The 144,179-nt window shown below is 37.7% G+C and overlaps 1 protein-coding gene across 4 annotated transcripts; it reads left to right on the top strand.

The window, feature by feature from the left end:
• Positions 1–35,919: 35,919 nt before the first annotated feature.
• Positions 35,920–134,590, top strand: VPS13C (vacuolar protein sorting 13 homolog C). 4 transcript variants are annotated; one of them, XM_086620304.1, is made up of 85 exons: positions 35,920–36,023; positions 37,785–37,828; positions 40,861–40,903; positions 41,675–41,770; positions 42,525–42,626; positions 45,044–45,106; positions 47,189–47,254; positions 49,402–49,511; positions 50,372–50,431; positions 51,047–51,106; positions 51,848–51,928; positions 56,144–56,201; positions 56,531–56,658; positions 57,553–57,659; positions 58,332–58,503; positions 58,933–58,995; positions 59,791–59,926; positions 60,513–60,607; positions 62,566–62,708; positions 64,153–64,345; positions 64,503–64,617; positions 64,903–65,039; positions 65,737–65,863; positions 66,503–66,620; positions 66,984–67,113; positions 67,484–67,562; positions 68,539–68,678; positions 69,272–69,425; positions 69,860–69,936; positions 70,088–70,147; positions 71,807–71,960; positions 73,196–73,312; positions 74,659–74,762; positions 75,088–75,255; positions 76,042–76,346; positions 76,673–76,820; positions 77,662–77,770; positions 78,203–78,336; positions 80,362–80,518; positions 81,240–81,319; positions 82,334–82,393; positions 82,642–82,807; positions 83,829–83,945; positions 84,459–84,562; positions 85,014–85,181; positions 85,602–85,906; positions 86,294–86,438; positions 87,600–87,756; positions 88,633–88,763; positions 89,825–89,994; positions 90,562–90,800; positions 92,692–92,921; positions 93,707–93,799; positions 94,804–95,169; positions 96,311–96,400; positions 97,394–97,549; positions 98,582–98,846; positions 99,658–99,815; positions 100,331–100,452; positions 100,681–100,975; positions 101,624–102,013; positions 102,978–103,082; positions 103,807–103,971; positions 104,322–104,450; positions 106,025–106,158; positions 106,548–106,674; positions 108,125–108,360; positions 108,700–108,850; positions 109,902–110,042; positions 111,015–111,096; positions 111,196–111,265; positions 112,089–112,200; positions 113,210–113,323; positions 114,895–115,031; positions 115,291–115,372; positions 115,827–115,940; positions 116,193–116,268; positions 116,918–117,081; positions 118,350–118,395; positions 118,974–119,097; positions 119,790–119,904; positions 126,980–127,071; positions 128,371–128,494; positions 128,754–128,837; positions 133,434–134,590. In XM_086620304.1, the coding sequence occupies exons 1-85, from the start codon at positions 35,924–35,926 to the stop codon at positions 133,533–133,535; spliced, it is 11,286 nt and encodes a 3,761-aa protein (XP_086476430.1). In that variant the 5' UTR covers positions 35,920–35,923; the 3' UTR covers positions 133,536–134,590. The 4 variants fall into 4 exon arrangements, with proteins under 4 accessions (XP_086476430.1, XP_086476431.1, XP_086476432.1 ...); XM_086620305.1 differs by having other exon boundaries at positions 71,807–71,969; positions 73,205–73,312; positions 88,660–88,763; XM_086620306.1 differs by lacking the exons at positions 45,044–45,106; positions 47,189–47,254.
• Positions 134,591–144,179: the final 9,589 nt, after the last annotated feature.

The following is a 144,179-nucleotide window of genomic DNA, read 5'->3' as shown; positions in this document are numbered from 1 at the left end:
GCATTTCAATACAGACTTAATGCTGATGACTGTCACTGACACGTACTCGCTAGTATCACTATTAATAGTGTCTCAGAAGAAAAGTCTAAAATTATGCTCAGCAGAGGTAAAATGAAGTTTAATGCTGCAGGATGTCTGTGAACTCACCTACTTTGCATCAAGGTGATTGACATAAACCACAGGTTTCAGGAGGGGACAGAGCTGCTGACACCCAACACCCGAGCTCAGCCTGGTCTGTGCACCGCGTCATAGTGCCTGCGGAGTGGGGAAAAGGGGTCGTGTTCCTCTTTGTGTATCGGCCCCTTGTGCCTCCATTAGGATTGCTAAGCAAGTTGTGTCTTCTGCTGATGATTCTTTGCATTTGGAGGATCCTTATGAGAGGAAAAGTGCTTCCAGTAGTTTTTTTGCTCCTGTCAGGAATAGAAATGGGTACAGCCCAGGTCACTGATGGTATATGGCAATTGGGGTGAGGTATTGGGAATTGAGCACAATCCCAGCGAGGAGAGGAAGTGAAAAGAATTAAAGCCTCTTTTGTCTAGATAGCACCACAGCTGACCAGACCAAATCTGTCTTCTGATTTTGTTATTCCTTCTGCTATTACTTGTCTATTTTTGGCTAGAAATGTTCTAACGCTGCAAAATTAGCTATCCTGAGCGGTACAATGAGAGCCTGACCTTGTCAAGAATTGCATGTACTAGACAGGAAAGCACCGAGCAAGATTTTCCAGCTAGCTTCCTTTCTGTTAAATCTTAAATGATTTTTCTACCTGCGTTTCTCAGCCTCTTCAGCACAAAATCAGGAAGCATTCAAAGGACCACAAGGTGATAGAGCAAGTTGGCTGAAAAACCTTAGAGTTGCTTCTTTTCAGTGAGAGGGCCAACCAAAGGTCTGGGTCTTCATTACATTGCTGTGTTGAAGAAGCACATACATGGAAGAAAGTCACAGCCCATCTATTTAAACTATTGCTGTGAAGCATAGGAGGTCATGCAAGTTTAGTTTTCCAATGCTTGCATCCCTACATTCTGTGGATTTCATACAGCTATGTCTCACCATGTTCCTCAGTTGCCTGTAAGGAAGAGCTCTTCCGTGTCCTGACAAAATAGGTGAGAAAGACATTGAGAAAAGCACTCGGGCAAGAGGCTAATATTAAAAGTGCTCACTCTTCGACATGCAGAGGCAAAGGATGAGGTGAGGTAGCTTAGAACGGCACTGCATGAATTCTTATGATTGTTTCTATCATCCCTTTATGGAAGCACACAGTTCCAGAAGCTGAAACCACTTAACTTCAATCTTTCCTCTGTTTTGGTGGTAGGTTTTTGGTTGGTTTGTTTGTTTGTGGCTTGTTTTGGTTTTGCTTTTTATTTTGTGTGTGTCAAACTTTCCTGTGCTATCAGTTGTTTCCAGTGAGCAATAACCCTGAACCATACCAGTAAATATAATAGCAGTAACAGACACTGTCTTGAAATACCAGGGCCAACTTACATTTGTCTGAGGTTTCTCTGATTTCACCAGATGATTTAATGTATGTAATTGTGGTTCTAGAAGATACTCTGTTTATAATCATGTGTCACTTGGCTCCTTCTGGCAGCCCAGTGCCCATAGCAGAGCTGAACCTTCCAGAATTGCTTTCTGCTGATACCCAGCCATTAAATTTTGCAGGAGGCACTGGGCACAGCTGGCTTTTGCAGTGCTTGATGCCAGAGCTACAGCTGAGCTGGAGGCCCCAGCACTGCTCCTGCATGTACTCAAACAGCATGACAAAGCTTTGGTGTTAAAGTCAGGCTCAGCATGACCTGCTGCCTGGCCTGCAGGGACTGCTGTGCTGAAGCTGATACTAAATCCTGCAGTTGAAGCCGGGGTGAGGTGGGGTGGGAATCGCCCAGTAAAGCTTGTTAAAGGCAAATAGCTCATGCTGAGTGCTGGCAAAAGGGATGTCACCAACGATGAAAAAGTGACTGTGGTAAATGCTGACTTTCACACCCCTAATTAGCTTGCTGTCAAAGCTGATTCGAGCCAGTAATTCAGCTGTACAGTCTTGGATCAGTTGGTCTGCGGGCGAAGGAGAGGAGTCAAGCCTCCACAGATGATTTTGAACGGATAAGAAAAGTTGTCTCGAATCATCGCTGAGGCTTTTCAGAGATGCAATTTAAGCTTGGTCAGCCCAGGTCCGTACTCGATATTTACTGCCTCAGATCCCGAAACAGCTAAACAGGCTTTGAGCTCATCCTTTGCGAAGAGTGGGGCAGTGAGAGGTCTGAACAGGCAGAAAGCACAAAACAGCAATGTGCATGGCAATGCACCCTGCCCTTCAGTGGGCTACAGCCCCAAATCCACGGTAATAATACTTGCTTGGTGTTAAATGGCCTCATGGCTTATTACCGTGTGTAAGGAGAGCTGCTTTTGCATGAGTAGCTCAGCAGTGCAAGGCTGCCTCATTTGATGCTGCAAGTGAGTGGTCCTTGGGACTCGCACCTCTTGCCTGCTCTCGGGGCACAGGGCTGGTAGAAGTGGATGCCACCTCCAGGAGGGAGTGGCCCTTTCTGAGGGGCTCAGAAGGTGTCACCTGCAAGACTTGTGTCCTGAATTTTCCTAAACACAAGACCTGACTAATCTTGTTCTCAAAACCTGGCTGCAAGGTGTGTTTACAAGGCTCTGATATGCTGCAGGTTTGCCCAGTGGCTGTGTTTGTCTTGCTTGTGTCTGTCAAATGATAGGATTTCCAGAACTAGTGTGAATTGTGTAACTGACTTTTTGAAATTAATTTTCTTTAATGTGACAGGTCGAAGTCTGGCTAAGGTTAGAAACATGACCAGGAAACAACATTATAAGAAGCTGCATACACCAGAACTTAAATTGTGCTTCCTAATTACCAAGTTTTCAGGTAAACACCTCTTTCCTCTCCCCTTGCCCAGAGGTAACCAGTCGTCTTGTACCTATGAAAGAGCTGTGGAGCAATAGCTAGTCTTGCTGTCAACTAAGATGACAAAGTACTTGGCACAGCTGTGGCAAGTGTTGTTTGTCTGCCATGTGTGCTCCATCAGTGATGGAGAACAGCTGGGTTGGGAGTGGAGGTGCTGTAAAGGAGAATAGCCAAGTAGATGCAGCTGGCTCCAGAAACATCTCCTTGGACAGGGTGACTACCCCTGTGCCCTGACAGAGGATACAATGCAGCTCAGAAATCATTTTGCATTTTTATTTTAAAGGTAAAACTTCTAATTTCTGTTCAGAAAAGTTCCTAAACTATTTTACAGCTTTGTTGCTTATTAACCCAGCTGCCTTTGTAGCAGGATGCTTTGCTGGGATATGTACTTCATTCAGAGGAATCTGAAACAAAACCATTAGTATGAAAAAGCTGGTTAAACTAAGAGCTATTGCTAACCCACTGGGAGTGTTGGACATTATTCAAGTCTGCATAAAACTTAGGCACAAATCTAATTCATTAGTGAGTTTCCTAAGACTTGTCCTAAATATTTCTATTGGAAAAGTATGGGCACATCTAGCAAATGTAGACAAAGAGGTATGTGAAGCATCTGGAATATTTCTGTGTTCTTCTAAAAATGCATGTGGCTTCCTTTAGCTATCTACTTTAAAGATACTTTGCTAGGAATGAATGAGTTAAGGTTGCCTCAGGAATAGGACTGGATGGAAGTTACAGGACAACAGACATGTCCAGCTGGCAGGAATGATTTGTCACTCTTGGAAGTTACTACATGGGCACCGGAGAAGACAAGGCTTTAGTGTTGAAGGGCCCACGGGAGCAGAACACTGGAGAATCACAGAAATGTGAAAGGAAACAAAGGGATATTCAATCTATGGGACCTTTTTAAAGGTCAAAATGCAGCATAATCTCAGGGAAGTTACTGGAAGGAAAACTGGTAAAGTAGAAAACCAAAACACGAGACTAGGAGTATCAGTATGGAGCTAATCTGCTTTACTTATTTATATTTCCACTCAGCGTTTGTGTTGTAAATAAATGCTATTTGAAGACTGGGTACCACTCATAGTTCTTTTTTTTTTTTTTATAAGAACTTTTGTTTTTCTAAAGAAAAACAGTCCTTGTTATGGCATTGACCCATGACTTCTTGTCAACTTCAGAATCATGGAATATTTGAGGCTGGCAGGGACCCAGATGTCACCTAGTCCAACCCTTTGCTCAAAGCAGGGTCAGCTACAGCACATTGCTCAGGACCATGTTCAGTCATATTTTGAGTATTTCCAAAGGATGGAGACTCTACAACCTCTCTGGGCAACCTGTCCTAGTCCTTGACCACCCTCAGAGTAAAATAGTTGTGTGGTTTTTTTCATCTTCCTCCTCTTGTGTTGCCATATGTTCAAATGGAATTTCCTGTTTGAGTCTGTGCCCATTTCCTCTTGTCCGTTCTGATAATGCTGAGGAGTCTGGCTCCATCTTCTTTGCTTCCTCAAATCACACTTCCCTTGTGCTTTTTATTCAGTTTAATTTTCCAAATTCAGGAGGTGACTTTACCAGGTGTGTTTTGCTTTTATGTTTTCTAATATCAGAAATGGAATATAAGTTGTCTCGCCCATCTTGGCTTTCTTACAGCAGTACAAATATCTGTGCTCTGATCCTGCTTAGCCTACATGCAAAAGGTATCTCAGAAGCATGTTGTAAGTGCCAAGCTAACAACTTTTAATACCCATGCCAGATGTAAAGTCATTAGTATAAAATGCAAGTGTTGGAAAATTGAGACTTATAACCTGAAAAGCTGAAAGCCTTAGGCATTTACTTATGAGAAATATTGCAATATTAAAGCCTCCCCTTCCAATATTCGCCTGCAAGGCAGAGCTTAATGTTACAACTGAAATCCAAAATAAGTCAAGTGTGGCCCATCAGAGGAGTGCAAGGCAACTAAAGATCTAATTTCTTATTGAAAACAGGCATCTTGCGACAATGGGCAACTGGAAAGTATATAGAAAAAATGCACACAAATGGAGTAGAGCAGAGAGATGAATCAGACTGGTGTACTAAACACTACTAAAAACAAGTGTTGATGTTTGTTTGCATTCTATACAGATAAGTCAGCAAAGATCTTGAGCTATTTATACTGTGGATTGCAGGGAGTTAAAATACTCAATGCTGCGAGGGGAGATGTTTCCAGTGATCAGCTGAAACGCATAATAAATATAAATGTCACTGAGAAGCTCCAAGACTCAGTGTGTCTATTGTGCTGGTATGGGGTGGAGTGGGATGTAAGTTGCTCTAAGATGTGAACTTCTGATAGGTGTAAATATTTAGTGTGTGTGATGTCAAACACTGGAAGACTTAATATCAGTTTCCTATGGAAATAAAGATCCGTGTGCCCAGAGAATAACGGTGGGATGTGGAATTCGAATCAAATTTTGTTAGGAACTAATTTGCTTGCAGCTACTGGGGACAAAATACCTTAATGATTTCATAGATTTCATAGATTTCATAGATTTCTAGGTTGGAAAAGACCTTAGAGATCATCGAGTCCAACCATCCCTAATCCCCATTAAACCATATCTTCAAGTAGCTCATCCACCCTATTCTTAAACACATCCAGGGATGGGGACTCAACCACCTCCCTGGGCAGCCTATTCCAGTGGCTGACAACCCTTTCAGAGAAGAAATACTTTCTAACATCCAACCTGAATCTCCCCTGACTAAGCTTATGCCCATTTCCTCTTGTTCTATCACCCATCACTAATGTAAAGAGCCCTTCCCCTACCTCCCCACCATCTTTTCTCAAGTATTTATAGGCCGTAATCAGGTCTCCCCTCAGCCTCCTCTTCTCCAGGCTAAACAGCCCCAACTCCCTCAGCCGCTCCTCATAAGTTTTATTTTCCAGCCCCTTGACCAGTTTAGTTGCCCTTCTTTGGACTCGCTCCAGGAGCTCAATATCTCTCTTAAAGCGAGGGGCCCAAAACTGGACACAATATTCCAGGTGCGGCCTCACCAGTGCCGAGTACAGGGGCAGGATCACTTCCCTGCTCCTGCTGGTCACACTATTCTTGATACATGCCAGTATCCCATTGGCCTTTTTGGCCACCTGGGCACACTGCTGGCTCATATCAAGCCGGTAGTCAACCAACACCCCCAGGTCCTTCTCACTCCCTTAGTGAGATATAAATATATAAAAAAATATATAAATTATGGCACAGGCAGAACAATTCTGGCTAACACAACAATATCCTTTCTAAAATACACCTCAGAGTACAACATGTTTAGAGTGTGTCCTGCTTATGGTTTAATTACACCATTTTGTCCTATCAATTCTGTGATTTGATAGTTCTAGGGAGAAAGGTGCCCTTTCAATGAACACCCTATACGCTGGGGTGGGGACACTGCATGCTGACATCAGGAGAAGCCCTCTCCAGGCAGCCACCCCAGTGCTCTCCTGGGGACACTGAGTGGCTCCAAATTCTGGTTGTTGCTGCCCTTCAGGAGGTAATGAGAGCTGCTATTGAAGGATTAGCAGGCAGGCTTACAAGCAATGGTTACTAAACTAAATTATTTATAATAAACAGAAAACATGTGGACAAATGTAGTTATTTCAAGGGTAAATTCCATAATAACATAGCTGTGTTGCTGTGCAGAGTCTTACCTAATGTATTATTAGCTGATACCTTGCTTTTTTTATCAGCTGTCACTGTCTCAAAGGTCAGTCCCTCTAAGTCTTCATCTCAGACTTTTAGCACATCACTTCCCTATTTTTCTTGAGTTTTCTCTCCTGGAAATTATTATCTTTTTCCATCTCCCTCCTTTGCACACAGTAAACTCTTCTTTTTTCCCTGGTATGTCATCCGTCAAAAATTCTTTTTTGGTAAGGACAAAGCTGATCACCTGTTTTCCTTTACCTTTCTCTACATCTCCATCTCCCTGCACTCTCCCAAGGTTTTCTACTTCTTTGCAAGGGCTTTATTTGTCTTTGGCAATGTCGTCTTTGCTCCAGAACTACCAAGTTCTAGATAATGTGTCTTTCCACTTGGAAATGACTCAGTTTTAGTAGTCCAACTTTGATATGAAACAGATGTCATGCCTTGTAAGTGATACAGCTTAGCACTGGCATCACTTATCTCGTGATTCCAGGAGGCAATTCAATCCAAGGAATGGACTGGTAATATCTGAGTACCTGGAGTAAAACTGCAAGTGTGAGCTTCAACGCAGATCATTGTTGCTTTACTTAAATTTAAAGCTACAGGACAAGAGAAATATTGGTATGTAGTAATATAGCCTTCTTAATACAGCTCTTTTATTGGAAACGTCACATTTTTACATTGGAGATAGCCTCAAAAGTCAAAACTTTATTCCTTTTACTAATGGTTGCACCGATGGGCACACAAACTAAAAAAAAATAATACTTCATCATGCAGACTGCTTCAAGCTATTATTTTGCATAATAACTCTGGCCTTGTAAGTTGTTACACATGGATCCTGAATAAAATAAAAGTGCTGCCTAATGTAGAAGAAGCAATTGCCATTGGTGCTGATGTTACCCTCTCTGGGCTCTCCAGCCCTCCCTGGGAAGGCTACAGCACACAAGGGCTGGCTGTTTGTTCTTTCTCCTCCTGAGCCACTTTTGCCAGAGCAGGCAGCCTGCTACTGTCACAGGCACACGTCTACTTTGCATGTGCCTTCAGCTAGCTTTCACTCTATTAACTATTTCCAGATCCAGTACTTGAGCATTCATCTTGGATGTTACAGCTTACTTTGTGTTTTAGTTGTAAAGATAAAAGACACGGACTCTTTCCTGATACGTCTGGCATCTCCCCTGCTTAAAGTATATTAAAAAAACTATTTGCCAAGGCTGAAGGCTTGCCTCTTTGATAAATTTCCAGTGCACAGTATGGGATTCAGCCATGGTCCATTTCTCTGCTCATTACACTGAGATTAACAAGATTTGTGACTGTGTAGGATGCAGGACTAAGGGCTCAAGGGATGAAAAGACTTGCAGTATGTGATAAAAACATACCTCAGTTAAAGTGGAATATGTAAAAAAAAAAAATAACCCATCTCTTATCTGCACTTAGAAGCCATTGCTGTCTAAGTAGAATATAATCAGTTTGAAAGCAAGAAAGGATATAAAAATGCTGATGTATATAAAGAATGCAGTGAGAAGTTGGACTTTTTTTATATAAAGTGACCAAAACTGACTCTCCTTTGAAAGGCTGAGGGCGATAAACAGAATTTGTAAAATCTCTCTTCCTTAGTTTTTTTTATTCCATCATAGCAGAGAAGAAACAGTTTTCCTTGTAATGCTGCTGTTTACGATCCTGATTATTGAATTTAATTAGCAATAAGGCCTTAAAAGTAACTTAGATAAAAAGCCTTCTCTTGATTTTGAGCTCCTCTGTAGCTAGAACCTGTTCAATAGGTCAGATACGTTTTGTGTTTTGTTTGAGGGTTCTGTAACTAGGTTCTTGCCTGTCAGATTCATGAACAGAAGTCATTGCCATTTTTCAGCTTTTTGCTTTATTTTCTTCAGTTTCGTTCTTCAAGGTAATTCCATATGCATAACCCAGAGTGACAGCAGTTTAAAAGTGAAGACAGTTATTGTTTAATGCTTTTCTGAAGAGTGACTCTGAATGCTCATTGCAAAGCAATTTGCTAGATAAATATACATTATTATATTGTACATGTGATACAGGGAAGTCTGAAGAGAAGCTTTTGACCGCGATAAGTCAGAAGAGAAAATTATTTTTATAATGCTCTTAAATATACCAGGTCTATAGCTACCAAATAAGTAACTTTTTTTTTCTTGAAAAAAAAAAAAAGGCAGAACTGAGTTAATGGTAGTGGCAGTAAGAACTATATTCCTACGTGTGACGGGAGAGGAAGTTTACCCCCTTCTCTCTGCTTTCCATTAGTTCTCCTTCCTCTGATACTGTACAGCCTTCTCTGTCTGCCTCTGTATGCCCTCCTCTCAAGCCCTATTGCATTATGTGAGGGTTGTCTGAGAGGGCTGGACACTTGAGATGTGGGCTATATGCAGAAAACCAGAATAATCTAAAGATTATATCTGTGTATGTAAACTTAAGTGGATAAATCCAGGTGAGGAACCTGAAAATTATGCTCTTTTGATCTATCATGTTGCATACATCATGAGACATGAGAAAAAGGGGAAAATAGGGTGTATGTGCCGTACATCTCCCAAGAGAATGCAGGTATAATAGCAGCAACAATGGAAATCTAGGTCTTCTGAAGGGAGGCTTAGGTCTTGGAACAAAACATGAAAAATCTCCAAGTAAAATACTCAGGAACAATTTTATAAAACAGCTAATGAGAAAAAGATTGTTTTCTAGTGGATATATCATTAGGAAAGGTGGGGATTAACCTTAGTTTAATTCACTTATGAGCATTTTGGGCTCTGCAGAGCTACTAAATTGTCATATAAATGCCTTATGTTGCCCTGGTGACCGATTTTGAAAATGTGGGTAACAATTGTCTGCTTTGGAAAGGGCTGGCAACACATTGCAACTCGGCTTGTTAGTGGTGCTCTTGTACGCTGAGTAGCCGTAGGTGCTAGGAGACTTGTTAGCTACATAAACGTGATTAAACTAACCCAGGCCTGTGCTACCAGAATTTCTGTAAACTACAAAAGAAGGCAAGATAATAAGATGTAAATGGAGAGAGATCCAGCACATCATCCAAAACTCTAGTCCTACAAGCTTCTTCTACACCATGTCTACTTCAAAGTCACAGAAATAGAAACATAAACAAAATCCACTGACTGTGTAGGACTCACTCAAGTGTATGAGGCAGAAAACATTTAATGAGGAAACTGGTGATATCAAAATACCTCCTAAAACACAGTTATTGACCTCTTAATTTAATGAAGCAGTGCACCTAATTGGAACAAGGTGTTTGTGCAATAGAAGAGTGTGAAATAAAATGAGGCCTCCTTATACCTCCCATGAATTTAAAATGCTTCTAGGAGAAGACAAAAAAAAGCAAGGGCATGCTGATGTCAAGATAAATTTCCAGGTGGAGGAAGGTGGTGGAGTTGCGGAATCATGATGCGCCTTCACCACATGTTTTTTTTTTTTTTTTCCCCTCCTCCTCCCCCACCCCAGTTTCTGAGCCTCTCTATACGGGCACCATAAATGTTTGGTGTATTAATGGCTGATAAACGTAACAGAATTCTACTCCGTACATGTGAATAGGAAGAACACAGCCAGGCTCTGCATCCCTGCTCAGTGCGTATGGAAGCAGATTCATAATTTATGCTGGTGCTGAATAAGTCCAGGCACCAGTGCATTGTCATGATTAATTTACCAAAGCTTACTTAGAATCAACACCACAAATGGTAGCTAATGGCATGTTGTTTCACTCTTCTAAGTGCATACTAGATATTACCTTTAAGGAAGAACAAAGGAATGAAAGCCTGTTTCTAGGAGTCAGTCTGACAGATAAAATGGGAGGTTGCATATTCTTGGCTTTTCCCACATTGCTACATAATTGCTCAGGTGTTGTGTCAGCTGCTTGAAGCAGCTTTGGCCCGCAAAGGAGAGGGTAACGGCTTCCCCCCATGCGATCAGGGATCAAAGACCAGTATATCGTACAATCAGGATGAATGCTTATCTTGTTCATGAGCCCACAGTGGTCACAGACATCACCTAGCTAGACTGCCAGCACCACCAGGCTTACTTAGGATGTTTTGGAATTAACTGTTGCATCACACCTGGGACGCAGTATCCTGCCTCTATGTGCACCCTGGTCAAACGTAATGAAGAACACTTTGTAGCTGTACCTACCTGTCTGTCAGCAACTTAATTCCATGAACTGCTGATGTTTCTTGGTTCAGCTTTGACTTACCAAACAGGTTCTTGAGGGAAGGTTGGCAGAAGTTTGGTTCAGCAGCTCTGCAGTTAACTTATTTCTCCGACTGCATCAAAACTGTTGGACCATTGAACCTGTCATGTAAACAAATGAACTTGATATAAAACTGCTTTTAACCTGTAATTACTGTTTTTGTGGAGGAAATTGCCAAATCCTCATTTCACATAAACAGATATGTGAGTCATTACAGTTGAGCATATTTATTGTACATGGCAGTTCTTTTCAAAACACACATGTTTAAACAGATGGCTTATGTTGACTATTAACGCAGTTCCTGCAATTAAGTTCAGTCGGAATGAAGCAGACAGAGACTGACATTCTATTGACATCAAAGCTGGAGTATTGCATCGTCTCCTTATGAATGTTCAAATTCAGATCTGCTACTACAGCCTTACTGAAATGTCAACTGTGATAAGTCACGATGTAACCGAAGAGGAGAGATACCTGGCGTCTTGCTAATTTACTTTTTGACTGAGATTTACTAGCTGCATATTCATGCTGTTATGCTTTAATGGTGAAAGTCCATGTTTGAGCAAATTACAATAAATAAACATAGCAGCAGGGTGAAATCTGGCGCTCTGTCTCTAGAGATGTGTTGGGCTCAAAGCATAGGCAAGCTAACTTCCTCCATACAGGGAACCCAAATTCATGGTGGTGCTGTATTCTGCTCACCATACTGCCCACTGAAGCAGCTGCATGGCCACCAAATGCTGCTGTCAGGTTACGGTCCTGCAGGCAAGGCAGCTGTGCCAGAAAATAGGAATGGCCATATACCTGGTGAAACCTAAAGCTCCTCTAGTGCAGTTGTGTTGATGCAGGATATGGCAGTAATGACTGGCAAAGAAGGAGTGTCAGAGCAGCTCAGGTGATGCAGCCCAGACTACAGAGCTGAGGCTATTTTGGGCTTCCTGACCTGCAGCTTGTTTTGCCGTGTTTATTTGTGCCTGACAGGTTTCTCCTCTAAGGATTCATTGTGGAACTTTTGGAATTGATGTAAACACTTGTTCCTGTAGCAAAGCGTTTCATACCTTAGTGATGTGTTATGTGAAAAAGTGTCTCCTCTTCTTTTGAACTTGCTACTAGCTTCATTTGATGATCTGCAGGTCTTCCATTGGAAGAAACACTGAACAATTGCTCCCTACTAATTGCCTTTGTCATCTGTGATTTTATAAGTCTATTCTATCATCTGATATGTTTTGCATTCTAAGGAGTTCTACGCTATTTCTGATATGGAACGAGTTTTTGTATCTATCACTTTTTCCTCTGTTACCTTATCAGTATTTTACTTACCTGTCTTAGTCATTTCCAAACAAACTTCTGCTGCAGGTAACGTGTTGGCCCTGAAGCTGGAGTCTGATGGGCATTTCAGCAAAGACAGTCTCCAGCCCTTTGTGACTCAGTTAGGAGATGTTGATTGTAGCTTCTGGAGTGACATACAAGAACAGGTATGGTTAGGTTTAGTGACGTAGAGTAACTTAACAAGTATGTCATGTCTATTTGACACTGCTTACCTTTTCCTCCTTCCTTGTCACTCTCCTAAAGCAAATTTAATCTTCTACTACTTCTAGTATATTCTTCACTTAAATTTAGTGATGGAAAAACCACCACAACATGCATTTCATATATGTCTTTGGATAGAGATGTTTTCAAATGTCCTTTCATTATTCAGTAGTAACTTTCTAAACACACATGCATGGGAGTAGCTTTATTACAGCTCAAAGCTGTGTAGTAGTTACGCTACTTTGGTATCTGTTCGAGCAGGGCCTGTGACACACACGTTCTTGGAAGACCTCCAAGTGTTGTTGCATGATGCTGGACAAGGCTGAGGCCAAAGCAGAACAAAGTCCCTTTTATTTCCAAGTCTGGCACATGTTCAGTGTTACAAGTCTGGCACTGCACGGCAGTGAAACACTGCCTCCATGCTGAAATATCACCGTCTGTTGGAGAAGAGAGCTCATTTTCAGTCACACTAATGCAAATACTCAGACAGCCATATTCAACAATCTAATTAAGCCCCAATGAGAGGAGAAACTTGATACCTGAAACCTAAAAAACAACTAATCATCTCTCTTTGAGTGGTCATTGCTGGAATTACAAAACCCTCACAGCACTTCTGGGAAAACCTTAGGAAAGCTCTTTCAGGAACAGCATGCAGTGCTTAAATTTCTTCCAATTTGTTTTGACTAGCTTTAAGAGAATTTACACAACAAGAATAAAACGGATAACATCAAGTCTGTAAAGCTTTAATTTCAGTGAATATACTATAATACGTATGAACCTTACAGAGTTCTTCTTTCAGCACTCTAGAATAGTATTCTGTAAAAAAACACAATGAAACAACCAACCAAAAAAACCCCTATCCAAAACCCAAACCCCTAACTCAAACACAACACCCCACCTCCCTTCAAACCCCTAAAAAAAAACCAACCTCAATCTTTCAGAAAGCCAGTGAAATGGCCTGACTATAGTAGATTTACTCTCTAAAAAGCTATAGTTAGCACTTTAGGTGACATGGAGCTCCAGGAAGGAAGTCTTAGACCCAAAGGGATGAACAGCCTGGGTGCTTTTCCAGTAAGGGGTAACTACAGCAACCACCAGGCATGGCTATTAGCTCTCTACAGAAAGAGAGAAGTAAAATTAAGTCGTGCTGCAGCTTGATTAAATATTTGTGAAGCTGGTTTAATGTCCTTTCACCAAGTGGATGTATAATGCTCTAAACAGCTGTGTAAAAATAACCTTCAAAAACAGATGCTTTTTATAACTTTTCTTGAAAGATGGCTCCAGAGCAGTACAGGTAATGCAGTTGCCAGAAACATTAAGAAGCTGATTACAATTGTAGCTCATAATGCCGGTTATTCGGGTTGCTTGATGCTTCTTGTCATCGACGCTGGATTTCAGTTATTTGTAACTTTGGCAAATTTTAAGTGTTTGGCCTCATGTTTTCTAGCCTGAACGTTAACCTCAGGTTGCATTTTAGTGAGAAACGTTGATCAAAAGGCACAGCCTTCCCTAAGGAATGAGTTTAGGACTGACATCTTGGGTTTTAATTCCTATCTCCAAAGACCTGGAAAAATGATTGAAATAGAGCATTAGCATGGCTCTTGCAGCAGGGATAGACCTCTAGATGTTCTCGCACAAGCTAGAAAGCTTTGATGAATTTTAATTTGCACATGCTCTGTGCAGACTTAGATCTTGGATCTCGGTATGTTCTATCTGTTTTGTGCACGCTTGATAAAACTAATTTTTTCTTGTTGCTGATCAAGCTGTGTGTGTGTGAACTTTAGGAGTGATTAAGCCTGATTCAGCCCATGCATGCAGGGAGAGTCAGACTTTCCCCATCGAAGCAGCTCTGGCTCCAGCACAGAGCTCATCTTTTCCATGCTTATGTTGATCCTCCTGCTAGAACTGAACTGATGTATGAGAAGAAAGAGGAGTGAAGGGCAAAGGGAGGGAAGAGTCACCTCAGGGAGGTGGCAGGACACGGCAGACCTCTGCAGGAGTAGGTAATGAAACTGGTAAGACAATGGTGGCTGGGAGGGACCAGCCCAGCTGGCCAAGGAATTAGCAGAAAAACAGCACAAAGAACTGGGCCTCTGAGAAGACAAAAGGAGAGAAGAGGAGCAGGGAAGAGAGTCAAACTAGGAGAAGAGGCAAAGCAATGGAGATTTGGGAGGGACAGTAGCTGCATTGCTCAAGGTAAGGAAACAAAACATAGCAGCAGTTTCTCAAGCAGTAAAACCAGTTTATTGGTTTTGAGGATAAAAGATACCAGCTCAGTAGAATTTGTTTATTTTTTTAATGTGTGTTTTCTGCAAGTTGAGTTCTAAACCAAGCTATTTCAAAAGAACAATATTAACCATAGCACGATTGCTACCATACCAGGAAGCATCCAGATCTTTCCTGGAGCAAAAATTTCCCAAGTTATTTCTGAAGCTTAGTGGGAGAGGGAAATGGTCGGTCAAAGTTCTGGGGGTGGGTGGGGGGAGGCAGCCTGGGTAAAGTCACTTAGAATCAGAGATAATCTGACAAACACTGTTAGCAATGAATGCCTGCATGTAAAGCGCGTTCATTTAAGAATTTCTCAAATCCAAATTATGGAAGAAAGTGCTGGAAAAAATTTTACATTATGGCTGCGAGTATTTATTGAATTTTACCCCCAATTATGTCAAACAAATGATATCATTTTGCTGGTGCCTTATTTTCAGCTTCCTGTTTCTAAGTTTATTGGCATTTCCTCATGCCATGAAAAGGTAAAACTAATTTACTTAGAGATTAGAGAGAAGTTAGTTTACGTTGATTTAGGCAGTGATTCAGAGTCTGTCTGATATTAAACATCAATCCCTACTTCCTTTTGGCTTGTGGATAAATGCAATAAAACTTTTCACTGCCACACAGGTAAATTAAGGAGCCTACAGACAAAACAAGTAAAATGAGTGCTACTCTTTAAAAAGTTGTATCACGCTTCAAAACTGCAGCTATCAGTCTAACTTTGTGACTGCTGAGCATCGGTAGGATTCCTGGGCTGAGCTTCCATGTCTTGTGCTGCTAGCCATGAGGATGGGGTGTCTTCTTGGCAGTATCCCTAATAAATTTGTAGCCCATAAAGCTTGATACTCAGAAATAGATGTGAATGGTGATCAGATGTTTGTGTTTTGTTTTCGTTTTTTCCCCTTTCACCTCAACATTTGCTACAAGTGAAACAGATTTTGCTTTTTCCATCTAGTGGCAGTCTGTCTGCATGTAGCAAAGCACCAACATTTTTTTTCCCTTGCTTGTATACAGAAAATGAACTGTCATTCAGAGAAAGCTATCTCATCAGGCAGCCTCTCTATGCTGGCGTTTTTGGCATACTGGAGGTGGTCTCTTCTGTATCATTCAGCTTTGGCAGCTCTAAGTGCGTACAAAGAGACATTGCAGGCAGGATATACGCACCTTCAAGGAACAAAGCAATAATTTATTGCCTTATGCACACAGTTGATAGGCAAGACTAACAAGTTCCCAGGCTAAGGAGAGCTGGCAGGGACTTGGCAGCGAAGGAGGGGCAACTGTGGGCATCCCTTGTTCCCTGGGACAGGCTCACCCTCAGAGTTGCTGAGTTGCCATCCTTGAGTCCCTATTTTTTCCCTAGGGCTTCATGCCTTTCCAGGAAGTGACCTCTCTCATCTCAACAATCTTGCCTCTGCCTGTGACTTTTATCTTTCTTATTTTGTCTAGCTCTATCTGAAATCCTGTCTCACAACTCTTTCTCACAATTTAGCAGTTTTCTCAAAAGCCTGAGTGAGGGTATGCCGCCGCACTGTGCAAAACGGAGCCTGAGGTTATGGAGAGCTGAGCCAAGAGGAGGAGGTAGCAGTGGACGTGCTGCCATGTAGTCTACATTTCCGTGGTTGTGTGCTGAGCAGGTTGGTCTGGGAAATCTGGCACATACCCCCACTTTTGTACTGGCACAGGGCTAAGAGCCTGTAGCTTGGATTAGGTATGACTGCACAGAAACCATTTTGGAGCATCATTGGTGAGGCCAAAATTAATTTTCTCAATTGTCTAATACTGAGACAGCCCTATTTATCAGGGTCTAAAAAAAACTGGTACTGCAAAGTTTGTTTGCATTAGCAAAAGAATTACTTATAAGTATCTTCCAGGGAAGTGCACATCTAGCATTCATGATGGAGCAGAGAACAGAAAGTTTGCATGGCTGAGCACTGCAATTTAGGGACAAACCTGAGCTCACAGTGAAGGAAAGGCAGTCAGAGGATGTTACAAATCTGCTAGGTATTGATGAGTACATAAGAAGAGTCTATGTTGGATATTTCAAACTCTAGTTTTATGTTATAAAATCTGGTAAGTCTGGTGGGGTTGCTTTTTGGTTTTTTTTGTTGGTTTTTATTTGTGGCTTGGTTTTGTGTTGGGTTGTGGGGTTTGGTTTTTTTTTTAATGCTAAGTACGTCAGCACTGAAATCCTATGAATTGAAATGCTATACTTGAAGTGAGGGGAGTTGAAATAATATCATCTGTCATAAAATCTGAACGATGACCATGAAATGATAACAGATGTGAGACTGCGAAACTCAAACTGCCTGGACATATTGAGTAAATGCTATGCTGGGACACAGGGCAGAGTAACTGCTTTACTCTTCAAGTAGCCAGAGACCCATAGCATGAGAAGTCAGTCCTGACATACCTGACCAGTGTGTAAGACACACAATAATGAATGAATAGTTGTGATTTACAGCAGAGACCATCATGTGTTCAAATATCAACCTTGTAGAAGGAAAAAAATAGATTCACTACAGTAATACGTAACTGCAGACAAACGAGGAGGCTCGCTAAAAGGAAGCTTAATTGAAGCTGAGCAGAGAGCATTTAAAGAACTCTTATCAGAGATTTGGATGTATGCACCCCTGTCTAACATACTTTCAAAAGGATCAAATCATAAAGAAAGTCATACAGCTAAACAGGAAAGGGAGCCTTGTTAAAGTGAACAAACATCCTTCAAAAAAATCACATCCAAAGAGCATAAGCTCTGGTTTCAGAATTAACTTCCCCAAAATAGGAAGCCATAAGAACTAATTAAAAAAAAACCCAAAAGCATCTGAATGCATCCAAATGCAGGTAAAAAACCTGTCAGAGAGTCTACAGGGTTCATTAAAGAAATGGTATATACAAGATGGATCATGAAATAAAAGGTTATACCAAAAACTGCTACAAAGGGAAGACTGGAAAGCAGATTGCTTGGAATTACCATGTTCCATTTTCTGTCACGCCTCATGGATATTCTATGCCTGTGCTTTATGGCCCAAACCAATTAGACAGTACATCTGGCACTTATGGTCATCCTTCTATATTGAAAACGTGTAAAACTATCTTCCTTATCACGTCAGTCATGTCACTTAAAGATCTCACTCGCTGGTTAGTCTAAACACTGCCTCTTTCTAAAGGAACTCGTTCCATTCATAGTAGTTGCACATTTCTTACCATTGCCAGAGAAGTACAGTTCCTGCCGAGCTTCCGGATAAGAGGAACGTTCATAAATTGTACTTATGTTATGAATTAATCATGTTGCTATGCACTCGAACCATTCAGGAAATATTCTCTTTCTTTCATAGAAGCCTTTGATCTGCTTCCTAGGAAAAGAAACAGTTTTTAATCAATCTTGGTTGCAGAACAAGACTTTTTAAATTTTTAATTCAAGTTAATTAAAAAGCATGGCAATTTATCCAGGGAAATTTATGGCTGTAAAAATTGCAAATCAGATTACCAGGTGCACAACACAGACACAATCAATAGAGGAAAAATACATTACTAAAGAGAAACTGTTCATCAGAAACACTAGAAATGTGAAAGTTTGGAACTGGGTTGTTGGATGCTCCCATTTTTGCAGGCTTCTAGGTCTTGTCCTATTATAAAGCTTGTCCAGAGCCTCACTCTTTGGATGAGTATGCTCTTTATCTTCAACCAGGGTCAAGTTCTGCCAGCACTGGCCTCACTAGCTCTTCTCCTGTAACATTTGTGACAGCTATGAAGAAAAGCTGTATCCTGCTCATTCTTCAATTTGCTAGGCTAATCAAGTCAAACTCTTGTATTCTCCTGTAGAACACGCTCACCTGTTCTCTGATCATGCTAGTGGATACATTTTTATTTGTCTGTCTTGACAAGGGGTGACCTACTCTAATAAGGACCTTTGTTTTTAGAAGTCCTAACTTGTGTTATGAGACCTGCAAAGGGCTATTAAATATGACGGCATACCCTAGATCTGTGTGTTTTTTCTTATTTTATCATTGTAAATGAGAAAGGTAAATATTAACATCACAGAAGCATATCACATATGCTGAACTACTGTGAACTTAAAATGAACAATATTATTATCAAACCAAAACGACAGTTGAGATTAGATCATGTGTTACCAATTATATTGGCTTAGTTCACCAGTTTATGAAGTCATAAAGTTAGTACAATGTGTAATCAAAGCGTGTGCCCAACAAAGAGAAGAATTGCTATTTGTTAATTTTGCATCAGGTGTTTGAAAGGGGAGTTGTTTCCTTTTGGTAAAGGCCTATCAAAAATAGAGAACTTGAGCAACCTGGAAATTGCCAGTGCCAGGGGTCACTGAACAGAGGACATTGCCTGGAAGACAGGATAAAGCCTGTTTAGCTAGTCTTAAGGAACGACAGAGATCTAAGCAGGCCCTGTGCAGTTTTCTGCTTCAACACTTCCTCCTGAAAATTTCCTTGCAGTTGCAGAGCTATTGTTTACCCTCCTTAGTTATTACTTGCCTTTATCCGTATGAGCATAAAGCTTGCCAAGGGTTTTGCAACGAGGTTAATATCTGGACCAGCCTTAGGACTAAAAGTAGTAGGTCAACATGGCCTACTTTCAGATAGCTTTTTTTTTTGATCCCAATTGAAGAACCAGGACTATGAGCTGGGGTTTGCTTTTCAGCTAATTACAGAATTTCTCTACAAACTAGTACTATCTGATCTTCTGCACTGGCTGACAGTGAAGTTAGCTGTGCACTTTGGACACTATCTGTGTGATTCAGTCCTTTTCAAGTGGGAAATCTTAAGCTTAAGTTCTGTTCAGAGCTGATCTTCATCACTCTATGCTCAAGAAGAAAAACTCAGGATCCATCAGTCTTTTTTAGATTAGGTACTGAGAATCATACACCTAGAAACATTTTTTTTTTTTTTATATTTCATCTGAGAACATATAGTAACTTATGTGCCAAATATATTTTTCAAGATAATTCTTCTATGTTCGCTGAAGTTTTCCAATTTATGGGTAATCTGAACACTCATTTTCTGTCATAAAAAATTTAAAAACTCTAAAATGTTGGAAGTATATCTTTCTAAGTTGCCATCTCTTGTCTTTACAGTATATAAATGTGTTGTATTTTGGAGTTTGAGCTATTTTAGAACCCAGTCTAAGATTGTATGGTTATATATCCTTAGTGCTTCTTAAATATTCAGTAAAAAGAAGTGTTTTTCAAAATACTTCATAAGTCAAAAAATGTATTTTTATACAGCTTAATAGCATTAACTATGAAAGATAAAAATTGAAAAAAATTATTTTTCCAATCACAGCCTGAAAAACTCATTTATGATTGAGCTGACTGATGCTATTACTAATTATAATATGCTTTTATCCTTTCGTGACTACATCACTTCCCAGAAATATTGTAAGTGGTGCTTCTGCACACAGTTTAACTCCCCAGTAAACATACCCATCTGCTCAGTGTTTTCCTTCCTGCATAACTTTTACCTCAGTGGTAAAAGCACCTGACTGAGGACATTAGGTAAGAAATACATCTGTTCCTATAGATTGTTCTGTTATAATGAAATCAGAAATCAGGTGATGTTACTTTTATCAGACAGTACCTATATTGACAAATGCCAGCTAGAGTTCAAGGATTTAGGTAACAGGAAGCTTCAGTGTCTGCTACCTTAATTACCTAAGTGCCAAGGAACTTTTTTTGCCTACTTCTGAATAGCTCTGCCTTGGAGAGTGTTTCAATTTAAAACAGCTTTTCTCAAAATTGTATATTCGCAAAGCAGATAAAATTTGATGTGGTTATGGGCCAAATCATTGTGTCATGGAATGGTTATGACTACACGGATTTAAAATATTTTTCTTATTCTCAAGAGAGGTGGCACCATAGAATAGTTTAGGTTGTGAGTGACCTTAAAGATCATCTAGTTCCAACCCCCCTGCCACAGGCAGGGACACCTTCCTCATCCAACCTGGCCTTGAACACCTGGAGGGATAGGGCATCCACAACTCCTCTGGGCAACCTGTTCCAGTTTTTCACCACCCTCATTGTAAAAAGTTTCTTCCTTATATTTAATCAAAATCTCCCCTCTTTCAGTTTAAAGCCGTTGCCCCCTGTCTTATCACTACACGCCCTTGTAAAAAGTCTCTATCAGGCTTTCTTGTAGGCCCTCTTTATGTACTGGAAGGCTGCTATAAGATCACCCCAGAGCCTTCTCTTCTTCAGGCTGAACAGTCCCAACTCTCTCAGCCTGTCTTCATCGGAGAGGTGCTCCAGCCCTTGGATCATCTTCGTGGCCTCCTCTGGACTCGTTCCAGCAGCTCCAGGTCCTTCTTGTGTTGGGGACTCTAGAGCTGAATGCAGTATTCTAGGTGGGGTCTCACGAACGCAGAGTAGAGGGGCAGAATTGCCTCCCTCGACCTGCTGGCCACGCTTCTTTCAGATTTGACTATTTTAATGGCAGAGGCATACATAGTCTTCATACGAAGCGTAGGATAGTGGAAAGATCTTTCTGAACTCTTAGAGACTGGAGGTGGGTTCCCTTTCATGCTGGTGACAAGTTTCAGGGTAGGATGCTAGCAAATTCAGCTCATGAAAGCTATGTATACTCACTGGCTCTGTACTTGGTGCAAATTTAGTCCTGGGAATTTTCCAATAGCAACTATCAGTTTCGCAGGCACCACAGCCTCTACAGGGAAGAAATCTCATTGCAGATCAGACAATTTCAACACCACAGTCATGGTTTGCATGTTACTCTTGTGCTGTTATACGAAATTCTCAATACAGAACCTGGTCTGCTCTTTGCTGTAATAAGTATTTGTTGTGCTCACATCATAGCTCTTGTCATAAAAGTGAAAATGGACAACCTACAGAGAATGTGTGCTATGCAGGCAGTTGTACTCTACTTACATGTGCTCAGCTGCCTCGATCCTCATTGGTGAGCACTGTTTCATCAGGGAGTTTGCCAGCTCACATGTTGAATTTTGCTTGGAGGCTGTGCATCTCCATGCTGACTCCAGCTTCTCTATGAGAGAGCACAAAACATTTTTCTTCAGTTCAAAGGATGAGGAGATATCTTCCATATTTGTCAGTCCTTGGTTTTTAAAGTGGGGACTGGCTGTTCTATTCTTACTAATTGCTTCCTATTTAATGGGGTATATGCTTTTGAAACAAATAAATGTCTAATTTAAATTCAGTGTGATCTCATCCTGTGCATTTTAGAGGAGAGAAAATAAATAAAAAAATTAACATGACAAGGACCGCCTGCTTCTCAGAGTTGCAGAATAAATGTTTAATGTTTGGATAAAACACTTGGGTATCTAACCAGGACAGAATTTGGTATTATATAAAGGTGAATGAGTTGAATAAGGGCAGCATGGGCAGGTAGGCTACAAGATGTGCTGGAGATTACCATTTGGAGATTTCAGCTGGAGCAAAAACATTTAGTTTGGTATTTTAAATTACTTTTTAACTGAGATTGAAATAAAGAAATGTTTGAACAGTATTGCTTTTTGATCTAGTAGTGGAATTCAGATGGATCCCTGTGCCCATGCAGTTAATTCATTTATGTGATAGGATTTGGTATGACGTGTAAGGTAACAGGGTTCTTGATGTGTGTCCGTAGTTGAGTATTGCTACTTCGAATTCTTAAAACACATAAACCAAGAGATTTGTCATTCACATAGTCTGTTTTGCACAGACTCCTGCAGCACAGCATGTGAGTGCTTAATTCATGTACGTGTTTAATATTTAACAGAGTGAGTCTTTGTTCTAGTAACAACAGGAAAAACGTACATGTGGTTTGCTGAAGTCAAAAATAGAAACGTAGAAGCATGGTACACAGAGGCTCTTAATTTCTTTCTCATCTGCCAGGTACAACCTTTCACCTAAAAAACCCAATCACCTGTAAAAGGTAGTTGCTATGCTATTATTTTTATTAGGTATTATTAAATAGCTTTTACTCCCTTCTGATAAGGGACAGCTTACAATACGTACAACAACTTGAAACACAATTTATGTCCATAAACTTTGACCTTTCTGAGTCACATATGCTGACTGTTCAGAGGGTTGACATTTCATGAGAAGGCAAGCTGGTGAAATGAGGCTAAATCTACAAATAGCTTTATTATTGAATGCTGGTGTTTAGGGTTGTTGAATATGCTGAAAATGAAGGGTTTATGTGTCCCAATATTTTCTACAAATACAAATTGTGTAGTCTAGGCCAGGTTGCCTCTACTGCTTCCTAAGCAGGATGTAAGAGGCTGTGGGGGCAATTCCCTTCTTACCTAAGAGGTCAGGAAGACTAGAATACAGCTAGAACTGCCAAAAAATCAACTTGAATTGGACGTTGCCACAGAACTTGATTCTTTGGGGTTTCTTTCTCCTTCTTTTTATGAAAGCCTTTTATTCATATCATGATAAAGGACAAGGCAAAGAAAGTGGCACTAATTTGTAGGACAGCTGTAAGAAATAAGAAGCCCCTCTGCTGAGAAGGACGAAGGTATGGAACAGAGCAGTAGAGATGGTTTTCCTGGGTTTTCTCTGGCCAAGGTGATGCAGTTTGATGCTGAAGGCACATAATAAAGAGCGAACATGACAGCTGGCTTTGCTCCACACCAGGGAACTGCCTCCAGCAATTAATGGAGGGGAGGGAAGGCTGCTGTGTGCATGGTCTTTTTGGGACCACTGAGGCAGAGCTCAAGGAGATGCTGTCATTTGACATGCTCTTTCTCATAACAGTCACTGGGATCAGTGATGAGCACCCATTTTAGCGCCGGTGTATTTGATAATTAGCTTCTCTACAGATAGGACACCAATCTGCCTAGACTGCGTTGTTGTCTAATCCTTCCTGAATGATAAAGCAGCCATTACCGCTATTGGTCACGCCATCTGGCTTTGGCCTATCTGCGAATTTCATGAGTACGAAGGTTGTTCTGGAACTTCAGTTTTGCATATTATTAAACATTACGCATAGCGGACATCAATAGCAATCCATGAGGAGCACTGTTGTTATGATAAAACTATAATTTATGTGATAAATTCCATCTTCACAATTTCTCTTTGAACACAACCTGTTAAAATCTCTCCTTTATCCACTTTATACTCATTTATTCTTATCCTCTCTAATTTAATGAAATGATTTTAAAATAATTTAAATATTTTGAAAGTATAATCAAACTTTAAGTAATATTTTAAAAATAGCGATTTGCCACTGGGTATTGTATCAAACGCATTGCTTATATTAACCTAGATTAGGTCTACTAAATTCTTCTGTCTGTGAAGCTAGTTATCCAGTCAAACAAAGATAGCAACTGATATGATGTGATCTACTTTTGATAAATCTATGTTGCAAATTATTCCACTTTGAGGACTCAGGCTTAATTTCTTTGGATATCTACACCGCATCCTCAGCCTAGAGTCTCCTGCCTAGCTCCCATCCACTCATATCCTAAGTCAGGGCTATGTTCTAACCTGGGGTCTGCATGTCTTATAGTGCTGGAGGGGAACAAATTTATGTTCTATGGAAAAATGAAGGGTGGTGATAGCCATGACACTCTAGTCCCGCTTTCTGATTTGGCATAGTTATACTACAGCATTGAAGAACTTCAAATTTAGCATAATCTGACTGTTAAACTTGACATCTACAACAATTTTATGAACTGTCACTACTCAAGTTTCCAGTGGAAACGAAGTCTAGATTTCACTAAAGCAGTAGCAATATTTATATGGATCTGTTATTTGGGTGGTGGCAGTGCAGGACTTTCCCATTGCCTGTCGGGAAAAAAGCTGCCATTCTTGGCTACAACTTTAAGCATCTGAATGTCACAAGAAGCTAAAGAATACCAAGTTGTAGAGCAGAGGGGATAACAAAAGGTAAGAGTGAAAGTTGAGGTAGACTTTTGCTCTAAAATCAAGCTTGAACAGCTCAGTATCCCTTATCAGTTGAGAAGAACTAAAAAATAAAGAATTCAAGGGCACATATTATATGTCTGTGTTCAAATAGAGTATTTGAAGATGTTAATTCTTGAGACCTATCTTTTAAGTGCCTTACTTGTGAGATAACTGATAACTTGCCACTCACATTTGTGAACAGAGTTCTTATGTGAGAATCCTGGTACAATGAACACACAGATTATTCATTTAAAGCAATAAAGTTGCAATGGTAAAGGTATTTATCTTCAATGGAAATTTAAATATGATAAACTCTGAAATTAAATAAGCTTTGAAAACGCTACTCAAAGGTTTGCTCTAATATGAATAGTAACAGTGAAGTGGAAATATAAATAAAGGCCATGTTCTCCTGAATGAGAGATTACAGTAACCTTCAGGCTGTCTTTGCACTCTTGCTGAGATGTGTGGAAAGACATATCTCCAAAACTAACAACTTACCTGCTCACGAGTACACCCTTGCAGTGCAGTGATGAGCTGCCTTGAAGGATCTGGAGAACTCATGACCCACTGGGGAGAAGTCTGCATAAGTTCAGCTTTGAATAGTGGATTTCGCATCCCTTGAAGCACACAGCTTGTATGCAAAAGGAATCCTGCGTCAACTTCATTATTAAGGTAAAGCAGAAAAAGAACATTGCGTTAAGAAGCACGGATTTGCAATAATGGAAGACAACAAAAAATAAACCTGTAAATACACTATGGGTACTAATAGTATTATAATTTATTATAAGATTCCTCCTGTGTTGCACCTGTGCCTCAACTTGTTGAAATGGCTGATGTAACAAGTTGCTACAATCTGTATTGAAGTTGGCATTTTCTGCAGGCTTCTAACTGTATCTTTCTTGCTTTTACTGTCAAAGGTTCAACCACCAGGAACAACTGATATGGAAATCTTCTTTTTCCTTAAATGGAAATATCTTTTTTTCTTTCTTTCCCCTACCCCTTCCCTTCCCTTTTGCGTGCTTGTCCTTCCTTCCCTGTTGTTAGAACTAGAGCATCACACAGAAATATGGGAGGTCAGGTCATATCCTTCACCTTTTCATGTAGAATGACATAACTGAGAATTTATTGCATTGTGTAACTAGTGCTTGGGTTTGCTTGGTGTGTGTTTGTTTGGTTTTTTTTGAGGAGGTGGCTGCTTCTTACAAACTTTTGAAGACATTTTGGTGAAATTGTGTCACTTTCTGCGTCTGATATTTTGCATTGTATAGCCTTCTTGCTATGTCTATAAATCCCTTCTGTCTCTGAGATCAGACAAGCTTTCCAGTAAACAGCCTCTCTTTAGGGCTGTCATAATGGCTAGGCTCAGTATATTTTCATGAACAAGACATTGACTACATTTTCAAAAATTCTGGGGAATTTTCAACAAACAGGTATCTGAGCCCCAATTTCTACTTGATTAGTTAATATAATAAAGTAATAAGATTAAAAAAATTACCTGCATTGTTATAAATATGGATACAATCAATGTATCATATTAAAAATAGCTTTGCTGAATTAAATTGTGGAAGAAGCAAAATCCTCCAGCAATCTCTTTACTTTAACAATCTAGAAGTCTGACTATCAATCAATATTATCACATCTGACTTCTTGCTATTGCTTTAAATGCTTAATACCTGTTCTTTCCTTATAGTAACTGTAATGTTAACTACTTTCATATCATTGTTCTTTTCCAGCACTATTCCTGCAGGAAAAACCTCCTGTTAGCAAAATCTCCTGACCTGACACCTTGCTAAGACTGTACAGGTATCAGGTCAGCACACTCCTATGGCACAGGGAGAAAACTCTCCCCAGGGAAAGGCGGGACCTTGCAGCCTGGGACCAAGGGGAAATTACCTATTACCATACCTAATTACGAGTGGTGACTAATTGTGCAGAAGGAAGTGAAGTTCAGCACTGCCTAACTGAGACACATTTCCACATCTGATTTTTAGAGTTAGTGAATTTGAACAAGATAATGAATAAAATCTAAACCCAAACAACATCTAACTAGTGAAATTAATTATGGATGGAATGAAGTGAAGTTTCAGGTGGATACAAGGAGAACTTCCACAGTGAGAGTGGTCAAGCACCGGAACAGGTAGCTCAGAGGCACCGTGCAACCTCTCACCTTGGAGATTTTTGAAACTGAACTCAACTCAACAAGGCCTGAAGAAACCTTAGTTCACCCTGAAGCTAATCCCGCACTGAGCAGGAAGACTAGATGTTTCCAGAGATCCTTTAAAGCCTATAATCATTCTGTGAGTCTAAGTTTCCTTTGAATGGGTAAAGTGAAATGATGAGGGGCACTTCACAGGTTTTTCTTAGAATGTAGAGGAACATCTGTAAGCTTCCCTTGTGACACTAATTTGATTGTCACTATTAAAAAATTGTAGCAATCATTTAATTTCTGTTGATTGCCATGCTGATTTTTAAAAAGCATTTTAGAATAAAAAAATATAAAAATTCAATTAATTGCTGTTGCCAATTAACAGTTCTTTTTAGATAGTGCCTAATTTTAGTTCTTTCAGAGTCTAATTCTAGAAGGAGAGCCTTTTCCAACTTATATCATTCGGAAGGAACATGGAGGTAAGCATCCAGGTAGTCCTACTGTGAGAGTCTCATTTTGTGTTGTGATGATGGGCAACTCTCAAAGTCTGCTGCAGGCCTCCAGGAAAGAAGGAGGCAAGAATGTATTTTCCTGATAGTGCGGCCTCAATTGCTTCTCTGTAGAACGTGTTGCCTGCCACACAAATGTGCTGCAGGTCCCACTTTGGCCTTGTTTCCAACAATTTATCATGTCTGGCAGTCTTAAGCCAGGGCTTGCCACTTGCTGTGGGTTTTATTAAAGGTTGTGGGTTTTTTTTTTCTCAGGCTTTATAAAACAGTCTTGATATATCTATGCAAATGTCAGAGTAGAGTGAAACAATTAGGGCCTTGTGGTGGGACCGCTCATTCTTAGATTAAGTTAATAGCAAGCCCTTCGACATAGATGCCTGTTACTCATGCTAACTGAATACTGCATGTAGATTTTTGTGTGATAAATGTAATTCATACTGTGCAACAAAGTATGAAAAAGTCAAAATTTCCCAAATTTGACATTTTTATATATTATAGATGATGGAATATGCACAGAAAGTAATTGTTAAGAGATGAATATGGGGTTGTCATTGGAAGGAACAGAGTCCCACAAGGCAATAATTTCAGAGTGTGACACATTCTATGAAAAAATGAGATCCCTTGAACTGTGGTTTTTTTTAGGTATTTCCCAAGTGTGCTTGTGCTACCTCTGATAATACTTCTACCACAGCTGTTGATTACATGCCATCTGGATATGAAGAGTCCCTGCTTTATACAAAGGTGTTTCTCATTTCTTCAGACATTATATTATTGACACTTTTATGTGTCCTGCAAGCTTTTTCTGAAGGCTTGGAAATGCTGCAGAGCTCAGCTGCCACTGACAATTCAGGAAGGTACAAGAAAGGGTTTTGTTTTGCTTGCTTTGTTTTTTTGAATAAAAGTTACACACTGCATTTGTTTTTTCCTGACTCATTGATCCTAATTGAGTTATTTTTTTGTCTTACCCTTTTTTGCTAAACATGAAGAGGTCTGAGCCACAAATTGCAAGAATACTGTAACACACGAAATGCTGGGAATCATTCTTAACACTTTTACTTTGTGTATTGTACCAAAATTGATTCTAACAGTATTAATAGTTTTAAACTTACAGAAGAGACAAAAGAATCACATACGGTTTTTGTTTTGCTATGTAATATACATGCATTGCCATAAGAGATAAATGTTGCCAAGAAGAAACATCTGAAGACAATAGCTCTTTGGAATAATACCTACTGTGTAAGATTTATTTTGGAAGCAGTTGGCCCATCTTTATTCAGAGATCATTTTTTCCAGAGTTTTCCCTGTGACTTACATGATGGCTTTGCTAAGTGATCTGTCTGACCATGTAGTTGGCGTAATGCATTAGCAAATAAGGTAATCTACATTAATGTTTCCAGCCTCCACTAAGATTTTGAAATTTGTAAGGCATCTTCTAAAGAGATACTGTTAGAAGCAGGTGGCAGTAAACATTTTGTATTTCCTGTTCCTTAAGCTTATTTTTTTTTTCTAAAAGCAACACTGTGTAGTTTAGCAATGCCTGGAGTAAGGGTGACTTCTGTGAGAAGAAACTCTTACTTTTGATTTTGAGTTCATAGTAAGTGGGACATATGGAATTTTTTTCACTGTATTATTTAAAGACTGGCCTCCACACCTAGGAATTCACTAACTGTTAGTGCACAGTAACTGTGCAACATCCCAGTGTTCTTAACTATGTCTGAATCAGACTTTGGCTGACAGTAAGTAAGTGACTTACTTTTCAGCGTCCCATTTCTTCAATATCAGTGAGTATTTTTCCAGAAAAGCCACTCAGAAAATTTATCTTGAACAATTGTCATTTATGACTTAGTGGCTTTTGCTGGAGGACTGTTCCAAAGTCCAAGTGAATGTGCAAATGACTTGAAATTTTTAGCAAGTGAAATGGCTTGGCTTTGAATTAAGACATTTATATGTGCTTTCATAATAAGTAAGTTCAAGTTCTTGTCAAGTGAGTGAAATTACACTTAGAACTTAAAAGCAAATGTATTTGGTCCACAGTAGACTATTATTGCTTCCTTCCCCATTTGAAGGCAACACATTCATTAAAACTAGTGTGTTTCTATTTCAACCAATTTTCTTAAATAGCTAGTGGCTTTTTCATCTTCACAGCACATCAGTGAAGAAAAAAGCTATGATTCTCAGAAATACCATCAAATCAAGCTCTCATGAAAAATTAAGTTAGATTCTTCTTATGATAGAACTTAGCTGTTTTTTGAAGATTCCTTGGCTCAGGATAAAAGCTAGCAGTGAAATTTATACTTCAAATCTCAGCTGGTACAGTGTGCATGTGTTCAATACTGATCAGATAGACTAAGCCTCTTGGCTTAGAAATTTCATGCAGAAAAGCAGATTCTAATTAATAAATCTCTTAGATGCAGATAAGGTGTGGTAGATCAAGGAAATGATTCTTCAAATGCCTTGAAAATCATCTGTCATAGTCAGATGGTCTACGGAGCTATCCTCATTTGTGGATACAATGCTATTTCTTACCATGTAGCATCTACGCTATGCTGTCCTTGGTTTTTGTGATCACAGGAAAGCTACGAAAAGCCTTGGGTCTAGGCTTTTAACAAAGAACAGCTAGTGGGAATGCTATTTTTTATCTAGATTTCTCTGAAAACTTGTTCATGGTAGCCAGTGAGGATAATTTTATGCAAGGTTTGTCCTGGAGGATAATGGGAAAGGGTGCATGCTTATTTATTTAGAAACAGATGTGGCATTTTTTATAGGGGGAAAAATATAATCATTATATTAGAATTTAGACAATGTATCTGACTTCAAATTATCCTGAGAAACAAAACTGGGCTTTGTCCAGATGACTGAAGTTATTTTTATGAATAAAGATCAACTTTGTCTCTTTGTAAAATGGCTGTGCCTTGGTGTCAGTAACTGAAGTTAACGCTGGCTTCATATACTGACACGTTTGTGTATCACTCAGTTCTTACATATTAGTGCCTGGCAAGTCTTTTATATTTTATTATTCCATCACAGAGAGAGAGTGGACACACACTGAAACAGTATCATAGCTTTTTGCAGGTATGAGCTGTTCTTCAAGGCTCCCTGCTGAGAACTGAGAGTCTCCAGCTGTCACTGGGGAAAAGGGAAAGCAGACTGCTATGTGTTGGCATCTTCTTAGTGCTTCAGACATCTTAATAATCTGTTGATTTTACTTTTTGCTGATGTAATCAAGAGAAGTGTTGCAAAAATTTCTAAGAATAATCTTAATAATAATTACTTAGCAGTTTTCTAACTATTCTGCTAATCTAGTTCTTGTAATGTAATTTGGGTGTGTATTTCAGTATTTGACATACTTGTTGAGACATCTTTTGTTTTTCCTAATTTTCTGCTAATGCATTCAGCATTAATGAAATCTCCTGTGCACTACCTAGAAGTAAGCTTAAAAGCAGTGAAAAATAAAGCTACTATACAAATATTAAATCAAAAAATAAATAAAATTAAACCCAATATAAAATGTTATTATTTCCACAGAATATTGAACTTTTCTTTAGGAAAGGCAATATGGTAAAATAATCAATACTGATCTCCGTCATCTGTTAAGAAAAAAATATGTGCCTTAAATATATAGTTACTTCTGAGACTGTAACAATCCAAAATTGCAGCAAGGGAAATTCTCAATAGCTCAAAGGAATAAAACACCCCTCATAATCGGAGTGTATAAGGAACAGGTTGCTCAGAGAGGCCGTGGCATAACCAGTTTTGGAGATTTTCAAAAGTTGTCCAAATAAGGCTCTTCGCAACCCGAGCTAACGCATCACAAGGTCCTCTCTGTAGGCTTTGTGATGAGAGTTGATGCTACAATAACTGGCTGATTTCCCAACTGCTAATAGGCATACACTCTGTTTATTGAGGTACAGTGGATAAAATTTGCCATCTGTTCACTTGCCAACAGTCAGATGGTAGGAGCTGGAGATTTTGTAATATTAATGCAGCAAAATAGGAGAAGAAAGCATGGTTATCAAGCTATCAATCCATGTACCCACCTCAGATTAGCATTAGAATTGCTGTGACTATTATTTATTTATGCATGTAAGATTGTGTAACAGGCAACTCTAAACAAGTATTTGTTGTTGCAGTGTGTATTTTTATTCATAAAACTGAAGGTTTAACTGATACTTTCAATACAGTTTTCCTGGTTTTTTTAGGCTTCATTTTTTGTAAAGACTTCCTTAAGACATTTGAGCGAACATTGTCACATGAATAGCAAATTACGAAGCTAGGTGTTACAGTCTTGTATTTATGTTTTCTTTTTACTAAATTATCACGCAGTGATGGAATAATCAAATCCTCTTATTTAATGAAGTGCTACAATAATACACAGAGGAACCTCCATGCATCTACCAGAACATGCTGGTTTTGATGACTTTCAGCTGAGTGAAACTACTGATTCCATTCATATTTATCAAACCAGTCATGTCTATTCAATGTTGGTATTTAGAAAAAATGGGCAGAATGTGTGGCTTTTTCCCTGAGGCAAATGAACACTATCTGTGTATTCAGTGAATGGTAAGCAATTACCAAAATTTCTGTTTGTCCTGTGTCTGTTCTTCTTGATACAGAACTCATACGTCATGTAACTGTGTACGAGGGTGTTTTTTTATGTCGGGGAGGGGAGGGACTGGTTCCCCCCCATTTTGGACTGTTTTCCTTTTTCATACACACAAGGTACGGTACCTGCCAACAGACAGAGCTGCATGAATGTAATTTTTAAGTGGCATTTTATCTGCAAAGGAGGCTCAGGAAGACTAACAAAGGATTGTTTGGTAATAGAGGTGTGAAAATATGTACCTTTATTTTCAAGTAATATCTCAGTACTTAAAGCAACCACACATATGGTTGATAAAATATCTATTAAAACTGCTGCCTTCGCAGTTTTCCCATTGTTAATTCTATTCAATTTTCCCTTTATTCTTTAAAATCTATGTAGGTTTTACACAAACAGGATATATGACACAGACACGGTTTGCTGGTGTTCTTTTCCAGGTGAAATCACATTACTTCAGGAGTGCTTTTTTGAACCACTAGGTCATATATTTATGTCTGTTAGGAAAGCATGTGTGTTTGTAAAGAGCAGTAGAAATTTCATTTACTCAAATATATGCTATAACAAGATGATTTTAAAAATTCACACAGTCCTTCAAGTTTGTTAGGTACACACTTTAGTCAATTAGGAAATTATTTAACCACATACAATCTATTTTCTTAATTTTTTCAACACCATTTATAGTTGTGATTAACTTTGTTGATTTTTTTTTTTTTTTTTTTTGCTGTGCAGAAATTGTTATGACCGTTATGGAAAGCAAAGTAGAAAACAGATATATTATCCTGGCTAAATAGTATGATTGTTATAGAGAACATTTAATGACATGGATCTGCACAATTGTTCTTATATTTACACACACTAAGAGCATGAGCTGCCATTGATTAGCCAGCGTTTTTGCTCAAACCTTAGTTATGCAGCTGTGGTTTGTATATACAAAAGCATAAGAAGCTAAAGTCTTACAAAACTTCATTAAAAAAAATCACAAATGAAAGTTTGTTACCTAACAGAATGGCAGCGGGAGCTCTATTCACAATTTCCTGTCATGCTTTCTTGCATTGCCACTTCCCTATGATAGGAATGGCTTTGAGCAGCCAACACTGCACAAAAGAAATAAACAAATAAGTAAAATATAAATTGTAATTTGCTGTAGTTTCTATAGTTTACCTAATTAGCAATTTATCTTCCTATCTGAAGCTAAATAGAACATAAAATGAGAATACAGTAATTTTTGACAATAACTCTCTCCTCTACTTCCAACATTAGGATATGCAGAAAACAATTCAGTGGTAAAGAACTTTTAAGGTATTATGGCAGATAAATTGTATTAACATGTCATTTAAGGTTAAAAAAACAGTCAGGAATTAATTTGACTTTGGAAAACAAGTAAAGATGGTATGAAAGCACTTATTCCACAAAATTAATGCTATGTTGCTCAGGTGTTGCAAGAAACACTTCTGTAAGACAGTTGTTTCATCCTAGGATTCAGTGCAACCTCTTACAATGGAAAGAAATAAACCTTGCAATGTAAGTGTGTCTGTGACAAACATTATGCTAAATCACTAGCTACAATATACATAAGATACATGGATATGTAGACACCTTAGCTGCAGAGATACACATAACTGTAGGGGCCTCTGGAGGCTGACCATTCTTGCTGTGAGATGAGAAATAAAGAGTTTTGGGTCCATAATTTTGGTTTTCAGCTCTGACTTAAAACTGTTAAAACTTTTCATAATAGCTAGTCTCTTCTTATTACATTATTCCTATTTATTGGGGCAAAAGTGTGCTCAGTTGGCAACAAACGACTCCTGTGTTCCAGGAAACCACCTGGCATTACTCCTTGGTATGCTGAATTCTGCAGTCACACAGTAGTTGTGTGGGTTGGTACCTGGCATTCACCATTCTCTTCTACCCCTTCCCTGCCTAACTTGACTTACTAGAGAGGTTCTAGTCAATGCTGGTTTTTTGTATAGTTTTATTTAAAATCATTTAAAGCATGCCTCATTCTTCCATAGTTTTAGATTGTTTTAACACCATCCATGAACAAAAAACCTGTAGTGTAATCTCATCTGTTAATCATGTCAGAATCATAATGTGTTTAGTTTGAAGGTACTGAGACAGACTTATGTTCCTGAAATCACCTCTGCGTTGCCACAGCTATAGTTCCCATAAAGAACAAAAACGGCACCAACAACTCAACATAAAATCAAATTATTCGCATTCAGGCAAAGACCAGTTTTGCAAAAGGGCTAAAACACACCATGCTCAGATGATTTTGAGCAAAGCTGTGACACTTTATAAAGCATGTGACAGCGCTTGTGCAACAACTGCCACAGTACTTGGGAGAGAAAAGGCTTCCATCGTGTATTGATACATCGTAGCCATTACTAGTGGCTGGAGAGAATTTCCAGGATGAACCTTCCTAGCACTTCTGTGCTTCTCCAGCATTCAGTGACTTCCCTAGTGAAACCTGCAGCCAGACCATCATGTTTAACAGCCACTGCAGACCTGAATTTTGATCTCTGTGGCATAAGGGTCTGATTTATGCATTGAATCTTTGATGTTAAAAATGCTTGCAGGAAAGGTAGGCGTACACGTGCAGTAATGGGGTGTAGCTGTGGCATTTGTCTCTTACATCGTGAAAAGAGGTGCTAAATAATAAATCTTCTTGTGCTGCTTGCACGTTCCAGACTGGACTGCATGGTTTATCATGTACTGAACAGACTAAAAATGCATTTGACACATCATTATTTGAATGAGGGATGATCTCCTGTAGGTGCCCGCTACACAAATAATGCCAAAATAGATCCAAGCGGAGCTCTTTGGATTTACCTCAGCTACAGCAAGAGGGAGCTTGCCAGCCTGAAACACAGGCTGTAACAGAACCAGAGGAGTAAGAGTCACTGATGGATATTTCCTTTATCAGTTTCCTTAAATCTTTTCCTTAAACTATTTGTGGTTTTGTAACGTCTTCTTGCACTAAGCTCCACAATATTATTTGTGTGCTGTTTTAAGCAGCATTTGCCTCACCCTGTGAACAGTCTGATCACGTTCATGTGGTCTTGATGTGTTTTCATCTATTTTTGAGTTGAATCCTATTGCTAATATTAACTTCCTTTCTCTGAAACACATTTTTAGACTGAATGCGCCATTTTGAGCTTCAAAGTGCTGTTCTTCCATGAATAATGGAGCTCCTATTACTTCAGAACGACTTTACATAACCCGTTTGAGATTAGTCCCCCTGAGATTTAAAAACTTGTTCCAGTGTTGACATCGCTACCTGCAGGTTCACCACATGCTCTAATCTACCTCCTCTGCAGTGCTATTAACTCTAAAAAACCCGGGTTTTATACGATCGACATTTTAACTTGTGTTCCCTTTGTTTCCGGCTAGATTAGCAGCAAAGACAGTTTGTTTACGAACCGTAAGCACAAGCCCGGTTCCACCTCATCCCAGCTGAGGCGGCCGCCAACAGGTGCTCATCCTGGCGGCTGCGTGCGGCTCGCGCACACATCCCAAACAAAGAGCTGAAGAGGAAAGACGGCTCTACAGCACCGGAGCACAAGCCGACAGGCTGCACCTCAGGTGTAAACACGGCTGCCGGCGGGAATCGCCCGAGGGGGCCCCGAGAGCTGCCGGCCGCGCCCCGCCCCGCCAGCCTCCAGTCAAACCCGCGTGCCGTTCCCGCCGCCGAGGGTGCCGGTAACCGGCAGGAAGGTTGCCGCGGCTGCGCTTGAGCATACGGCAGTCGCTTCGCCCCGCGAGGAGCCGGGGTAACCCCGGCTGCGGCCGCACCCCGGCGGAGGCGCCGCCCGCCGCGGCGCCGGTCCCTCCTCCCACAGCCGCCCGTGTGCCACCGCGGCTCTGAGGCGCCGCGGGCTCCGCCAGCGCAGGGCCCCCCTACCCCGCTCCTCGGCTCGGGACGCGCGCCCGCGGGTCAGTCCGTGCCCAGGGGCCGCGGCGCAGCGGCTCCCAGCCCTCCCCCGCGGGGCGCGGCGCCGCGCCGGCCCCGTTCCCTCTGCGCGGGCCCGGGCGCAGCTTCGCGCGGCCCCGCCGGGCGCAGAGCCCCGCCCCCCCGCCGCGTCACCTGACTGCCGGGGACGCGCCCGGCGCTGATTTACGCCGCCCCACCGCCCCCTCCCCTCCTCCCCTCCCGTTCGGCCGCGACTGGCGTGCGGCGGGGCCCGCCTCCGCCATGGTGCTGGAGTCGGTGGTGGCGGATTTGCTGAACCGCTTCCTGGGCGACTATGTGGAGAACCTGAACAAGTCTCAGCTCAAGCTGGGCATATGGGGGGGTAAGGAGCTCCCGCCCTGCCTGCGCGGCACCGCAGGGCCGCCGCTGTCACCGGGGGCCGGCGCTTCCTCGCGCCGCGGCGGGGAGCGGGTCTCGTTGGTCGCGGTGTCCCCGTGAGGGGATGGCGGACTGTGGCGCCGCTGTCCCCGCGGAGGGGCGGTCGGTTTGCGGGTTTGCGGCCCTTCGTGAGGAGAGGGCGAGCTGCAGAGCCGCGGCCCTCCGTGAGGGACAGTCGGTCAGTCTGTGGCCGCCGACCCACACCGCTCCCCGGCGGTCGGCCTGTGTGCCGCCGTACCCCGCGAGGGGTGGTCAGTCCGTCTGGGGCCGCGGACCCGCCTCCTCCCCGGTGACGGACCGCCAGCCGCTCGGCGTCCGTCGGCCTGTCATTCCCTCTTCCTCCCTCCCTCTGTCCCCGTGAGCGGCGGGCTGCCGGTCGGGCCGGGCCGGGCTGCGGTGGGGCTGAGGCTCCGGCTCCCCGCCGTGGCGGCGCCCTCGCGCGGGCGGCGGCTCCGGCTGCCTCGCCGTGAGGTGAGGGGCTGCCCGTGAGGGGAGCCGGGACGAGGCCCCCGCGCAGTTGCAGCGGCAGGAGAAGGAGCAAAGCGCGGGTCTCCCCGCACACCAGGCGGGGCCGGGGCGCGGGGGCCCGAGCACCTCCCTGGGGCAGTTGCTCCGGGAGGCTGAGGCGAGGCGTGGGTGCGCGTCGCTGGCCTCAGAGCGCTCTCCGGCGGGAAACCATCCGCGAGAAAAGAAAATACCTTTCCCCCCCCGCCCCCGCTCTCGAAAGCACGCTGGGCAGAAGCACGAGTGCTCTGCTGGGTCTGCCAGCGGCGCGGCGCGCGGTGTGGTGGCCCGGGGGGCGGGAGGACGTGGCTGCAGTGCGGCTGGCGGGGTCCCTGGGGAGCCGTGCCTTTCACCTCGAAGTTATGGGTGTAAATAACGTGTATTAAACTGACATGGTGGTGCGATAAGGTGGAGTAGCTGTTCTCGGTGAAGGTAGCGAACATTTCGTTTGCTACCCTGTAGGCATGCAAAAAAACCCAAACAAACCGAACAGTGGAAGTGCTGTCTCGAGAAGGCTGGCTGTTTTAGAAGCCTTCCGTACATAAGGGACGGGACTTTGCTTGTCATCTTGATTTTGCTCTTGCAATGGTAGTAAATATTTTAACATTCATAAATTACTAATACCCATATTAAAAATGGAGCATAGCTCTAAGGAATCTGACATTAGAGCACTGAGCAGTACGTTATATGTGCTTGCCTCAGGTATAATCCTGTGTGCCAGCGTTCCCTTTGGAAATCCTTTTATGTTGCCTGTGTCAGGAAAAGTTAATGTGTTTGTGAAAGTAGGCATGTCTTTTTGTGGCTCTGTGATTCATGTTTTTTCTGTTGTGCAAAATCATCAAAGACAAGATACAATTTTCCTAGTCTGCCTTACCTTGTTTAGAGCTGTAATTCTCAATCACAACAAAGCGAGTAATAAGAAAGATTTCCTATTATTGCAGGTGTATTTAATAGAGTAGAAACATTCAGATGTCTAAGCTGGTGTTATTTCTGTAATTTCTTCCACTGTAAAATTTTGTCTGAATAATCAGTGTTTAATGACTCTTACAGAATAGCACAATAAATGTCTAATTTGTAACTGGAGTAAGTTTTTCAGATTTTTATCATCATGTACTTGGGAGGGTTGTAGTTGTGTTCCTTGTTCTAACTTACATAATAGTTCAGGTCACTTACTCTGTACTTCTCTTTTTCTTCTAAATAGGTAATGTGGCACTTGACAACTTACAGATAAAGGAGAATGCATTAGTAAGTATTCCAATAATTTTAAAATTACTTTTATGGATGTAAAGCCTAAGTCATAGGGTAAAATGTTACTTACTGTAGTCTCAAGCTACACAGTGTGCCTTCTGTATTGGGAGTAAGTCCTTGGTTAACTGCTTCTAATTTTGCTCATGTTACTGGAATAGAAGGAAAAGAAGCTATGGGTGAAAAGGTAAATGTGCTCCTTTGGAAGAGAAAAATAACTTATGAGAAGATAGCTGTAACCCGATCCCACCTTCTTGAAAAAGAAGGAATTAATGGAATCTGATATGGTTCAACTTCTTTTCTAGTTTACCTCTCTGCTGCTGCCTGGATTGTTTTTGTTTTCCTCTTAAGGTTTTCCACCAGAAAATAACTAGCTTTTAATTTCTGTATATAGACATGGTACTTTTCTAATCATGGAATCATAGAATCATGGCGTGGTTTGGGTTGGAAGGGACCTCAAAGATCATCTAGTTCCAACCCCCCTGCCGTGGGCAGGGAAACCCTCCACTACACCAGGTTGCTCAAAGCCTCATCCAACCTGGCCTTGAACACTGCCAGGAATGGGGCATCTACAACTTCTCTCGGCAACCTGTTCCAGTGCCTCACCAATGTAAGAAAAGAAAGTCCTTAGGAAAAGGGAGACAAGCAAATAGTTACTTCTAGTGTTATGATTGCTGAGCTGAATTTTTTTTTTTCCTTAGTTATAGTAAAAGAGCATTTCATTAAAATGAAAGTTTGTCAGACCTCAGTCAGAATTTAGGTTTCAGCTCATGCAAAGTGAATTTAATAGTGGCGTAAGATTTCTAAAATAAAACTGTACAAAATTATTTTGCAAATGAATTCTCAGGCACTTTGAAAATGTAATGATTTTTTTTTTCCCCTGGTACGTTAGAGATAGTTTGCTGACAGAAAGTGCTGAAATGTCATTCTGTGAAATAGGTACTTTTATCTTTTAAGGCTGTTGTTTTGTTTTGTGTGACTCCAGCTATTAAAGTACAGAAGTATAACGGGGCAGTTGCTATCAATGTTCCTTTTTTACTTTGTTAAAAATTTGTAGTAGTGATAGTAATGAATTCTTTCTGATGGATTTCTTCAGCTTTATCATTTTTCCATCATAATGAAAAATGACTGATGACAAACTATGATCTAAGCTCTTCAGCAACCTGTTACATGTTTCTTACCTTATATTATTAGAGTCATTACCATGAAAAAGCTTGAAGTCCGAGCTGCTTTACTTGAGAATTTGTATCCACTATCCAGTTGGTCACAGCTCTTAATCTTCAAAGCTGATGTTGCCTGTTCCTTCTCAGGCAACTCTCCTTGAAGTATTTTCAGGAAATCATCTTTTTTCATGTTAATATCGAACCCCAGTGTTCACATGTTTTTTTAGTTTATGTTAATCTGTTGTCTTTACTCAGCAGCCTTAAAAAGTCTTTAATTTCTAGCCTTTCCTTCATTTCCTCCCCCCTCACCTCTAGAATTTAGTATTCTGAAAACTAATTTTTCAAGGTCTCATCCTTTCCACTGGCCAAACTCAGCCGGTGCCCTTTAGAATTCAGCTGTGGGTCATAAATGCAGTATTAAATGTGATGGATTTGGTTCCTGGTATCTACTTCTACATGACTGCCCCTGGCTCTATGAAGCTCTCACGATTTATATGAACCTCTTACATATGTTTTTACTACTAAAAACAAAGTTAAACAAAGTTTGGAGATCAAACTATTTTAATTGAGTCTGTTTTCTCTTTCTCTCCTGATAGATTTCAATAAAAAGAAAAACTGATAATGCTTTCAGTTAAGCTTATTGACCAGGTTTTTAACATGCAGCAGTCCGCATGAAGAAATATTTGGAAGGTACTAGAGAACAGTTGTCAGCAGGAAGAATTTAAAGCATAGGGAAAAGTTTTAGGACTATGCAGTTACAACCAGAAAAGGGTTAAAACATTCCGTGGCTCTTGCTTTTCAGTTGTTTCTTCAAGACGCTGAAACAGAACAAGCTACACAAATATTGTCACTAGTTTAGTCACTTTAAAGTTCGTTGGTGTTAGGCTCCTAATTGCAGCTCACAGTGCTTTTAAAATCTGGAAATCTGGCAGAGATGTTAATTTGGATATTAAATTTCTTTTTTTTGGAGCAGCCTTGTTAAATGTTTCTAAGTTGTTGAAAAAGTGATGGTCGAGTTTGTTTTGTACTAGAGTACATGGGAAGAGGGAAGTGATTGATGTCAGTCTCATTTGGGAAAATGAGTTTGCTTTTTATAATTGTTGAGATGAAGACTTCTCTTCAGGTCGTTGAATTGTGGTTAACTTATTTGAAAAGATTACTGAAGTGGAAGACGGTTCTGGAATCTTGATGTTTTAGCTTGATTTTTTTAATATTTCCTATATTTCCTATATTTCCTTTTAGGTATTTTTTTTCCTACTTCCTCTTTACTTTGTCACTCTTATGTTCTTGATATTCCTGTGGTTATATTTTTGTTTTTGCTGTACGTTATATATGAGAGATATTGAATGAGGTTTTAACTGATGTTAATATTTGTTCACTTGTCACATGTTCCTCATCTTGATGAGCGTATCTTGTTCTTGATGTTTGGCAGGCATTTTGCAAAGAACTTTTCAGTATTGTTAGTGACTTTTTATATGGTTGTAAGTACTAATACTCTTATCAAAAACAAAAGACCTATGTGGCAAGTGAATGAAAATGTAAAATTAAATTCTTGTATATAGATAAAATTTTAGTTTTTAATAGCCTTTGGAGCGAGACATTGTCCTACTTGTAGAAGAGAATGACCAGAAATGTGTAAATTATTTAGTTCAAGGCCTTATGCGAGTCTAACCATATTTATTGATTCCTGAGTTCACGTGAGTATTGCTAAATAATTAAATCTTTGTCATGTGGAGAACTGTTTATGTTCTGGAGCTTCAGTTGTAGGAAAATAGCTTTAACAGAACTCAAGATAACAATTTTGCTGTATAAACCTGCTTATCTTTAAAATACATGGATCTGTTTAATACTTTTTTGTTTTGTTTACAGAGTGAACTGGATGTACCTTTTAGAATAAAAGTTGGTCAGATAGGTAAGTTTTTGTTTCAATGTAAGTATTGAAGTTTTAATACAGGCCTTAAGGTCCATCCTGGCTCTGAATATCTTTTATCAAGCTTTCTGAAGTGATCCCTGTAATTGTAGTCACTGTTGAAACTAGTGTAGAAGTCTAATGTGACTGCCCTGGGTAAATCACAACGTTACCTGACAAACCCTGTTTGTGTGACTTCACAGACTGGTATGAAAAACGTGTCTGAGAGGTTCTTTCCAGATACATGGATGATCAAGGGAGCTGTTTAGTATAAGGCAGAATATGTGTGGCTCTTTAAAGGACAGATTAGGAATATGAAGAATTTAAGATAGATTCCTGAAACTGGTAAACATGCCACAGTTTAGGAACTCTTAGATATGTTTGGGTTCTTTAAAATTCCTTTCCCTGGCCATCAGCATTGCTTTTTCACATGAAACATTTGATGGAGGTGAACATGTGTTGTAATTCTTCTCCTACTTCCTTGGGGAAATTGCATTCATCCCAGTGAATTGAACTCCAGTCGTGATCTCAGGTTTTGATCTGAAGTCTTCTGACTCAAACTGCATCTTCTTATTTCTATGGCTTAAATTTTCTCTGCATGTATTCTGTCATTTCAAGCGCTTTATAAAATGTTTAGGCCCATATGGTTTCTCCTTACCTCCTAAAGTGTTTGAGACATCTAGATATAGGGCTGATGCTCTTCGATGCCTGAGATGTTTGGACTAAGCACAAAGTAGATTTTTGTTTTGATGTTATTGTATCTGCTTTATTCAGATAAACTTACTCTGAAGATTCCTTGGAAGAATCTCTATGGCGAAGCAGTTGTTGCAACTCTAGAGGGCTTGTATCTTCTGATAGTTCCTGGAGCAAGTATGTAAACTCTTCAACAACAGAGTTAAATAATGGAACAGAAAAGTATCTGTGGGTACCGTGTAATTGAGTACATAGTAGCAAGTAGTTCATGTAAGCTGCCATTTTTACATTCTGTTCCCTCAGGGAAATTTCTAGACAAATGCTGGCAAGTTAGTGGAAGAAGGGTGGGAGAAAACAGCACCGGTTGCTTTTATGGAAATCCATTCCACGTTCAATTCAACAGCCCCATTTCCTCTGAAGTGTGCTTATCCTGAATCCATTTTTCTGGCATGGTTTAGATCTTTCGGCTCTTACATGATATAGTTCATCTGCTTCTAACTGACAACAATCGGAAGTAGTAATTCAATTAGAACTGTTTTAGGGAGAGGGAAGAGGATCAGAGAGCTTAATGAGTATTCTCTGAAATCAGAATCTCTGGTGTATTAAGGAAACTTGCAAGTTTCTAGAGCGGCAAATGTGTGTGTAGTAGTACTTACCAACCTGCATGGTATTGCACAGACCACACTTAAGGATCTGAATTTCCATGAAAAGGTTCTCCTATAAAGTAATGCTTAAACATCAGTATGATCCTTTATGCCTTACTGTTTAAAACCAACAATTTCAAATGCAGCTTTCAGCAATTAAACCTAGAATAGCCTTTATCTCAAGCAAGGTGTTCTGCAACATAATGTTGCATGTAGTGTGCATTGCTTGATTGTGCATTTATGTAACTTGAAATTTAGGATTAAAGCTGTCCCAACTTGGCTTACAGGCATTAAATATGATGCAGAGAAGGAAGAAAAATACTTGCAGGATAATAAACAAAAGGAACTGGCAAGAATTGAGGAGGCCTTGCAGAAAGCGGCAGAAAAAGGTACCAAGTTAATAATAAATACAACCTTCCACTGGAATTTGAGGACTTAGACTGTGCTATGAAAGAAAAGTCCAGTTTTGTGATTGACTTAATTTTGTTTGTTGTTTTTTTTTCCCAGTGTCTAGCAAATGTTAATACAGTGTTTTGAAAAGTGTTTTTCCTCTAAAGCTTGTGAGAAATGTTTATCATTGATTTTTCCAGTCAGCTTCCATTGAAAATGGGAATTGTGTGTTTTTTTTCTTTTTTCTTAGAGCTCTAGGGGAACACGACAAAAGATAGAAACTGCATTGCATGAGCCTAATGTTGTTATCTTTCTTTAGAACTTTAGTAATAGATGTTTACTAATGCGTTTTAGAGGTGTATGTGGCAGATTATTTTTTGCTTAAAGGAAACTTAAGGAGACTGGTAAGGTTTGTAAAGTTTTACTTCAACAATAATGCTTTCGTTTCAATTTCTGCTGTCCTTTTGTCATGTACTGCGTTTTTGACTGGTTTAGGAAATGAGACTCTCTTGAGCAGGAAATAATTCATGACACAAGAAAACAGTTGAACATAAACATAGGAAACTTAAATTTTGATCTAGGTCATTAAAAATTGTAAGGTTTAAGGTTTCAATTATAGGTTACAATAACTGATCATTTCAGACCGGTTAACCTGATTTGTGGTTGGTTTTGTTTGTTTGCTTGTTTTTGTCACAACAATTATCTCTAACAAGATTATGTTATAAATCAGGCTTGTTTGGACAGAAACCAAGCTCAGAACCAATGGCAGATAACTGCGTAGGGTAGAGGAAAAACTTATTACTGAAGCTTTTCTCTGAAGTGAGACCTGTTGGGTGGTATAATGGTTCTTAAGATGCGTCTCTAGGATTTCTGTAATGCTTCAATTCATTTGCTTTGGAAAAGTTACTGAAAAAGAAATGGTGCTTAGAGCTCTTGGAAAAGATAGTTTGACTGTATTCTCTTTGCTTATTTAATTTTTCAGTTGCAGGAGTCCCTACTGCCTCGTTCCTGTTTTGCTAGTTTGAGATGTACATTTGTGGTTTCCTTCAAACGGCAATCTGGCAATCTGTTCACAGTGAAGAAAGAAGCCTTGCTTTATTTCTTGTCTTTAATATGCCAGAAACTCTATGAGGGCTAGGACAACTTCAGTGAATGGATTTTGCAGCCAGTTCTTCATACTGGGACAAAAGAATGTTCATAGAGGTTTAACTTTGGTTAGGTAGGACTTAGATACTGTAAAGCAGCAGTGTTTCAACCATTATTCTTTCCACCAGTAGCAATGAGATGAAGGGATAATATAGCAAGAAGAATTTAACCTAATGAGCGCTGCTGAGGAATTCCAATTGTGGAACTTCATGTAATTAAGAGGGAGCCTGTGCACCTGTGACAGTTGTCTTTTTTGGAAGAGGCTTAGTACATCCAGCATTTGTAAGGCTTTAGAAAAAACCCCAAATCATATAAAGATACTTCAGTACCTCAACTCTTTATACAAAGACCTAGAGTTAGATTTAGTCATGTTTTGCAGTTTTAAACTTTGAGACTTGTGAAAGAAAAACTAGAAGAATATTCAGATTTTAAACTGCAGTTATTCACTCAGTCATACTGCATTGTGATCCTTATGGTTCACTTCCAACTTCAGATATTCTATGGTTCTGTGATCATATCTCAGTGGAAGCTGTGTTTCTGGTGTTGTACTAGAATATTCTACTCATGAGGACTTGTGTTGCTCTTGCAAGGAGATCCCTTGCTTTTGCTCGATGCCATAGTCGTAGGCCCCAAGTTGCTCTACTGCACTATAAACTTGTAAGAAATTCAGCTCTTTTTGTAGGTTTTAAGAGTGCGTAATAGCTGGTGAAAATCTAGGCAATAACTTTCTGTTCAGTATATCAGGTCAATGAATTCTCAGCTGTATTTGCTTTTCTGATTAGTGCTCAACTTAGGTTAATATGTTTAGAATCTGCATTTCATACTTGCATTTTTTAAGAGTCTCTTAGCATAAACAGTCCTGGGGACATTTTCTTTAGACGTGCTATTCAAACACTGAATGGTGATGTCACGGCGTGGTTAGTGTAGCGTGATGAGGAAGTGACAACAAGTTCTGCTGACACAAACTGACAAAAAATTATTTTCTGTTTTCTAAGCTATAAAAATCTGTCGGTATCAAAACTTGTGTATGGAGACCAAAGCTTGCAGCTCTTGTCTTCTGCTGGTTGTAGGTAAAATGCAAATTGTGTAATTTGCCTATGTAGATAATCTTTGAAACTGGATGTTCTGAAGTGACTCTGGCTTTCAGATACTGTAGTGGAAATACTAGCATGTCATGTGAGTTTCATAAACTTAACATTAAATGAGGAGCTAATTTCGTTCTTCTAAATAAAATGCATTTTTTTGGTTATTTGCTGCCATGTGGACCAAGGCACTCATTCACAAGATTCTTTGTATGGGTTGGAGAGTCTGATTTACAAGGACACCAAGCCTGGTGGGTATGCATGATTACATTTAGCGCATGCATGATGGATACACAGCTTACGTTTTTAAAAACAACCTCCCCCCTCCAAAGCAGCCAAATGTAGAAATAAGAAAACAATACTTGTTTGGTAAGCAACCACGTATTGGTGGTTCTAGAAATAACATTTCAATGACTGTGGATTCAAGTGGAAACTTGCAAATACTAGTCCTGTCTTAATTGAGTGGCTGTTCAACAAGACTAAGAAACCATTTAGAAAGATTTCCATCAGCCATGTCAAGCTCAGGAAGGTTATAAAATGCTGACAATGTTCTACTGTAGTTTTAAAACACTGCCTTTAAATGTTATGAGAAGAGAGGGTAATTACCTTAACTTAAAGCATCTGGCCTTGAGATACTGGAAGTTCAGGCTGTCCTGAAACCATGGACAGGCAAAAGAAGTCGTATCAGATTGAAGGCATTTAGCATGCTTTTCCCTGGTTCTGTTTATTTGAGTTGCTCTCAAGTTACGCAAGGAAACAGTTTTCACTGAAATTCAGAGGAGCTGTTACTATGTTGTACCTGCTGTATTTTTGTCTTCTTGAACCAGATTTTTTTAGCCAAAATTACTTAGTGGGCTTTTGTCTGAGTGCCATTGGTTTAGAATGAATTTAAAATCACACATTTAGGTTCTCCATAGTAACGAATGTGGGTAATCAAGAGAAAAATCATGTTGCCTTAGTTTTGTTATACATGGGAGTGAAAGCCTGAGAGCTACAAATGCAATAGTAAGTGAAGAAAGTGTTAAAATACCATTTATAGAGGATTACTTGTATTGTTAAAAGGAACTATCCAAAAGAAAACATTGTTTGTATTTGGCATAGTTTTTCCTTTTGTTATTTGTAGGGTGATCACCTCACCTGCAAGACAGGTTGAAATCTTGGCAGACACTTTCTCCTCCTTTGTTTGAACAAGCATGCAAATTACATGAAAATAAAGTTGTTCCCTGGAGTTAAAGACACTGTTCCACTTGCTTCCTTCTTGCTTTACTGCTTGCTGCCTTTCTCATGCTACAACCTCTGAGAGTTAAGTACAGGCAGCCCTAATGCTAAATTCTTTTCCCCTATATGACTAGACAGGGGAAAGGAATAATGCAGCTCACCAAACTGCTTTTCTTTAGAAATATGGGAAAATGTGAGCGTTAATTTAATTAATGAAATGGTTGTGATTGCATGGGTCATATTAGCATGTAAAAATAGAATTTAATTTCATATAAAGCTTTGAAAGAGTCATAATTTTTGCATGCCTTTTTGCAGTTGCTGGGACTGTTCTGCCAGATAGCTTTCATACCATACTGTTGGTTAGCGTAAAAACCATTGAAAAGTGCTCTTTGGGTTTCCATGTACATCTCGTATATCTTAATTTGTAAGTTATGCCCTTGTGTGGTAGAAGCCTCTTCTGGATTTAAACTTCCATGTTTTATGGTTCCCCCCCCCCCCCCCCCCCCCCCAAACACTTGGATTACAGAAAAACTCGTTCACCAGTGTTTCTAAGAAGCAGTCATCGCTCTGTTTTTAGCTCTCTTTTTTACATAAGTGATCTGGAATTATGTTATACAATGCACTCTTGAAGTCTGGGTATGTATTTGCTGAGAAGCCTGGTGATTATTTGTAATGACTTGAACTCTTGAGATGTTACATAAGGAATATATGAAAGTTGAGTTAAACCTTACAATTGGCGGGATGATTGATCCCGTAGAAATTTGGATACTTAATCTAAAGTTTTTACTGGCTGCTTAGTTTACTTGGGCTTTGAACTTAAATGACTTTTTTTTTTAAAAAAAAAGCCAAAAAAAGCGCCAGGCTTCAGTTGCTTCCCTGAAAGTGAATTTAGCTATATGTAAATCATGAAAATTAAGGCTCTGTGCTGTTAAAAGTAGCAGATTGCTTTCTTAACAGATCTGAAATTCTTTAAAAGCTTTTAATGAGACCTTACTAAGGCATTCTACTTTAAGACAAGCTAATCTTTCTTCCATCTTTTCTTATGCTTTCTTACATTTCTGTTTTACTAACTTGAATTTTATCCTTTTCCCAAAAAATTGCTTGCACTGAAAAAGGACGTAAGCGTAAAAAGTATAAAAAGCGTTTTAAGAGACCCTTTAAAGGTCATGATCACTCAAAAGGTGGGTAAAAGTTATGGCTTTTAATTAAAGACTTTTTTTTTCTTTCTGTTTGGGTTAGTTTTTCTTAGTTTTGGATATAGATCTACTGATATTTCTTTCTCCTGTTTGAGAGGATATAAATTGGAGAGCTCTTTCTCCTGTTGATCCATTTTCTGGTTCTTTCTCTGGATCCAGTAAGACTGAAGAGAGTCCTTGTTTCTCTCTACTTGGATAGCTGTGCCTGTTTCTTCATCTTGAGCTATCTGTAGGATTTCCAACAAAAATTTACACTTTTAGTAGGCTGATTAGTGGCACTTTCCAACTTCACTGTTGGAAAATCTGTGTGTGGAAGGGATACTTGTTCATCTAATTTTTTGTAATATTCCAGTAACAGCTATGTAAAGTAAATCTGATACTATACTGACAATATAGTAAACATTTTTTTTCAGCACCTTTTAGATTCTAAGTAGGTAGCATAGTGTTATGACTGATATTTTGACAGCAATGAAATGGGTGTTTGTCCCCAAGAGGGCAATCATTGTCCGTAAGTACCAAACCATGAGGATCTTCAGTATTGGCAGGTGACTAAGAATGGGTTGCCATATCCCCTATGGTAGTATTGTTATGTATGTGATCTTAGAAGAAGCTGCAGCATAGGCTTGTAATTGGAGTAAAAACTTAGTGGGGACCCTGGTTAAACTTTGAAAGGTATCAAAGTTGTATTGCTGCTGGTAGCTGTATCTGGCTGGAAAAATGTTAATGGGTTGCCTGCTAGCACTCGAACATCAGGAAGCTTTGATAAGCACTTCTGCCCCTTTTTTTCTATCGGTATTGTGTTGGTTTCTGTTAACAGGGAGTGTGAATTATGAAAAAGTGATAAATAGGAGGATATGCGTGTTGCATATAAAAGTGGTATGTTTTTGTTTTCTTCTTAGTTCTTGACTAGTTTCTTTTACTTGAAATCAGATGCTCTCTTGACTAAAACAGTGTTATATCACATCGAATAGCAAAGCATTTTCATTTTTAAAGGAATCTCCTGAACATCTCTTATAGATTAAAAAAAAATCCTAATTTTTATAGCAAGATGTATAAAGTTACAGATCTGGTGTTCAGTGTGCATTGCATGTTAAAAAAGTTACAAACAGTTAAAGTAAGCTGAGAAGTCAAACTTGGAGGCAGCCCTAAACTTAGTCAAAACCTGTAGTCCTTTTTTTCTCTCTACTTGGGTAGCCATCACTGTTTCTTCAACTTGAACCATCTGTAGCATTTCCAACAAAAAGGTACAAGCTTGATAGGCTAATTAGTGGCATTCACTGGCATAGCCATGTCGTAAGGTGGATACTGAACAGGCCAAGGTAGCCTGTAAAGGTAGCTAGAGAACAAGCAGGTTATCTAGCCATATTTTAGGTAAAACGTTAACACGCTTAGCCTGAAATAATAAAGTTATGTCATTAAATAATGAGGGATTGTAAATATGCCCCTCTGCCTCAGCATGCTTATGCGTGTCTTTTGTGGGTGTTCAACTTCTGCTACCCTATCTTGGTCAGCAGAAGTTCAAGTATCGCTACATGGCATGGCAAAGTCTGATACGGACCCAGCTTAAACGGTCACAGTGTAAGTCCAGTGTGGAAGAAATGGAACATTTCAGAGTAGCTGTTTGTTTTCACTTATGGTATGCCAGCTTTTTAACCTTCTCAGGCAGTGCTTTATGAAAGGCTCTAATGGACTGGTCTCTTGTTGTGCAAGTAACATCTTCACCTGCTTATTCATGGGTGTTTTGTGATAAATTACACTGTCTTACCTGTTTGCTTGTTGAAGCCCCAAGTGAATTGCTGAAAAAATCCTCTTAAGAGAGAACCTTTTACTGTAGAAGGAGTGGGGAGAAGTATATTAAACAAGAACTTGCTGTAAGCTAAACTGTTTTGACTGAAACTTAGACATAAATTTTTTTATGGCTGTGTTGTGCACACACAGCTAACAGCACATCTTCAGAATATGGATGTACAGAAAAGGAAAAAAAATGCAAATGTGTAATCTTCGTAAGTGAAAACTTCAAGTATTTATGTTAGAGTAAAAGTTAAATTTACATTGATATAGCTGTTGATGTGGTTTAACTCAAAATGCAACCACTACACTGAATGCTGACTTTTTTTAAATTACCTTTTTAGACAAACCAAAGGAGGAGAAGAAAGATACTTTCCTAGAAAAGCTTGCAACGCAAGTTATAAAAAATGTACAAGTCAAAATCACAGGCATTCATGTTAAATACGAAGATGATGTAAGTATCTGGAACATAGTCTCTTAATTATAAATTGAACTCCAATGCAGTCATGATTGTCTAGTTCATAGAGGGAAACTGTTACCTGCCATCTTGAAAAAGTTGCTGTGGTTTCTTCTGCACCTCTTCGAATAAAGTACTCCATGTAAGACTGAGAGGCGGAAATATTTTGGATGTGAGAAATAGGTATTCTGTCTTTCACCTTGTCCAGTGGTGGCATGCTCACTCAATGTGAATAGTGGCTGCCTATCATGTTAGTGTGTGCAGTTGATGGACAGAAATTTTTAGTGTCCTGGGTACAGTCCAGAATGGCAGAAACTGGTGGGGTTGCAGATGAGTCAGAAGGCAAATAGTTGAAAATACATAACTGATAAATGAGAATGTTTATATGAACCAAACTGGTATTATTCTAACCTGCTTCCAGCTTGCTTTAGGAAAAGGATAAAGCAATTTGTGGTGAGATAGTTGAAAGTAAATGAAAAGCATTGGATATAGAATATTTCTCAAACCTATTTTGGGACTGTTTTCAGAGACGCTAAATTTAAAAAGGTGGGAGGAATGGAAGTCATAAAATTATACAACTGACTGAGATGTGGTACTCTGTAGTTCTCAGTTCTTTCCTGTATGAAGAGTATAGAAACCAAAAGGAAATTTTCAGCTTGAATTGAAGTCCTAAGTCTTTAAGCTACAGCTGTATTAATTTTGGCCCAACTTAGGGGGTTCCAGGAATACTTCCGCTAGAATAATTAAGCAGAGGAAGATCTTCAAAACAGCTGAGGATTTCAGTCAACTTCAATGAAATGATACGTCTCTGTTTGCAGCAAAAGAAATAAATAGCTGTTATTTTTCTGTTTTTGTAGATCACTGATCCACAGTGTCCGATTTCCTTGGGAATGACATTGGGCGAGCTTAGTTTACTGGTAATGTGTATGCATGCTTGTTCTTATGTTTTCCATTTACTTGCCTTTGGAGTAGGAAAGGAGAGAAAGGAAAAATAATGTGTTAAGATGATGTAATGAAAGTATGCATGCAGCTGGAAGCGAAGGCAGTCTTTTATTCATGCAAATAGCACTCGAAATTTGTGCAAGCAGAAGAGAAGGTGATTGAGGAACATCATGCTGTGAGACTAGTGATTTGTTCTTATGACCCAAGTAGTCTTTAAAACTGAATATGTTTACTTTCATAGGGCAAGTTATTTCCAGGCCTAATACATAAATTAGGGCAAACATTATGTTATGATGATGAAGAATGTGGTATTTTGCCAGGCCTTTTGAGAAATGAGGGGAGAAATTTTCAGCCAACCCCTGTTCTTATTAGATGTTAAGGATTTTATGAGTAGGATAAGGAGTTGAAAATCAAAATAAACTGAGAAATTCTATATTGATTTTTGACTTGTGCATATGCAGTCTAGAAAAACTGTTTTGTGTAATCAGGTAGCACCAAAATGATGCATTCTGTGCTTGAAAGTGTAGGATGAAACTGCAAATGAGATAAATAAGATGCACAGAATGACTTTTATCACTTTGAACTTTTAGACCACAAATGAGAACTGGACACCTTCTATTCTGAATGAAGCTGCAAAAATAATATACAAGGTAATGGGTGGTTTTTTTTTTTCCCCCTACACAAGTGAAGACAGGAGCTGATGTTGGAGAGAAATAAGCTGGGGTTCTAAATAAAAATTGGAAAAAATAGCTTGCGAATTCTTCTATTTTTCTTAATTTTGCTGTATGTTGAAACAGAATTAGAGCACAAATAACTGGCTTTATGTAAGGCACAACTTTAAACCCCATGGTTCAAATAATTTCCCTTAAATGCAAACACTGATCCCTCATTAAATGCGTTATTCAGCAAGTCTGCATGGTAACTATGATTTCAGGTAGGTTGTCAAATTGCCATTTTGTACTCTAGTTTGTATGCCTGATGTAACTGGGATGCTTGTAGCTAAGCAGTCTCTCTGTTCTCCCTGCTTCCCAACCCCATGCTGAAATGAATATGCAAAGATCTAAGGAATTCTGGGAAGGATATGAGAAGGGTTTAATCGTCCTGGCTTCTTTATTAGGCCAAATGTTGGTTTTGTGCACCCTCGATCCTGCAATCCAGAGTCGTATTTAACAGATGTGTGTGAACTTGTGTGCTTTAAGAGCTTGCTTCTTAGCAATTCAATTTTCACTTCAAAGTAGTGTTATAAGATTAACTGCTTCTCAGTGCTAATGGTGGGTTTGCTGTCTGGTCTGCTTTCATTTGTTTTCTGTTTACATGAACAGAAAGCTAAGTTCATAGAATGGGTTGAATACTGAGTATGGAATTTGTTGACTGTTTTCTTTCCTGTGCAGCTTTTGTGCCTGGACAGCCTCAGTGCTTATTGGAACGTACACAGCAAAATGTATTATCATGGCTCCCGTGAACAAATACTGGTAATGTAGAAGAAAATGTGTTAAACAGTACTATATTCTATAGCTGTGGTAGTATTCAAAACTGTACCATACTAACTTCCACCCCACTCCTCACACTTAACGGTCAACTGTATTCTGATAGCAGGGTCACATGTCAATCCTTGGCACCGTTGATAGCTAATATTTTTTGTGAACTTCATGTGTTATCAACCCCTGTAGGTTTTAGAAATGGTCAGAAACTGCATCAGTAAAATAATATTTTATTGGAGTATTCATCTCTACTTCATGCTGTTTACCCTGCACTGTTTACTAAATATGTGGGCTATATGAGCTGCTACACAGCTACTGTAATGAAAAAGGCAAAGCTGAGGTAGTAAACGAGCATAGAATTCATACAACTTCAGAATATTTGATCTTTATCCAAACCGGAACTTATATCATGTGTTATTCAGGTGTACTAACCTGCATGGCTGAAATTAACCAATAGAGTGAAGCCAGACAGAGAACAAGATGTTAAAAGAAAAAGGTGGTTTTTGCTTTATAATAAACCAAAAACTTAGGTAGTTAGGTATCCGTTGTCAGACCTAAGCGAAGAAACAACAATTGCAGAGGGGCTAATGTAGTAGTTCTTTAAGATAGCAACCCTTGTTACGGGAAGTTGCTTTGCTCAAATTTTTAAGAGATTTAGTAGAATAAGTTATATGGATGGATGAATGAATATGCTGTGCTTGACAGACAGAAAAGGGTCACAGCTTTAAATGTGGCATGCACAACAGGACTGAATAATGAAGACTTCTGAAAATGAGATTGGGTTGAACATAATTGAAGTGCACTGCGAGGACAAGATGATGCTGGAAACACTTTTTTCCAACTTGATGAGACAACTCAGGTGGTGTGGAGACTAGAGAAATAGAGAATGGTGCTCCAGTGCAGAAGATGAGAGGCAGCATGAGGGCAGTGAGGGTGAATCGAGACACAACAAGAGGCAGAAATTTTAAAATGTAATTACAGAGAAAGAATAAATTCAAATTTGTGTGTAGGGGCTTCCTGGAGACTATATCTAGGGTTTTTTCCAATTCATTGTGTTTTGAGTTGCTGTTAGCTAGATGTCCAGTGGAATACTGCAATTTGTAATATTTCAAGTGTGTTAAGTGTTTGTTTTGCTTCTGTTTCGTTGCTGTGTTATCTTCTGAAGCCTTACTTTGCCAGAAGAGGAACTGGGGACTTCGACAGCATGAATAAGGCAGTTACATGGGCATAAAGTGTGACTGAGGGCACACATCCTCTTTCTGTACAACAGCTGGGGACTTCTGAGTTGTAAAAGCACCGTTACTCTTAAGAAGTTTATTTCAGATGGCCACTTGATTCATGGGGACTAAAAGAGCTCATTTGTAGGTAATGAGAAAAAGTTAGTTGTTCTAGTGAGCTTTAGGTAGTTCATTTCTGAGTATCTTAGGTTCTGAAAGTGAACCTTAGAACAGATCACGAAAACAAGTCACTTCTCTTGGGATAGCAGACATCTGATAACTGTTGTTAGATTGTCTGGATCTCATTACATTTTACTATGGAGAAGATCAGATGTGCAGTGTATCCTGTCTGTATATCTGCATTCTATTTCTGGTGTGAATAAGTGTTCTCTGTGCAAAAACGGTACGTTTTTGACCCATTATGTTTATAAATGTTACACAGGTCTTCTGTGTGTGCTTGTACAATACTACCAGTTCCCTTTTTCCTCTTCTGCTTGTTTTTTATAGGTATCTTTACTTTTGTTTTAGTCTCTCCTTAACAAAATGTGCACTTAACCTGATGAGCTTGGTAATAGTACGGAAGGTTGAATCAAAACTGTGAAGTGTTCAAAACCAGCCAGTCATTTAATGTTCTTTCAGTCTTGACCGTTACATGGAACTTGAAACCTAAGTCCTTTTGATTTTGTTCTATTTCCCCTTGTAGGGCACTGGTTATTGTCTCAAAATTGGGGTGTAAATTCACTGTATGTACAAGATATTATGAATATGTTCAATTTATCTTCCTGTCTACAGTCTCTTGCTTTGTTCTTTAAAGAACTAAATTTCCTCGGAGCACTTCCGCTTCTGCCTCTTCAGTTTAGCAGAAATGCTTACGTATTTTTAATAATAGCCAAGTTTAGCTATGGGAGTCTTCAGAATTACCTGTCTGTGGGTATTTTCTCTGTTGTATCTCAGTCTGAAGTGAAATGTAAACGCAAACCAATACACAGCTTGATTTGATAGCAACAAAAATCTTTAGTGCTTCAGATGTGTCATTCCAGCACTGTCGGAAAGATTTTTTTTTTTTTTTTTGGGTAAATCGGTCCTTATGTGCTTGTGGACAGGTGGCTTTGTGGGCTTACCTGGCTGTTTAGATCTCAGTCTTTTTCAAGCAGACTTCAACTTATTATTGACTAAGCCGCAAGTGAAGATGCTGATGTGTTTTTTGTTGAACTTCAATTTTATGTATCAGGAAGCATCACTTTATATTCCATCATCAAGCAAGTTTTTAACAGCTTCTTTCTGAAAGAATTGGGAATTTTGCCCTCCATGACAGTAAACTGGAATTGCCTGATTCCAAAGCCTGTGGCATGTCCTGCATGTAAACTTTTCTTTGAGCGCTGAGGCAGAGCAGTTGTAGACTAGCAAATAGTATATGGTATTCTGACCACCCGTTAACTTGAAGCATCTTGCCACTGGCAGTTTTTCCAGTTCTTGAAGTCCTTAGCAATTTTGACACTATATACTAGTATCACTTTGCATACTGGCATCATCCCCATTTGGATTTTTTGCATCGTTTGACTGTTTGATGACTTCTGTTAGTTGAAATCTGTCAATTGTGATTAGTTGTCTTAGTGCTCAGAACACATCTGTGAAGATTTGAAGAAGCCCAGGGAAAGAACGGTATTCATCATGTGCATAAGATTACTTGTGTAAATTCTCTCTCCTACTTGTTAAGTCTTCTCTACTTCAGAATTTTAAAGTCAATAAAGGAACTGAACAAATAGCAAATAACATGTCTTGTTTAGTAATGTTATCTCCATTAAATACATGAGTACATTTTACATGTAATTTTTAGTCTAGCTTGTTTCCTGGAAAGCTAGGTCTTCTATCCAGACAGGCTGTTTTGGTCTTAATTTTAAGCAGCATTACCAGGAAATCAGATTTATCATAGTAGCTAATTGGTCTATGTTGTAGTAAGAATAAGCTGTGTAATCTGTAGCAATCTGTTAATTTTGTAAAACAGTCTTTGTATTGAAGTGACATGAGTATATGGCTCGTGAGATTAGCTGTTTTATGCTTAATCTCGTTGAAATTTAGCTTTTCTTAATATAGATCATCAGACAGGAAATATATTGAAATATAGATATTTTTAATGAGAAAGTGTACCCTCTATAAAATACAAACCAGTTTTGAAACAAGGAACTGTTAAAAGGATTAGGTTGATGAAATTTGGAGTTACAAAATATTTTCCTTGTAAAAACAACTCTTAATATTGCTAGTATTTATAAAATATAGTGGGAAGAAGCACTCCATCTGCCTTCATGCAATAGCTAATATGTACATCTTCCTAAAAGCAGGCCTCCTACTTTAACTGCTTGTGCCATTGCAATTCTGAAACTCGATAAAATATTTGGACACGAATATAGCATTTTTGAATAAATTGCTGAAGAGTTACAGCATCAGGCAGACTTCATTTTGAATTAAGACTCAGTTCTGGCATGATATTTCTCAGACCTCTTGGGTTGTTCCGTTATTTTCCTGACTTCTTTCTGTCTTTAATTCCTCTCGTGCTTGCAGAATAATGGAAGGCTCAAGTGACTCCCTTACGTGCTAAAAGTGAGGAAGAGTAGAATGTGAATAGTTACTCCTGGTACCTTCAAAGAGTTGAGAAACAAATGATTGATCCATTATGCTACGTGTTTGGGTGTGCACATGAGCTATATGTTTCTGAATTAACATGCATTGGTTGTTATTGCAAGATTTAGACAGAAGTTGAATAAAAACTGTACTAACCTTCCAATTGATGTGAGAAACTTAGAATTCTTTTTCATCTGATGTATTTAAATCTTTCACTCTTCAGTGCTTGTGCTGTTTTAGCTTTCCCATTTAGGGGGAAGAGGCCCTTGCTAAATACATCTGAACTTAAGTTAGTCTACTCAAAGCTTAGAGAACTGTAAACAAGTAATGCTTGTCAGCAATTGCTAGACAGTATCATATTCCTTTGCAGGATCAGCTGAAAAGAGGAATTCCGTGTAGTGGTAACCAGCCTCAAGACTACCAGTATAGTAAGTAAGCTAGGAGTCAGTGAATATAAACTGTTCTGAGCATGTTAGTATACAACAGCCTGACCCGATCGTGCAGGCGTACCCATACTAACTTAATTTTACAAAAACCTAAACATAATAGAATGTATTAGAGTTGACATGCTTTTTGACTGCTGCTGGGCTGTCTTAATATTTGCTAAGAATTGCATGCTAATTCTGTGGGTCTTGAGCATACACATGCATTATCAGTACAAAATGATTGATATATCAGGCAGTGGAAATAAGTACTTTATGATTGCTTCCCATACTTGAATTGTAAACATAAAAGTAATCTCATTTTTTTATGTAAGTTTTTAGACCAGTATCAGCCTCTGCAAGACTGTATATCAACCCACATGCAGAAGTAGAACTAAAAACTCCCAAGCTTGATTGTAATGTAGAGGTACAGAGAATTGCCATTGAATTCACTAAGCCACAGGTAGGTTGGCTTGGTATCCATTGTCACCTATTTCAGAGTTTGTGATCAACTGTAGGATTTTTTTGTTGGAAAACATTTTTCTTTGGAATTTTTCTGCTTATATGCAAGTATACTATCTAAACTGTTTAGTAACCGTGAGAAAACTATAGAATCATTTTTCCCTTTGTGTAACAGTCAATTCCTGGTGCTAGATCCTGACACTCGGGCCCTGTTGCCTGTGGACCCTCTGAGGACCATCTGATCTGTATTCAGCCCTTCCAATAGCATTTCTTTCACATAGAGTACGGAATCGTTCTGAGGAGTAGCCCTTATCTTGCAAAATTATAAGCCAACATTATAACTGCAGAGATGCCAAGATAGAAGCAAGGGTAGTAATGAATGGAGCATACTGGCTTTGGCAACAAAACCTGCTGAAGTATCAAGGAACTCATTTAGATGGCTCCCCAGTAATGTTCATGTTTTCACTTACTCAGTGATAATTTACAGTTAGTTTGCTAGGTAGCTTTTTAGCTCTTATTGATGTCAGAGTGTAGTCTGAGTTCAGAACAGTACCAATAAGGTTAACTCATGCAAAGGCAGTTCTAAAATTGAGGGTACTGTGTATTGACAAATGAAGAGAATGCAGTTTGCTTGACAAGGCCTGAGAGTTTGTGCTGAGTGGGCTAACAGAAATACAAATTGGTGTTGATCTTCAGGGAAACCAGAAGTTCCTATGGTGGTGTCCTTTGAGAGCAATGGGTATAGCTGGTCCACTTTTGAATAGTAATGAAAATGCAGAGGCTTCAATTTCTGTATAGCTTGGAGAATACTGAAGATAAGGATATATGTGTACTTTAAGCTTTGTGTGCAACAGAAGGTGAACCTCTGCTAAGAAACTTGTTTTTTTGTGTTTAGTACCTCAGCATGATAGACCTTCTGGAGTCCATAGATTACATGGTTCGCAATGCACCGTACAGAAGATTTAGGCCAAATGTATCTCTCCATAAAAATGCCAGACAATGGTAAGCTGTGTACGTTCGTGCATTCTTTGGGAGATGCTGGAGTCCTCTCCAGTCATTTCGCTCTCCTTCGAGGTTAAATACAGTTGTAAAACTAGATTGCACGTGTCATTATAACTTTCCCAGAGCTTTGCTTAGCGAAGTAGGAAAGGCTTGCAGAAGAGAGCGTATGAAAGAACTAAGTGATGAAAATCTGACTTGCAAAGCTAACCCTGGTCCCCAAAAATCTCTGAACAAAATGCTGATGCTCTCTCTAGAGGTTAGAATATAATTGTAGAAAGACTAAAGAAAAAAATTATCAAATATATTGCAAGGGAAACATATATGTCAACTGTGATTTTTTCTTTTTTGAGCTGATATGTGTTTTTGTGGATTTTTCTAAGTACTAACTGATGCTAATGATCAAAGTGCTTAATTGTACCTAATGCTGTTACAGTCCAAATTTGCAAACATGCAGAAGTCAATGGAGAATGCAGATTTATAGTTCTTTGGGCATAAGCCTTAAGTCCCTTTTTCAAAAGTAATGTTTAAACCATTAAAATTTCTGTAAACAGAGATACTCAATTAACAAATGGTAAACCAAGTGTTTGCATATGAATAGACTACCTCTGCGACTTTTAAGTTGTAATGCACAAAGGAAACATGAAGTCACTCACAAGTGTGGAATTATTGTAGGTGGAAATATGCAGGTGACAGTGTTCTTGAAGTTCACATCAAGAGACATACTCGAATGTGGTCATGGAGTAACATAAAACAGCACAGGCAGCTTCTGAAGAGTTACAAGAATATGTACAAGAACAAGCTGACACAGAGTAAACTGTCAGAAGAAACACAGAGGCAAATTCAGGTGTGTTTTTTCTCTTGGGAGAAAGTATGTATTTGTCCCTTTATTAAATAATTCTTTAAATACACGTGACAGTAACAAAGGTCAGTGGTTGCACAAGAGCACGAGTTCTGTGGAAATACCATTTTAATCTGAAGTTCAGTGTAACCAGTTGTGAAAAGAAAGAAAATACTAGTCAAGTGCCATTTAAATAAACCTTTCTGATTGCAGATTAATCAACTTGGATGCATTTAATGAAGTACAAGGTTAATATATGTAAAAAAACAATTAGACTGCCTAACATCAGATTTCCTCCTCTAGTGAACTTCAAAGGGGGAAGTATACCCTTGAAAGAAAGGAGCAGGTCTAGAAAGAAATTGGAGTGTAATTACGAAGGAGCTGGTAGAGAATTTGTGTTTTAGAGGCGGATGATTTCATCATGCATTTTTACAGGACCTAGAAAGACAGCTGGATGTCTTCAATATAGTCTTAGCAAGACAACAAGCACAAGTTGAGGTAAGAACTAATTCTGGTTCGATAATATCATAATGCTTAAAGTAGGATGATTTTATCATCTTGAAAAAATTTGTGCTTAGTATTATAGGAGAGGGAGGTGGGACAGCAAGTTTCCTATCCTTCCAGTACACTGAGGGCGAGCTCAGAATAGTCATCTTGTGAGAAGCATGCTACTAGTAGCTATTTTCCTAACATTAAAATAAACCTCTGTAGTTGCATCATATAAACACTGTTCATGCCAATGTAGCCTCAGTGTTTGTCTACACATCCAGAATGTAAGTAAAATGAAGATTAAGAAATAATAATGTTTCTTATTTCTGAGATGTTTGTGGTAGGACCTTGATTTTTAAAATGCAAAGTGAAAGCCTGAGTACTTCATTTAAAATGAAGATTTAAATACATGTAGTGGTACAAGATCAGTCTTCAGGTTTGTTACTACTAGAGTTAAGGAATGTAATTGCTTCTTGTATCCTCTTAAATACTGTCTTTTCATGTAGTTTCTGCCTTTTTGTAGTCTAAATGCTAGTGAAACATGTAGGAAAAGGCTGTCCAAAGTAAAAGTAACACGTGCTTGTTTCCACACACACGTGCACCAGCACCCCCCACTGCCCCATGCCTCCCACCCCTGATCCTCTTTTGCTTCTGTTTGGTGAGTCAAAGTGCTCTTAATCTCTTGCAAGGTGGTGTTGCTGTCCATCATTAGATGTCTCTTCTATACATATACATGCATTATTTACAGAAAAACACAATATATAGTAATTCTATTAATTATGTATTTTAATGTTTGGTTTGTAGACGATAAGATCAGGACAAAAACTACTGAAGAAGAAAACCACTGAAGTAGAAAAAAAAAGTGGAGGCTGGTTGAGTGGTTTCTGGGGTAAAAGAGAATCTAGGAAAAAGGAAGATGAAGAATCACCTGTTCCTGAAAGTAGGTGTAGACTGTAATGCACTAACTTGTATAGAGACTTTAAGTTTTCATATTCATTAAGAAGAAAGCTGTAGTGTGTTTTGCTTCTCACTATGCAGAAGGAGAGAGTACGGCATGAACAATGCAATGCAGTATCGATCCATTTTATGGTATTACTGTAAGTTAATGAATATTGAGCAGGCAAATAAGGCACATTTCTGAAAAGGCCATAAGGGTTTCAGAACCTTGGTAAGGAGAAGAGTGTGGAGCTTATAGCTGTAGTATAATAGGCGATGATTGGAATATGATATTCTGGTGACTTGCTGTCTGGACCAGAGATTTGTTCTAATAGTACTCCTCAAGGCTGTTTTAATCATTGGGAATTACTAGATACTCCTTTAATATAAATTGTATTGATTTCTGTGCTACATGTGTAATGCTGTATACAAACACTGCTTCTGTGTAAATTATTTTATGATATGGAACTTGGTGTAATATGAAGAATCAAAGAAATGTGTCAGCAGAACTTAAGTAGAAAACTAATGGGAGGAAAAATGCTTATCGTTATGAATTAAAGTGCAATTTTTTGTGGGTTTCTGGTTTTTAGCTATTGATGAACTAATGACACCAGAAGAGAAAGCTAAGCTTTTTACTGCTATTGGATATAGTGACAGCTCCCATCACCTTTCCTTGCCAAAGCAGGTAAGCAACTTCTTATGGGGACAATATTTTTTTAAAAGAAAAAAACACAAAAGAAAAACCTCCCAACCAACCAAAAAAAAGGCAAAAAAAGCCAAACAAACAAGAAAACTAACAAAACAAACCAACCAACCCACAACAACAACAACAAAAACAACCAAAAAAACCTTGCTGATGCATGCTAGCCTTAAGATAAGTGGTAGAATGTGGGTTGGTGCAAGTCAAATCTATGTCGAATGTACAAAGAAGATTAAAAAAAAAAAAATTTTTCAGAAAACACAAAGAATGGCCCATATTTTTTTTTGTCTGTCTTGTGCACAACTGTAATCTGGAGTGGTTTAGAAGTAACAAACTGGATGACAGATGCCTATTTGCAACTTGGAAGAGAAAAAAGCAAGCTAACTATAAATGAAAGAAGATTCCATGTTAGCTTTTTCATTGCATTTATTTCTTGCTACCTGTTGTGGTGAAAACTAAATTAGTCTGAATGGTCTTTGGGGTTTTTTTTTGTTTGTTTTTTTAAATCCAAAGTCAGTTTCATTCTGATAATTGAATAATTGTTGTTTATATGCAGATGAAAATTAACATGTGATTATTTCCTGTTTGATCCAATGTTTATATCTTTCAGGGATGCTTATGTTAGAAGGATCATGTTATGTTTGTATTAAAACGTTTGTCCTAATAATTAATATTAGGAGATTTGAGTCGTAATACTTTTGTTTGTAATTCACAAAGGGAAGCATAAAATTAAAAAAAAACAGTTTTGTGACATATTTCTTGGCTTGTTAAGCAAAGGAATAAAAGAGAAAATTTTACAGGTATAGTATTCTTGAAAGGAATTATAGGAAGAAAGCTAGAAAGTAGACAGCTAAGAAACTGTGAAATGGTAAGGTTTCCCTCAGTGTACTTATTTTCTGTGAGTGCTGTTACGTAGTTGTTTTGAATCTTAACACGACTGGTGGTTCTGCTTTAAGTTGCTCGACACTTAAAGAAGAGCTTTTTACATTAAGACTGTTTCCTTCAAGGAGGATGTTGTGCCTTCTTCCAACAGGCCTCCCCACTCCTCAGCCCAATGCTCCAGCTTCCCAACTTTGTGTATTTTTGTTAAATTTAATTATAAGCTTACTTATGCCTCACACAGGGAAGTTCAGAATTGTTTGAGTGGTAACATGGAGGCCTGTGGGCTACTGTATGAACTTGTGTTCCTGTCAAATTGAAAAGAGCAGAGCTGCAGCAAGCATCTCTTATAAACGAGGAAGAGACACAGCCCAAACAACACCTAGTACTGGCAGTACTGGTGTTTTGTGTTTTTTTTTTCCCTTTGTTTCACACTTTCCTTGCTTGCCTCTGTAGAGAAACTTCCATTTTTAATTAGGACAAATTAAGTATAAAGGTGCTTTTTATCTCTCTCAGTACCCTGAAGAAAGGTGCAGGCTCCTAATTCAGATAGGAAGTGTTATTTGATTCTTCTTAAGTTGCTGATTGACATGATCATAAAATGGTACATGTGTCAGGAAGCCAAAACACCTTCTCGACAAGATGGAGACATGACATCCAGCAGCAAGAACAACAAAGGCATATACACAATGTCTTCTAAAATGTAGTTATTAGATGGGATTATGATGGTTTTGTTTGTTGATCTTTCTGGCTCTCTACTGAGTGTAGTTTAGCTATGCTTACTTTCACAGTTAAAAAAAACTCTGAATCCTTAGAAAAGATAAAGACTATATTTGTTCTGCATTTGTTGAAATAGACTGTTTTATGTTAAAGAAGTGATGGATAAGGGTTGAAAGAGAGTAAAGAGTCTATACTTTGCTTCCTACATAGGTGTATGTTTCTTACTTTAGTCGACTGGAATAGCTTTAAATACCACATTTTGTTAGATTTGCTGAAATTAGGAGTTCTGAAAAAATATTCATATCAAGATGACTAATTTCAGGTTTCTTTGTCCTTCTCACTAGTATGTTGCCCATGTTGTGACACTGAAGCTTTTAAGCACTTCTCTCACAATTAAAGAAGACAAGAATGTGGCAGAAACTCTTAAAGTGCAGATAATTGATCTGAGTACCAAAATATCACAGCGCCCAGGAGCACAAGCCATTAAGTAAATGGATTGGTATTTTCTTTTTGTAGAAACATCTTCTTGCCCTCTGTTGTGTCCCTATTGTCCCTGCTCCCCCCGCTCTTCTCCCCCCCCCCCCCCCCCCCCCCCCCACCCCCCCGCCATCTTTTAACATATTTTCTTGGGTAATGGGCTGTGTTGTATAATGACTTTTAAATTTATGGGTCTTCTGCAGTTGCACTCTGAAAAGTTACGGGCACATAATTTGGTGAATAACATAGAATGGAATGAAGAAAGGAATACTATTGTTAGTCTTCATAAACAATAATAAGCTCTTTCTTGAATCCAAGTGTTGAAGTGCTGATTATTACTTTTGGGAAGTGATACATAAGCAGTGTGAAATGGTGTGGCTCACACTCCAGCGAAACTGTTGAATGTGTTGCTTGCTTCCTGTGGAAACAAAAAACTGCCTGTGTGTTGTAGGTAAGAGATTAACCAGCATGTAGGAAACGGAGCCCTTTTAAGAGAGGGCACACCAGAAATACTGAACACGAATTACTGGATTATACAGTCAATGAGTAAGATTTTTCAGTGTTTGGAAAATGAGTCAGTGCAATTTTCATGCTTTCAGTTGCAGTTCCTTCATCTTCTGACTTTATGTATAAGATCATCAGCTCAGCTGCTGACTCTTGAAATACTTTTGCTGAAAACCATTTTGGTGAATATTAAAGGCGCAGCCTCAATGCTGCACAAAAAGAAAGAGTTTGAGAATAGTTTACGTAAATGCATGCCGTATAATTTAGTTGGCAAGACTGAAACAGTAGAACAGACGCTTTTGCTAATTTTAAGTTCCTGGAAAAATGTAACTAGGATATCTCAATAGAGCCAGACTTGTGACACTGATTATGCCCAAACTGCGTTGCCTTCAAAAGTCAGGGATGCAAATGGACCTGAAAATCAATTTTGTATCTAATAGATACTTCTAAGGACAAATGAAGTTTGTGGTTTGGTGGAGTTCACATGGCTTTCAGAGGCATTTTTCTACTGACTCCACCTAACACTATTGTGAGGGAAACTGTCAGTAAAGAATACCCATTTGTATCAAAACAAGTCTGTAACTAATTTCGAAATTGATACATAATACTTAAAGTTTCTGCTCTTTTTCACCTGTAGCTTAAATATTCTGCCTTTGTTTTCTCTTGCAACTGATTCTCTTAAAAAACAACTGAATTGAAAGTTATATTCAGTTCATCTTGCAGATAACAGAAGGTAAAAAGAAAGCATCGCCCTTGTATTGCTGTGAACAACTTGCCTCCTGTTTAATTTTCTGATTCATTAATGTAACAATTTCTTATCCATGTGGTATGTTAGTCCTGTGAAGCTAGTCATGTTTGGCTTCATCACAGGATTTCTCATCTTGTTTATCTTTCCTCGATGGAGCTATGTTTTGTATTCTAATTAAGTATGTTTAACTGTTCGTCTTTAGGGTTGAAGCAAAGCTTGAAAACTGGTACGTTACGGGCCTGAGGCAAGAAAACATTGTACCATCTCTTGTGGCTTCCATAGGGGATAGCAAGTCTTCCCTACTGAAAATAGAGTTTAATGTTAACCCAGAGGATAGTACTGCTGACCAGAGTCTTACTATTGAATCACAGCCTGTGGAAATAAAATATGATGCAGTGAGTAGTAACTAAAACTCTTACCTCTTTTTCTGCATCTTCTTTTTTCTGCAGTTATTTTCTTTGCTCTGTCAAAACATATTTTTGAGTTTCTACTGAGTGACTTCTGTGTATATTGATAATTCTTGTATGTCTGTGTTTTTTTTTTTTTTTAAAGAGAACAATAAATGCAATGGTAGAATTCTTTCAGACAAGTAAGGGAATGGATCTTGAAAGGTTAACATCAGCCACATTAATGAAGCTGGAAGAAATCAAGGAAAGAACAGCTACAGGTAAAATAATATCAAATCTCAGCTGAGGCCAACCGTTGAATGTCTTAAAATGTTTGAATATTTTCAACACTTTGCTTATGTTTTGATTGCTGGCCAAATAGTATGATAGGATTTTTTCTTTGAGCTTTTGACTTAGTGAGAAATCACTAGAATATTACAAAAGTCAGTCTTTACTCAAGATGCGTTATCTTTCAGATAAATAGCATCTCTTTACAAGCTGGCTGGCACAAATGTTTCACTTGTGAAAAGCATTTCAATTGTCATGTCCGTTCCTTTCTGTTTAAGGATTAGTTCATATTATCGAAATGCGGAAGGTCCTTGACTTGAAGGTTAATCTGAAACCTTCCTACCTTGTGGTTCCACAGACGGGTTTCTACCATGAAAAATCAGATTTGCTGATTTTGGATTTTGGTACATTTCAGGTAGGTAAATGGCCTTTCCTCTAAGCTCAGAGGAAGAAAAGCTTATTTTCTCTTAACATATTTGTCTTCTGAAACTACCTTGTTTTCAGAAGAGAAAGATGATCATCTACGTGAATGCGTTTTAACTTACCATATTTCTTACCCAATAAATTTGAGACGGCAATTTCATAAACGTTTAGAGCTGTTGTCTTTGGCATACTTGTACTAGTTAAGCTCCCCAGGAAACATGTTCATTTTGTAATTATGGTTGTAATAGTTTATCATTTAATATCTTTTATTTCTTCAACAAAACACATGAACTTTTGTTTCCTTTTTTGTAAAAGAATAGCCTTTTAGTATGAAAAGAGAAACTAATTTTTCTCTTGGTGTTTGAAAGTTGATTCCCTTATTCCTGTAAAATTGAAAGATTACAATACTTTGACTTGCTTTTAGCTGACTGATGAAGTATTTTAGTTGTACTTTAGCAGTAAACTAATAAGAAAAATTATTTTTGTATAACTTGAATTAAGTGGATTGATAGAAGTAACAAAAAAAATAAATCTACTTATTCTTAGGCCAAGTGTGAAATGAATTAAGATCTCTTCTCTGTAAGAGTCCAAATGTGAATCATAAACTCCTGTGAATCATCTTTTTAATCTTTATTAGAATTAGTAGCATGTGTATAGACTTAACTTTATTGTGTCCTCTATGTGTTTAGCTGAACAGCATAAATCAAGGCAGTAGTCAAGCTTCTAGCTTTTCATCTTTAGAGGAGATAATGGACAAAGCTTATGACAAGTTTGATGTGGAAATAAAGAATGTTCAACTTCTTTTTGGAAGAACAGGTAATAAAACAACGTAGTTGCTGTTTACTCAAAAGATTGGTGAAGGCTTCCTACCTGTAATAAATAAATAAATATGTTAAAGAAAAAAAGGCAAACCAAAACCAGTAGTTAACCAAAAGCTAGATTATAATACACGTCTGGTGTTAAACTGTGAAAAAAATCTATTAGTTTCTCTTCAAACAGCTGCTTGCCTTTTGTTTGGACTTGGGTGTCACCTCTTTACTTTGATGCCAGCCAGCAACATAAATGCATTATGTTTTCTGTCATATGTAGGAAAACGCAGCTAAAATTTGCCTGAATACTTCATTTGGACTTAAGTTTGTGCAGTCGACAGAATGCTAGGTTGCTGTTTTATATTTATCTGTCCGTGCATCCGTCTGTCTATTGTTTTCTTAGGGTTCTATGTTCATCTTTTAGTGTAGAATTGGGTTTAAGGCAGCTAAGGCAATATAGCGTTAAGAACTATTGAAACTGGATTCAAAAGCTCTTAAAATACTTCACCCAGGTTGTTCTAGGTTTCTCTAGTTTGAGTGGGTTCTTTGTCCTTTCCTAGTGATGCCATTTGATTACTTTAATGATACCTTAATTAAAGCAAATAGCTAGTGATATTTTTTATCTAAATTTACTGAATGTTTGCAGGCGAAGACTGGAAGAAGGCTCGCTTTCAACATCCATCAACTTTGCACATATTGCAGCCTATGGATATTCATGTACAGTTGGCAAAATCAATGGTGGAAAGAGATACCAGGATGGCAAAGTAATACATTAGTGTTGAAAGGACTTCTTTTTAATTACTGTGTACTTACAGAAAAGAAAACTATATTTTTCCCAAAGTTCAGTTGCACTTTATAATGTGAAGGTATTAACCTGAGAAATACAAGTAGTTTACTGCTTTTTATGAAAACTCTTTTGACTAGTAGTTCCCTAGTCACTTTCACTGGTTAATAACTATACTGTTTAAACTGAGTCCAACCTGATTTTAATGCAGAATTGCTAGCTTTACTGTGATGGAATCTTTATGTATGATATATGAGTATAGATATTGATAAGATCTAAATCAAGAATTGGTATGTACTTTTTTTTTATCTTGGAGTTTAATCAAATTTTTTTGTTAAAAAAGGTTTAAAGTGTCAGGAGGACTTCCTTTGGTGCATGTCAGACTCTCTGACCAGAAAATCAAGGCGATATTTGATCTGATTGATAGCATTCCATTGCCTCAGAAGTCATCCATGTCAATCTCAGGCACAAAGGTAAGCTGACTATAATTAAGAAAATGGAAATTAAAAAAAATGACATCACTGAAGTGATCATTATGAGTATGAATTCCTGCTAATGCCTGTCATGTTTTTCACTTGAAATAAGAGATCTGTTGTCAAGCTGAGTTAGGCAAAGTGTCTTCATTATGGCTTACTGTCAGACGTGCTGGGTTTATTCAAACAAGGCTAGCTTAGCTGTTGTCATTGTCCTGCTGGTTTCCAATATAAGCGTTGTCAAAACTGACCTGTCTAAGTAATAGGGGGAAGGCAAGGTGAAACATGCATTAGTAGAAAATATGACTGAACATATGAATTATGCAAACTTTAAAATAGTGTTGTTTTTTTTCTTTATCCCTCCCTCTAGGTACCAGCTGTTCAGACAATTTCTGCTGTTAGCAAAGGGTTGCTTAATACTCCCCAGTTGTTAGCAGAAATAGTGTCAGGTAAGAGGCTATAAATATGCTTTTGTTAAAGTAGAAGTCCTTAACTTGTGAAATAGCTAACATTTTCAGGCTCCTATTGATCTTAAAAGATGTTTTAGGGATAGTGGAGATGAGTATGATCATCTCTAACTTGAAGTGCATAAGAAGATTAAATTAAGATGCTGATGCTACCTCAGAGTAATTAACTTGCTTTTTTTAAAAAGAAAAAAAACCTTTTGGGATTAGTTATTATTTATGCTTAAGCAACCTCCTACAGTTAATAACAAGTGTATTAGGATGTCATTAGCAAACCAGTTGAATCATTCAGATGTCACGCGACATCTTTTTAGCAGAGAGAATTGAGGAACTTGCTTTTTCATAATTGACTTAAATCTAAAAATGGATTTAGCCAAATACTACTCTGCTGCTACTGCCACTTCAGGACACATGCTTTAGGGTGAGCGCATAAAAAAGGCGAGTAACGTGTCTAAAGGATGTGTACACTTGCATTAAGCAGCCAACGTGTGTCAAAAATAGGCTGTTACAAACATCACGTGTACTGTCCTGAGTGTGTTGTGTTGGCAAAGCTCTCTTCCTGAAAATGCAGAACTAGAATAACAAGTGGCAAATGAATGTATTGACTCTCTGGATTTGAGCATTCACTTCTGTGGCTCTTCTGGAGAGGAACTTTCCTATAGTGGAACATGGGAAACTTGTTTCCTGGAGCTTACTTTATTACAGGTTTTCTTTATATGTAGTGTTATATGTCTAATGATAAAGTTCAACTCTAGTACTTTCATTAATAGGGATTTTGTTTTCTTCACTTTTCATCTAATGGGTAAGAAAGCAGTATAGACCTAAAAAGTATACTTTGTCAGATTAGGTATAAACTGCTCATACAGTTCAAAATCCCGTTGGAATGGGAAGGAGAGAGCGGGATGTTTAGCCCTGTTTCTGGAAAAAGTTTACTAAGGAGAAAGTCACTTCTCTTCTGTAGACTCTGAAGAAGAATATTTTGATGTAGAGGAAAGTTCTGAACCAACTGACAGGACACTAATTAAAGGAGAAGAAATAAGAGATAAGGAGCCTGCTAAAGAGGAACTGACAGATCTTCAGTTGAAGTTCGAAATTAAAGAGGTGTGTCTCTGTAAATCTATTTTTGCCTTCTACATAAAGAATATTTTTAAAAATTTCTAGCATTCTATTACCATTGTTCTCCAGATTTAGTGGATTCAAAAACGTAGTCACCAAACCCAAAAAACCTGCGTGTATATACATACATGTTTTTATGTATGAGTTATTTCTATATGGTATGTGTACAAGTTAATTTTATAAATGGTATGTATGTAAAGAAAACGTATATAAATACTTCAGCTGAGTGTATGTATTAAAAAAAACTGCAAAAAAGCCCCTTACTAGAGTATTTTTGGTAGAAAATAGTCGTACCAAGTCATAATTTGGGGGTGGGAGGTGGGAAATTTGCGCTGGAAGAATAAAGTAAACACCCAGGCAGGTCACTTGCAAAGAGCAAATCCCAAAATTTTTCTATGATATTGATATCTCACTGTCAAACAGTCACTTTTTTCTGTTTTGACACTTCAACTCTGTAATAAATTAATACTTCCAGTAAAGCAGGCGAGCCATTAATTTTGTGCTTTTTATCGTTGTTTGAATGGTAAGAATACTATATGTGAAGAGATGGCATAACTGTGTGTTTCTTGCTCATCCAGGTTTTAGTAGAACTCACCAGGCAAAAGAAAACTGAGGAAACGGTGCTTGTATTTGATGTAATGCATCTTGGGACAGAAGCGACCGTCAGAACCTATAATTTAGCAGCTGTATCTTATTTAAAGAAAATAAGCTTGGATTACTATGAGATTGGAGGTAATAAGCAATGGAAGACAAGTATACTAGTGTGTGTATATTATGTATCAGTTAGTCAGAAACTGTGGTCCTCCTGTCTCTTGTGCTCACAGAAGTGCGAATGTTGTTGTAGTTTTCCAGTTACAATACTTAGTATGCAACTGTCCACTGGCAGTGCTTGTCCCAGTGGTACAGTTGATAAGCTCTGGACTCCCACTGTCATGGTTATTAGATAAATAAATAGTTTAGTGTTCAGTCTTTAGATAGAGAAGGGGTAGAGACGTGCCATTTTGGGCTTAAGGAAGAGAAACCCATGATTCATATCTGGTAGTGCAATGTATTTTATAACAAACGGCACTGAAAGTTAATCCCTATCTTCTAGGCATGGCTTCTTGGGTTCTCTGAAAGAACAGAAATTACTCTAATTCTTGTGTGTTTCGTGTGGTATGTTACAGGTAAAAAAGCACCCATTCATCTAATTAGTTCATCAGATAAACCTGGCTTAGACCTTCTGAAGGTGGAATATATCAAGGTATACATACAACTTTTAAAATGTATTTTTGAAGCACTTTAATAAAACCTGAAACCTGCTATTCAGACTAGTGGATTGTTTTTTTCTGCTGAAGAGCACAGTGACTGATGGGAATTCCTATTAACCTTCATGTGAATCATTATTTTTTCAGGCTGACAGAAATGGGCCACACTTCCAGACAATTTTTAACAACACCGAACAGATGATTCAAGTGAGTGCTTGCAGATTTTATTGCTTATTTTCTTTTGTTTTGCTTGCTTAGAAGAGAAGATTCAAGAAGGGATTTTTGGCTTTCCTGTTTCCCACCGCCCTGGCCTTGCAGCGGGAAGATTTAAACAGTTAAAACATACTTGAAAGTTTTAGTACAATTTAATGTTTCAATAATAATTGTTTCTTAATTATGATGAAAAACTGACTAGCTAGCTTGTGTGGATAAAATTAAGAATAATGTAAGAATGCATTTTCCAGTGCATATGAGACGATGAAGTTCAAATGCCCAGTACGGGAAAATGTAGTGGGGTCCAGAAGTCTTTCCCTTTCCTGTCAAATAATCTGTATTGAGTGCCACATCATCAGCACTCTAATGGCTAAATTTACTGAGAAGTTCAAGTTCATTTATGAGTGCTTTTGTTTTTTTTTCTCAGCCAGGGGGAGGGTGAAAGGGAGCATCTTCTAATTCTTCCCTTTGAACTGTGACTTGGGGGCTTCTTGCGATGCTGCATTTTTCTCTTTATCATTTCGTCATAGACTCCAGAATGAGGATTTGATCTCTTAAAAATTCTTGCAACATTAGGAAATGTTTTCGGACAGCAAGTACCTAACTTCTGAAGTTCTGACTGTTGCACTAAAGGTGTATTTCCGAGTCAGACTTCAATCTAAGGCAAACTATCTTGAGGAATTCTGGAAATAAACTACAAAGGGCTGTCAGTTTTCTATAATAGGTACTTCACTCCGTTTATAAGTTCACTGTGAAGACGGAAGTATTTCACTTGCCACCTAAGAGTTTAAGAGTATCTTTAGATTTCGTAAGGGAAGTCTATTTAATAATGGATTTTTTTTGCCAAGAAAAGATACCTGAAGCTGCAGCAAGGATGACAGTTCTACTACTACAATGCAGTTGAGGTGGATGTGCATATTGAGTTGACTGACTTCACGCTATGTGATACTGCTGATGTTAGGAGGACTCAACTTTCTATACATCATCAGGTGTTGCCTTGCAACTCTTCAATGGGACTTCTGTGTCTGGAAAAATTGCCTTTGGCTCTTTTTCCAATTTCAAGCCTATTCAAGCTGATAACTTTTACTAAACTACGTGACAGGCAGTTACTCACGTTTTGGACTCCCTTAGTGGATTTGTTGAGAAATACCTTCATACTTGGTATCTGTATGGCAGCCACCTGCCACTTATCCCTTCATGTAGTGCTGTGTTATTGCAGGAGCATGCAAGAATGAGTCTGTTTGACAGAGCATATTGCTTGAGAAGGCTGAATCCTGGTTTAGATTAGACTTCCTTACTCTAAATGTATCTCTCTTGGTTATGTAATTAAGTTTTCCACTTTTTTAATGCAGTTTTCCACAATGAGTTTTTCAGTAATTTAATGCGTTTAAATTGATTTTGTATCACTTGGCTTTTGTACTGAGGAGATGATAGATTAACAGTTACAGTCATTGGGTTGTTAGGTTTTCTTATTTTCTAAGCTTACCCCTTTTCTGCTTTAGAGAAAGCTTTTTCTCTTTATAATCTGTTGCTGGTAACACATGCAGCTTTTCTGTCTCTAAGAAATTGTTATATTGTGTTGAGTGCTTTTGCACCTCAGTCCAACTCTTGTAAGTTATTTTTCTCTTACATGGAGTCTCATGTTTTCAATAGGTAGCTTTTTCATCATTGAATCTTCTACTGCATACAGAAGCGCTTATGTCTGCTGTCAGTTTTCTAACAGCTGTTAGTCCATCAGGCAATGACAGTAGTGGAGACACACCAACTAAAGACAAAAAGCAAGAAGATGACACTAGAATGAAGAAAGGTACGGTTTATCAAAATGATGGTTCTGAAAGGATGTGTTTGCATGCTGGCAAAACAATCAAATCCAGAGAAACCTGATTAGCTTTGTAGTATGGGGTGAAGATCAAAGCTCGTGTGACTGTAACTCACTAGGCTGGAGGACTGATTACAAAAAAACAATAAAAGAAACAATGATTATGATCATAAGTGGTGTCTTCAGGTGAGCTTTCTATTCTTGTGTTTCATTGCCACCTCACAAATAGTCTTGGATCTGAGTAAATGACATTTCTGTGAGCTTAGAGGACTTGAACAGCAGCGTGATCTTAGTGTTCATGGTAAAATAAAGGGGATAAATAGTACTTTGATTATGCTATGTTATTGGGCTAGAAAATTTAAGTACACTTTCAAAAACATAGTTCAGTCCTTTCCTAGCCTAGTGAACATCTTACTGTTTCTGTAGCACTGAAACAAAAAGTGAAATCATATGAGAATAGGCTCAGAGTGGAGCAGCTGCACTGTCTTTAATACTAAGTGCAAAACTCAAGCATCAGGTGAGCTGGAAATAAGGTGTCTAGTGAAGAATGTTCAGAATCACTTAAAATTTTAAATGACCTGGGTTTAAATCTGCAGGCTGAAAGAGAAGCTACTGCTGTGTACAGTTTAACAAAGCTCTTAAATGTTTGAGCTCTTGGATTAACAGTTTGCTGCGCTTGGTTAGCAAAGGTGCAGACCATCAGTGAGGTCTGATGGCTTCTGGTCTTCCCTCATAGATAGTTTTTGATGCTTGTGTGTGACTTAACGTTGTTTTCCCCAGTCTTAATGCTTGCTCTGATAAAACCTGGATGTTAGCTGCCTGAAATAAGCCTCCAAGGTTTGCTGTTCCTTACAAGCTTGAAGTTTAAGAGAAAACTTCCTACATTATGGTCTTGGAATAGGAAATATTAGATTACCTGATGAAAAGGCTACTGTGAACCTATTGAGGAGTCATCACGAGATGGGAGTAATATCATAAATAGAATTGCAAGCAAATGCGGACATGTTTTACTCATCAGTAGAGTTGCCTTCAGAGGAAGACTTGTTCCTCTAAGACAGGATGTTAATCTTGATAGTGGTGATGAAAGAAACTATAGGAAACAAAACTAAGTCATCTGAATGCCAAAAAAAAAACCCAGATCAAAACAACTCTCAAATACTATCAGAAGAAGTGAAAATATATATTTCATGTACCTTGAAAATCCCTTGCTCTCTTATTTCTAGTGGCTAGACCTTCCAAGGATAAGGATGTCTTTGACTTCAAGCTTTTTGCCAAGCTAGATGCCTTCTGTTTAAATATTTGTGATGAAAAAAAGAACATTGCAGAGATCAAGATACAAGGTATTAAATTCTTTGTTAGTAGTAACCGATCTAGTGGTTTAGTTTCAAAGCAACTGCTGATAATTGAACTGAAAGATATTTAAGGAGTAAATTTTCAGCATCTGACTTTTATTTATGTTATTGTTTGCACAACTGTGGCTTACAGTATTGTCTTCCAAGTCAGTCTTCTAATCTGTCATGATGTTTTGGCTTCCAGCTAGAAAAGCATGATATATTTTTCTTCAGGTGATTAAGTTCATGTTTTGAAGAATTTTGATTATGGGTGACTTCTCATGCTGCACAGAGCTTTGGATGTTTTTCTGCTGTATCTGATTTTTTTTTTGATAAAAACCCCACTTTAAAAATGTTTTCTTTAATTTTGAACTCTTAAAATTTGTTTGGTTTTCTTGTTTTGGTTTTGTTTTCTTGATTCTTTTTTTACCCCTCTGAGGGGCTATAATTGTGTGAGAGAGGGAGGGGTGGGGAGGGGAAGTTTCGCTTCCAAGTTCGATAGCTGCCAACCTAATAGCTGTCAAAACTCTCTTAGTATGAATATTTAAGAGTGTATGGTATACAAGAATCTGTAATACAGTTAATAAAATGCCTCGTGCTTGTGCCCATCTCTAAATCATGTGATGTATTCACACAAGGTTTCGTATGCAAAAGTGTTGTATTCAAATACAGTGTAGTATCGTATTTTTTTGATAGAAAATCTCAGTATACTAACTCAGTAGCTTGGTTAAGAGACAGGTTATTGTTTGAATATTTTTCTATGAAGAGCAGCTAATTTCTTTCCAGGGATGATTGATATTGAGGCAGTACCCATATTGGAAATTTTTCTCTGTTTTGTTTAAAGCTGTAGTATGGTCACATTCTCAAAGCTTACTAACAGACAGCATAGTGTATAGACTTGGTTTTGAACTCTAGAAAATATACTTATCTTCTGTGCCTGACAGATAAAATGCAAAAAGTTTCTATTTCCAGAACTTACAGTACTTTTTTTTTTTTATTTAGGAGAAGTTATAGTAGTTGGGGAATTACATCTAATTCTGATTTGGATACAAGGAGACTAAAATGCTTTGAATCAAACAGAGCTCTTTTATTTACAGTCCCTTCAGCAAGGGATGTGGTAACTGACTTTTTTCTTTAGAAAACAGAGGAGAGAATCAAGTGTGTTTAGATATTTTTTGTGTTTTTTTTTTTTTAAATCTTCTGAACTTGGAAAACTTTTAACAAAATAATTTTGTTGCAATGTGTAATTTCTGTAACTTTTCTCTTGCCCCATACTGATGTCTTGTGTCCCCACCCTGACAATGCTTGTTACTTCTGTTATGCTGTACTATGCTTTGTTTCTTTTTACTTTACAGGTCTTGACTCATCACTTCTCCTTCAGCCAAGTCACACTGAATTCTTTGCCCGACTTAAAGACATAGTTGTCACAGATGTTGATTCAAGGACCCTTCATAAAAAAGTACTCAACTGCAAGATTTTGTTTTTCTTGTTTCTTGGTTACTTTTGTGTGTGTAAAAGTGAAATGTAATACATGTTCTTATTCCACTCTCTTAAAAATACTTGTCACGAATACCTCTTTTCAAATGAGGTAAAAGCATATGCTATGATAAAGCATAGTTTTCATATTAGAAGAAAGGATGTCCAAAAAGATTTTTTTTAAAGAAAATAATGAAAAAATCTAACTTGTACATCTGGTAGGCTGGCTATATATTTAATTCTTATTTGTGTTAAGTACCTTTTTAGAAGCTGCTGATAGCTGTGGGTACTGTTTCTCTCTTTTCTAGGCTGTGTCTATAGTAGGAGATGAAGTTTTCAGTTTCAATCTGATGTTAGATCCATGTGCTACTGAAGGAGAAGCCTACACTGACATGTCAAAAGTGGATGGTACTGTGTCTTTGAAAGTGGGCTGTATTCAAATAGTGTACCTTCACAAGTTTCTCATGTCTCTCCTGGTAAGTCTTTTTTTCCTTGGTGTGTTTCTGTTGCGTTCTCAAATTAGTCTTCCTTGTTTGTGTCCTCACTACAAGTGGTAACCTAGGTTTCTGAAAGAGAAAGGATAGGCTTAATTTTTTGTGCGTGCTATTAGAAAACTTGAAGTAAGCTTTAACTGGTTTGAATTTCACAAATCTGACATAGTAGGAGTGAGGGGTCACATCCTACCCGCTGCTTTGGAAATGGATAAAAGCTGTGTGCTATTAAGGTGTTTTGGAGGTTTTGAGTTCACTGCCCTTTCCGTCTTGGTAAAAACCTGAGTTCATTGCAAACATCTGAGCTAACATTAGAGACAAGACTTTCTGCAAGGTTAGATGCTGTGAGGACACAAGTTAATCACTGTACATATTTATGCCTTTATCAAGTATCCTAGTGTTGGTGGATAGTGGGCTTTCTAACATTTGGTACTGACTTAAATAGGCGTTAGCATTCACTGAAGGCAAAGAGGAGCTCTAAAAATACATGTCCTCAGAAGCTAATGAAGTAAAGCAATCTTGTAGCTAGTGAAGAAAGGGAAATGTAGAGATGGGTTTAAAATGAGTGCATTGTACTGGTTAGTACATTTTTGATCCTCTATTAGATGTCATGACAGAAAGCACTCAGTTGTCTTTCCCCAGTGAAAACTTAACACAGTAGGCAGCATGATCAGTGGTGGTTGTTGGTTGTAATTGATGTAAAATGAGAGTAATTTAGATGAAAAATCTTTTTACATAAATTTCTCCTTTCTTTTCAACTGCTTATTCTAGACCTTCTTGAACAACTTTCAGACAGCTAAGGAGGCACTGAGTGCTGCTACAGTCCAAGCTGCAGAAAAGGCTGCTACCAGTGTAAAAGACCTGGCTCAAAGGAGTTTTCGACTTGCAATGGACATCCACTTGAAAGCACCAGTTATAGTCATTCCTCAGTCCTCAGTTTCCCCTAACGCTATAGTAGTAGATCTCGGCTTGATTAAAGTTCAAAACCAGTTTAGCTTGGTGTCTGCAGAAAGCAGTTTGCTCCCTCCAGTCATTGACAAAATGGATGTGCAGCTGACAAAGCTGAAACTGTCTAGGTAAGTAACTGTCTTACTTCAACAAGTAATGCCTTAGCTAATTGGTAATAATAATAGTCTATAGGATATTAATTTACTTGCTTGGAAACCACAGTTGATGACAGTTTCAAATATTTGGTGTTTAAATACTGAGTTGTTACCTGAAGAGCAAATAAATCAGTAGTAAAATAAGATACGCTTCTGCTCAGGAAACTGTTTAAGCCTGAAGAGTTACTACTTGTGAGATTTTTAGATGTTACTTGGAGAACGTAGCATATGACTTAACTTCTAACTTCCCCACCTTGTGTTTGTGTTTCTGCCACACACCCTGCCCCCTTTGCTTAAAGGACCACTATGGAGACAGGTTTGTCGCATCCAGACATTCAGATACTTCAGCCTATTAATTTAAGCCTGTCTGTGAAACGAAATCTGTCTGCAGCGTGGTTTCACAAATTACCAGTGTTGGAGATGACGGGATATCTGGATACAATGAATGTAAGTCTTAGGAAAAAAAGCCAGTGAGAAGTTTGTGATAATGCTTAGTGTAAGACTAACCTTTATGTTATTTCTGGATACAAAGGTGCAACAAAGCTGCAAATTTTTAGTAGCTGTGGAGTGAGTTTCAGGAATGTCAACAGGGTTTAACCTACCTGTGTGGATGTAGAAGTTTAAAAGTGTCATATAAAACACCTGAACTGCTGTGTACATTTATTAAACTGAGAGAAAGAAAAGAGAAAACTGAAAGTGATGTCAAGGAGACTTGTTTATTCCCTGCCGTAAGGCAGGACCACCTGAAATCAAATGTTTTCGTGACCAGTTTTGTGAGTGAGTCTATTCTCAGTGCCTTTTTTTTTTTAAAACAAAACAAAAACCACAGAGTAGTCTTGAGAGGAATTTAAGTTTATGCAAATATTTGCCTTAATAACTCCAGCTTTGTAACTTCCTATCTTCCTTGAATGACCTTCAGATAGTTGTTTTCTGTGACGATTTATATATTGTGAAAGAAAATACCATGTACATCTTGAGTGCAACTGGAATTAAAGTTTGAAGTAGCATGTCAGTTATAGGAAAGTGTTAAAAGCATAGGTACACTAAATAAAGGCTACAATATGTATTGATACAGCTTTAGAAGTCATAACCTTCTTGAATCTCCTAATCTTTTATCAATAAGCAGTTAAAAGAATTTTACTGTGTGATTTAAAGGATGATGTGGCTGCCAAAATACCTGTAAAGAAGCACTCTTCTTGCCAGGAAATGTTTTTCTGCTTTGCTGGCTAGTGATAAGTTTAAAGAACAATGTTTTTTTTCCTGAGAACTATCATCTGTAATTATGTAGGTTGTGTTAAGTCAAGAGGATTTGAATGTCTTTCTCAAAGTGTTGATGGAAAACCTTGGTGAAGCAGAAGAAAACCAAACTCATACAAAATCAGTACTGCAAAAGGAAGGTCAGAAATGGAATTTTTTTGTCATGAATATTAAGTGTGTTAGCTTTCTGGTATAAAAGCATTTATTATCTGGAAAGCAAGCTTAGGTATGAGAGTATGATGTGTAAGTGATAAACTTTTTAATGTTGCAAGGATAATGTTCATACTTTAATACTTGAAAAAAGTGGAAACATTACAAGACAAAATTTGGTTATTAATTTAGCTAAATTGTCATGAAACAACATGAAACAAAGCAAGGTATTGGGATGTCAGAGTAGTCTTGTTGCTGGAAGATATTTCCATTTTCTTTTCCTCCTCTGAAGTTAAGGGCTCTGCTTATGGAAATGTTTCTACCTTATCTTAGCCATCTAAATGAATAAAAGAATTGGATATTTCTTGAGCTAAACAAATGGTGGCAATCTCAAAAGTTAACCAATTTATTGAATGCTTCAGGTAAAACCAAAGAAATGGAGAAATCAATTTTGACACAGGATAAGAGTGTTCCAGAAGGAATACTGCCTGAAAAGAGAAAAAGAACAGTAAATGAAGATGTAATCAATATGCTACTTAATTTTGAAATCAGAGAGGTATGTGTCCTTCTGTAAAATTTCTTGTTATTCAATCCAGTACGCAAGTCTGTGTCTTAGATGTAGTGGACTATGTAGTCCATTTTAACTGTTTAAAGAAGATGGTACATACCAACAAAAAGAAAATAAACAAAAACCCCCAGAACGCAGATTCTTCAGCTGTTTTATTTTGTCTGTGTTATGTGAGATGGTATTTATATAGAGAGTATTTAACAGACACAATATATCTAACAGGGAAAAGCGGGCTTCTTTCAGATGTTCTGCACTCACCTAGCTTTAATCTTTCATAATGTTGCATATGATTCTCCTTGTGAAAAAAAAAAAAAAAAAAACAGCTAAAATAGTTAAGCTAGAACTTGTATTTTGCCTTAGAGATAGTAAGTCTGAAGGTTAGGTTGTAGATTAAGTACTGAGAAAATGCACAATCAGGCAGTGAACAAATATACCTACTAAGAAATTATCCAAGCATGTTTTTCCTCTGAAGATATCTGGAATACTTAAATGTGAAGAGCTCAGCATGGCCTTGCATTTTTTCAGGAGTCAGACCAAATGGCTTAGGTATGTGGGTTACTTCAACTGTGGAGTTAGTTGGCTTTGTGGGTTTTTTTTTGGGGTGTGTAATTTTCATTTTGCTAACTCTCTGTGGATGTTCTTGTCCAATATGAAATCTGGGTTCCTGTTTTTCAGACAGAATAAAAAAGCCTGCCTTCAAACCTGAAACTATTCTGTTGCTGAGTGAGAGTTGCATTCAAAGACTAGTAACTTTCTCCTATCCCCAGCCACCAGGGACTGTCGTAAGAAAACTTAGTTGTAGGGGCGTTAGAAATATTTGTCCCACAGCTGAAGTGTAGACAGGTAGCAAGTTGACACTGTTCCAGGTTTTGGGTTTTCTCAGTTTTTGCAGAATTACAGTTAAAATTGTCTGAGGAGATACTCATCAACAAACAGCGTGTAGTTATCCATCACAGATCACTAATACCTTTGGTAGCTTTTAACTTCCAGATTTGCTGTCTTAGCTGTGAATAGTTTTGTTTTTTTTTAATGGAAAGATTGAGGCAGATTACAGGCTAGCCTGTGGTGTTCCATGGTGTCTTATTTAATATATCTTACGAACAATTCTGTCTTGTTTAATATGGTTTTACATACATTTCCCATGGAAATGTTTATCAAGGTAGTGTCTACATTGTCTGTGGACTGTATATCTTGGGTGATAAATGATAAAATGCTCATTTTGTACTTTTTGTACAAAAAGTATGCCACACAATGATGCAGACAAAGTATTGACAAACTAGAATTCTTTAAATTCCTTCTGTGGTAAATTGTTAGGTTGAGACACTATTTTTAGTTCTCGAGAAAAGAAGATAGTTGCCTCATGAAATAATTGCATTGAAATTAACATTGTTTGTTAATAACTGTATCTAGTTCTTCTACTTGAATTTTCAGCTACACTTAGAAAAACATATTTTTTTCTTATTTTCAACATTCTAATCAGCGTAATGCTTAATCTTCTGTAGAAGAATGGTGATATTGAAAGATTTCTATGTCCTTAATTATTATTTGCATAGCATCAGGTATTCAAATATTGATTCACGTTGCTATCTGTTCTCTACTGCCCTTCCTTCCAGACCAGTATGATTTGTAGTAACTGTTATTTCTGTATCCAGACTCTGTATGTAGCACTATATAGTGTCTGGTTACAAAACTGAAGCATAGCTTGACAAAGTAAAGATATACTGCTAGGCCAACAAAATGAAATTCTAGTCAGATGAATAGATTTGGGGTTTTTATTTGGTTGTTGAAGGATTTAACAAGTGATGGGTTGCTTGGCCAAGAAGAACAGAATGGGGAGAGTGGAAAAATCTTTAACAAACTGATGTTGTAGGTTGTCTTTGTAGAAAGGCAGTGTCTATATTACTATCACTTTTGAGGTTTCGCTGAGGAGATAATGCTCAGTTATAACTGCAGGCCATAATATCTGGACAGCTTTACAGAAATACTGAACTTATTTCTCTTTCCATATTCAAGGTTGTAGTAACCTTAATGAAGCAGGTGGAGAAGGAGAGATATCCATTACATATTCTAACTGTACTACAGCTGGGAACCGAAACCAAAATTAGAAATCATGAATTGACTGCAGCAGCATATCTGAAAAAGATTATAATGAGATGCATTGAAATAAATGGTAAGTCTTCTAGAAAACTGGTATGCAGTCAGTATAGTGTGTGCAATCAGCCTTTGTAGCATGGTGAAAAAAATCCTTAGCGGGGGGTATGGGGAGGGCAGGATTCAATCACTTCATTACGCTGTCCTGTGTGATTGAGATTGTTAGTCTGCTTTACCTGATACCAAATTTTACTCCTGTTGCTGGAGTTAGCTTGAATTAATTTGACTTAATTGCCTACTTTGAGTAGGAATGGTAATTCCTAAGAGGTATTCTATCTGTTCAGAGTGTTTTGATGAGCTCTGAATCTGTGTTTTATGACCAGTTTTGGCAGCACGGGAAATCCAGCATGCTTCCTTAGTCAGTCAGGTAACAATTCACAGTGATATTGAAGTAAAAACCGAAACAGCCATTTATTGAAAGTAGAAAAGTATGGTTTTGAATATCAAAACCTGAAAATAGGAATGCAAAACTAATTATAGGAATGCAAATAACTTCTCAACTTAGAATCTTTTTTGAGGACCAAGATAAGTTAATTTTGACTAGTTTAATTAAAAAAAAAAAGTGAAACCAGCATTTCACAAGATAATGTTTAATCTGCAGCTTTTCAATGAAAAGGGATGCGTACCTTCTCTATTTCAGGAAGTATAGTATATAATTGAGAATGAGCATAGAAGCATTCCATAGTTGGGAGTAAGCTTGTGAGTGGAAATACTTTACCGTTTTACTTCTTTATTTGCAGACTCAAAAGGAGATCCTCTTTGCATTATTAATTCTTCAAGTGAGACAGATGAACATCTTCTGAAAATGGAATACATTAAGGTTTCAATATCTTTTAGCTGAGATTATATGGGGAGTAAAATAAGGCTTCTGTATTTAGCCTGGGTTAGATTTTTTTTTTTTACTTGTTTTAAAACTTACAGGATTTGTGTCTGAAATGTACCTAGGTCTTTTCCCAAACAGCTGTTTTCCAATTTACCACTTCATTTCACTTTTCATTGTTTCCATACAGTGCTTGCTTCATAAGTCAACACAATTACTGAAACACTGGTGAAGCCAAACATTTATATTCATAGATTCATTCATAGATTCATAGATTTCTAGGTTGGAAAAGACCTTAAAGATCATCGAGTCCAACCATCCCTAATCCCCATTAAACCATATTCTCAAGTAGATCATCCACCCTCTTCTTAAACACATCCAGGGATGGGGACTCAACCACCTCCCTGGGCAGCCTATACTCATTCTTCTCTGAACAATGCAAATTAGTATCATTGTGAAACTTAATAGGTGAGATAGTCTTTGCCTATATAAGGGATAAGTGGCTCTCTACAGGTGGTAAAACTAGCATTTGACAAGTGATACGTTGGTAGCTAGAGTTTGTGAGCTTAAAAAAAAAGTCATCAGCCTTCACAAACTGCATGAATGCTTGAGAATCTGGTAGGTTGTAGAACCAGTGGGCTACTCATACTCTTACCTATAATGACATAATCTTAATAGAGAAAAACAAGTTAATTTGTTCTGACAAAGTACTAAGCATAAATGGATCCAGTTTAAATAAATACTAGGTAAGAGAAAATTTTCTAACTGGCCAGTTGAACTTTCACGAAATATGTACTATAAAATATCACTGAGCAGAGTGTTGTGAGCACTCATTCTGGTTGCCTTGATTGTGTGCTTTATTTAGAGAACTTGTTTCTTCAGGCTTCATCACTTTCCTTTGTGTTCTTTTGCAATGGGAATAATCCTTCTGTGAGTGTGTGGTTAATTCAGTTAATGAATTCGATTAATTCAATAGAAACTGACTGTATGCTTGGGCTTTTTTTCTTCCTTTAGGCTGATGCTGATGGACCAGATTTTGTTACTACTTACAGAAGCACCAAGCAAAACATCAATGTAAGTACTGGATGTATTTAGGATTTTTAAGCTTCTTAAATAGTAACAGCTGTGTAAACTCATTAATTGCCCAAATTTTCTCCTATCATTGAAGAGAAAAAGAAGAGAAGAGAAGATCTCTCATTGAAGAGATCTTGTGTAAACAAGCAAGGCACTTTTTTTCTCGATTCTATGAGAACAGCTGAGTAGTTATGCTATAGAATGCTACTAAATAACAATGTCGCTTTGTCTCCTTGCCCTTGTTTTAGGTCATCTTTTCATGTTTGGATATAGTACTTCACACAGAGGCTTTGCTTTCCATCATGAGTTTTCTCACATTCAGTGTTCCATCAGGTGGTCTTCCTGCTACTGATAAAGCATCAGACCACAAACCTCAAATAAAAGAAAAAGAAAAAGGAAGTACTCTTAGACCAGGTAATGTGGTATTAGAGAGGCCATACTTTTATTGCTTAGTATCATCTAGCCTTTGTTTTCAAAGGATATCATTACAGGTGACGGCATTGCAGTCTATTTGGTGGAAAAACAAGGTATGCACAACTGTACATAGAGAGATAACAATCTTATTTTTTGAAAAAAAGAGATAATTTTGCTGTTGCTTAATTTTACAAATTGTCCTTATTCAATATAAGTTTTTTCCTAGGTAGTGGTCTGGCTTTTTTATTAAAGGAGTTGAATAAACCATGTTTCAGTGAAAAATGTCAAAGCCTTTCCAAAGCATCTGTGTCATGACTTTATTACTTTCCAGTCTGAAGAGTCTAAAGAGTGGTTATATTGCTGAAAATAAACGTTCTTGAGGTCTGCAGAAGCCAACAGAAGTTCTGAACTGAAGGATGTTGTACTTATTATAATAATTGGTATCTGTTACCTTGAAATGATACGAATTTTTCTATGGTAGCTCTTTAAGAATGTTTCATCAGGTCCTGTGTGGTTGATTATTGTGTTGGTAGTGTTGTTTGGGAAAGTCAAGGTTTTCTAATCCTAAATCTGTTGGGATTGAGTTTACAGTGGCTGGCTGTTACATTTTGTATTCTGCAGAGACCTTCAACTTTGCTGCAGAAACTTTTTTCACCTAGTGTGCCTAAATTGGCCTTGCTACTCTATACAGAGAGGAACATTTCTCATGTGAGATAGTGTTTCAAATAATGATATGTACACTGTACTCTGCATACTGTTGCATGTAAACGAGATATTAATGAGGAGAAAAAACATTTTGTTTGCTGTTTGCCTGTGTTAGTCAGTGGCTGTTCTTGTGCCATAAGAAAACTGTTGTATTAAAAGACTTATTTTGTGTCTTGACTAATAATTAGCAGTAACTTTTAGGCAGTAACCACAACTTGCTCTTTGAATAGTTCATATGTTTACAAAACAAATAATTTAAAATTTGTTTTAAAAAATTGACTTGATGAAGTTCTTCTATGTCTTGTTTCCTATCCAGTGTCTAGTAATGCGGCCCATGATGATATCTGTGAATTAAGACTCACTGCAAAGCTAAATGCATTCGGTATTACAGTGTGTGATCAGACCTGTAGCATCGCAGATATCAGAATACAAGGTAAGGGGATTTGATTTATATATTAGATTAGTTGGTTGTAGCAAGAAATACTGTCACTCTCCATTCATTCACTTCTGAAAGGCTACTGTGTGCACTATAGATGTCTGTAACATGTAGTTGAATATATTTTGATTGTATGATATGATATGTTTGCAGTTAAGTATTTTAATAGCCAAAATGCCTGTAGGGGAAGAAAATGTTAGACTTTGAAAAAGAAGGCAATTAATTTCAAAGTGGAGTAAAACTAAAAGCAAGGAAGGCACCATGTTATTAAATAGCACAAGCTTCCATTTTTTAATAGCTAGATCCTAGATAGTGCTGGAAATTTTTACTCTAGTCTTAGAGTCAATTTATGTTTGCAAATTTGTCATGTATAGTAAGGTCACAACTTCTGATTCTAAGCTGTTCTTAGCCTTTATAACCAATGGTAAGTAATGCTTCTTTTCTAATAAACGTTGACTTAATAAATGCACTTGAAAAAATTCTTGTCTTCTTCCTTTTGTCTCAAATCAGGAATGGATGCATCTGTAGCTATGAAAACTAAAAAGATAAAAGTGTTCTCCAGACTTGAAGACATTGTAATTACCAACGTTGATCCGAAAACAATCCATAAAAAGGTGATGTGTTCTGCAGATTGTAAACAAACAAAAAACTTAAAGATCTAAGTTATTTAATGACAGCTCTATATTTGATTTCGTGTGTTATATAATACTAAGAATGATGTAAAGTACCAAATATGAAGCAAAATGTTATTGGTTAGTTTCCTTTATCTTGGATGTAAAATATGCTTCCATTCAATATTATTTTTAATCATGTTTGTATTGATGTGTTTAATTCTGAGTAGCATGGGTTAAATATAAAATGGACTGTAGGTAACACAGTGAGAAGAGACATACCATGAAAGAGCTGATGTGATTTCCTTTTGTGCCTAGCATATGTGTGTTCAAGTATTGCTGATAAGTTGCAGCTGATCTTTTTGTGGAAATATTTCTTGTTTCTTAACTTAAGCAAGAATTCTGTCACAGATTGCTGCCTGGGAGTATTAACTGCATGGACTTAATCTTCTAGGCTGTCTCCATAATGGGAGATGAAGTGTTTAGATTTCACATGTCACTTTATCCAGATGCTACTGCAGGGGAAGCCTACGTTGATATGTCAAGAGTGGATGGTAAAATGTCTCTGAAAGTGGGCTGCATCCAAATAATTTACCTACATAAATTCTTTATGTCTCTCTTGGTAAGACATCAGTTTCAGTTCTTTTCTTGACATTAGAAGTTTTTTAAAAATATAAAATATAATCAGCTCTTTGTGACCTGTACCTTGTGGTGAGTTGATGTACAAACATGTAGAAGTATTTTGCTGAAGAAGTCACTTAAATAGCACTGATAGATAGAAGAATGGCAAATAAGGGGAAGGATGACAAAACAATGAATGGAGTTGATTGCTTACCTATTTAATTTTTAAGATATTATTAAAGCTGCATCTTAGCTTGTGCATGATTTCAACCTTTTTTTCTTTTGTAATTTGTATGGTTAAATTAGAAGTTTCATATCTCTGCCACAGCTGTACTGTTTTTCTTAAATTTACGTTTTGCCTGAGGCTTGCCTTTTTCGGTAGGCTCATAGAACTCTTAATTTTTTCACTACCTATCAATAGGGCTTCCTAAACAATTTCCAAACAGCACAAGAAGCCCTGACTGCAGTCACTGTCCAGGCAGCAGAAATGGCTGCTTCTAGCATGAAAGACTTTGCTAAAAAGAGCTTCCGCCTCTTAATGGATGTCAACTTGAAAGCTCCAGTTATAGTTATTCCTGAATCTTCAACTTCATATAATGCTTTGGTCGCTGATCTTGGCTTAATCAGAGTTCAGAATGAATTCAAGCTGGTGTCTTCAGATGAGTCTTCTCTTCCTCCAGTCATTGACAACATGGATGTGCAGCTAACTCATTTGAAGTTATCAAGGTATGCATGGAGTCTTCTTCTGAGTTGAAAAGTGTTTGTAAAGAAAACGGATCCATGTTTCTTATGCAGCATTATTGTATTATTTAAAGATGATAAGTGATGAATAGATACTAAACTGAAACAACACCTCCCACACACCCCCAGACTAAGTTTAGGAGTGCTTTTAGAGAAGGACAAGGGTCCATAATTCTCTAAACCTTCTTGGAAAGAAAGGAATGATAGGACAGTAACTGAGTTCATCCTAAGTGCATACCTGGGCATATGTGCATGTAAGCACACATGATTATTAAAAATAAGGATACTCATAATTCTGCTAGATGAGTATGATATTTGGGATTCTGCAACTACTAAATGTTTTTTCTCTGCTGTTTCCACTGTCTTCTGTAGGTGCATAATATCCACAGATTCTCAACCAGATTCTGAAATTCTGCGTCCTGTGAGTTTGACTTTACTGGTCCAGAGAAATCTAGCAGCAACTTGGTATCATAAGACACCAACAATTGCTATCAAAGGAGACCTAAAACCAATGCAGGTAATATCATAGCAAATCAGAGCTACATCAAAAGTTACATATATTCTCAGAAATAGCACTTAGCCTGGTTAAAGAGCTTGTAAACTCGTTGGAATTTGTATTCTTTACAGAATGTTAAAAGACTTAAAAGACTTACAGCTTGACTGTTCAGTTCATAGATCAGTTACAATTTTGATACTATATAATGAACAATTTTGGTGTAGCTGCATACAAATGAATTAAAACCTATTTTGATTTTTCTGAAGGTCTGTTGGGGATATTCTTTGACTCAACAGTCAGTAAAGTCATTGAGGTTATCTGATGAGTTAGCATTTAAAATCTAGAGTTAAGATTGTAAATTGTTTGATCTGTAATATTCAGGTTAATTGACCATTTAGTAGATTTATTAGAAATTACGAGGGTAGATGTGGATCTCTAGTATACAACAGTTCAAAATTATGGTTGATAAATCAACAGAGGGAGGGCTTTACTTTCTTTTTTCCTATATTAACCATTTGGATTTAAGTGGGTAGAAACTGACTGGTGAGACTAGTAGTTATACATGAGCCCTGTTTCATTCCTGTGTATGTGCTGTGGCCAAATGTAGCACTGGTGAACCATGGAGGAGTAAGATACTGGAGGAGTACCAGTAAAAAAAATTAAATGTAGAAAAAAATGCTCTAGTGCTATGTGTTGTGGACTAAGTGACTGCATTTTTTAACTTATTACTGCTTATTTCTTTTCATGATCATTTTATGTTAGAATTGGAATTCAAATTCATTAACTCTTTAAAGGCTGCTTTAGTGTATGCAATGTTAATCTTGGCTTTAATGTTATCTGGTTATGTTTCTGGATTACTGAATTGTTAAGAAATTCTTATGATCATCAATTTCTCGTATTTTAGCTGGCAAAGAGCCTTTACAAGACTAGAAACTGTTTATGATGCGGAGTGTTAGTTCTTGTTGTAACTCCTGTTCATAAAAAGTAACAAATGGTATTTTAGGAAAAATGGGCAAATTATTTAGTGTTTTGCCCAGGATCATTTTGACTAGACAGCTTGTTTGTGGTGGAAGCAGCATGTTGTTTCTTCTCAACATTTGCTTGCTATTCATAAAAATAGGACTCTCTGTTGGAAAGAAATACTGTCACCAAAAATGAAGCTGTGGGTTTATCACTTCACAGATTGCACTCAGTGAAGATGATCTAACTGTTGTCATGAAAATCTTACTTGAGAACCTTGGAGGGGCTTCTTCACAGCCAAATACTGTGCAAGAGAACGTTGAAGATAGACAGATACTTAAAAAAGGGAAAGTTCCAAATGAGTCTGACTTCTGTGAGGGTATGTTCAATTCAAAAGCTGAATATATTTAGACAGTGGACTATTTGCAGATTTAAACATTGCATTTATCTGAAGCACTTAAACATGTGTAAATAAATTCTTTTTATTAATTGTTACATATGTGTTGTGTAAATGAAAAGTTACAGATAAGAAGGTATGCACGTACATGGAGTGTGAGCTGTTTATGGTCAAAAGTTTTTGTAGTGTGTATTTTGCAATTTGTCTTTTGTCGGATAGTGTTCTTTAGTCTGTATCAATGACTTTTACAAGTTGCAGGTGATTTTAAAAAAGAAAAAAGCCAAAGCAATTACCTCGGAATGTTCCTGCAAAATTACAACAGTCAAGGATATTATTAGTAGTCAAATAGTGTGTTAATGTAAACAGTATATGTCTCTGAATGGAATATTGTCAGTGCTTTGGCAAAAGCTTTTTTTTTTGTCCAAAACTTGACATTCTCAATGTCAAAAAAATTACTGTTCAATCAATAGGTAAAGTGGTCTACATTGAGAAGAAACTGGAAGGAAGAGTAGTGCAAACTCGTTGAGAAGTCTTGGTACTTTCTGGAGTTCTTCATTAAAATGAGTTAAGAACTGCAGTAAATTAATGACAGCTTTTTTTAAGGTTATTAAACCACTCTGTGCTAGGTAACTTTAGCATGCACTGCATAGAACCACGTGATACTGAGTAAATGAAAGTGCAAATTGTTCTCAGTAGTCTTCCAAATTTAGAGCTTTTTCCTCTTTTTATGACTTTGTGATCTTAATTTAAAAACAAAAACAAAACACAAATAACACAAAAAGCCAACATCAACCCAGAAAACCACTCCCAAGCCCAGTGTTCTAAAGAAATGTGAAAATATTTTATTTTCGCTGACAGGTCCTCTTCTTGCTTTTGGACAAAAAGATGTTTCTACACTTCAGTCTTCTGCGGAATGTTATACAACACTTAAATTTGACTTCAATTTTGAGTCACTTTCAGTAACTCTCTACAATAGTGAAATGAATCAGGTTTGTGACAAAGCTTTTACCATACAGATGGGGTGGGGAACTTGGGCTTCTCACATGGACAGAACTCAGGGTAGCAAAACAAAGAGTTTAGTCAGTTGTATTGGCTTTGTAATGCTTGCCCTGACAGAGCTTATGCAATTTATGCTGGATCTTTGGGGTTTTATGGGCAGACAATATTCTTAATTTGAAGGACATAAGTGCATTTCTAAAAATCATGCTAAAAAAGGGTAAGTAAACCAACCAACCAAAACCACTTGCCATTTGATTTGGTCGTTCCGGCCTTGATTGCAGTTATCTAAAATAAAAAGGAAAATTGGAAAAGCAGGAATTGCTAGCGTAGGTGATGCTAGCTATATGCATGGTGCCTATAGAGTTAATAAGCAGATCCAAGGTGTACATGGGCCCGCGCTTCTCTCTTACATATCCCTGAGGGTAAGCAATAACAAACATCCTTCCTGGGCTGAAAACAGAAGATAAAGATTTGCAGTGTTGCCTTGGTTTTATGACTTTGTGCTTTGTCCAGATGTGAAGGTGCTTGCTTTTTAAGTCTTGGTATATAGTGAACATGTGGTAGGTATGCATTTAAAATAACTATAATGCAGGAATTTGTGGTGCTTTTTGTATGAGGGTTGTATAACTTGAAAAAGTTTTTGAGAAGTATGAGCATCACAGGGAAGAAAGGCACTGCAATGGGATTTTATTTTAATTCTTCATATCCTTTCCACTTATTGCTGAGATCATGGTTGTAAATGAATTAGTGTGGTGGGAGCAGAGGGATCCTCTGGTAGGAGATGAAAAGTTCAAACGTATTATCCTTTGGTCACACATTCTGAACAGTTGCTGGCAGTGTGGTGAAGAAAACTTTACTGCAACCCAACTTGTTTTTTCTGTTTTTTTTCAGTGAGTTTCTTGGACTAATTTGTATGATTGGAGGACTGATAACACAACAGGCTAATCAGATCCTTCAGTTCATGAAATAAAATGCATGTGGTTAGCAGCAAGGGAAATGTGCTCATTACTTTGTTCTATGATAACTAGTCCTACTATTTCTCGTTATGTAGAAGTCTCTGCTTTCGCTGCATAGTGACAAATTACGCCTTGGTGAACTCCGACTGCATCTCATGGCATCATCGGGGAAGATGTTCTCAGATGGCTCAATGGATATTAATGTTAAACTCAAGGCATGTACCCTGGATGATCTCAGAGAAGGAATTCAGAATGTGACTGCAAGGTAAGTTTGAGTGCATCAGAAATTCAAGAACTCCATGCAACTTGTGAGGAAGACTGTTTCCTTGTTCTATGCTTTGCTTCGCATGGGACTGATAAAACTTTGGTAGGGCTGTTTGTTGTCTGTCATATTGTGCACTAACACAGTGAATCATGTAATTTTAATCATATTATGCAAGTTGATTCTTTCGCATATTGATTTCTCAGATCATCCAGAAGAAACAAAAAAAAGCCCTGGGAGGCTTGAGTACTACAGTAAACTGTGTAGAACAACTGAGTAGAGTGCAACTAGTCTCAGCCTGGAGAGTTTTATGCACTGAAACTTCAGTCTGATCGTTATACACCGCATGCCTAGTTCCATAACTGTAGCACACGCATTTTAAGTTGAAATTACTCTTCTGTTAGAGAAGTTTATACCCTCTTATTTCTGGAGGAAATACTGACTGCTTATGTTGTAATTCTTATTTATAAAAGGCACGAGGATGAAAAATAACACTACTTACACAGCTTCGTTTCTCTAGATCTGTGTGTTATGATGCTTGAAATATTTCTTATTAAACTTGTTTTCCAGAATGATAGACAAGAAAAATGACAGCAATGACAGTTCTATGATAGATATAAGCTACAAGCAGGATAAAAACGGAACGGAAGTTGTTTCTATACTTGACAAGCTGTATGTATGTGCCAGTATGGAGTTTTTGTTGACAGTAGCAGACTTTTTCATTAACTCAATGCCAGCATCCTCAACTGAAAGATCTGCACAGTTCCAATTAAAGCATGTTGCTCCTGGGAAATCCAAGCCAGAAACAGGTCTGTAAAACTGATTTCCCACCCCAGATTCCTTCCTTTACAGACTTCATACTGAAAATAAATGATCCAAAAGCTTCCAAGATGCTATGTCTTGCTATTCGAATCAAGAAATGAGTTTTTTCTTCAGTGTGTGAATTGGCCACTGATACCATAGATTGTTGTGACCAGTAGTAGTTCTAAAACTGCTGTGTTAACTAGTGCAGTTGTGCTGTCCAGTTGAGCTAAATATTGGAAATCACTCATGCTGAACAGGATTTTTACCTATGTAATATCGCAAAGGAAGCATCCTTAGGGTAAAAAGTGTCATGTAATTGGTAATTAAGGAAGTAAAAACAACAACTTATTTAAAGATGAGTGGCGAAGAATGCCTTACCCTTACTTTGGCAAGTTGCATATTTTGAAACTGTAGGTGGTTATTTCAGTTCAGTTGTAGAAAATTAATTTTTGGTGAACAGTTTTCCTCATTTTGATTGAAGACTGAAGGTAAAGCATAGATTCATAGATTCATAGATTTCTAGGTTGGAAAAGACCTTAAAGATCATCGAGTCCAACCATCCCTAATCCCCATTAAACCATATCCTCAAGTAGATCATCCACCCTATTCTTAAACACATCCAGGGATGGGGACTCAACCACCTCCCTGGGCAGCCTATTCCAGTGGCTGACAACCCTTTCAGAGAAGAAATACTTTCTAACATCCAACCTGAATCTCCCCTGACTAAGCTTATGCCCATTTCCTCTTGTCCTATCACCCATCACTAATGTAAAGAGCCCTTCCCCCACCTCCCCACCATCTTTTCTCAAGTATTTATAGGCTGTAATCAGGTCTCCCCTCAGCCTCCTCTTCTCCAGGCTAAACAGCCCCAACTCCCTCAGCCGCTCCTCCATGATGAAACAAGGGTGAGACGAAGCACTTCTGAGGGTTTTTGTTAGGTTTTAAGTGGTTGCTAGCCTTACCTGAGTTGTGGTCAGACCTTGTTATCTAGCTGGTTCCCAACAGCCCTCCCTTTCTTTTGGGGAACTTGATAGAGTGCTAGGAGTGAGCCTTAGGTTTTATGAACTGCCCTAGTGATGTCAGCAGTTCACTTCCTCTCCTCTTCCCTTGTTGGAGATGTCGTGTGACGAGGGAGGGATGGTGCTCACTACAGAAAAATGGCACTTGCAGGGGCTGCTCAGGACTACCAAAATCTTGCTGGCTGCAACGCATGATGTGTAGGTTTCTTTGTTTTTGCTGTAGTGCACTGAGCCTCAACTTGGCACCTGTTCCATTGCATAGGTGTGACATTCCAATGTTTCCAGTAAGTGTTAGGCATGAGTAACCCATATGATAAGTCTTAGTGTGCAGGAGGCTTACACACCACTATACTACCTGTCATTGAGAACCAAAGTGACTTCATCTGTCACTAGGTTAGAGAGTCTTGCTTTTAACTGGGATAAATACAATATGAATCTTTCCTCGTGTTTGATTACTGAGTGGATATTAAGGCAAGAAATTGTATGTTGCTAACTTGAGTTCAGTTAGTAAATCTTTGCTCTAAAGAAGTTAGTTACTTCAGGTGTTGAGCCAGAAGATAACTCTTTCTAACTTGGCTTTGTAGAGCCAGTGCTTAGATTGACTGCTACAGTGTATAGAGCTAATGTTGTCTTTTTACAATATTGAAACAAACGGTTTTTTCAAAACAAAACTTCTGACCAGTTTGCTGCTGATTTCTGGATACTGTGTGATACTCAGTTTCAGCACAGTATTCCTGTAAAAATTAAGACGTTATTTGTTAAATTTGTACCTCTAAAATTATGTAGTGATTTTTATGCATGGTTTATGTATTAGGTACATCATAATGTTTTCAAACCTTTTATACTCAAGGATTTTTTTTTAAACTAACTTTTGCAGAAGTATCTGTACGGCCAAATATGACAGTAAAAGCTGTGATCATGGATCCAGAAATTGTATTTGTTGCTAATTTGACCAGTGCTGATGCACCTGCCTTGAAAGTTTCCTTCCAATGTGACTTTTCTCTGACATCTGGAAAGCTTGCGCAAAGGATGACTGCTCAAGTGAAGGGCTTCAAAGTGTTGGTCTGTGCCTTTCTCAATGAAAAACAAGACAAGAGTGTTACTACAGTAAGAAAACTTTGTTTTTCATAATGAAAAAAGTAATAAGAACTGTTGACAGGCGAGTCGTTTAGTTGACATATCCATAGCACTCAGAAAATTTGGTTTTCATATCATTGATTATTATGAAGATAGGAAGGAACTGTTCATCTGTGGTATGCCTTTTAAAGGTGAATTTTTATCAGTAAGTACAAGACTTCATCACATAAAAGTCTGTTGAAAACCTGTGTAGTGCATTTGTAAAATAAATTAAAAGTTTCTTAGTGAAGAAATCGTGTGAGGAATTTTGAAGGCTAAGAACCCCTCTCTGTAACTGTTTACTGCCTGTCAGTTGACTTGTTGCAGCAGAGTATGCTGCACAGCATGTTGTCTGGAACTTCATCTACTGGTTCTTGGCAGGGAGCATTGAGCCACAAAAGTGGCCTGTGTGGTTCATCTCACACATGGTCTCTTTCCTTATGCATTTAGTTTTCTTAACGTTTCAGGTTTTTTTTGACTATACTATCAGTCTATCTCTGTGTTGGGTTTTTGTTTTGTCTGTTTTTAAGCCTTATGTCAAAACCTTTTATTTCACTTAACTTTTAACTTTCCAGTACAAGCTTGCTCATGTGCAAATTTGTATGCTGGAATGACACACAGTAACGCTATGGAAAGAATCCTGTTACTCTGAAACATGCTGGTATTTTATTGGATCAGTATCCTTTTGGCCTGTGAGGTTAAAAACTACAAGACCATTGGAAAAGGTTAGATTCCAGGAGTTAGCTTTTATAATCAAATTATATTTTTTCACTTAGGTATTACGGCCATGTTCTTTGGTGATGGAAAATATGGTTCATGTCTCAGGATTACACACTGTGGTAGTGACAATAGAAGAACTTACTATAAAGGTAAGTGTGTTAAAACTGTCTTTGGAAGAACAGGTGTGTTACTTAGTCTGTAGCTTGGGATTGTTTAAATTTATGCATTGTTAGGTAAAACTTCCATTTTCCCCATTAGTTTAATTCCAGAAATAACATTTATCCTTTTCAGAGCTGCTCTGTGTTGAAAAAATCATTACGTGTTCCTTGTTTTGGCCATCTCTTGGCAAAAAAAGACTCATTTAAATATTTCAGATAGGAGGAATCCTCCTACCAATTTCATCCAGATTTATGAAACAACCCTTGCCCCTTCTGCCACTGCCATTCTTCACTTCTAACAGACTTATGAGCAGGAGCGTGCACACAAGTGCATATAAATTTAAGACTGTTAACGTGATTTCCAGAATGATATGCAATGTCAAAAACCCTGTTCTTAATAAGTAAATTAAAAATTGTGTCTATAGTAAAGGTCTTTCTGAACGTATCTTGCTAATTCTCCTGTAAAAAAATCACAAATTTGCATTTGTGGTCTGAAAAGGAGGTCAGTGATGAAGGGTTAAACTGTAAGCAACAGCACATTGTTCCTAATGCAATAGGCTTTTGACAGATGTACTGTACTGCTAACGGAAATGCTGGTGTGCATAAGTCTGCATACATGCTTTTTTGAACACCTTGAAGATCTTATCAATTCAAGTTTTACAGTACAGTAGGGAAAAGGTGATATTGACTGCTGTTAAGTGATTACCAGGTATCAGTAAAAATGAAATTCCATTCTGAGAACTTTGTTCTTGAGCCTATGGGATAGTGAGAGAGGAATTGGGAAACTCTGTAGGAAAGGAAAATAAAAGGAGGTCCGTGAATGGATTCTGTTTCTTTATCTTGGAATTTAAGTTGCATCTCTTACAAGGGCCTTGATTTCCTGTGTGCTTGTATGAAGAACCTGAGTTATTTGCTATTTCCATTTACGATACATTTTGTAAGTGCATAATTTTTAAAATATTTTGATCTATTAAAGATTTTTTTTTTTGTTCAAGATCTCGCCAATTATTCTGAACACTGTGATGACCATTATGGCTGCCATAAAACCCAAAACAGCAGAGGAGGATTCTAAAGGAGCAACTGAAGTTTCTGAGGATTTGTGGCAAGTGAAGCCTATTGATCAGTGCAATGCTTGGTTTCTTGGTGTTGATGTAGCCACAGAAGCAACAGAAAATTTTAAGGACCGTGAACATATTCTGAAACAAGAGAAATTTGACGTTGTAGTGCAATCAGTGCAGATCACCTTGGAATGTGGTTTGGGACATCGTACTGTCCCTTTATTGTTAGTAGAGTCTGTGTTTTCAGGTGTCGTTAAAAACTGGTCCTCGCTGATGGAGATCACTGCTGATATGTCACTGGAGGTACGTAGAATCAAATCGTTAGCACTTGAAAACACTTCTGCATGTTTTGTAATGTTCAAGCAACTTTTTAGTACACTTTTATATGCTAAATTAATAATAGGTTTAAATTTAATGCTCTTGGGAGTTGTTCAGTATCCAGGCAAGTAGTGCTAAGCATACTGTGTTTTTTACAGAAACTCTGCAATCAATAGTAGATTTTAATGGCAGTTGCTGCTGTGTTTTTTTTTTTTCTCTAGCATTGTCTTTATTGGTAAGATAGAAGTTACACTCTTCTCTCAACCTCTGCATCTTGGATTCTAATCACACTATATTTGTTTTGCCAGCTATTGCAGATTTTTGCCCCAGGATATCATAAATTCCAAGATGGTATAAGTCTCTTAGAGAGGCAGCATGTTAAAATTTCATACAACCATATGTGCTCTGTGCAATAGGTTAACTACGTCTTAATTTTGTCAGTTCACTAATTACGCCTCATACTCGGTTCTGTACTGGGTATGCAAGTAGCCTTCTTTCATTGCTGGATGTGCATATCATAAGAGAGTATGAAAGATGCATGCCTAATCATATACAACTGAGGGAAGGCCTTGTGGTTCCAGAACCAGGAAGGGATGGGGAAGATAGCTGAAAGGGAGTGTCCAGAACTATTTGGTCCACCACTTGTATTCAGATTTGCAGTGGCTGAAGTAAAAACTTGGTGTAGGCTATGATTTAGGTGAGTTGTTCCAGTGGACCAGATTCAGACTAAAGTTTGCTCAGTCTGATTTTTGTTTCTTATTACAATGAAGTACTTGCAGTGCTGAAGTTTGTGATCTCAAAGTCGTGCTTTCAAACAATATAGGAGAGGATAGAGACTACATATTATTAAGCAAAGGTGTTAAAAAATACAGAATTACCATGTTTCTGGTTGCTCTAAAAGCAAGCTAGGTAGTAAATTCTTCAAAGATGATGTCACTTACAAAAAATGTATGATAAATTGCATTTCTGTATGTTAATTTTTGAAGTCATCAAAAGTTAATGTTAGACCTCCAAAATGTGAAATGAAGATGAGTTGTTTTCTTAATTTTTTTGGTACTAAATGCTATCAGACGGAACTCAGTCTTTTATTTTTAGATGCCTTATTTCATTTTGATTCTTCCTTTAGATTCATTATTACAATGAAAGCTATGCAGTGTGGGAGCCGTTTATTGAACGAATTGAAGGAGGAAAGAAACAATGGAGTTTAAAGCTGGAAGTATGTAAATATACTTGAAATTATTGGAAAGAGTGTGAATAAACAGCTATTTCTTAGAAGTTTTATGTGACAGAACATTGACCTTTTGAATGCTGTTGCTTTGAGGGAGCTATACAATTTAATGCTTCAGACATCTGAAGGTTTTTCTGAATGTTAATTGTCCAGTTGTTGTGGTTGGACCCCAGCCAGCAACTCAGCACCACATGGCTGCTCGCTCACTACCCCCTGGTGGGATGGGGGAGAGAACTGGAAGGGTAAAAGTGAGAAAACTTGTGGGTTGAGATAAAGACAGTTTAACAGACAAAGCAAAAGCTGCACGCACAAGCAAAACAAAACAAAGAATTCCTTCACTACTTCCCATCTGCAGGCAGGTGTTCAGTCATCTCCAGGAAAGCAGGGTTCCATCACCCATAATGGTGACTTGGGAAGACAAACATCATCACTCCAAATATTCCCACCTTCCTTCTTCTCCCCCATCTATATGTGCTGAGTGCGATGTCATACGGTGTGGAATATCCCTTTGGCCAGTTGGGGTCAGCTGTCTTGGCTGTGTCTTCTCCCAGCTTTTTGTGCACCCCCAGCCTACTCTCTGGTGGGGTGGGAAGCAGAAGAGGCCTTGACTCTGTGTAAGCACTGCTCAGCAGTAACGAAAACATCCCTGTGTTATCAACCCTGTTTCCAGCACAAATCCAAACCGTAGCCTGATACTAGCTACTATGAAGAAAAACGCTACCCCAGCCAAAACCAGCACACCAGTGCATGGGCAGAACGTAGTGCATAACCGCACATAAGAAGAGGAAAGAAAATAATTTGCTTGCCTTCAATGTTCGTATAAAATTTATCTTTGGGTAAGGTGTCCGAGATTTACGAAGTAAAGTAGATTTTCTTTTGCTTGGTGGAATTGTCAAATGTAGGTCCAGTTTTTTTTCCTGTTTTAACATAGGAGGAAGTAATCTCTGTGTTTGTAATTGCCTAATGAAATTTTTGTTTTAGATGAAGACTAACCCTGTCCAAGAGAGAAGTTTGATGCCTGGGGATGATTTTATTGTTCTTCCTGAGCCACAAACTGCAGTTAACATCTCGTCGAAGGATACAATGAATATAACGATATCCAAATGTTGTCTTGCTGTTTTCAGTAATTTAGCCAAGGTAGTCTGAACAGGCAGAAGGTGCCGAATTGTGTGGTTCTGTAGGAAGTTCTGTTTTGTTTTTTTTTTAAAGAACTCTCTGTACTGCTGATCATGAGCCAGTGACTGTTCTGCAGCCGTGACAAATGTTATCTGTCAGGGCTGAGGAGTTGTACTCTGGTTAGTCCTTTAGGGTTAACAAAAAGGTGGTACTAGCTTTTGAAAGAAGCAATTTCTGTGTTAGAAAAACAGCTGTGCTTGTGCAAGACTTAAGGAACAGTCCTACAAGCAGGTTGAATGAAAATAATACCCTCCAATAAACACAACTGTTTCCTGTAATCCTTTTTCTGAAATATTAAAAGAGAAATTTACCTCCCTTCCATCTTATCTCCTTAATAGAATGCTAAGAAAACTATATGTTTTAGGATTGGCCTTCAAACTGTAGAAGTAGAATGTCCTGTGTGTTAAAAATAATTTTTCCCTGTTTTTCGTGTGATAGTAGGTGTGCTTATGAATGTCCTAGGCTTTTTTCCCTTTTTTTTATGGGTGGGAGAGATTTTGGTTACTAAATCAAGCTATTTTTACACAATGTGACTTATGCCTATTTATTTTTTAACTCTAAATGAGCACTGGTTCTCAAAGTTAGTACTTGCTTATAGTGTAAGTCTATTGGCAGTCAGATACCGTGGCTTTTGTGTACATAAACAAACGTATGTCAGCATAAGTTGTGGCTGAATATGTACATGGTCAATGTGCTTGGGACTTCTGTGTCTCAGATTTTATTTTTCTCTTACAACCCAACTGCTGTAGAAAATACTGAGGAGTGTGAGCGCTTATTGCAGCATAAACATTTGCTGCAAATCAGAATAAGAATGATATTTTCTGGAAGTTACCTTTACTTCCTTGAAATATAACTATGCAAAGCATAAGTGTTCCTATAGATACATGTTTTCTTTTTTCTTTAAAAGGGTAGTTGTGGGAACTTTTAAAGCCTTTATGTGTATGTTATTGTGGTTATTTATGTATGACATACTTTATATCTTGTTAATTACAGGCATTTTCAGAAGGGACTGCATCCACGTTTGACTATTCCTTTAAAGAGACAGCACCTTTCATAGTGAAAAATGCCCTAGGTGTTCCTCTCAAAGTGCTTCCTAGCTCAAGTTTTCGGATAGTTGGTTCAGTTGAAAAAGAAAACATGCATGATGTAGACATTGGTCAGAACATGGAACTGGAATACTCTGTTTTCGAAGCACCCCAACGAGGAAAGCTGTCTGCATTGTACCGACAAGAAAGCTCTGTCTTCTCTTTAAATTTAGGTATTGTGCTGGAGAACACAGTGTGTTATAACATGTTGAGAATGGGAAGATGGGGGAGTCAACATGGTTAAATTCAATGTAGTGAAAATTCAGGTTAAGTACACTGTGTTGAAACTACTTTTGAATACTGATGGCAGTTAAAAAAAAATAATTAAACCAGCTGCTGGACTGCTTAAAAAGATGTAAAATCCCTCTCCAGTTTTTCAGAGAGTAAAAAGTACAATATTTTTTCTCCCTCTTTACAAAAAAATGGAATACGCTCCAGTGGAGTTGTTGATAGGCCATCTTACCAGACCCCCTGGGACATAGGCCTATGAGTTCCAACTCGTGTTAAACAGGATTTTCATTCCTCATATCCCTACTACCTTTGGCTTTCTGTAGTTACCCAGTTGAAAGCAGTTACAATTTTTCTGTGTGTTCAGCTTTGCCAGAAAATACTCCTAGGAAAATAGGATAGAATAACTACTAATAGATAATCTGCTGGTTTTCTTTCCTTTTCATCCCATAGGAAGGTGCTTGGCCATGACACAAAATCATGTTCTGTGTTGCATTTTGTTAACTTACTCAACAAATACTTTAGTTTACTGTTCGCTGTCTTGATTGTGTTATGTAGAAGTTGAAGTCTTCAAGAGTTTTCTGACCTTAAAGCTTGCCTTCAGTGGTGCTCAAATACCTTTTCAAGGTGCATTTGACAGAGTGCTTTGATCCTGGTTGTTGCTGAGTTGAGAGAAGCTTAAGTATTGTTCATATAGAAAATGTTTGTGTGATTTGTTTTGCCTAATTAAGACTTTTGTATGTTTTTATGGATTAGGACTTCAAGGATATAAAGAAGTGGTAAACATTCCCATAGCCAAACCAGGTCGACGACTGTACAACGTGAGAAACCTTGTTGACTGTTCAGACTCGATCATTGTACAGATAGATGCTACAGAAGGAAATAAGGTTATTACTGTACGATCTCCTCTGCAGGTAAAAGAAACAACCAACCAAACCAAAATCCTGAAAACAGTGATCTTATCTGAATGACTTTGCTTTTTTCCTTAATGCATTTTTTGTGATGATACTTCTTCCAAAAGGTTACTTGAAAGCAAAATATTAAGTATGTTACTCTATTTGTTACATGAATTTTGATCTGTGTTCTGTATGTGTGTGTCTTCTTGATAAATGAAAAATTTGGTTTTTACTTTTAAGTTTTGGCTTTCTGTTATCTTCAACACTGAGGTTGGCATATGTAGTTTTTATGTGACCTGACATTTTAAGTGTGTTTTTCAATTCATGGAACTTAAAAGTAGCATAGTTTTTCTCATCTGCTTGCGTACTGTTCTCCTTCAGAAATGTATTTCTTACTAAGACACATAGAACTCTGATTTTCAGAGGAGTTTAATGAAGTCTACTAATGTTGTTTTTCCTTGTTGCTGTTCATACTATTTCCTTTAGAAATTTGCAACATAGAAATGTAATCAATTTATGCATTTTGATCCTAGATCAAGAACCATTTCTCAATCCCATTTATAATCTATAAACTGGCTAGAGACTCCAAGTCGCTGGAGCCAATTGGCATATCCAAGCCAGAAGAGGAATTTCATGTTCCTTTACATTCATACAGGTACACTCTGTTCTGTAGGGCTAATCTTTGTGAGTGATGCACAAATACAGCATTAGGGTGGAAGCTTAAATTTGCACTTGGAACTCTTCCTGACTGAGCTAAAAAACCAAACTGCTACCTTTATTAGGAAGTTAGTGTGCTGCAGAATATTAGCAATTACTTTAAAATTAATTAAGTTAGCTGTCAATGTATAACTATTGTGTACTATTATCTGCCTTCTTCCCATAGGTGTCACCTATATGTTCGACCAACAGGAATGTTAGAGGGTCAGTTCAATGAGTCCACGACTTACATTGTCTGGAGGGAAGAGCTACATAGGAGCAATGAAGTGAAGTGCTTGTTACAGTGCCCAGCCACTGAGACAAATTTCTTGCCTCTAATAATCAGCTCAACAGCTGTACCTGATGAACTAAATTTCATTTCCACTTCTGGAGGGGAGTGGGATCCTGCCTACATTATCCACTTTTACCCTACACTGACTGTGAGGAATCTTTTACCATACTCCTTGAGATACTTACTTGAGGTGAGTAAGTTTAGGGTTTTATTTGTAAATCCTTCACTTATTTTAAGTAAGACTGTCTGTATTTAGAAGTGGAGATGCATTTAGTGTGGAAGATACTACTGAATGTTGTTTTTTACATTTTCTGTTGAGTTTTTTACATTTCTGTTGAGTGACAGTAAAATATAGTGTTTCTCAGTAAAAATTAGGAAAGCTGTTGTGGGATGCTACTGCCTGAGGAAAGCCGTGCTACCAAACAGGATGGCACAGCTGCATACTTTCTGCCTTGGGTGTTCTTTGGTGTGAAAAATCCTGGCTGTACATCTGCAGCACAGTCCAATTCAGTGTTCCCTCCTGTATTGTAAGTGTATCAATAAGAGCTCATTGCCAAAATCCATTGGGAAATAAGGTAACAGAGGTAGAGGTTACACTGGAACTAGTTTGCCTTCCTGAAATCCAGAATTAAGCAGTCTTTACTCTCCTGTAAGAAAAGTGCAGTTGATCTCAAATTATTCATAGGATCAGGCTCAAATGAAGGTGATATGGAGATTGGCACATGTGGTGCTGAGATCTTCTCTCGCAGGATGCACGTTTCAGAATAAATTGATGTTTGTTTGAATACCTAAATTTTATATATTAAAAACTAAATTTGCCTCTTGATTTTTGCTACAGGGAACAGCGGAAGCCCGGGAATTGGTGGAAGGGAGTGCTGCAGATGTTTTTCATTCAAGAATCAGTGGAGAAATAATGGAGCTTGTATTGATAAAATATCAAGGCAAAGACTGGAATGGGCATCTTAAAATTCATGATGGGATGCCTGAATTTTTTTCTGTGTGTTTCACATCCCATTCTGCAATGGTGATGACGGTGGATATTTACATACACACTAGGCGCATTGGAAGCCGTATGATCTTGTCTGTGTTCAGTCCTTATTGGATAATCAACAAGACCTCCCGTGTTCTCCAGTATCGAGCTGAAGACACTCACGTGAAGCATCCAGCAGACTACAGAGATATTGTTTTGTTCTCCTTTAAAAAGAAAAATATTTTTAGTAAAAATAAGGTATGCTTACTTGAAGCTGCGGTTGGGATGGTGTTTTAAAATCCTGCTCTGAAGGGGAAAACACACACATTGTGTCTGAGGATTTTTTTGGTAGTATTTAAATTCATGTGCTTTCATTTGATTGCTGCTTTCTTCTTGTTAATGATAGTTTTTGGACTAAGTAGAAGGGAAAGCAGGTAGACAAAAAGTTATTGCAGCTTTTTCCAGGTCTTGCACTGCTTAGAGCTACTTGGCCAACTTTCATCCTGGCCAGGTGATAGAGCGGTTAGGTCCGGAGAACTCAGTGGGTACGCTACTGGAAAACTGTTTCCTTGAGGAGGGCAATTTAATGTAGAAATGTAAAATAGGAGCGTGGACTCCCTTCACAGTCAAAAGGAAGACTGCTCTGAATCTTTCTATAGAGGCATTTTCCATTGATTAAAGAGCTCTTTGACATTTTAAATGCACAATGTAAATATTCTGTCCTATGTTAAAGATGTTTCTTTTGTTTTGACATATTTGCATGGTCAAATGATGAGTACTGTAGTTGAGGATTTTTCTCTGAAGTGACCCTTCTTTCCTTGTAAATTATCTTTTTTCACCTGACAGTAGTTGATGATGGAAGAAACAGTTTTGACAAGGTGTTTTTTTGATTATTTCCTCCACCCTCTTCAAGTTTGTGAAGGACGACAAAACTTTAGGTTTTTTCTTCCCATCAATGTCTGTGTTCTCATTGACGTGTATGTTCATGACAACTCCTCTATTTTGCTACCTTTTACCCAGAACTCAGGCACAGACTAAGAAATCGGGATATGAATAGTGATACTACATGCTTAAGCTTATCTTAACTTACAGAAAGTTTTAAAAGCACTTAAGTGTTGTCTTTATACTGCTACATGTGATAAAATTACACTCTACAATGCATGAACTATAAACCTAAAATGAATTTATTGAAGTACTTCCCGTGTTGTTCTTTCATGTGTAGATCCAGTTATGTATTTCAACTAGTACTTGGTCCAGTAGCTTTTCCCTTGATACTGTAGGAAGCTATGGATGCGTCAGGTGTTCAGCTAATAACATGGACTATCTGGTAAGATAATTTTCTGCGTTTTGTGGAGCTCTCTTGGGGTTCTTTTGGCTTGACTTTTTTTTTCTTTAAGATCTTTGTTTCACTACTTACAGTGCTTTTAAATCATGGGAGTATTTAACATGTAGAGTAATAATTTTTATGCCCCAGCTCTTCAGGTCTGCATCTGGCAACAGGTAATTTCACTAACAAGAAGTTTCAGTGCAATTCATAATCATGTGGTTTATGGAAAATACAATGGCGAACTCGCATAGTGGAGACTAGTGTTCGTATTGAAAATTCATAATAGTTTGTGAGTGTTTAGATCTTCACTCAGCAGCCTTGCCTAAGTACGTTTCCACAACTAAGCAGAATGAAGAATAAGCTTCACAATAATATGCAGATATGTGGGGAGATGCCTTTCCATATACTTTTCAACTGACCTCTGATGATACAATCATTTTAGGTTGTCTTAATTTACTGTAGAGGAATTCCTGTTGGATTTTCCCCACAAATGCCATAGCTACAAGATGCTACAGCTAAAATTGTCTCTTCACCATTATGTTTGTGCTGCATAGTCCGCTGCATTGTACTGCATGCAGTTTGGTTTTTTTATTACAGGCGTTCAGAAGAGGAGTGTTGTGTGCTAGCCTGTGTAATTACAGTAACGTTGGCTTTTCTTTTTTTCCATCTTGACTTCTCTTAACTGTGTTGTTGATTGTTTGCTCAAATTGTCCTTGTTCAACAGGTTGGAGTTACCATCAAAATGAGCAGTTTTAACTTGACCAGGATAGTTACCTTCACTCCATTCTACACAATAGCAAACAAATCTTCTCTGGAACTAGAAGTTGGAGAAATTGGTCCTAATGGCTCTTTTCCAACTAATAAATGGAATTATATCTCAGCTTCAGAGGTAGTGTTTCATTTTTTTCGGTTGAATGTTACTATAGACAAACAACTGGTCTCTAGCTGTCACTTCAGGAAAAAGCAGATATCTTTCAGAAGCTTGGTCATTTCTGATGGCACCATCTGGATACTTCACATGTAGGGCAACTTGAACAGCGTAGGTTGCATATGTTGGTAAATTAATCAAGTCCATCAGGTTAGATAATTTACTAAATGTAGATGAGATGTTTCAGTAGATACTGGGGCAAGAAATAAAGCATTTGAAATGATTTTAATCACACAAGACTCTTTGTGTTACTGCTGGCTTACTGTATTGAACACATGTGAACTGTTAATAACATGTTTCTTCTTCTACAGTGTCTTCCGTTTTGGCCTGAAAACTCATCTGGTGAACTTTGTGTAAGAGTGGTTGGCTATGAAAGCTCATCCAAACCATTCCTGTTTAAAGCCCAGGATAATGGTACTCTGCTGAGGCTGGAAGAATTGGTGAGACTGCCTTTGTGTGACCTGTTCTTAAAGCTCCATTTTAGCCTTACAGTATTGAATTTAGGAAAGCTTGACTCCCCAAGGTCATCAAGGTTGAAACTTTGTGCCTTAAGGTGTTGGTGCACTGCACTTGGGTTATATTGCATAAAAAAGGTTGTCAGTCAAGTTCGCAGTGTTGTTAATATTTTCATAACATGTGTGATCAAGTTGATTTAGTTTTGAGAAGCTTATAGGAAGCTGAACAGCTCTATTGCTATTAAATTAAAAATGGTATACTGCACCTCTTAACATCTGTTCTTTTGCAGAAGATATTTTTATGTGCCGCCAGTTTTTTTTTTAAATAGTCATCCTAAAATAGAATTTATCTCTTGTTTTCTTGATAATCTATCATGATTATCATGTTGGAGACACAGTTCATGGCTAAAATAATTTGATTTGTTTAGTACAATCTTAATTATTTCAGAAATCACCCTAGTCTAGCGTTAGAGAATGCATATATAAATGTAGCATGTTCAGACAAGTCTTTGGAGATAATGCTTATCATAATTAGCTGAAATACAAGTGACACTGAGGATAATCTAGCTCTCCAAGTTTGCTGAAGCAGTTTGAAAAACTTTTTTTGGAACGAGATGTCATCAATGATCTGGTGTTCTGTTGATGTTAATTAGAATAGTGATTACTTTTTCTTCACTCTTCTAAGATAGTAGATGGTTCAGCTTTGCAAGAGAAAGCTTTCTAGTCTCATATGTAGTGAGATTTTACTGCTACTATGTAGAGGGCTAATTTCTCACATCACTCTGATGTGTGCTGGACAATCTGTAAGATCGTCTTTCTCAAAGGTAGACGTGTCCCCTCTCACCTCTACTCCAGACCTTACAGCATAATGAAATGTCAACTTATCTCACTAGACAAGCATTCAAGAAAGCTATCTGAAGAGACTCTCCAAAAGGGAAAGGCTGAGGTACCTCCTTTATATAAGCAAATGATAAAAATAGCACTGTGCATACCTCGAATACCTTGCAAATATACTGGAAGAAAGCAGGATCTGGAAAGCCACTAGAAGAAAGACTTACAATGATTTGTTTAGAAGTTTAATCAACAGAACTTTTCTGCTCAGTGATCAGTTTGTTAATATGCTATTGTTACATTTGTTATGACTTAAAAACTTTAGTTCACTTGTCTAGAGTAGCCTTTCAGTTTTTTTAAGGGGTATGCAGGAAAGTGCAGTTTTTAAAGATAACTTCAACTTTTGTAACAGCAAATGAAGGGACTGCTTGCCTATACTTTTTACTGAACTTGGACAAATAAAGTAGTTCTTTAAAATGTTAAAATTTGAATATAATTCTTCAATTAAGTTAAATCAACAAGTAGTTTGTAGATGCTACTGATACCTTTCTTAAGCCAGTGGCCATGATTTCAGCTTACCATTACTAGATAACATAGAGTACGTTTCTTTTCTTCATTTGTTTTTACACATCTTACAAAGACTGATCTAAAAATAATAATTTAGTCTGTTCTAACTTGAATTTATGCATAGAACAAATATTGAACATTCTGTCTAACTTTCTTTCCAGAATGGGGGCTTACTGGTAGATGTGAATGTTTCTGAGCATTCTACTCTCATAAGCTTCTCAGATTACCATGAGGGAGCTGCTCCAGCTCTTATTGTTAACCATACTTCATGGGACTCTCTCAGATATAAACAGAGGTATGTGAAAGAAACTGTTCACCATTGGTTGCTTGACCAGGGCGTATCCTTTGTGCAGAAAGTAGTTCTATTTTACCATTATGGTACTTAGGAAAATAGGAAAAAAACTTTTCTTCACCATAATCTTTTAATGGAGTATTTTATGTCTACTTTGAAGCAGTCTTCATAGTTTGGGAAAGTGGAGAGAATAAAGTGGGACTACAGATCTTAGTTCACTAAGAACTTAGTTAGAGCTGGACTTGTTTGGAGTGGGTAGCCTAGGCCCTTCATGCCTCACCCCAGCAGCTGGAGGGATGGAGTATATAGCACCGTAATCTGCTTGCACCGCTTCAATCAGTGGTCTTAGCCAGTAAATGCTGTCATTTTACTCCTTTTCTTTTAACCTGCAGTGGATTACAAGAGGAAATGGAGTTGAAACCAAAGCAAGTATGCCTGTTTGCGTGGACAGATCCTACTAAAACAAGAAAATTGACTTGGGGCTACTCCCAAAATTTTGGTGAACATGACCTGCTTAAGGTAAATGTCAAAAAGGGAGAAGTAAATGCAGAACCAATCTAGGACTAAAACAAGTCTGTGATTATCTGGGAGAAAGCTGCTTCAGTTAACTGCATCCATCTTGTCTTGTAAGAGGCTTTTGAGCCTGCTCTCAAGTAGCAAGATTTTAGATGTTTAGATTAATATAATTGGAGGATTGATCACAAACTCCAACCTGCATTTTCTCCATGGTTTTCTTGGGTATGAAAGAAGAAGGGTAAAGTGTATGAGCTGTGGAAGTATCTAAATAACATAGATGATGAATAATTCACCAGTTTTCTAGTAGTGCTGCATTTGGCTTAAGTATCTCCATAAAGATGGAGAAAACCCTTAAACTCTTGACTGTCGTGACTTGCTTCCTATGGGAAATGCTTGTGTGGAGCAGAAGACTGAGTTGCTCACTGAGAGCTATTTCAGTGTTTAACTACTGCAGTATTAAAATAGGAAAATGTGTCAAGTGGGTGCAAAATAACAATGATCAAGATAGAAAATGAGTGAGGGAAAGAGGGAAGCTATAACTAGAAGCAGAGGTAACTAGAAGAGGTAAGAGTAAGTAAACTAAGACTGGGCGAGTATTTTGTTGAAGAATGGGGAAGCAAGCGTAGATGGAGGAAAGTTTTTCCCACTTCACTGGAATGCAGGCTAAATGAAGTCCTCTGTGTCTAAATAGCAGCCCTCTTGCACCTTCTACTAGACTGAATTCTTCAGAGGTGGTTTGGTTTTTATGTTGATTAGGCACCGATTTAAGAAAATGGAAATTAATAGCAGCTAGAAGTAGGAACAGGAAAGCAAGTTTGTGTCCATTATACTGGGAATGGATTTAGTTTCTCACAACCGAACTCTGACAGTTAACCAATTGCAGTGTGCTTTACTGTATAAGCACTTTCTTGAGTCAAAACTTTTACTTTAAAAAATGTTTTTAAACTGATTTCATTAGTATATAGTTATGGTTACATTCATGATCGTTTTGGGCTTTTTAGAAAAGGGCTTTAACTATCTCAGTTTTACCTCACAAATTAACAAATCGGGAATATCTGCATTTGAGGAGCAGAGATCTTAATCATTGTCTGGTTTTACTGTTTCATGGAATGTGGTTTAATGCCTTCTTCCTCCATCACCTACAATTCTAAGTCCTTTCTTTTGCTGTGAATGCCTTTGTTTACTAATAATTTCCAATATTATTCTCATCCACTGGAATGGCTGGAATGCCTACTTTTCAAAGGAAAAAAAAAATCTCAACCTCCAACTTCTTTTCAGTGTTTTGGATACAAGATGCCAGCAGATCAGTATGGTGCAGTAATGGAACAAACAAGAAAAAGTAATACTGAATTACGATTTGTATGGATGCCAGTAAACTTAACTATAAATGTACAGCAACATTGTGGATAATATATACTTAGTATATACATTTTTTTTTTTTCCCTCAATACAGGATGACTGTGGCCAATTCCCTTACAATGCAAATACTCAGATACACTGGGTGTCTTTCCTGGATGGACGCCAACGAGTGCTGCTTTTCACAGATGATGTTGCATTAGTTTCTAAAGCACGACAAGCAGAGGAGCTGGAACAACCTGATCAAGAAATAAACTTGTCAATCCATAGTCTTGGACTTTCTCTTGTTAACAATGAAAATAAAAAAGAAATCTCTTATATAGGAATTACTAGGTACTGCACATGGAAGCCTAAATATTCCTTTGAATAATGAGAATTTGACAGCATATTATAATTTTAGCAGTACCGTTGAGTTGAAAGGGACATTTTTGAAATGAAATGAATATAAGTGGAACCTTTTAAAGTAAAATTAAGTTCTACATTTATTCTTGCTGGGCAATAAGTAGAATTTACTTGAATTAGTGGGATTTAATTGCCTCCTTTCTTAGCTTCTGTTGAAAAGTAAACAATAGTTTTTTGAGACTGAAAAATTAGAATATTTTTTACATAATTTGCATGTGTAAGAAAGGTTTAAGTACTTTTAAATTGTTAACCTTATTATTTGTTTTGCAGTTCTGGTGTTGTTTGGGAACTGAAACCAAGGCAAAAATGGAAGCCATTTAATCAGAAGCAAATAAACCTGTTGGAACAAGCTTATCAAAAGTATCTTTGTAAGAGTGCTTTCCAGGCTCCAGGTTGGCATAAACTAGACAGCGATACTGAGGTATGTTTTGAGGTTGCAGTGTTTAAATGGTTGCAGAACATGTACAACAGTTCAAACAGACTTCTGTTTTGCTATGTAAGGATAGATGCGGTGTTAAGAGGAACACAAACAGAAAGCAAGCTCTTTTTTTGGGGATAGTTTCATGTTCTGTACAGTACAACAGTTTGTCTTGAGGTAGTACTGAGGCAGTACTGAGATATTTTCCAGACATATATTATGAAGTAAGAATCTCAAAGATTTTTGCTTTTGTGTGGTAGAAAAGATTGCTTGGTATCTGCATGTTAGTTAGGAACCTTTAGTCACATTGATGTAACATAAATTCTTGGCAGAAATCTTGGGTTTAGCTTCTTTAGAAGCTGCAATTCCCATGACTTGATACGGTAAAGGAGCCTATAGTGTTCAAAGACTCTTGAAATTAGTTTAATTGAGCTTTTTTAGACAGTAATTATACATACCTGTATTTCACGTGTAAATTTAATGTGTTGAAATGGCCAAGTAAAATACAGGCATTTTGGAGTACCATGATCAGGCTTATTTTCCGTATCATCCCTTCGTTTGAAAAGCAGATGTACCCTCAGCTGTGTGAATACTTTGGTTTTGTACATTGCAGTAGTGCGTTTAAAGTACGTGGTACCAAAAACTTGTCTCTGTAAGTTCTTACTTTGACTTTTAATAAAAGGAGAGCTTTTTCATTTTGCTTCTCATAAATTAAATGTTTCAGGATCAGGGTAAAAGCATCAGCTGGGAAGGTAGTCAGCTGCATGTAGATGTCTTTAATTATGCCAGTGTAATATAAAACTCATGAAGAGATAAGATGACACAGAGGTTCTTGCCTGGGACAACTCAAGTTGCAGTGTAATGTGCTTACCAGACAAACTTGTGGTTTTCATTGCTTTCCATGGAACTAATTGGAATGAGTAATTCAGTAGTCATGTGATCATGAAATAAGGAAAAATGCAGATTTCATTCACCAGGCTGTCTACTAATAACATAACATCTTATTATTTCTTTAATTAAAGTGTATGTTAGCTCTGCTTTCTTAAATTTCTAGGTGAATTTCAGTAAATTTCCAATGGAAATGCGTCTTCCAGTCAGATGCAGCATCCGACGCAACTTCCTGTCAGGAATTCAGGTGGAATTCAAACAGTCGCCTCACCAAAGAAGCTTACGGGCTCAGTTGTATTGGCTGCAGGTACCATCTGTTGTCGTGTTCTATAAACTAAACAGACACTTTAAAGCTTTTATTTTATTCCTTTATATGAAGAAGCATCTCAATCTTACATCTGTGGTGCTCTGTTCACCACGTCAGAGCAGTGCAAGTACTGTGAATGCTCCATTGATGGAAAAGTACTGCAGAACTGCTGTCCCAGGATTTTGCAAGTAGTGGGGAAAAAATTCCACATAATGGTGGGTTTATGTAAAGCAAGGTGCTATGATGGAAAGTTTATTTCTAAAGAGATGTGTTGTGATGTCCTAAAACAAAGAAACAAAAACCTCAACCTTTTTAAAAATTTTTTTACTGTAGTTTGTATATAGTCATGTAACATCTTATTCTAGAGAGTGGATCTAGACATTCAGAGATCTACTGTCTAATGAAAGGTAGATAATAGACATTTAAATACTCAAAAATAGTATGGAATAATATATCTGCCTGTAAGCTTAGAGGTAATTAATGTGCAGTACTTGCACCTGATTAACATAATCCAATCAGTGCTAATAGTGTTGCTAAATGAAACAATAGAGACTTGTGCATGTTACTTGTGAGAAGCATTTAGTAGTAGAGGAAAACAATGGTGAGAAATTATCATAATTGTCATCTTCATCTCCATTTGCTGCACTTCAGAGTCAGCCAGGGAAGGGAATAGTTTTCACTGTTACAGTCAATATACACCATTGGCTACAGACCCTCTAAATGGATCTTTGTGAGTGTGAACCTGTGTAAGGGTCCCTTGTGCAACGTTTCTAACCATCTGACCTTTTATAACTAGATAGGTAACACTCCAAAACAATTTCAGTGTGATCCTCTTCCTTGTTTCCCCAAAGTAAGAATGATGATATTCTTGAAAACAATGTATAAACGACTTTATTAATCCTTCTAAACCAGAAATGGTCTTTGATTATCATGTGATTAAAATATTCCTCTGATTATGCAATAATTTTTTAGGTTGATAATCAATTACCAGGATCAATGTTTCCTGTTGTATTTCACCCTGTAGCCCCTCCCAAGTCGATTGCTTTGGATTCAGGTGAGAGAAAGTCTTTAGTAATATCAGATTTATTCAGCCTCGAAGGTAGTAACTTGGCGACTTATTCTTTACCTACTTGGATTTTCTTTTTCTGTTTAGAACCAAAACCCTTCATTGACATCAGTGTCATCACTAGATTCAACGAATACAGCAAAGTGCTGCAATTCAAGTGAGTTGAACAGTGTGTTGTAATACAATTTCAAAGGTGTAACACATTTTAGAAGTGAATCTTGTCTTCAAGTTCTCCTAACCAAACAGCTCTTTGATTGAATTTTTAAACATCTCCAGTGAAAAAATATTCTAAAAGAAACTTAATTTTAGAAAGTAAGGACTGACAACGTGAAGGGACTGTTACGCAAATTCTTTAGTAATTATAGTTATTTCCCTCTTGTACTACAAGATCAGAGCTGCACGTCTGCTGTGCAGTGCTGGGTTGATTTGGTGCTCTAACAACAGGTAGTTCAGATGGTCTCTAGTGTAGCCCAGTACAGCATGTTTGTTACGAAATGTATGTTCTTCAGTTAATATGCCTGTCTTGACTTTCTGTACTAAAAATGAGACAAAAACCTTATACTGACAGTTTCTAATGCAAGTATCTGTACCCAACTAGTGTAGATATAATAACTGAGAATGGTGTATTTTAATAAAATAAATAATCAGTAATATGACTCTTGTAGAGAGACAGTGAATAAGGAAGAGATATTTTATCCATGAAGCACATGGAACTATAATTTACGAATGTAAGAAATAATTGGTGATGGTTAATATTTTTAGGCTAACTTTGAAAGTGTTAAGATATGTATTACGTTACTGTGTATTCTTCATGGCTCTGTGAGGCTGGCAAGCCCTTCTAGCTATAAACAGGCAGTTGACATGTCAGATTGTAAGTCTTAATCTGCAACATTGCGTAACAACTTCAGTTGTGTAGGGTAAGCACGTGATATTTGAGTTCAACTTCTACAAGTATACACTGTTTGGTTTTCCCATTTTAGATACTTCATGGTTCTCATCCAGGAAATGGCACTGAAAATCGATCAAGGGTTTTTAGGAGCACTTAGTGAACTTTTCACTCCATCTACAGACCCGGAAGCTGAAAGACAAAGGGTAACGTATGAGAGAGTGGGATTTTTGCCAGAATAAGGCCTTTATGGTAACAGTGTTGTGATTTTCTGAATACATCAGTTGAAATGAGTGAATATTGCATTTGACAACAGTGGATAAAGGGACACAGTAAGGTAATTTTCAGTGAAGCATTGGAATTTCTGTTAAACATTGGCTGTGAGCGTTACTAACTGACAAGTTTGAATAACTGAAGCTTAGGTATGAGTAACTGGTTTTTCTGCTCTTTTAATGTTTCATCAATTGACCATGCAGTTGTTTCACCTGTGGCTACAAAGTGTTAAGGCTGGTACATGAAATATGGTTGGGGTTTATAGAGTTGGCTTCTAATTGTCTGTTAGTCTATTTTGTCTTTAGAGAGCAGAAGAAACAGATTTTTGTGGCTCTAAACTCTTACATAGCTGGATAGTATTCAGAAAGGTCACATTTGGTTTTAGTGTGCATAGGAGTCGTTCTTACAAGTTTCTTTTTGGTAAAAATGATGTCTTCGGAGGTACTGTATAAAAATTCTGATTTTGTAAGGAAATATAAAAATGCAAAGAACCTCAGGAAGTTGTTTTTCTAGTATTTCTACATTAATTTAGAAGTGATACCTTAAGTGATTGAGAAATTTAAAGGAATATCAAGTGATACAGTGTAGATTGGAAAAGTCACCCAGAAATTGTTGTGGGTTTGGTTTTTCAGGGGGTTGTTTTTTGTTTGTGTGTTTGGTTTTTTTTTATCCTGGATTGTAGAAAAATATAGTACAGTTGTAATCTGATACACAGAAGTATCCAGTTTTGGAGGTGTTGGCTATTTCACTAATTAGTTAATGGTTTTATTACATTTGGTTATGATTATTATTGCTGCTTATTTATATGTATGTATATTTTCACCTACATTTATATATAATGTTGTTAATTACGTTACATTATATATACGTATAATTATGCTGGTTTATATGTTGATGAGAAACTTCTGTTCTATATTTTCTTTTTCTTTTTAATAAAAACAGTCTAAATTAATCCAGCAAGATGTAGATGCACTTAACACTGAGCTAATGGAGTCTTCCCTAACAGACCTGTCAATGCTCAGCTTCTTTGAGCATTTCCATATTTCTCCAATTAAGGTATGTAATGGAGATACTTTTGGTTTATAAAACACTTGATATCAATGCTCTCTTAATTCCTTAGAGTAAATACATTCTCAGATCAACTTTTTGGGTGATTGAGGTCTTCATGCTGTCTTCCTAATGGAGATTTTTTTTTTTATGTTCTCTAGAACTTAATACATTATTGGAAAATTTTCTTAGTTGCCCAAGAGTAGAAACAAACCCTTAATCATTGCTAAGTGGCAAGAGTCAATGAGTATAAAAATGAGGAAAGCTAGATGAAATGCTGGCCTGAAGGTATCCAGGTTGAAGTTATGATAAATTGTAGTAAAATATATTTTCATGGGCTTATCTTGACATCTCTCTTGAAACAGTTAGATTTTTTGTTTTGATTAAGGGAAGAAAGATCATCAGTAATTAGACATTCTGAATCTACAGAATGCTTCCCAAGGCTATCATGTTGAGTAAGAATTTAGAGGAAAATGAATTACTCGTTTTCTTTTTTCTTTTCTCTTTTTACTGAATGTATAATAGACAGACATAAACCCCAGTACAGGTGATGATATTCTGGCACTTTTTTTGACTTTTTACTGGATATCTGTTAGAGTACACTTAGAATCTTGGATTATTTTTTTTTCCTAATATGATAGTGCTTTTATACTTACAAGAATGTGAAGCTAGGGAAAACAAGAGAGGAACAAGATGCTATTGTGATATTTTAACTTCATCCTCTAGCTAGTCTGTTTGAAGTTGTTGAAGAAATGGTTTTGTTTTTAAGTGTCTTTTGCATCTTTATTTGAAATGTCTAGATGCGCTGTCCATTAAATACAGGAAGAGGCTTCTTTCACTCCTTTTTTATTTTTTCCCCTTGCTTCAGTGACCCATCCCAATATTCTACACCACTGGATAGTGGGAAGACTGTGAAACTGGCTGTGTGGCCTTGTGAAAAAAATTAAAAAATGGGAAATCTTTAAAAAGTCAAACCATACGGATTAGCTGTTATGCCCTCTTTTAAGGGAGTAGAAGGAAGCAATATTGATTATGTTGACGAACAAAGGAAAAGGAAAATAGTGTTCTGTTGTCTTCTCCATCCTTAAGATAAGCATGTGGATTTACTTGAAAAAAGTGTCTTATTGACACTAAACAATCCCATTTTTACAGTGTTAAAGACAGTTCGCTGAAGTTCATGCGTTTCCCCAAAAGAGTGACTCGTTGCAAAAATACACACCAGCTAGTTAAGTAAATCAGAATTTAAAATTTAACTTGCACTGGGAATTAAGCTCTGCCTATTTAACAAGTTATTTCTCTCATTGCTTACACAGTAGTTTACAAATGTAAACATAGCAAAAGTAAAACTTCTAGGGCAATTTGACACTTCTCTGTATGGAAATATTAAAAAAAAGTGTTATCAAAGCAATGCCATTGTGAGTTCAAGCATGTTTGTTGGAATTCTTAGATTTCCTCAAGGTGAGTAAAAATACTTTACCATTGTTTCACTACTGGTTTGTTTATATGTACACCGCACAACCTGTTTGCTCTTTGTCTTTTTGTCTTATTTTGTTGTCTTTTACTGACTCTTTTTCTGACAGTTACATTTGAGTCTGTCTCTGACTTCTGGTGAAGAAGCATCAGATAAGGGAGAAGACATGATAGCCATCCATTCTCTGAATTTGCTGTTGAAAAGTATTGGAGCTACTCTAACAGATGTGGATGATCTTATTTTCAAGTAAGCTAGTAAAGATGCTTTTTTAAAATCAAATTTTGAATAAAGCTACTATACATTTAATTGTTGGGTCCATGGTAAGCTTCAACTAGTATACATGTATACGGCTTTTGGGGAAAGAGAGGAATGGAGGGAATATGAGATTTGAGCTCTTTTTTAAGAGAATTAAAGAGAATTCAGGTTTGTCTGAAGGAAAAAAGAAAAATACTTAGAGGAGGAGGAGGAAGAGTATCTAACTAATGTGTAATTAATTTTCTTTCAGACTTGCTTTCTTTGAAATTAAGTATCAGTTCTACAAGAGAGATCAACTGATGAAGAGAGTTGTTAGACATTATAGTGAACAAGTAAGTTTATTTAATCGAGCCTTTGTGTAAAACTTTAAGTATCTTACAGAATACTGAAAATAGGAAAGGAAAGATGAATACTTCTAAGAGGTACTAATTTTAATTTCATGGTACTAAAGTAGGAATCTGGTGGTGCGTTACAAAAAAGGAAATTCAAAAGTGTCCTGAAAATGCGTTGAAGAATTTCAAATGATTGCTTCTGTTCTTTTTATTAATATTTTTCTTCACCAAACCAAAATATTCAATAGATATTCATACATATAATGCATCTTTTGACTAAGCCTGTCTTCATTCTAGTAGGAATACTTAGTTGAATACTCTTAACACCTTACTTACGTAGTAAATTAAAAAATTTACCTGCCTATGGAACTACGTGTAAGAATAGCTCTTAACACTGCTCTTGTTTTCTTTTTGTGGTTCTTTGTGGTTTTTTTTTTTCCCCCTCATTATTTAGCTCCTGAAACAGATGTATGTTCTTATACTTGGGTTAGATGTTCTTGGAAATCCTTTTGGCTTAATCAGAGGCTTGTCTGAGGGAGTTGAAGCTTTCTTCTATGAGCCGTTCCAGGTATGACCTCGTGATTCTTCAGTTGTGTATGAATAGAAGGCTGACTGAATATCCCAGTGGTAGTAGGGTTGTAGTTTTGTTGTCATTGTACTTACACTCTGAACAGTTAAGAAAGCAGAATTTTTTGACATAAACAATGCAGAAATAACATATTCAAATGGACATACTTTCATCAGTGTAAAGAAATTGCTGTCTTTTCTTGAAACAGTAAGTGTGTACTTTTCTGCTGTTCATAAGAAGCTCCTTTTTTAGGGTGCTGTTCAGGGACCTGAAGAATTTGCTGAAGGGTTTGTAATTGGTGTTAGAAGTCTTCTTGGACACACTGTGGGTATGTATCGTATTGCTACTGTTTTGATAAGTTACGTTAACTCATGGATTACATTTAGATTTTCCTTCTTATAATTTTGAAGGGAAAGTTATATTTTTAAAATATCTACATGGTAATTTTTTTATGAGTGTTTAAGTTTGTCAGATTCTATTGCCAGTATTTGTGATGCAGATCATTCATACCTAACTTACTTAAGACCATCTAAATGTCTGTTTCATAGATGGAGCAAGCAAACTGAGAAACATTGCATGTGTAACTGAATTTGTAACATGCTGTGGATGAATAAGGAAAATAATTCTAATGGCCCTAAAATGTCTGGAGAAGCCTGAGAATTGTTCTTAAGATCAGCAACTGTTTTAGATTTTTATTTAGCTATGTGTTACAGTAATGAGAGAAAATATGCTTCCATCCAATGTGCTAGATAACTCTTAAATCATTTCAGTATATTTTACCTTTTCTGTGTTTATGGATTTCAGGCCAGATTCTGGAGTCTTGTCATGGATAACATGTGGTAGTTGCTCTGTGCAAAATGTTAATACCTAAAGTGAATATGAAGGGAAATTGCTGTTAACTTTGTGGCTTCTTGTGTGTTGTCTGCAGTTACATTGTGAAAGAAGAGTAACTTTTGCATTTTGCCCTGTTCCATCAGGTGGTGCAGCAGGGGTGGTGTCTAGAATCGCTGGTTCTGTTGGAAAGGGCTTGGCTGCTATTACTATGGATAAAGAATTTCAGCAGAAACGAAGAGAGGAAATGGGTCGACAGCCAAAAGACTTTGGTGACAGCCTGGCCAAAGGAGGAAAAGGCTTGTTACGGGTATGAATTTTAAGTAGAGGGTATGATATGCCAACCCTTAATCCATGCTTGAAAATTATATGCGAGGAAGCTAGAGAAATTTGTCTTTATCATTTCGTGAACTAACAGAAGAGACAAACAGGCAGTTGGTTTATAGGAGGCTCAGTACAGTATATCAACTTTCGTGTTTGAGATCGTGTGTTTGGCCAGCCTGAGGAATTGAAGGTAAGGTCTCAGAAAGGAGAAGTGTAGTAAGTAACACCAGTTTCTCCTGTGAGTTACATAAATAAGCAAATAGTTACTCCTCTTCAACAAATGTGTTACTTAAGTAACTGGGCCCTTATTTTAGCTTGCACTTGATTCTGTCATTAAAGTCAGCTGTGAATTATGAGCTCTGGGCATGTGCTGCATAGCAGAAAAGGCCTTCTATATGCTGAAGTCTTATAAAAACTGCTAGGTTTTCTTGACTTAAAAAAATGTGAACACAAAGCAACTAGAATGTCTGTAAAAGTAGATACTGCACTAGGTTGAAGAGATTTTTTGGAAATAGAAGCTATACAACCCCCTTTTTTTTTTTTTTACAATCTAAAATTGGAAACCTTTTCTGTTTGCTTGAAAGATCATGTCTATTTCTAGTTAAAATGTTAAATACGAGACAAACCTCACGTAAACAATTACTGATAGATCTGTATTACCTGAATGCAATTTAAGTCTTCTAATAAACTCTATCACTTTCCAGTCAAAATAAACAGTCAACTCAATTCTAAGTGATTATAAGTAATAAACATTGTGGAGTTGTTTCTGATAAAGTTGGCTGAAAATTTCGAAGTTGCCTCAGTGGATGTTTATTCTTCTGCCTTAGTGTCATTAAACTACTTGATCATTAAAGTCTTCCGGAGAGTTATTTAATATTAATTTATCTTGAACATTTGGTATCACTCACTCATGACTGGGAATTCTGGCAGCTTCCTGTTAATAGTGAAAGTGAAATAGCAGCTTTCTTAATTATTGCAAGACTGAATACTGTACAAAAGATGCATTAGTCTTTCCTGCCAGCATAAATGTTTCTTTAGTCATTTTAGTTACCCTGTCTTTTTTTTCCTCAGTTATGGTTTTCTTAAAAATTCAAAGTTAAAAAAAAAAAACCACAAAACCCTAGCCAAACAATGTTTTCGATACTGAACTCCATTGTAAAATTTTAAAACGAAGGATGAGACACAACTGGTTACCTAGTTGGACTACAGCATTCCTGTTTCTACGCAGGACGTTAACTATCTTCTTTGTTTTAGGGTGTCGTTGGTGGTGTGACAGGCATAATCACTAAACCTGTAGAAGGTGAGCTCTAAGGTTCCTCTGCTTTAAATGGTTTCCCAATACTTTACAATTTATTTTACATGATTTACTCAAATATATTTCTAACTATTACTGGCTTTACCACATTTTCAGCCTTCGTATGAATTAAAGAATCGTTGTTTTAGTGATGTATTTTGTTAGGCCTGCTGTAGTACCTAATATATTGTTTAAGGCCGGAATAAAGATACCGAAAATATCAAATGAAAAAGCACCAATTGAAAAAGTTTTTTGAGACTCCAGAGGCTGGAGAAATCTTAGTAAGCAAGTTTGGTTTTATGCCTGAGATCAGTATTTGGTTTTGTGAAGACTGTCACTTCGTTGGTATGATAGATGATGAGAAAATCCAGTATAAAATGCTTATTAAAATTCATGTCAAAGTGATTTAAATGTTGGAAATTAATTGTTATTTTTTATAAGTGAAATGTACGTACTCAACTGCTGTGAGTTGTTCCCGATGCAAAATGGTTCTAGTGCAGCCTGGAGCAGTAGTAGTTTCTGAGGTTATTGTCTTCAGCTAGGTCATTAAAACTACTTCTTTTCCTGTTCTCTTTCTTCTAAAGGGGCTAAAAAAGAAGGTGCAGCTGGATTCTTTAAAGGAATCGGAAAGGGGCTTGTAGGAGTGGTAGCCCGCCCAACAGGGGGCATCGTAGATATGGCAAGCAGTACCTTCCAGGGAATTCAAAGGTAAAATGTCGAGGAAGCTTTGAAGTACTCTTCATGTGTTGGATACCAGGTGGTAAAGTGGTCCCCTAGTGACACACTGTTATTTGTGTTAAGTACAATATGCAGTAGGATAGATGGGCTTGAGAGACATCTAGTAGCCTCCAATGAATGTCATTTCTGATGATCTCTGGAAATTGCTGCTTCAAGATGCATCTTGCAGTGTTTTAGTTCACGTACATGGTAACTAGTCCATTTTCTCCTTTCGTACCCTCCTCTGATGGGAAAATAATTAAAAGATCATGCGTAAATTTTACTTTAGAGGTAGATTTGTGTACCTCTGAATGCGAATGTCTAAGCGTCATTTAAACTTCCTGTAAAAAATAGATTAACTCTCCAGTTTGAAGTTTGGTTAGCAGTGCACATCAAGGGCTTCTTGTGTTTTAAGGGAACCTTTGCAAAGTGTGTTAATAAACATGAGAACCCTTAGTAAATTATCCACAGTTGGGAGTAAACTCTAGTTACGCTGCAGCTGTCTAATGGCTAATGGTGTTTGGATTTATTATTAGCAGTTTCTTTTCTATTTACATCTGTAGGGTACCCAGGAAGTGTAAGTGGAATATGTGGCAAGTGACAGGGTTACTTTTTAAAGATATATTGGTGAAAGTCAGAATTGTATTAAGCTTACTGGAATACTGTTCCACTGTCTGTGACAGGGTGGCGGAATCAACTGAAGAAGTGTCTAATCTCCGTCCTCCACGTTTCATTCATGAAGATGGCATCATCCGGCCGTACGACAGGGTGGAAGCTGAGGGTTATGATTTATTTGAGGTATGACTTGCTTTGTAAATACGGTTACAGTTCCCTAACCTACTGGGTTACATAAACAATTATGTTACACAAAAGCTGCCAGGGATCTGTGACAGTTGTTACCTGTAGTAAAAATTTGCCCTAGCCTGCTTGATAAGGCAAGCTTGTACAGCAGAGAACACCCAGTGCTTACAGTAAGCTGAACATGACAAGAAAACTACAGCATTGCTGTTAAATATCTTCTGCTTGTTACGTTCTGAGATTGTGTATCTCATGCTCTGGAAGGAGGTAGTAGGATTAAGAATTAGTAGGATTAAGATTTGAATATGTGGAAACAAGAAAAACATTTTTATTACTCTGTTCTAGTGCTTTGCTTAGCAACAAAACTGAGGCTGGTTTACAGACTAAGCAACTTCTAAATAGGATGAATACAGCTTGAATTGTTTGACACATAATACAATTACTGAAATTTTGGGGTTTTTTGGTCCCCCCCATGGTATCAGCAGTTGAAAAAAATGCCTAAAATTTCAAAATCCCATCTTTTAGTATTTCCTTCTGTTGTTTTAATAGCAATATGTCATAGCTCCAGTCATTGTGTAGACATTTAGCCTGCTTCTACACCTGGATGTGTAGAAGCGTATCTTCTAACATAATAGTGGATGAGTAACAGTTGTTTTCAAGTTCTAGATAGTAGAAATCCAGTTAATTTGTATTTCAACCTTCACGTTCTTAAAACTTGCCGTAAAATGCCTTTTTTGTTGCTGAAAATTAAATTAACTGCCTACATTAACAGTTTAAGACCAAAACTTGCATATTTGTTATTTCCTTCTAGATGTTCTTTTAATCCTTATTTCCTCTTCTGCTGCTAATGTTTCTCTTCTTTCTCTTTCTCTCCTGGCATACGCAGCAAGAACTGGAATAATGGAGTAAACATTTTCCATATTTCTTCTCTATTTCTGTCATGGTCTTTGTCTACCTTAAGTATTCAGATTAAGGGCATGATTGTGCTTCACGTATCCTCTGCCCTTCATTGATATCTTTTCTGTGTAGCAGTTGAATAAAACAATGTTTGATGTTGTCCAGGCTAAGAAAACAAACTTGAATAACCATCCTCAGTAAGATTAGATGATTTAGTAAGATGAGAGAGACAGGCAGGGTTTGTTTCCTGTGTATTTATTTTTCTGAGGATGCTTAGCTCCTTATGAAGGGCAACAACAGAAGGCACTTAGAAAAACCACAGTAAGGTAGATGCTGAGTTCATTCACTTATTAGCATTCTCTTAGAGCTGTGGGTGAAGGGAGAAGGCAACGTTGATACTTGTGCAAAAGTTGAAGTAGCGATATTGAATGGAATTTTCTTCTGTGAAAATGCTGATGACTTCATTATATTGTTTCCATATACATGCTGGGAAAACTTGTATTTGTGATTTCTGTAATATGCCATAGGTCTGTCATTTATACATGTGAGGAACCACTATCAATTCAAGTTACTACTACTGCTACTACTACTTCTTTATGAAATTTTATCAACTGAAAATACAGCCAGCTCAGTTGACTCTGGTGTCATTCACAGAATCTTCTGAGGCTTTGCTGTTCTGTGTTAACTTTCAGCTGTTAACATGAATTTACATACACACATATATATATAAAAATAAAAAATATATATTTCTAAATTAAGTGATGCCATAAATTTCATTTCTAATACAATGTCTTGTAAATTAACAAGTGAAGCTTAACAAGCTGTTCTGAGAGCAAATTGTTTGCCTGTCATACATGAAAACATTGAGCAGAGACGTTTCCCTGTTGCTCATGCCTTTTTAGAGTTTAGTGGTCAGTAGTCAACTTATTTAAAGTAAAATTGTTTAAAAACTCCAACTATTTAGTAAATGTTTATTTAGCTCATTAGATGAAATTAAGTCATCATGATATAATAAGCAGACAAAATTTCTTCATATAGTGAGGTTTTTTATTTTTATTTTTTGCACTGCATCTTTTCCATCTATCAAAAAGGAAAAAGTAGCACAACTAACACTGAAAAACAGATATTATGCTGTTTCTGCACATCTAATATTTGTATTTTTCTTAGATCTAAATGGTGTAGATTGGAATTGTGTACTAAACAAGAATGAATCCTTTGTATAGTTCACTAAACATAATTTCTTCCTTTGAGAAGTCAATTAATTAGAGGTTTGTTGTTTTTTTAACTAACTGATTTTGATTATTATGCTAGAGGTTAGCGTTGGGAAGGTGTTGTTTTCTAACGTAAAATACAAGGAATAGGGGGACAGTGTCTTTACAGGAAATAGGGTATTTAACAAGGAAGATGAGCCAGAAAGTCAGTTTTATGTGCGTTCACAAATTTAATAGCAAATAACTCACTTTTCGGGTACTAGTGCTGTTTATTTTTTGATCCGGTTTTTGATCCAATAGTACAAGCAGTTTAACCAGAGTCTCTACCCTCTCATCTCCTCCCATCTCATTAACTAACTTTAATGCATATGTCCCTGTGAAATAAATATGCAGTTAGAAGGCTGAAACCTTGTCAGGTTACCTTAAAGAATGAATGCCTCAATACTACCCAGTGGTTGAACAAGAAATTTTTCACTTAAATACTCACTTGTATGTGAAATATAGACATTGGTAGACGTTAGAGGTCGGCTTAGGAGGAGCATGTATGGTATGTAGGTCTTAAAAGACAAGTTACTCCTTTCCACTCAATATTTTTTTTGGGGGGCAGAATGGCGACCATAGCCAGATGGAGTAAATCAGTTCACTTCTGTAAACTTGTTTACACAGTGCATTTTCCCACAAGAGCTGGATCTAATCTCTGAGCTATATAGGGATCTGCTCAGTCAGTTCATAACCTGGAAAGTCCAATTTGATGTCTCGCAGACCATGTCTCCAGCTCATGCAGCGAGGCTTAGTAGTACAGACTGTGTTTTGTTAAACGTAAATGCACAGTATGCGTATCTGGAGAAATCAAAGAACAAATAGGACAACTCTAGGAGAATTATTTTCCAAGGAACAAGTTCATGAGTTTTAGTCTTTGTATGAGGAGTGTTTGCAGTTGTTGAGATTTGCTAGAACAGGTACTTAATGCCTTTGGCTTTGTTAGTCTTTGCCTTTTAATGTGCAGGTATTGCTGCCTGACGTGGTGAGGAGACTGTCTTCTAACCCCAGCACTTAGGGTCTGACATGATGCAATTCATGCATTATTCAATGTCTATGGCATTACTTTGTTTCCTTTCCCAGTTAAAGCGTGGAGCTTAATAAAGAATGCAGAACACTTCATGAATAATTGAGGCGTGGTGGTGAGACAGTGTGTGGCAGAGAGAATGCTATGCTAGGTTTCAAGAAACTGCAGATTCTATTTCTGGTTGAGTCACTGTTCTGCTGTGTAAATTTGCACTGGTTCTTTCATTTCCATGTAAAATAAGAATGAGTTGTACGTCTTCAAAATGCTCTAGGATCCTCATAAAAAGAAAAGCTTTTGATAAAGATGCTTGAATTTTAAGTGTGTGCAGATCGTAGAGTAATTTGCATCAAGCACAACCCCCTTTTTACATAATACCACCACCGTTGTGCTGACGTCTATCAGGTGTGTTGAGAATAGCTCTGAGAAACATTGTGTCCCTTAGGCACAGTGCTCAGTGGGAACTCTTACTTAGTAACATATTGCATGCAAAATCTAAAAATACTACCGAGATTGTTTCTGAAGTTACAAGAAACAGGCTTTCTCTCCAAAGCTTTGGGTTTAAATAGAGGAACATGCTTATGAATAAATCTGTTTAAATATGTGACACGTCTCATTTCTCCATATCCAACAAAAGGACTCAGAATATGGATTCCAGCCTTGGAATTGCAGTCTTACATTGCAGTGGGTTTTGCATTTCTTTAATTTTTATTTGTTTTTAAAATAGTTAGGGTTCAGTTATAAAATGTGAATTCATATTTTGATTTTAATCATATGCTGCCATCTTTCTTCTCGTATTTCGAAGAGACTTTGAGATAAACAGTCTTTCTGGCTCGTTTTTTCCTTTCATGTATGTTTATAACTTCAGAAATTTTTAAGATGGTCAGAAAGTGATATTTTTTAATATGGACCATATATTTTTGGTTGCTGGAAAATGCTGTATTAAAACATTTTTCAAAACATCGCATCACTAGGGAGCACATCCAGGAAAACACTGTGCTGTGCATTTGAAACTCTTGAATATTAATCCACTTCTGAGCTTGAAGGATTTTGGGGGTCGATTGTGATGTATGATGATGCTTTAAAACATTTGTTGAACTTGTAAATATATGAAAATAAAATGCAAATATAAATAAAAGTTGAAGCCTCTTTTAATTGATTCTGATGTAAGCTGATTTGACAAAAGATCTTTTCATTTGGCTTACTTAAACTGTATTCTTACTTCTTAGCCTGCGTGGTTGATTGTAGACAGATAAATTTGGAGTCAAGTTTAGCTTCTGTTGTCATCCTACTGGTTTTACACATCCAGCTATGGAAATACAGAAGGAAAGACATCTTTACAAGGAATAACTAAAACCATACTGAATTTTTAATCCTTCCTCCTTTATTTGTTCTCACTGGTTTGTCAGAAGCAACTTGAAAAATTTACCATTTTACAGTGGCTGAATTCCACAGTAACAGCTGTAAAATGAACTGAAGGTGGTCTTATTTTACTATGAAGAATATCAAACCAATTTTGGGGCATCAGTTGCAGGCACTTGCTGAACATTGATCTGAGGTGCATGCGTTCTGCATCCAAGCAGGGAATTTATGGCCTTCATTCTTCCTTATGCTTCCTCATGTTCTTACACAGGGGCTGCACAGTAAAACAGATTGTATGGTAAGAAAGGCAGTTGTATTGGCTGGGAGAGTACAAAGCTAACATGTATTGACATTATGTCTATATTATTGTCTGTGTTAATTTTTACTAATTAAGCATTATTTTCAAGTGGAATGTGTATTTTGTAAAGATTTTCTGCACTGATTTAATGTTCTTAGTGGTAGAGAGTAGCATAGACGTTTGAGATGCATGACTGTAGGTTAAACTTCAGCGTCTCAGTTGATATCTCTGTGGTGATAGTTGACAGCTCTTGATCTTAGCAATAAATGATAAGTTTTATTTTGTGACCTAGGAGAATCATAGTAATTGAGTTTCTTTAAAATTCTCTATTGATGACCATCGTAACTTTAAAATAGAAAGAGCTCGTAGTTGTCAGAGAAAGTAACTAGGTTAGTGATCCTGACCAGGGTTTTGACTACTGTGCTGGAGCCCTGTGTTTCTTAGAAGTTTCCTGAGTGTAAATGGAATCCAGATGGTTTCACTGGCTAGAGTCTTTTGGCAAAGTCCTGTGTGTGCACATCATCTTTCCAACACTCATTTCCAAGGTTGAGACTATATAATCCAACTGCTCTACTATTAACCAGTATTGCTGGTAAACATTTTCTAGTTGCTTATGAAAAACTTCACCGAATTCCTATGTCAGTGGCACTTTGATTTGCAGGTTCAGAGACATGAGATGATTGAAATATAGGAGTGTATGTATTGCATATTACAACTATACTTAGCTTTGCAGTCCAAAATAAATGTAGAACTAGCTTTAAACCTGATCTGTATGTTCCTTGTTTCAGTTTTTTTTGTGCTAAGAGTTTTCATCTTTAAATTTAACAATGTATGGCTTCCCCAAAGAGAGGATAGGCGTGGGCATTTCAGGGACTTCCTGCTGAAGTGTTCTGCTGGTAGTTGCTTTTCAGTAAGATGGGTGTGATGTGACACTGTTACTGTGGTAGGTTCACTACCCAGAGAATTAATGGCCTCTGCGTTCAGTACAACCTGTGTACAGATCAGGTTCTCTAATAACAATTACACATTTACCATGTACGTGACAATTACAGTTGGGATGTGAATTCTAGCAACCTTACAGCTACTGAATATATACAAGATTATAACAGAACACCTGTGTTTAATTCTAGTACACCACTTCTGTTCTGAAAGCTAACATTCATTCAAACTAGTAACTGAGTACACTTGTGTTACACGTTACATACATAGTTGTAATAATATATTACATGGATAGTATGTAATAACACATAGTTAATGTATTATCAGTAGATAAAGTAGATTGCCTGCTCTCTGGCGAATTCATAGCAGGAGAACCAGTAGTTGGCACAGATTTGTTCTCATACCCAGTTTGAGGTTGGGTTCCCATCGGTGGTACATTATTCATTTCACAATTTTACGTTTTTCTACACATCTACGTGATGTTTTGATGTGTATTCATTTCCCAAAAATGCGTTGATATGTTGCTCTGTGAGTCTTGTTGCCTTTTAGCCAGTGTTAATTGTGAGCTTGATTTAGGGATGACTGTGACACTGTCTTCTGTGCTGCTTTTTGGAGTTGATGGAATATTGTAAACCTGGTGTCATGCTCTAGAAAATACTATACTTCAGTTAAACAACATGTACAGAATAGGAAATCTGAAAAACATGTAATCAACAAATGGATGAAGAACTGAAAAAAAAAAAATAGCGAGGAAGCACTTCAGTACTTATTTCAAAACTTTAACCTCTGTGTTCATAATTTGTCATTGGAGTTGTAGTTGTCTAACAGAAATGTGATGAATAAGTTGGTCTGCGTTTTCGTATACCTTCTTATTTTGAATGTTGAACAGACATGTCTGTTCAATGCTTCAGAAGCCTGATCTTGAGGTGCATTGAGTATTTGTAACTTGATAGTTTATTTCTGAGGGCCTGAGTCATGTGCTGCTGCCTTTTAAAGGTACTGTTGTAGGATTTTCACTTTTGAATCCGGTCTGCAGCATGGGGTGTAACAGAATGAGTGTTATTGAACAATTATTAGTACAGAAGGGAAATTAAAGGTGAAAAAATAGTCTGATACTGCAGTATCAATGTTCTACCTTTTGAGTGGAACAGATCAGACCTTTCAGTGGCTCAGCTTCAGGAGTGAGAAAACTGAGAGCTTGCCCTTAAAGAACCAGTTCAATGAGGTAGTCTTTTAAAAGGCTTTGAATTGAAAACGCCACTTTGAGTTTTCTGTTTACAGCTTCAAAATTATTTTCTGTTTCAGAAATTGCACATCAGAAAGCTGGAGAAAGAGAGCTATCGATACCACTGTGCACTTCCAAGAAGCAGAAGAGCAAACCTTATTGTTACCAATAGGTATTAAGTTTTGAAGGCTTTCTAAGGGCTTGTCTTCATTTTAGCTTGGGGATTAGACATCTGGCTTGCTATTCTCTGTAACTGTACTTTCCTTTTCTGTTTTCTTGATTTTTAAAAGTAATTTATTTTGTTTCCTTTATAGAAAATGTAATATAGTAATGTTGTCAATAATAGATAGATACTAATTTAGGAAGACCATCTATTCTGAAGTTGGTGACCCTTTTGGTCATGCTGGAGGGAAATACTCTTTTTTTCTCTTCGTTTCTAATTTTTTTAATTAGCTTGTGATAAGCATTTGCAGTCAAACCAATGTTTAGTAATGCACATGTTTACAATCTTGTTAATTAAAGGATGCTCTAAATGGAGTTTAAAGTTTTTGTACAAGTATGGAAACTAATATTAAACTCGTTAGACAATTTTTAGAATTCAAGATGTTACTCATCTTGGATACGCAGTTTGAGGACTCAGAAGCATCTATATACGTTTAGATAACGAAAAGGAACCTGTGGATTACGATCTCTACATCTCAAACATGACTAATTTCCACCTCACCTGAATGTATGAGAAAGATCATCCATAATGAGACTACGGAGGCATCTCACTGTGTTTGTTTTGTAACTACTAGCACACTGCAATTGAAACTCATGCTGCAGCTGAACAAGCTTTTTCAAATACTCACCAAGTCCTTTAATGATAGTGAAGTGATTTAGTTGTTTGCAGCTTCAGATAAATGTGTACTTCTCTCCGTATGCCAATTCTTGTCCACATGCATGAAAGTTGAACTCCATTCAAAGCTGCCACCTGTTTCTGTTGCAGTGTGCTAGCTGACACTGGAGCTCTGAAGTAACTGAGGGAGCTGCGATCTAGCAACTGTCAACAGTAGCAGCTAATCCTCCATCAGTCTAGTAGTAATTGTGGCACCGCATAGCTAGTATGTAGCAGTTTGACTACTTTCATCTGGCAGAGGCTGTCTTTGAGGACCTGGTTTGAATTAACTGATGACCCTCTAGTATCCAGTTCGAGTAAAATGTTTGGATTTGGAGGGTAGGGTGGGTTTCAGTTAAGTTGGCCTGCACATACTATGCGGGATCATAGATCATCTCAAAGTCTTAAGGAGAAAGTGATTATCTCAGAATACATATTAAGGAAATATGCTTCGACTGTGACTGAGTGGATACTTTCAATCTACGTAGAAAATGCCTTCTCAAACAAATCTCTTTTCTCCATTTTGATTTGTTTTTCTGACAAAGTTCTAGTCCCAGGGAGAAATCGAGTGTTAACTTTTTGTCTTCTGAACAGGAGAGTGATATATGTAAAAGAAGTGGAGATCTTAAGCCATTTAACAACAGAGTGGGATTACTTGTTTGAAGACTTCACACGTGCTCCCTCTTACGAGGCAAATGTTTTAAAAATAACTGTTTTGGTAAGAAAAGCATGTAAAGTTTTTTATTTAATGCTATTTAGAGGTCCAAACATGCTCTTAACTTATTTATGGTTTTAACTGCTAACTATGGGACTATGAGACAGGATTTACTTAAGATGTCTTGAAAGTATGAGTTGGGTTGGAGAGAAGTCACTTTGAAATCTAACCTGAAGTTGACATTCAAGCCATTTAAGTATCAGAATCTGCATTCTTGATTTGTGAGTCACCTCAAGCACTTTTTTGTTCCCCTCTACAGCAGGATCAAGGGATATTCCAAAGAAAGGACAATACAGTTCATGAATGTGTAAAGACAGTTCAGCTTCAGGATGAAACTACAGCAAGGGTATATTGTTTTTTTTCTTTCATAATTCCTTATGGTATTGTTAACAGTTGAAACTCAGTATGTAAAAAAGGATGGTAATGTTCAGAGACCTGTTATAGAATAGGCTGTTGTGCCTGAGGACTGTTTACCATAGTTTTATGTTGAAAAAGGAATTAAATCAGGAGAATGACTCATCAAGATAGTCTAAAGCATTCAAGAAAGTCTACGTAATAATAAATTAAGGTTGGAGTTGTCTATGGGCATAGCGTTTATAAAACGATGGTTTTCGATTCTTGGAGAAGTAAGGAGAGGGGTCAGCAGAACTGCTACCTTGGACTTCTCGGGGGCAGACTTTTGCCTGTGTAGGAGACTGGTTGTCAGAGTCCTTTGGGAGGCAGTCCCGAAAGGCAAAGGAGTCCAGCAAGACTGGACGTTCTTCAAGAAGGAAACATTAAAGGTACAGGAGCAGGTCATCTCTTTGTACCAAAAGACGAGCTGGTGGGGAAGAAGACTGGCCTGGCTGAACAGAGAGATTTGACTGGGACTCAGGAAAAAAAGCAAGTTTATGACTTTTGAATGAAGGGACAGACAACTGAGGAGGGCTACAAGGATGTTGTGAGGTTATGCAGGGAGAAAATTAGAAGGGCCAAAGCCCAACTAGAATTTAATCTGGCTACTGCTGTGAAAGACAATGAAAAATGTTTCTGTGAATACATTAGCAACAAAAGGAGGGCTAAAGAGAATCTCCTTCCTTTATTGGATGTAGGGGGAAACATAGTGATGAAAGATGAGGAAAAGGCTGAGGTGCTTGATACCTTCTTTGCCTTGGCCTTTAATAGTAAGGTCAGTTGTTCTCTGGGTACCCAGCCTCCTGAGCTGGAAGACAAGGATGGGGAGCAGAATGAAGGGGAGTGTAGTGACCTGCTACACCACTTAGACACACACAAGTCTATAGGACCAGATGAGATCCACTCAAGGCTACTGAGGGAGCTGGCAGAAGTGCTCACCAAGCGACTTTCCATTTTTTATCAGCAGTCCTGGCTAACCCTGGAGGTCCCAGTTGACTGGAAGTTAGCAAATGGGATTCCCATTGATAGGAAGGGTGAGAAGGAGAACCTGGGGAGCTACAGGTCTGTCAGTCTGACCTTGGTGCCGGGGAAGGTTGTGGAGCAGATCATCTTGAGTGCCATCACATGGCACATACAGGACAACTAGGTGATCAGGCCCAGTCAGCGTGGGTTTGTGAAAGGTAGGTCCTGCATGACTAACCTGATCTCCTCCTATGACAAGGTGACCGGCTTAGTGGATGAGGGAAAGGCTGTGGATGTTGTTTATCTGGACTTTAGTAAAGCCTTGGACATTGTTTCCTTCAGCATTTTCCTGGAGAAATTTGCTGCTCTTGGCTTGGATGGATGTACTCTTCACAGGCTAAAAAACTGGCTGGATGGCCGTGCCCAAAAAGTTGTGGTGAATAGAATTAAATCCAGTTGGTGACCGGTCACAAGTGGTGTTCCCCAGGGCTCAGCACTGGGGCCAGTTCTGTTTAATATCTTCATCAATGATCTGGACGAGGGGATTGAGTGCACCCTCAGTGAGTTTGCAGATGACACCAGGTTGGGCAGGAGTGTTGATCTGCTTGGGAGTAGGAAGACTCTACAGGGGGATATGGACAGGCTGGATCAATGGGCTGAGGCCAACTGTATGAGGTTCAACAAGGTTCAGCATCGGGTCCTGCAGCTGGGTCACACCAACCCCATGCAATGCTACAGGCTTGGGGAAGAGTGGCTGGAAAGCTGCTTGATGGACCTGGGGAATGCTGGTCGATAGCTGGCTGAATATGAGCCAGCAGTATGGCCAGGTGACCAAAAAGGCCAGTACCATCCTGGCTTGTATTGGAAATAGTGTGGCCAGCAGGACTGGGGAGGTGATTGTGCCCCTGTACTCGGCACTGGTGAGGCCACACCTCGAATACTGTGTTCAGTTTTTGGGCCCCTCCCTATAAGAAAGACACTGAGGTGCTGGAGTGTGTCCAAAGAAGTGCAGTGAAGCTGGTGAAGGGTCTGGAGCACAAGTCTTAAGAGGAGCAGTGGAGGGAACTGGGACTGTTCAGCCTGGAGAAGAGGATGCTGAGGGGAGACCTTATCGCTCTCTACAGCTCTATGAAAGAAGGTTGTAGTGAGATGGGGGTCGGTCTTTTCTCCTGAGTTACAAATGATAAGACAAGAGGAAACGGCCTCAAGTTGTGCTGGGGAGGTTTAGATTGGATATTGGGAAAAATTTCTTCACCAAAATGATTGTCAGGCATTGGAACAGGCAGGGAAGCAGTTAAGTCACCATCCCTTGTTTGCTATCAAAGATGTGTGGATGTGGTGCTTAGTGACATTATTTAGTAGAGGGCTTGGCCAGTGCTAGGTTAACGGTTGGACTTGATGATCTTAAAAGTCTTTTCCAACCCCCCACAAAAATTCTATTATGTATATTAAAACTCATTAAAGAAAATAATTCAAATACCTAAAGTACTAGGTTATTCATTATAATCTCTAGGGTTCAACATACCTCTAAGTTCTGCTACCTCCTTGTTATTTCATGACCACTGGACTAACCCAGTAAGTGGACCTTGTGTGAAAAGGCTTACTTCAATTCCTCTCCTCTCCCACCCCCCCACCTTCCCTGCACCTGGATTTTCTACCCATTATCTTTAAATGTTTGTTAAAATTGATGCTGGACAGGCTGATTTATTTGGGGAGTTTTTATTCTGTGGATGATTGGGTCTCATAGCTAACTCATATAAGCTGAACTAACAATCTGTATAAATTCCAGGATACTTCAACAATAGGAAAATTTACCCAGGAAACAATGCATCTTACTGTAGTTTTTATTAGATGATGAGAGAGGACGAGTTCTCCCTGGTACCAAATGTGAAATCAATTAGATCCACAGCATCTTGGAAGCACACTTGAAATTGTAGCTCCAGTAAATGGCAAGTCAGCAGCTAGAATCATAATAGGAGTTGAATTGCTTCTATTAAATTGATTGGGCCTTCTAAAAGAATGGATTAGACCAGGAAGGAAGAAAAAAATTGCTACCATTTTGAGGCACTTTTTTTTATCTGCTGAAAGAGTCTATATTATTTCTTTACTGTCTCTTGTCTAAAAAAAAAAAGATTTCTCCAGCTTTTTTCTTGCAGCATGTCTTTCAAATCACACTTTTTTAGTTAACTAATTTAAATCCTTTTAGTTCGTATCTTAGTGTCATGGCTAAAGCTGGAACATGGTACAAAACACGCAGGCCACACTAGAAGGATACTCCTTTTAATTTTCCTTTTTTTTATTGCCTAACTGCATGTTCCTTTACTAGTGTTTATGCTGGTATGTAGGCACCGAAAATAAATTTTTCTGTCCTGAAGTGCAACACTAGCCATTTACCTTCTGTGGATTTCTGTTTCTTGGTTTCATCAGTATTACTCTTCATTTTGCATCTACCTTCTTTGCATAGATCCTACTTGTAAACCTATACCAATTTGATAGGAAGACCAAAAAAATATGCTTCACAAATAATTGCCACTTCTGTGGTGCCCTTTGTATGTGCATGAAACAAATGTGTTTAAGATCATGCTAAGGTTGTCTATAGCTTCCTTTTTCTTTCTATCTCCCCCAAAAAAACAAACAAGAATTTTAGGTTTGTCTTTTAGTCTTCTGAATCTTTTCCCAGCCTTCATGAGTTATCAGAAATCCATAAATGTTTGAAATACTTTAGGTGCACTTGATGCATGTCCATCCAGCTTCACTTTCTTTAATATTCGTTGTTGTATAAATGGGTTCTACTTCTATTGAGATAATGGATAAAAGTGACCTCACAAGCACTTCAGTAAATGCTGAAATTAGGTAAAAATCAGAGTGATCATCGAAACTATTTCAGTATGTTTTGGTGTGGTTTGGCATTTAAACTTTTGCCAAAAATAACGTGTAGCAACAGGAACAGAGGATGTCAAGGGTTGACATGTACCAATTAATGGATCTAGTATGTTGCAGTACTTGATTAGTATATTTACGACCTTTGATCCCATAATACTGAAAATTTAGCCAAGACATCAGGAATGCATCCTTACGTTTGTGTTGGTGAATATTACTTCTGTGAAATGGCTAGTGCAATGCCAACAACTGCTGTTATACAGTGTGTGTGTGTTAATAACACAGGCCGTAGTTCCCAGCTGTGTATGCTGACTGGACATGAGTTTAATGCTGGATCTTTACATGGCTTGACTTGGAAAGCCTCCAAAGCATCTAGTATTGGAGATGTCATTTGTTTATCTGTTTAAAATTAGATCACTGGTGTTGGGTCCTGTCTGAGGAAGGTTTATCTAGTTAAGTGTGAATAACGTCATTAATGTTCCTACTTGAAAAATCGGATTAGATTGATGATACGAGTGAAGCTTTTTCCAGGTTGAATATTATGCATGTGAATCAGAAGCTACATATCTACTTAAGGCTCATAAACTAGCCAGTGCATATGTAGGTTTTAATGTTTGTTGAAATAGCTATTTTTAGTACCATCTTATGGAAGAAAACTGCAGATTATTTGCTTTAATTTTCTTTCTTTAAATGTGTTGTTTTATAGAGGATTTGTTGTGCCATTCAGGAAGCCCAGGCAACAAGAAAACAACAAAAGCTGGTGAAGCAAGCATCGTTGCAGTTGAAGAAACCACAAATGCTATCTTGATAATGGCAGGATTTGTCGGGTTTGACATTTGGTATGCAATTTTATCTCTAAAATTGATTAGAAGCAACATGGAAACAGTGTGCAGAAACTAAAGATAAAATATCGGAGGTCTTCCTTCAAAATTAACAGCCATAAACACTTCAAGAAGCTATGCTCTTTCTAAAACTAAGAATTTCATTCTTCTAAAATACATATTAAAGTTTAAAAACTACAACTTTTGCTGAAATGTTTTCCCACTCTGAAATTTTATTTTCTGCCCTTTTTCATGTCAGGAGTTCTCCTAAATGGATTCTAAAACGAAGTGGTTATCCAATTTGCACTAAGTTTACTGTTTACAGACAAGTTGTAGTAATCATGGTTCTAGTGTTTGTAAAGTACTTATGTTACTGATTGTAACTGATTAAAAACTCCTATTTTAGGCAACATTCTCTTTAGATTAAGAAAGAAGTGTACACAATTTAGCTACTATAATTTTGTCCCTGTCTGTTCAGTATTAGAAAACACTGCACTGGAGCGACATAAGAATGAATATGTGTGAAAGAAATAGGCTATTGTTGTCTGGAAACTCTTACTTAGGAATGTTGTCCCTTATACTATAAAAGAAAATCTGCACTTTAAAAATGGAAAATATTATTCACCTGTCATATGCATGTATATGACTTTGGTTGTATCACTGTAGCTTAAAGACTTCTCCAGGAGGAACAGCATGCTGGTTTTAGACAGCATGATATGTCAAAAGCTTAAATTCAAGTAATTATCTTTCCATATTTTAGTGTATAGTTACTTCACTTGAAGAGGGACATCTCATTAAGCTGAAAGTCACTTCTCATATAATATTTTTGTTACAGTTTCTCTTCCTGAAGACTGGTAGCATTCAGTTCAGCAAGATATTTAAGCACATTTTAAGTATATGCCTCGTTCTTAGTGGTATGAATAATCCCATGAACTTCATTGAGACAAGTTCCATTACTAATGCTAGGCACAGACATAAGTAACTATCTGGGCAAGGACTGTGTGAGCAAACAGATTTTAGTTCAGTGATCACTAAACTAAGAGCTCTTGCTATCAGTCTTAAAAGACTATAAAATGTCCTTGTAAATACTTACTCATGAAAATTTACTCTTTCCACCTTACTTCACTTAGAAAAAATGATTTCCACTTTTTTTTTCTGTAATTTTGTACTAGATAATAGCTATAGGTACAAACTCAGTGTATAAAAATGGCAATATTCTTGCTTAGATCTATTCAGTAAGTGGAGCAATCATGAAAACTAGGTCTGGATTTTTAAGCTCCCTTTATACTTAAGGGCTTCAGGATTCTATAAATGTACTCTTAACCTGTACCTGTGATCTCACCAAAATTAGAAAGCTTAATGTATTTGAAAGTAAGCTGCCAAACACAGAACTTTTAGAGAGTGACTGCAGACGTTTTATTGCTATTGCATGCACATGGCTATCAATCTGGTTTGCTATGATGGAAAAAACATGGTACAACCTTTAATTCTGTGATGATCACCTATTTTCTAGAAAGCTCTGCTCTAACTGTATTAGTTGTCTAGGTTGTACGTATTTCAAACCTGTGTTTAAAAAACCACCACCACCACCACAATAAATTTTTATATGCGATTTTGTGTGCTATGATTTTAAATGTTGTTGCTTCTAAAATACGTTATATGCTGTTGGTTTGTCACTCACTGGCACTATATGGAAAAAAATATTGGAGTGCTAGCACGCTGCAGAAAAGCCTTCTACAGCCCAGCGTTTTCTTCAGCTTGGTGTCTGGCGTGTGGGGCATAGTTGTTTGTGTGCTGCCTTTTAATTCATGGTTGAAAACAGACTTCACTTTAGTCTACTCTACACTACTCTTTAGTGCGTGTTCAGGCGATACCATGTGCCTTTTTTGAGGTCGAGAATGGGAGCTTAAAACAGTTCTGATGATGCATTTCTGACTCCAGTCATCATCTTGATTCAGTTCTATACATCCTCATTCTTATTTGTAAACTTTCTGGCTTGAATTGTAAACAGTAGAAATTTTGTTTTCTCACTTTCTATGTATTTAGGTACAACGAAGTAACTTCCTGTTTAAAATAGTCTGAAGAAGCAGTAGGCTTCTATAGAACAATTTTTTATTTTGAAATGCATGTCTTTGCAGTTTGGGTTGCTAGTTGAATTCAAACTGGTAGATGACATTAAAACTTCCAGCTGAAGATGTAATGAACGACCTTCTTCACCACTTGGATCAAGCATTCAAGAGGACATGAGAGATCATTTGCTAAGGAATTCCATTTCTTGCTTAAATCAAGACGTGTTCGGGACCAACAGGTTTCCAATGCTTGTCCTGTGCTTACCTCAGGTGTTCCATTCCGGTTTACCATGAGTTCTTCTGTCTTTGCTCTTGTTGCTTATGCAACCTTTTGCATTGCTGCATTCTCTCCAGGTGCAAATGCTGTTGGCTGTACCTAAGCTTGGCTCTCTGACTTGGGCAGCTTTCTTCCCCTGTTTCCTTTCTGCTCTTTTTCTTATGCTGGTGCATCATCTTCAAGTGCTGGCTGAGGGAGTTAAGGGAGAAGAAAGTTCTCATGTCTAGTCTCAAAGTGTATGTCCAACACAAGGACAACTGCAGAATTAAATCCTGTTTAGAAGATCAGTAGGAAGGAGGCATTGTTAGGGTGTGTGGTTGGTATTTCCACCCCCTCCCCACTGTCTGGCAACAAAGTCATTTCCCACACCTTTAAGATCTTGTGTTTCTGTGGAACTCTAGAGCCTCAGTGTTACTGCGCACAAAAGTTGGCCAAACTGTTGATCTTCCTACGCCTTTGCTTGCAATGAGCTCCTAGAAGTTTTTGCTGTCTCGAAACCCAAGTTTTACTGAGTATAAGACATGAAATACTAGCTTATTGGTTAGAACTCCAAGCATTTAGGTCCTTGCTTTGCTTCAGTTACTCAATTTGCTTTTTGGCTTATTATAGGTTTCTCTGGCTCTTCAGAAGTGTGGGGTGTGGTTTTTTTGTTTGTTTGTTTTTGGTTTTTTACAAGGCTTGATGGATGTTTAGTCCTTGCAACTCTTTTCTCAGTCTCTTGCTTGAGCTGTAGCCTCCTTTCTGAAGTCTTTTCAGGCTTTACTGTCATGCCTTCCCTCCCCAACATGCTCGGTTGCTTCCAAGGTAGAGAACAGTATGTCATTTCTGTCTCAGCCTAGTAACCATTTTAAAGGACAGTAGCAGAAAATGATAATAAAATCAAAGTATACAATGTAAAAACATGTTAATATGCTTTTGCTTATGATCTTAGAACCATCTAATGCTTAATAAAAAAAAAAAGAGACGAGAACTTTGGGGAATAAATGATGGATATATGTGGTTCTTCACAGGATGTTGCTATCAATTCCACTTAACTCTGGGCTCTTTTAGGGAATTTTTAATTTGATAATTTTCACTGAATCTCTGTCCAGTCTGGAGACTAGCAAGTCTTCACATTTTGTAAATACAATCAGCTGCTTTACTAATTACGTGAGCTTGGTCCGTTTTGCTGTTAACTCTTCAGAGGGATTTTTAGGATCTGGATTTTGTTTTTTACTTTTTCCTCTCACAAGGACCCTATATTCATTAAGTTTACTACTACCAGTTGTTGTCTACAGAATTACAATAAGCCAATCACTTAAAACTACTTAAGTGAAATTTTAAAATAAGCAAATACCACCCACTACCAACACTCTTAAAAGCACTCAGATCGTGGAATCTCCACCTTTGTAGATATTAACAGCCTGAGTCAGCATTGTTCTGGACAACTTGCTCTAGCTGTCTGTGGTTTGCCTGTTCAATCTCAAGCGATATCTTCCAACCCCAGCTGTTCTGTGATTATCCTACAATAAGAAATCTGAAATACCCCCACTCCCCCCAAAAAGAAAGAAAACCCTCAAACACATGAGATTCTGTGTTTCCTGGGCAAGTTTAAATTCTACCATCAAAACAATTTTTAACGTTTCACCATCATGTTTAACCATACTCTCAGTGCTTACAGAGTCTGGAAGAATGTTTGGTTTATTATAGATACTGAATAGGGCATGTTTTAGTAGTAAGAGATTAAATAGTTTGAGAAGATTAATTGTGAAGTCGAAGGAGGGGAAAAACCTAAGTAATTCAGCTTAACAATCAAGTTAGCAATATTTTTATTTCATTGCTGGCAGTAAACATGCTTCTGGTGTAGCAGAGTAACTATAGTGACTGCACTAGGTGTTATCCCTTGGTCTTTGGTTGACAATAAGGATTGTTTTAAGGGGATCTTGGATCACGCAGAGTATTTAAAAATAAAATAGAAATTATTTAATTTTAAAAGTGAAAACTGATTTGTGAAACCTTTTGAAACTAGCTAGCATCTGTTTGACAAAAATAATTCTTCCAACAGCTTATAAAGTTGCATTTATTCAAACCTGAGTATGAAGACTTAATTTGAAATAGATGCCAGTCGATTGACCAATTCAAGAGAAATCTTAATAAAAGAAATATGCGGAGGAGTTTGAGACTCAACGTATACAACTTCAGGTTCCATTGGAACATCAAAGCTTTTAGTCTCTTTATTAAAATTTCCTGGACAAAGGTATGCTTTTGAGGGAGAGGGCAGTTATCAGTTAAACATATGCCACACAACACAAAATTATTAGACATGTAATATAAAATAAAATTTGTTCCAAGTATATGAATATTGTTCAGTTCACTAATGCTCCTAATGCAATTCTCTTCCTTGGATTATGGTTCTCATTTGCATAATCACTGAGTAACAATGATGCAAAGTTACAGATCTCCAGACTTTAGCATTTATTATCTCTGTGCTGCAACTTGTACTGTTTTGGAGTTTTCAAGATGTTTGTCAGCAGCTGATATGGTGGCTTAATCTAGTCACCTGACTCGCCTGAAGGAGAAAAGCTAACATATGAAAGGAGAAATAACTCTGAAAAGGAAAGAGTTGATCTATCAAAAGGAACGTGTGAATTTAGAACTTGATTCAGTTCGTTGTATCCTCACCCTTCCTACAGGTCAGCAAGTAAACTTCTACTTTGAAATTATTTTTTATTTTTTGTTATTTATTTTAGAGTGAGAATGTTCATTGTCTATTCTGATTTATTTTTCATATTGCATTGGGGCTGGGGGTTAAGCGAGGAGGGAGGAACACCTTAAAGCAGGATGGTGATAAATCTGTAAAAGGGCTAACACTTTAAAAATTAGTAAAAAGCTGATTTGATACATAGAAATCCTGCTACAAATTCCTTTTACATCAGTAACTGGGAAAATACCACATCTAGTTATGAAGACAAACTGTGCTACTTGAAAACAAGAACTGTGTTGAATTTTAACGAGGAAAAGAAATTTTTGCTTGGATTTCAATCAGGGAGGCAGAGAGCTGTTCCCAGACACTTTAATGGAGTCAGCAGATGGAACACTGAAAATCCTCTTTATTGGTAATATGGCAACATGCAAATTCCAGTGTTCATCTTGTGTGTGTCCACATTGTTTCTTGACTCTGCTGTTTATCAAAGGTAAGCACAGTAAGGATGTATAATTCTGAAAAATGCTTGTCCAAAACAGGGAAGCTGCTTATGCACTGTATAACAAAGCGTACTCCTAGGGGTTTGAAACGTTTCCCCATCAGATAGGACATAAATTCCTCTCATATATAATCAAAGCTTTATAGGTAAATCACTGAGCTGTGCAGGTCTTAGTCTCTGCTCTGATAAATGTGGCCCTGAATCTGCCCTTGCCTTATTTGATGTATGAAGGCTGTATTGTCCTTATAAGGCTTCCTCTTGTTTTTATTGTTGTCTTACCTTCTGGCTGTATCTTCCATTTCCTTGCTGGAAGGAAATTTGCTGTTGATTTTTAAAGAGCTATGACATAGGGCTAAGATGCTCTTAAGGATTCCAAAAAGACCTCTGCAACTGATTCCACGTAGGATTGTTGCAGGTTAATTATCAGTAAAAGCAGCACAGAAAGTATCTTCAAGTCAATATCTCATACTTAAGCAACCCAGCTTTAGACCTCATCCTGTGTAGAAAGGTATATAATCTAATAACGAAAGAAAATGAAAGTTTAGTATAATGACATTCTGACAAACATATTGGGGAGCAATTGTCCAATTGTTTTTAAATTAGAATAGTATCAGTAGGCCTGTCATGGGGACAGTGCTGGAGAAATTTATCTTTTAAATTTAAACTCCAGTTAGCTAACATTTTTCTGTACACTTACGACATTCTTCACACTTCAACAGAGTGCACCAACCTTGAGTAATTGATTACTGATGCTGATAAGTATCAAAAGAGTAGACGTTCTCTGAATTTTAGTGGAATTTTAAAAATAAACCAAATCATATTATTTAAATCAACTTTGAGTTAATTGCAAAGACTTTTTTTAATTGACTCACTGCGGTATAGCAAAAATCTGGATGTGTGAAATCTGATAGCTGAATATGTCTCTAGGTTACAAATGGTGAAATATTACTGTAGATTGTTGTTTCAGTAGTTACCCACAAGGTGGGGGAATAAATCTTTATATTTTACTGCTGTTGTCTTGCAGTTTTCCTGCCCACTTTCCTTCTACCTGGATACCATACCATTAAAATTATCTAGTTGGTATGGTCAATGCAGAGCATGGAGCTATATGTCAAGGGCTGTCAGATGCTTTACAAAGTGTAAATTCAAGCCTCGAGTTTTAGAAGCGTTGAAAAAATATGGTAGAGTGCTCGTTCACATGTTATTTCTCACTTGTACGTAGTGTTATAGGAATTGGCGCAGATTTCTATGTGTATGAATTTCTTTAGTAGGTAACTTTTTAGAGTAAAAGCCTTTCCACGTGGCTTTTACTCAAGTGCTCATTCTGCTAATGCCACTATTGAATTGCAGAAATTGATCTGAAGATGGCTGTGTAACAGAAGTGTCATATAAGGTATGTCCTGTTTTTCTTCTGTATATCTAAAATCCATAGAGATCTAAGGCAGCCCAAGAAGCCATCCCAGAACTGTTTAACAGGATTGCATATTTTTTCTTTGTACTGTTTAGCTGAAGTTAATACAAATCTAATTTTTCTAAACAGGAGAGATTACTTTATGGTAGATATGACACCTATTTCAAATAGTACTTGAACTACCTACGACTAATACTTGCAAACAAAATGAAAATTAAAGAACAATCAATACTATTCTGTATTTAGGTCATGACTGCCACTTCTTAGTTTAGAGACTGCCACTACGAGTTGCTGCTCACGAGATGTAGTCTTCACTCAACATCTATAGTTCAGTTGCAGGAGCCATTCTTAGATGAGAGAGCTTCCAGGACTGTGCGAGACACCATGTTATGTTCCTTTGCACCGTGCAAGAACTGAAGACAAATTAGCCCATTTGCTCTTTTTGTGTCTGTATTGTTGTTTGCAAGTGTCCTTTTCTTTGTCTGCTTTTAGGAGCCCTTCCAATTCCTACTTTCTAAAGATTTGCTTCCCACTTCTATGGAAAGAAATACCTAAAAAATGAAGTAGGTAAGGCTATCTAAATGTTTAAAAATAATAATTTGGCCATATCTTTTTACTGGTGAAAAATGTTTAATGAGAGAAAATCTTGCTGGAAGGGCATGTGGGAGAAAATACAATCTTCATTTAAACATTTTAAACCAGGTTATTTCTAGTATTATCAGGCATAGCGTGCTCTCTGTGCTAGCTTCTGAAGGCTGCTCAGTTCCTCCTGTGATTGGTCATAATTTCCTAACCCTGTAATGTCTAGGGCTTGCAGGCACGGGCTGAGAACTGAGGAAAAGAAAGGAAAGAGAGAAGGTGCTTGCTTATGGCCAGCACTTGCAACAAGATTGTTGCCTTACTCCTTTTCTAGGCTTTGCCTTGCTCATCTAATCCTATCCAGGAGAAGACAAGACTTTGTGACTTTATGTCCCATCTAGTGTATCCTGGGTAGCCAGCAAGTAACACATGGATTATTTTTAATGCCCAATTTGGCCTTTTTATTCTCGGAATTCTGCTAGTTGTTGTGTCCTGGGTTAGTATCTAGCCTTTTTCCAGGGAAACTTCATGGCTTCCATTGGCACAAAGGACAAATTGAGCTGGCTGTGATTGCATTGACACACTTGATATATGCTGAGTAACAAATTCTGGATGGCCTCTCATTTATTTTCTAGTAATTTCTGTGGCACCTGCCTGACTAATCGAGAGGTATTGGAAGGATTTAGGAGCTTAGAACAACAGAAGAAAGGGGAATAAAGCAACAAAGGAAAAATGGGGAATAAAAAGTGGAATGGAAAAATCTGGACAGGCCAGGAAACTGAGCATCATGGTCTGACTCTATTACTTGTTCCCTGTGATCTGTAGTCACAAGGTTTAAAATCTTCATTTAACTTAGGTGTCATAACATTTATATTTGACTTGTGAGAAGTTATTTAAGTTTCTTAGATGGAGAGAACACTATTTTTTTTTGTACACAAGAGTCCCTGGAGGATTTCGAGTTTCCTCTGTAGATGTCTCATAACATGTTATGTCTCTACTAGTTGTTTCTTTTCAATTTACACACTTGCAATTTTAAATATAGATTGTATCTCTATATAGGGCACGCGTTCTTGATGTTGCAGGTTATCTATTTCTACTCTTCAGAATTCAATACACGTCTTTGAGAATAGATGTAACATGCTGATAACATGAAAGTACTCACAAAGCTACTCATATGACTGGGTTTTTGTTGTGTGGGTTTTTTTTTTTTGTGAGCACAAAACTTAATTTCCAGAACTAACCATCTATTCTCTGTATGCCCTCCTACGTGGAGGCGTATGTAGAAGCCCTCCCTAATCTAAGGACTCAAGCAAGCTTGTAGACATGGGAATTACATAACAGCTGAAAGCATGTCATGCTTGCCTACATGAGAATGAGAACTTGGAGTTTTTAGAGGTTATTTCTGTTTTTAAGCACAAAGTATACACAATTTATCTATCCTGCTACAACAACATGTGGACAGCCTTCCTCCTCTGTTTTAATAATTCACAGCAATCAAAGCATCTGTGCACCAAATGATTGCTTTCCTGTTTTGGTTCAGCCAAATAGAAGGCAGCCTTGTGTTTCTTACCTTGGCACAAGTTGCACTGAAATTCAGATGTCTTTACATGGTATATGTGTATAGTGTATACCACTGCATGATTACAAGCCAGGAGACTTGAGTATGCTTGACTCAGCCTGTATTTGATTAATCAGAGAACAGCTATAGAAGATTTGTGCTTTAGCTGTTCTTCAGCTTCTTGTATCCTGTAGGCAACATAGATGATGTTTGTTCCAATTCAGACTGCTTGTACATGATCTAGTTGAGAGGTGTCCCTGCCCATGACAGGGAGGTTGGATTAGATGATCTCTAAGATCCCTTCCAGCCTATGCTGTTCTATGATTCAAATGAATGGCATGATTTAATGTTGGGAAGAAACTGAAGTAGCACGAATTGTCTTAATAACCTGGAGATCAAACAAACAATGGAAGGGTGAGAAGTATACATGATAAATGTTACTCTGTGCCTATATATAAAGTACTGTGATACCAACACCTAAACACAATCAACAAAATTATCCGGAGTGGATTAGTTTAGTAAATGCTATTTCGGTTTTCCTATGCTGCATTAATTTTATGCCATGTTAAGTCAACTGAGTACCTAGAGAAGGGAAGGAAAGGGAGAGGAGGGGAGTAAACGTTCCCTTTGGATGATGCAGGCTGTTAGATTGGCTCAGCTTCATCCTAAAAGTTAGCAGTGTTGAAGAAGCAGTTGAAGTTTTTCAATTGAAGCTGCATGCTAAAGATGTGTAGCTTTATTTGAACTAAGCTTTTCATTGAAAAATGACAACTTTCCGCAGTGTTTCCATTTTTGTTGTTATTGAAGAATTGAGGACTAGAAAAATATTTTAATATTTCAGATGGAAGCTGAAATACTCTGATTTTGAAGTGTTACAGTGTTGTCTGATGTGAGATGTTAAAGTTTGGGTGGCCTCATGGCCTCTGTTCTTTTTCTATGTGCTGAGGTCTGTGCCCTGTTTCTGGGGCGGATGAATAATGGGCAGAGTGGGGTCAACCAAATGCCCCAAAACCAGAGGCAAGAAGCAAAGAAGGGAAAGGCTGTTGGCAGGCAGGCAATTGATTAATCCACCAACAGATACACAAGTGTGTGACATTTTCAAAGACCTATGCCAGATGAGCAACAAGTAGGCAGTTAAACCTGCAAGTCCTTCCAATGACGTTAGCCAAACAGATGCCAGTGTGCAATAAATAGGGCATAATTTAGGATCCGGTCACTGGCGTACCTAGTGAAGATAAATTGAAATAATGAAGTCCGTCAAATTTGTGAGTGTACCTACACATTTGGGATTAGGGCAGCTATCCACTCACCATGAGATAATAGTGCTTTCCATGGAGTTTTGGGAAGAAAGACCTCTTAATGTTTCAAGTTTATAAGCATACAAGGAGGATGGCGTGAGAGCACAGCATGTGTCTGAACTGGGACCGCCCGAAGTTCTAGCAGTTCAGTCAAGAGACTTATTGTGCATTTTCAGTGGAACCTGAAATCAATTCAGTTCTCGAGATACAAAGCAGTACCGGGCAGAATAATAGCATTGTTCTTTCAACACAGGTGA

Source organism: Tauraco erythrolophus, chromosome 14 (assembly GCF_009769465.1).
Source record: "Tauraco erythrolophus isolate bTauEry1 chromosome 14, bTauEry1.pri, whole genome shotgun sequence".
NCBI classification, from domain to species: domain Eukaryota; kingdom Metazoa; phylum Chordata; class Aves; order Musophagiformes; family Musophagidae; genus Tauraco; species Tauraco erythrolophus.
The sequence above is the reverse complement of the archived record's forward strand: the minus strand, read 5'-3'. Positions and strand labels throughout refer to the sequence as shown.

Excerpts from the sequence above, each read along its gene's own strand:
- VPS13C (XM_086620304.1), top strand. The coding sequence starts at position 35,924 with ATGGTGCTGGAGTCGGTGGTGGCGGATTTGCTGAACCGCTTCCTGGGC. Across the intron at positions 86,439-87,599 it reads GAGACCTAAAACCAATGCAG|ATTGCACTCAGTGAAGATGA; the intron begins GTAATATCATAG and ends ATCACTTCACAG. Across the intron at positions 93,800-94,803 it reads TAGAAGAACTTACTATAAAG|ATCTCGCCAATTATTCTGAA; the intron begins GTAAGTGTGTTA and ends TTTTTGTTCAAG.